General features: G+C 35.3%; 1 protein-coding gene across 2 annotated transcripts; it reads right to left on the bottom strand.

The window, feature by feature from the left end:
- Positions 1–31,523: 31,523 nt before the first annotated feature.
- LOC123310122 lies at positions 31,524–102,838 on the bottom strand. 2 transcript variants are annotated; one of them, XM_044893515.1, is made up of 6 exons: positions 102,798–102,838; positions 71,505–71,633; positions 44,882–45,022; positions 40,667–41,726; positions 37,170–37,842; positions 31,524–32,990 (listed from the first exon to the last, which is right to left on the bottom strand). In XM_044893515.1, the coding sequence occupies exons 2-6, from the start codon at positions 71,590–71,592 to the stop codon at positions 31,773–31,775; spliced, it is 3,180 nt and encodes a 1,059-aa protein (XP_044749450.1). In that variant the 5' UTR covers positions 71,593–71,633; positions 102,798–102,838; the 3' UTR covers positions 31,524–31,772. The 2 variants fall into 2 exon arrangements, with proteins under 2 accessions (XP_044749450.1, XP_044749451.1); XM_044893516.1 differs by having other exon boundaries at positions 37,170–37,761.
- Between the last annotated feature and the right edge of the window lie 41,341 nt (positions 102,839–144,179).

Below are 144,179 nucleotides of genomic sequence, written 5' to 3'. Positions count from 1 at the left end.
TATAAACTGATATGTTTGTTCCCGAAATTCAACAACTTTTGTGGTTCAAAAAGAAAATGGAGTTCTTGCGTCTTCAATATCATGAATGCATCCATGCAAAAATTCGGACTAGGGACATCCGAAAGTTCTGAGAACATATATAGACAGATGAAACTGGTTACGTTGTATGTCAGAACTTACACTATGTATATCCTTGGAAATTTTCAATATCCAGTAGTATTAACTGCGCTATTGAACTGATTGAAGCTGATTGGAAAACTTCGGACGGTTTGAAGTCGGAATATTTGTCACTGTTCATCCTGATTTAAATTCGAATCCGTTTTCAGAATGAAAAGTTTCAAAACTCTAATTCGGTTCATGTTCGCATAAAATTGACTTTTCAACTATTTACGGACTCCGGAAACTTTATTGAGCTACTTTATAGAGGTCTGGGAGCAATTTATAACGTAGCAAATGAAAAACTGCTCAAAATTATTTTCAAGTTTTCTGATCGGAGAGTAGACAGATCGAGAACCTGGCAATAATGTGGTTTTGAGTACGGGTGAAGATTTTAAACGAATCTGTCAATCCGAGTTTCTCACTGGCCATCGAATGCTGTTCGGGAAAGTTTGAAGAATTTAAATCCTACGATTGAATTTGTCTCTCACAATTAGTTTTCTAGAATTCAGGAAAATTACAAATCGATATAGAAAGGATTTAGTCGTGTCTTATAATTCTGAGATTTATTACCACATGAAAATGCTTGTAATCGATTTAGCGTATTCGAAAACCATACATTTTCATACCAACCGTACTTTCAGATACCAAAAAAATCCAATTGTTTTTTCCACTTTTCGTTTTCGAGTTCATTTTTGGAGGACAATTTTCTATTAAATCATGAACTCGGTTCGGTATTCGGGAAGCTATGAAACAACTTCTATACCCTATTCACTTTTATTTTAGCACTCGGTTGGCCATGAAAATTTCACACATTTCACTCTGTATAGTACGAAAATGTGGGGTTATGACGCTTGTCAAAACATTTTTGGGTTTTAAATCAACGCTATGTTGCCCGTTCTACGTAAAAGTTTCTGTTATTACGTATTTTATCACAATGTCAAATCTCTTCGGAAAATATGTGACGAACATAATTGAAGTTTATACAAACTGATTGAAGGCATACCAAATCCAGTTATTTGCATGGAAAATACAAGAGATCAGTATAATATCATAATATGCATTAGTTTGAGGAGAGTTAGGCCTGCCGCAGACATGCAACTTTTCAGTTGCGCAACAGTTTGATTGCAAGCGGTTCGAGGGCGCACACAAAGGCAATCGGCAACTTTTCAGTTGCATGTCTGCGCGGCCCCATATAAATGCATTGTACTCACTTCTGCAACTAAACAGTTGCTAAACTGAAGAGTTGCATGTCTGCGGCAGGCCTTAATGTTCGTTATCTTTTTTGGCTAAAGTTTGAATACGTTACATCAGTTGTAGATTTCAAAAATATTACCCCGAAGATGAAATGTATATGATGCAGTGGTTGGGAATGAGTATCTCCCGAAGTAATTAACACATAAATACAAGAATGTTAAATTCTTCAACATAAATCATCTTGCATCAATGTAATTAACAGGAATTAAAGGAAGTTTTAAGTCAAGATGAAGCGCACCTTTGAACAAAAATTTCACATGAATAAACAATTAATAGGACAACTGGCGCGTATTTCTGGATGTTCATCTTAAAACATTGATATAATAATAATAATTAGGTATTTATTGGTACCTTAAGACATTCACAATGTATTAAGGGTATAACTTTATATTTGAATGAGCGGACCTGAATTCTAAATAGCACTTCCTGAAACCCTGTCTCTTTTTTCAATCACTTTCGGCATTTTCGTAATAAAAATTTATATTAGTTATGACATTAACGATATTTCATGAGTGCCAACCTTACTCCGTTATAGTTACAAAAACTTGGGAAAATAATTTCATGGCCAACCGACTGCTGAAATAAATGCGAATGGATTATACATGAAAATGCTTGGAATAGATTCAGCGTATTCGAAAACCATATATTTTCATACCATACTTCCAGATATCTAAAGAATCAAATCTTTTTTTTCTACTTTTCATTTTCGGGTCTGTAGAGCTCTCTGCAGTGCAATTTTCTATCAAATCATAAACTGTTCAGTTTTCTGGAAGCTATGAAACAACTTCTATGCACTCCATATCCAAGAACAGCAGATTTTATATTTCCGAAATCTAATTCCTGTAGTTGGGTGGATGCCTTGGCAACGCTGTTTAGAGAACCGGAAATCCTAATGGGATCAGACAAATTTAACAGGAGATATCGCAGATTGAAATTGGCAGTTTTCGACGAAAGCAATTTCAAAGATGAAAATCTTAACGAAAACCTATATTTTCATACCAAACTTACAGGAAATTTGATTTTTTCATTTTTCAACCTTTCCTTTTCCAGTTCACTTTTAAGCACTCTCTCTAGAGTGCAATGGGGAATTCTCCTCAATTTGGGTTATCACTGCGTATGCAAATTTAAACCGAAAAATTATGAGTTTCATTCACAATTTTTTCAAATGCACCGCGGAAATTATTCAAAATCATTTTTCAAATATGGGGTTTTAAAATTTAAATTGCTTGGTTTCAAGTTTTAGATTTGGCAACAGCGCCAACTAGAAAATAAAAAAAACAATGTCCGATCAGCTTGTTTATAAAATAACAATTGTTGATTTATAGGCGACTACTTACCGCGGCCATCAAAATTCGTTCGTTGCTGACTTCTTAGACAGCCATCTTTGTCTATATCATCAAGATAGTGTATTTGTTGTCCTTTATTATCAACGCATATTTCAGTCGAAGTTGCCAACTTGTGCAATTGAAATGAAACGCTTTAAATTTTAAATACCCATTTTTATTTTTCATGTTTAGGTGCTTAAAATAATTTCTTTTAGCAAACGGTTTAAATGGTTATTTCAAAATGTGACGTTTCAGAGATATTTCATAAAAAATACATCATTTTCGTCAGAAGGAGTATTCCCTATTCTCCATTGCTTCATCGTAGAGCTAAAAGTGATACATATTCGTAAACCTCTGAGTTTCATCTACCTTGGCGGCACCGTTGATCTTGAGGAAGTTTTAACTGAACCCATCTTTTTATGAATTTTTTGGTTGGTTTTAGATACGCGTATCTCCCAAAATCACTGCAGATCCCAATGCTTACATATCCTGAAAGAGAATTTCTGGTAAATCACCCTGTATCCTATTCTCACCATCCAGAATACAACTGCTCCCTTTTGTCGATGAGCAATAGGAAAAATGTCTTTCACTATTGACTTCAAATTAAACAAGGTATCTCTTCGTTTCGATGCTCCTCTCCCTAAACGTTGCGGTTTATTTGGTTCGGATCTGATTTCCATTAACTGCAGAACATAAACGATAGCAGACCCTTTTTATATTCAGTAGGTAAAAGGCCAACGTTAATCGATTCCGAATGTTGGTTTTGGGTAGGGGAAATATTATGGGGAAGTGTTATGGTACATGTATTTTTTGATGGAAGCGATTGATGTGAAGCTCATGCCGATGCCTGCGAGCTGATCTTCTAGTCGACTTTGTCTCGGATATGCCGGCGACTTATCGATTCAGGAAGGGAATGGGAAGTCTTTAAGGACACGTATGCATGCTTTCACCCGCTCCAGAATATAGATGATATCGGCATTGAAAATTTCCAGGGAGGAAACGCAAGGCTGATAAGTAACGTCAAAACGGAATCCTTCTGCCTAACAAAGGAATCATATAAATTTGTACCTAGTTTTGACGGAACGTTTCCGAAAAATATATCAAAAAGTGAATAAATAAAGATACTGAGACAATTCATCTTATATTATCCAAGTTATTGTCTGGATCACTCAAAGGCATATTTCAAAATAAAATGTGTTAAGTTTTCCATCTATTTATTCTTCCACTTTATTCAGAACTGAAGTCTAAACCTACATTTTCCTTCCTGAACAGTCAACAAAATTATTTCTGGAGAATCTAAAATATTTTCATTTTTTTTTCAGTTCCGATTATATCAGAATTAGCTATCAACTACTTCGTTTCAAATAGCAGTGCATGAAGTGATTTCCATTTATTTTTTTATTTTGATTCACAGTTCAGGTTATATCGAAGTTGAAATGTTCAGTTCTCTTTTACTTGTGCCAGTTATCTCCGACAATTTACGGCCCTTTTCAATAAACCCAACTATCCATTGTTTCAGTTACTGAAGATAGAAAAGCCGTCTGTTTTCTTTTTTATGATCTATCTGTAGATATATTTTAAAACGGTTTCCAATCGTCAGTAAGTGAAACGATGGATAGGTAGGTTTATTGAAAACGGCTGAAAATCGTTGGATTCTTCTATTTACAATTATCTCATTTATTGCTTTAGTGTGCTAAAATTTCTACATCCTTGGTTTTTGCCCCCAGAACTTCTATCTGAAAATGCAGCTGCGAACGAAATAATATTTCACCACACAATATAATCCACACTCATATAGTGATATACGAGTAATATCCAGTTGGAAGAAAGTCCGTTAAAATTCAATGCCAGAGATAGAAAAAATTTTTACTACCTCAAAAAATAACAGTTTTAAATTTTAATGGATGTTACTGCAACTGGACCTAAAACTTCAATTAAAAACTATTCCTGGATGTTGATATAAAGTAACTTCATGCTACAGTTCACAATTTTGCCTGTACTTATATCATTAATCAGTACAGGGTGGGCAAAATTCGTTGTCTACTGAGAGGATCTCGAGAATTACAGCAGCTAGATGAAAACGGATGGCACATTTCCGAGCTCATTTTCGGAGAAACAAAGAATGGTGAAAACCGCAGCCTTCTCAGATATTTCGTTTTTGAGTTTGACAATTTCGTAAAGTTCTCATAACTTCTTCGTTCTGAAGTTACAAATCTGAAACCTGAACCTTCTACATGCACTTTTTTACGTAGAATCCACTGATGAGCTCAAAATATTTTTTCATTTCGAATCTTTAGGTGAAATTTCATGTTTTTAAATGCAAACTTTCATTGAATTTGTTATTTTCGAATTGGAAAAAACCTTTTGTCAGTAGATTCTACGTATGAAAGTTCCAGAGAAGGTTCAAGTTTCAGATCTGTAACTCCAAAGACAAAAAAGTTATGAGAATTTTTCGGAATCTTCAAAATCTCAATTTTTGTTTTAAACTCGAAATCTAAAAATGATAGGCCGATTCTGTTCTCAGATTTGGATTAGTCATGAAAAAAGAGCTCGAGAATGTATCATCCGTTTTCTTCTAGCTGCTATAGTTCTCGAGATACCCTCAGTACACAACGAATTTTGCTTACCCTATACATAATAGATAGATAGATAGATAGATGGATATCTTCATAGTATGTAAACGAACATAAAAGAAATGGTGTCGAGCAACAACATTTGGCTCCAATTCAATAACAAGTTCTCTTACTTTTCTCTTAAAAATTCTTAAATTATTTAAAATTTTTATGCTATCAGGTAATCTATTATAAAACTTGATACACCCGTACATGCATATGAAGGATGCTTTTCAGATGATGACAGTTTATGTATTGGGTAATGAAAACTCAATGATCTAAGAGGGTAATCATTCCTACTTGTATGAACAGAGAACATATCTCTATTTTTGAAAAAGAAAACTAAACATTCAACAATATATATCCCGAATACAGTGAGTAATTTATTCTTCCTAAAAACTCCCCTATATGTTTGAAGGTAACTTATTGAGAACATATACCTCACCACTCTTTTCTGTATGATGAACAGTCTTTTCACCTCACTGCTCGATCCCCTCACCTTACCTATCGAATCAAGGACTCAAAATCAGCAAAATATACTATATTTAAATTTTTAACACTCGAATATCCTGAAAGAGTTCTGATACCAAAACCAACACAACAAAGCCTTCCTGCAAGGTGATCTATTTGATGATTCCACCCAAGAAAACCATCCAGGTACACCCCCAGAAACTTCACACATTCCTCAAGTTTCACCTCACAACCATCCAGATTCAATGTACTTTCTTTTGTTTTTTTTTTTTGATCTGCTAGTACTAATAATAACAGCTGATGTCTTGCTTTCATTCAACACTAATTTATTTTTAGCAAACCACAATTTTATTTCACTAAATACTGACAATGCTTTAGCCTTAATATCATCAAACAGGCCTCCGAGGGAAAGAGGGCGAAGCCCGAGTTCCCGAGTCCCTGAAATGCCCTATACGTAGATGCCCCATACGTCGAGATCCAAGCTCGGGAAGTCGCCTAAAATAATTTCCGAAAAAGTTGGATTTCGGCTATTTTGCCATTTTGGCGAAAGGTGCAAAACTTTTTGGAATTGGGAGATGAAACAATCATCAAAAGCGGACTTTTGTATGGAGCCGAGACTTGGCGAATAACAGAGAGGAACAGAAGGAAACTTGAAGCGGTGGAGATGGATGTATTCAGAAGATCCTTAGGAATATCTCGTAGAGACAGAGTTAGGAATGAAGAGGTTAAACTGCGAATGGGAATAGAAGGATCGTTAACAACGGAGATTGAGAGAAACCAGCTGATATGGTACGGGCACGTCCAGAGAATGCCGAACACAAGACTACCTAAGAGAGTGATGGAGTGGATACCGATGGGACGAAGGAAAAGGGGGAGACCAAGAAAGACATGGAAAGAGGGTGTATCGAGGGCTATGAGCGAGAGAAGCCTTACAGAAGATCAATGCAGTGACCGAAGGACTTGGAAAATGGGCATCGGACAACGTCGCAAGACGTTTTAAAACCGAATATATATATATAGATCGCACGAAGCCATTTATTGGACCGAGGACGGGCTATGTTTTCTCACGAAGGACCGAAGTAAGCCTTAAATATACTTTTGCACACTTTTAAGACCCCCAAATACCTGAAAATTGCGTAAGAAGAAGATGGAATTTTTGACATTTCTCAATTTCACGAGGCGTACCACGAAAGAGTAGGCGAAGGCGTATCAGCCCGAAACGGCGAATCTACAGGCTTACTAGTCATCATCGAGGGTTCAAATAAAAGAGTAATATAAGTTTACTTAGTGGAAACTCTGTAAATGAATCACAGGCCGATGTGTGTGTTCAAGCTTCTTGAAGAAGTTTCACATAATCCTTGACCATTTTCATCAACTTTTTCATCCTTTTCGATAACGATTTCATATTTATTTAACAGTTTTTCAAATTATGTTGAAGAAAAAATTGTAGACGAGCAGAAAGACAAATTTGCAAACTTTCAGTGTATTATTTCATCAGGTACTCAATTCAGAGCAACAGATAGAAATGTGTAATCAAATTATACCTTTCACCATTCCCACTGATAATTCACCAAATCGACATCCATTTTCGTTAATTCCGACTACGGGAAATATGTCGCGAAAAAGTTGATGTCACAACGCATAGGATGCAAAACCTGATTGTCCGTCGCAGGCTTCCACCTCTGTAATATGATTTTTCGTGATGGACACGAATTGAATTGGATAACCAGAAAATATGGTTAATGGCGATGATAGATGTGACAGTGAGGATCGACGAAAGGAATGCACGAAAAGTTCGATAATTACGCTGATGATGATAGATGGCGTCCCGTTTCTCCCCTTTGACCAGCCCTTCCGACAATTTATGTCCGGCTGAGTCGAATATCTGATTATTAGTTCCGCAGAATTCTTCGCGCTGCGTTGAATGAAATGATTTAGAACCGCGGAGTTCAAAAAGTTTTATGAATCTCAATCTGATGACTTTGGATATACTTCTTGAGGTTATCTTTTTCCTCTAAAGAAATGCATTACTTCTACTTTACATTGTGTCTCATTTTTAAACTTCTAATGGAAAATTTGAGACACATAGAATCATTCGGGGCAACTGTGCGCACTTTTGCTTTTCAAGCCATACCTTGTTTCAAATGTTGAAGCTAGGAAAATTAAGACATATTCATAAGATAGAGAATTCTCTAATCTATAAAAAAAACATCAAAAAGCGAACAAACAAAAACGTTTTTTTCCGCAAAAAAGAATTTAATAGAGAAAGTCGGAGTGCGTTCACATGCCCCGTATTGCGGGTAAGTGTGCGCACCATCACGGAGTAAGTGAACGCAGTGCTTTGTGAACCACACAATCAAAACAAATTACAAAATAATGTCATCAAAATGTTACAATATTAGAGAAATGCTGTTTATTGTCAAAACAGAAGTGCCTTTTTACAAGCAGTGCATAATTGTTCGTGCCACAATTCCTGGTGAACACAACACTTGATACATTCCCCTGTTGGTGGCTCTTCATATTTTTCTGAACAAATAGGACAATATTGATCGAGTCTTAACCAAGAAAATCAACAATGTCATAATTTATTCCTCACTGAACAAATGCCTATATAATGAATCTATGCGCACACTTACCTGCGCACACTTTCCCCAGTAAGCCAAAATTTGAATTGACGTTCTTATAGAGTTGAGCGGCTAAGAGAACCTAAAATTTTTTATTATATATTTAGATCAATATGCCCATGATAATGGGCATATAAATGGGCAAAGAAAATATTGTTTAACACTGAGGGACTCGGAACTTGGACCTAGCAGAATTTGCAGAGATGCTAAAAATAAACAAGAAAACTAGTGAATTTGATTGATTGCAAATAAAAAGTTAAAGAAACGTGGCACGGCGCACTCCTATGAAAAACTAATATGGCGATTCTGCGCCCTTGCTTCACCCAAATGAACCCCTCTTTCATACATTGCATAGTCGCAATATACGCACTGCGCACACTTACCCACTGCGCTCAGTTACCCCGAATGACTCTATCTATTATTCCTGACTACTTATACCATTTGAATATTTCAATCTTCAATCTTACTGAAATTCGATAGAAGTTTCATACCCTACCTTCATTGTTTTGTTCGTTACACATAAAAGAAGTTTTGACACCCCTGAAAATAGGTCATGGTTTTCTGTCACATTTCTACCACAATTAGGTACATAAAATTCAAAACAGCTCACAATTTTTTTCTGGAGGGCGTATTACCGAGAGTATTACAAGAAATAAAAATGGAAATAATCTTCAACTCTGCAAGAACAATCCTTTGTCTGGAACAGAAAGAGAGAATGAGAGAATTATCCAGAAATTCGCAATTGGAAGTGACTGAATATCATTATGATAATAAATTTTATTGGGTTAGGATGTAACGAAATTATTAAGTGATACCAATCTGCATCTTCTTTGAAATTCTATTATAGAGAGATTAAACTGAAAAAGAAAACTTCCATCTTTTGTTCTATGCCTTTCAGGAGTTAGTTTCGCTTGAGTTGTTTCAATTTTACAATTAAGATGAGAATAGTTTCTAATTGGATCTCCTTTGCAATGAGTGCGCTGGAAGCTTAAACTTTGAACTTTTCACCTTAGCCTGAAGGTAACAAAGAGGTTATGCTTTTGAACAATATGTGCACTTCGTTTTCTAGTTAAACTAGCAGATTGCAACACCAGTATTGAATTGGATCTATAGAACCACTGTTTTTACTGAAATTTAAAATGGTTGTACCTAACAAAATTCATGATCGTTCCGAATACAATTCTGTCAAATTTCTTTTCAAAGGGGTTCAACAAAAACTAGGACTGCTATAAGATAAATCAAGGGGGCAACAACTCATTGTTCGTGAGCTCTGACCTCTGAACATCAACCTTTTTTGAGATTGACATATTATTTCACACTCTGTTGCAGACAAATGGGATGAATTCATATGTACGGGGTCTCTGATGACCAGAGGTGACGCTTAGAGGTTAAGATGGAAAGCGTCAGTCTAAAATGTGGAATGCTATTAATATCACCCTTGGACAATAATTTTAGAGATACAGGTCTAGCAAGAAAATCTTAAACTTTGAGCGAGTTGAGAGATTTTATTGCGAAATAATAAGTAACGTAGCAGAATTGCAATTGTGCAAATATCCCTTTCATCAAATCAGGTACGTTTAACTCATAAAAACGAATTTCGACTTCTTTTATTTTGAGTCAATGACATACAGTTCAGTAGTGATAGATGTTCTTGAAGTATTATCCTGAGTATGCTTATAGTCCATTCAAGAATGATGGACATCTCTGGTATCTATTGAAAATCAAATTTGAAATGATATTGGCCTGAAAGTTAAGATTTTGTGTTACGGAATTCAAGTTGGTATTGTGAATACTCAGATCAAATTGGAAACATAATTGTATCTATTTTGAACGCTGATTGATATGCTCTGAATTTTAATATTTCTTATTGTCATATACTTTTCTAAGGTATATTTATTTTATATATTAAGATTCTCTGATTGAAAATAAAGAAATTATTGAAGATCTTTTGTGACCAGATATTAAGCTGCGTCTGGACTTTCAAGGTTTACTGGGATATCAATCATATTTGAATGGACTATGAATTTTTTTTATCCTCCATCAATAACTGGACTACGAAATACGCACAACACACACTGGCACAAAAAGTTAGGGTTGCTATTTAAACAAACTCAAATACCCTTCTCCCTTCGTAAAGGTTGCATGACTAACTCCTTAATTATACATAAAAACTTGCGACCTAAAATATAAGAATCAGCCTTTTCGAGAATTTGCCTACAAAATGGTAAAATCACAGAAGATATGAATCCTGTGTCTTACTTTATACTCACTTTGAATGGTGAAAGTTGTTGTACTGAGATCTATAATTTCTTCATTAAAATCAAAGGAAATATGACGATGAAATAAAATTGATCTAAGAACGTCAACACATTCTTGGTCATGTATCTCGGAAGGGTGGCTGATTTGGAAACACATTTAAGTAGGTAAGTACTGTTATTGCGACATACTCGTAACAAGGCACATCTAGGTTGCGTTCACAAACTTACTCTGAGCAAGCTCTGAGTAAGCTCTGATTACTCGAAGCGTTCACATACATACTTTTAGTAAGTTTGTGAACGCAATCCTAGTGGCGGCTCCATTTTGGCCGCCATCAGAACAGTTCGAGAGTGAGAGGGTTGAACGTGATTTTGTTGATAGGAAATAATAAACTGAATAATTTTTTTTGTTACACTATCTGAAAAGTTTAATAGGTGCGTGGTGTTATTAAGTTTTATTGCTTTCATTAATTAATATTGTCTTACAAACGATAAGCCTTTTAAATAATAGCAGTGAAAGTTTCAAGAAAACATCTGTTGAATAGAATAAAAGGGAGTGCGAAAGACTTGACCCATGCTATGGTAGGGAGACATGATCAGTGGTCCAAGTTTCCCGCACTGAGCTAAGATAACAGTTTGCTCCAAAAAAAAATTGAATAATAGAGATGAATACAAAAAATATACAAAGATTCAAAAAATTAAAAAATATCTCGGAAATAAGTGAGAGAGTGACTGAAATATAAAATATGTATTTCATATGCTGATACATCTGATGATGAGAACCTTGACAAAGACAACCGTTGGTCATTGGAAATTGTTTTCTTTCAAGGTTTTTCCTGATAAACAAACTTATGGTCAAGTCTCTCCCACCCCCTGTTCAACTCCCCCTTGGGTTAGGGAAACATAAGCCAATTTTCGGTTCCTAAAAAAAGAATTGCTGTACTCAAAATGTTCATCTCACCATCACTCTACTATTATCTATCGTTACCTATTTGGGCATGATATCTTCACGCAAAAAAATTAGTTGCTCCATTTACAGATACAACTTAAGTGGCTTCAGAGTGAAAAGGAGTTCAATTCTCCCGGACTCCCCATATGTTATTTGGAAGGAATTAAGAAAGAAGCTATAATGGCATAGGTTATAAGTTGAAATCAATAATATGATTGTATATTTAATGTTTTGCAAGTTCTACTGATTGACACGATAAAATTAAACCAGGAAAAAACGTGTTTATCATTATTCATAAAACCCTTCGACGAAATCCCTTTCACCGTGACATGCATTTGTTCGCATCCCAATTAATTTTAATTGGCATTGTCCCAGCCTACATCGGCCGACCAGTATGGAAGTAATGAAAAGAGTTGAGAACCCTCAACGATGTTTGAACCGGAGAACAATCAGATCGGAAAATTGAATTTAATTATAGAGCAAATCTCCCACGTCAAATGGAATTTTTCATGTTATATTTCAACGTCTGCGTCTGTCGAAAGCCGCTTAGCTGGGGGGCCCGCAAAAAAACGTTTTGAAAGGACCCGGATTTCACTCCCCTGGCCCTGGACGGGTTTGGTGTTTTCAATAGAATTCCCAAGTGGATATCTCGGATTAAAACTCCAATTTCAATCTTTCGAGGTAGCCCTCCCTAGTATTTGCGGAGTCCTACTAATCGGATGACGGATTCATCTGCCAAATGAAAACGGACCTTGGTTCAAACCGGAGGTTCAATAAAAGATAGAATGAACTGCTTTGGATGATGAAAATTGCAGTTGATTTCAGTTCCTGCGATGGACTTCTCATCAAGTTGTAATGATCATTTCCTGTCTTAGATATTCAGCAAAATCTTCATTCCATTGCGATGGATATGCAGCCTTTTTCACTTCAAAATGAAGATTATTGAACTAAGTTTATCAAGGAAATCCGAGCTCAACGCCATCTTATGAGATCTCTGAAAATCGTTCCGCCAGTCACTGTGATATTATCAAAATCTTCTTCTTCTTCTTCTTTATATAGGCATTTCTGCCTGTTTTTCTTTAATGCAATGTCGTCATAAGTCGTCGTTTCATCGTTTTCGCGGGCGTCCTATACTTCTTCGACCTCCCGGCGACTTATCTCGGGCTATCTTTACTATCCGCTGTTCCGTCATCCTGTTTATGTGTTGGTTCCATTCCCGTTTTCTGTTCTTTACCCAAGTGTTAACATTGTCAACCTCGCATATGCGTCTTATGCTTTCATTTGTTTCTTTATCCCACAATGTTTCTCAGTGTTTTCATCTCGCTTGTTTCCAGGCATCCTTGAGTTCTGCTTGTTTGTGGTCTCGTCTCGGCGGTGTAGGTCATAACTGGTCTAACAACAGATTTGTATATTCTAGATTTTGTTTCTGTTCTTATATGCTTATTCCTCCATATCGTATCATTCAAACAACCTGCTATTCTGTTGGCTTTCATTGTCTGTTCTCTCACTTTCTCTTCTATATCGTTGTTGTATGTTAACTTAATTCCCAAATATTTAACCGCCATCACTTGTTCTATCATCTGGACATCGATTTCTAATTTGCATCTTATTGGTTCTTTAGATATTACTACTGATTTTGTTTTTTCTGCTGATATTTTCATATTGAATTTTTTCGCGGTTATATTAAACTGGTGCAGTAATCTCTGCAGGTCATCTTCATCCTCAGCTATTAGCACAGTATCATCGGCGTAGCACAATATTTTTATCTCTCTGTTACCCATTCTATAACCCCTCTTTGTTTTAACTTGCTTAATTATTTCGTCTAATATGATGTTAAATTACAAGGTACATGAGTCTCCCTGTCGGATACCAGTTGTTACATCTATTGGTTCCGTTAACTCTGAATTCACCCTTGCTTCTATTTTATTTCTAGTGTTATCAAAATAAAGTAATTATATTTTTTGTAATTATAGAATTTTGTAAACTTATTTTCTTTGGTTAGGAAATTATCTCATTAAAATCACATCTGCTTGGAAAGTGAGTATCCTTCAATTTCCCTTCTTTCTCTTCCTCCAAATACAGGATGTATTTAAAAAGTGAGGCTTTTTTTGACAGAAAGTAGATCAGGTCAAAATAAAGCGTTTCATCAAAAATCACCTTCGAAAAACTTTCGTCAAACTTGAAGAAAAAAATCTGAAATGATTGGTGAATTAGATCCTAATGATATGATAATTTGTTATTTGAATTATCCCAAAGCAATGGGAAACAACTTATCTCTTGTTGTCTGACTCAATCATATGGTTCCATACAGGTTATTTGCCCGTTCGAATTTTACGTAGGAATGGAAATTAATACTTAAGATTGACGGTTTTTTCACATTATTTAGAAACTTGAACCATTTTATGAAATGGCTAATTTTGATACCAACAGATAGAGAAAGAATTGGGCCACAAGTGTGAAAATAGAATTTTAGTTCAAAATCTCACCAATAAAATTCTTGTAAATTATCCACAATTTTTTTCACAATGGTCCTCACAATCTTCTTCTTGTTCGAACCCTCCAAAAATCATCGAACTTATGGGATAAAATAGGATAAGAATAAAAGCAATTTGTTAACATAAGCACTTTCAATATACTGTGTCAATTTTCTACAGTGTTTTCACCCCAAATAGGACGATAAAACAAGTTTTTCAAGCTACCTGATACAACTAATCAGATAGACTTGGATGTGCTAAACCATTCATGGACCAGCTGTATGTTTATGTTTTGTTTCGTTTTTCCGATGCCGGAGTCACATTCAACAGTCCGGTACTTGAAATTCAATGAAATTTTGTTGAACTTCTAGTGGTTGTATTTTTGTGGAATTACTCAATTTGCTGAATTCTACCTCCTGTAAAAAAAGCCTCACCTTTGAAAACACCCTGTATAGGGTGCATCTGCATTGTGTAGTTTTGCACTTTTCATTTTTATTGTTGTTATGAGTATTGAATTATTGTCAGATATTCTTCTTATGTTTTTTCTGAGTTTCACTGATTGTTATTTATTTTCACAATGAAGAAGGCCTAATAAAAGGTCGAAACTTGGTGAAGAAATAGTTGTTGTGTTTTTGTTCCTGGGACTGATATTTCTTCAAAAATAAAATTTTCATCTTGAAAATTTTATACTTAATATTGTAAATGATTCGGTTTTCGCCTCTGACCGGTTTTAACATATGCCACTTGATAGTGTAGGTACTTGTGTGACCTTATGTATTTTATTTCATTCACTTTTGATAATGAGATGAAACCCAGAACATACATGTCAACTAAATTTAAATTGAAAGTTTGGAACGTTTAGTCAAGTCTGTAATGTCCTTTTACTGTTATCGAAAATATGTGTCACAAAGTGATAAGCAAGGTATCAATTTCAATGTCACGTCCATATAATTACCCAAAGAAATCAAATATATTAATATGGCTGGCTTCAGTAAATTCATCATTTTGGTGAGGTTGCAAGGTAAACAAGGAAGACCATATTGAGCTGGATCAAATGAATTCAACCATATAATATAAATGCGATCATTTCATCATTAGTCCCTTTACTGATCAATTTTGAATGAAAGGTATCAAATTGATATTCAGTGTATGCATGTCATCAAACAGAAATACGGCACTGCATTAATTATTCATTCTATTCAATAATGTAAATATCCAATTGATGAAAGGTTCCATCGAATCAGTCGGTAAGCTTATTGTGACCGATACTTTAATCGGTTTCGAGTTCTAGTATGGATACATGTCAGTTGGAATCAAAAATTTATCGAATATGTCATTGTATCGATATTTATTTCAGTTATCGAATTCTTAATATACATAGATATCATTAGAAGCACAAATGAAAAATGAAGATTTTTCCATATATATTATAGTATGTTCTATGCGTTGCGTGTGCTGCAAAAAATATAAGGAGTGCTATTTTTACGTTGATATATTTTCCAACGAAAAAATATTATTTCAAATACAATAATTATTCAAAATATCGAAAAACAATCAAAAAATATCTCGGAAAAGCAATTTCTTGTTATAATGGTTTCAATCGAACATTTTTCAATGATTAGATTTTGTGTATATTTTCCATAAAGCAAGCAAGTTAACTACTCATTATTTCCGTTCAAATTCCATATCAAATATCCACATTTATGCTGCATGATGAGTTGGGAATGCATGTTGAATAATTTTGATCCAGACTTGGAACTAATTATGTAGAGTGGAGTATTATATGTGAAATTTACTGAGTTATATCTCCGGGATGGTAGATTAAATCCAATTTTCAATAAAATATGTAGGTGCATAGAGCATAACATGCATTTAAATATAACGTCTATTTTCAAAATCCAATAATCTAATTGACAACCCAAATTTTTCAACAAACTTTATTCTGAAAATAAAAATGTTTGAATAATAAATTCTATTTTTCATTTGTTCGGTAGATTTCACCTTTTTTCGTGTTATGTTTATTTCACCATATCTTGTAAGTGCAATTTCTGTTTTAACTGCTAAGTATTCGAATTTATTCTTATGAACAGACTTTATATTATAATATAATCATTTATCGATTAACTAACGTTCTTCTTTATTGGAAATGATTTCTGCCAAATTAACAACTTTTTCATAAAACTAGTGCTGGGAAATATTTCTCGAATTTCTGTTATATATTTCTACCTTTTTTCCTTCTTTTAATAAGGTAGCAAATCCACAAATTTTGCAATTATGCTTCAATGAAATTTTCATAAATTGTTAATTGAAATCTTGCTGGCCTTATTATTTTCGCATATTATAAAAACGGAATTCTGAGTTTGTTAAGAATATCGGTCAAATCGAAGAAAGCATGGAAGATTTCTAACTAAAAATTCCTCAGCCTTCTTGACAATGAATTTTTCATGGATGATGAATACACTTAACCCAAATTCGTATTAATTCAGTGGATAGGGAAGAAAATACGCATGTAAGAAAACAACTTGGGAAACTCCAATAAAACAATACTTCCTTCTTAAATCGCTGTATCCACACAGAATTAAATTCATTCTGTACGGCACTCCCACTCGTATTTCAAACGCGAGAAGAGTTCTCAAGTTTTGATGTTGATACATGTAATAAACTGCCCAAGAAAGTTGGAGTTTGAAATTACTGTTATATTCATGGAAGACTTGTTTCAGTTTGGGATTCTTAATGAAGGAGAGAATAAACAGAGTCCTCTTTGAGATACGGATAGGAATAGTTGGTGAATAATAGAGGCGGATAGTATTCAGAGTCCGTCATTGTCTGTTCACAAAGCACCAACATTTTTGCACCCTTGTTCCTCGAATAGAGAGCTATGTGGGATGTATTTAAAGCTGACGCTTTTTTAACAGAAGGTAAAAATGTTCAAAATAAGGCAAAATAATACTAAAAATCATCTATAAAAGACTTTCGTAATGACGAAGTTAAAGAAAATTGAAACAAAATACTGAAATAAATACTAATACGACCATATTACTGAATCAAGCACAAATGGTCTCGTTCAGAATATTAACCTTGACGCTAAATTCTTCTCATTTCATAGTAACTTCTACGATTTTATGAAATGACTGATTTTTGAACCTGCTGTTACATTGAATGGTATTGCCATTTACCAAATTCCTCCCTCGATATCGATAAAATGAAGAGGTGTGAGATGTCTAATGCTCTCCAGTGTCCTAGTTGGTTACATTCTCGTAGATCCAGTGATGCAAACTTTTTAATTCCATCGAGATTCCTCCTACTGAATAGCCTTGGCATGGAAAATATCCCATAATTCATTTATTGTTGGTCTTATAAAAAAGGCCCTCCGATCAAGTAAGTTAGTTATTTATCAAAATCTGCTGCTTGTCAGTTATTCAGGTTCATTCAGCCGTATCAATTCAGCATCACGGGTATTCTGGAAGCTTAAGGACAGAGTATTTCCAAATAACGACCTAAATCTGAAGACCAAGACTGGTGTTTACAAAGCAGTGGTCCTCCCAAAGCTTCTTTATGGACTCTCTACAGGCGACACATTAAACAGCTTCAACAAACGCAACAACGTCATCTAAGACAAATAATGCACATGAGATGGTTCCACAAAGTTTCAAATGCAGAGGTCTTGCAGCGCGCGAGTTATATAACAATTGAGACGCAAGTAACGAGGGCCCGACTCAGATGGAGCGGCCACATTCTGAGGTAGACACAAGACTCCCCAAAATAGCTCTGTACACAGAGGGAGCTCGGAAACCAGGAGGCCAGTATAAGCGGTTCAAGGATTTACTGCATCAATCCCTAAATTCAGTTGATGCCAATAATAACTGGGAACAACTAGCGTTAGACAGATCACAGTGGAGGTCTTTGGTCCACACCTATCATGGAGACCCGAGAAGAATACAGCGGCGGCCAGATCTGGTGGGTGTCTATCCATGCCCAGAGTGTGGAAGGATCTGTAGGTCACGGTTGAGTCTCTTCAGTCACAGGAGGGCACACAGTCGCAAGTAACCCTAAGAAAATACAAGTTTGATCGCACCGATGGTCTTCCTGTAGGTTATTCTCGGTAATTAGATTTAGCAATGACTAAATGAATCAGGTTATTATTATATTATTTATCATTGATTAGAATTGAAACACTCTGTCTCAGTTGCAGGAACGTCCAGATTCAATGCCCTATAAAATTCAGAAGTGGCATTTTTGAAGGGAATAATGGGGGATTAAATGTTCATTAGCATTAAATTTTTACAGACTTTCCTGCAACTGGACGACTGTTATTTCATTTTTAACCTCACATTTGTTTCATTTGAGGATTAAGTCAGTATAACGATTGAAGAAAGTGAAAGTATACACATAAAATCGATATGGTATGAAGTAAACCATCAAATAATAAGCTTCAGGACATTCTGATGAATAATGAGAAATTGTAAATAGACTGGTTTCATGATGGAAACTGATACAGCAAAAGTCAACCTGTTGAGAACCTCTCGTATAGCACTTTGTCCTACATCGTATGGTAGGTATGGCGCTGTATTCCAAACAAAATTCAGATTCAGTACGAGAGCGCTCTCTTTATAGTCCTTCATTTCCCCTTTTGCATTCAGTGAAAACTTCGTAACTGCAAGAGTTGGATCTTCCATTGATATATCGTTTCATGAATTTTCCACTTCTGCATGGATGGAAAAGCGGCCAAACACCACAGGGAATTCTGTGCTGTTTGAAAGACTGTAAACTCGTATGAATAAGTGAGACAACAAAGGCGATAACAGACACATAAATGTCGGTCCAAGCAAGAACCAATGCAATAAATACACAATTTGTGGCGGATAATATAAAGTGAAATTTAAAACCATGAAAGTTTCAATTCAATTCGTTTCTCGTTATTACTCAGTTGAACTCACCTGTATCTAGTATTGGTAAAAGAATCCACTCGCAAAGTGAAAATTTATTGAAATGTACTTTTTTTTAGTTGCACTCTAAAATTTTGTTTTCTTGCGCATATAACATTATTGAAGAATAGCAGAGGAAAGAGTAAAACTCCTTCTGGAAATACCCCATCTTTTGCGATTATAGATGAAGGTTTTGGATCATGGGTCGAACGGAAGCTGTTTCATCGATTAAATTTTAAAATGGGCTTATATGGGAAGAATCCTTGTGGAAATTTCGATATTATAGGAATGAATCTTCAAATGTTTCTCAGGAGACAATGCCATTCAAATGCAACATTCTCATTGCAACTTAACGAAATCAAACTGAATTCCCGAATTATTGTTTGTTGAATGAATTTGAGATTACAAAAATAATTTCATATTCTGCCTTCTGTAGAATCGTAAACATAACAAATGAATAGATAGATAAAGTTCATTTTGAATGCTATTTCGTTATTTACGCATAACAATCAATGGGCCATTTTGAAAAAACCAATTAAAGATTTCCCATTTTCAAAATTAACGCAGAAATAAAAAAAATGCACAAAGCATTCCTGAAATTTTTTTTTGAGTTTAATTAAAGAATATTCAAGAAATCTACCAGACAGCCACATGGTCCAATCAGGTTTAGTGTTAATTGGGTGTTATCAAATCTTTCAGTTGGTGATTAAAAGCGATTCGAGGTGAAGAAGAACAATTATTCTTGGATATTATAGGACATAGGCTGAAGTTGTGATCGATAAGTCAGCAGTCAATTCACAAACGAAGTCAGCATTGCCTTCACGCCATGGAAATACTGAAAGCACATAAAGGTCTGTATCTCAGATGGTTCATATCATTTTGTGTCTACACTGTCTTAAAGTCTTAGTGAATGCTATTTTGGATGACTTTTCACCTGCATTCATCTTTTTAAATTAATAAAATCTCCTGAAAACCTGAAAACAGTGAATGTTAAGAAAGAGGAAGACTGTTACGGTAACTTTTTGACAAACTTTCTCTGGATAATTATCGGCAATTTAATAACAATATCGACACTACATTTTGAAGTATTTCTCTATATATTCCAAAATAAAAGTTAAGCGCTGTTTTTCGTTGTCCTAGCATCCCGTAAAAACGGCTTAATCAATTTTATTCATTTAAATGTAAAACCTTTCCCATTCTTCGTTGAAGGTTTCAACGGAAGAAAACTTCAGAAATGTTGCCTATGAAACTGGAAAAATCAAAAAAACTAAACGGATTTCACTTTTTTCGTTCAACTGCATGTTGGGTCTACCCTTTACGGAAAAGTGATTGACACTGGCTTGGGGTTGACAGTTGACAAATCAATATACCGAACAACACGATCTCAATATCGTTTTAATGTTCTCCTTTTTAGATATAGGTTTTCATTGTATGTATTATATTTTTGTATTGACCAACTCTCAACATTGTCTGTTTATGCCACAAACAAAACTAAAAATGTCGTTCACAAAGAGGCACGCAAAAAAGTCCTCTTCTATTGAAAAATATATCTACTTAATATAATATGTATAATAAATATGTAGTGAATAAATTTTTTTACTGTAATCTTTTTTCACTTTCTACATTTTTCTAACTTAATTGTTTTTATTTCTCATTGTACGAATCGAAGATATTCCCTCACTTTGAGAGGACCACGTCTGCCCTGTCAGCTACTTGCAAATGATGTTGCAAGTACTTCCAATTTGAATGTTGAGTTAGACATTGAAATTCCAATATTTGGCGACATCCGCAGTTCAAATTTCACCTAATGTGATATAATGGAAAACAGGGCTGTTTCACCTTTATGAAAAAATGTAAATTTTCCTATATTTCCCTTTCTAATGGATTCCTGAGTGGCCAAATTCGACATGATTCAGATATCAACAGAGTATAATATACATGACGATTTCTCGTGCTCTCGTTTATCTTCTGAATGAAATGATTCCAGTTGACTTCACTCCAGTAATGGGATTTTAATGTTGAAAACACTCTTGATGTGAATTTTACCACAGTCACAAATCATTTTCTGCGCATTCGTTTACCGAAGGTAACATTGAATATTATTGAATAAAAAATAATCGACGGAAACCATGAATATTCTGTCCGTCAGTAGAGAAACTCAACGAATCCTAATATATCGGGTATTTTTTCATAAAATATTTATGACTGGGTTATCTACAGGTCCCGTCAATTTGTCGTTATATTCAATGAGTATTTTTTGATATTGATTTTCTCAAAATAATTAAATGTTTTGTATCCACAAACCACAAACTTGACATCCACATCAATTAACATCAGCAAAATATCGATTGATTTAGACATAACTAGAATAGAAGGATAGGAGTAGAAAATAAAAGTTACCGTATTTCATAAAATTAATTTATTACATTAATAACATCTTCTATTAACCGTTTTATTGAGCATTGAAGTGAAGCTCAATTTATTTATTGTATTTTATACAAAGGATCCCCATTATATTCATTGTTTCCCAAACCATTCAACATGATTGAAGAGGATAATCGATTAAAAAATCGAACTCTCCATGTTTTTGTCATCAAATCAAATTATACCACGGTTAAACAACCTGGACAAACGTCCAGGCAGGTGAAACGAAATGTATACAGCCACAATAATACGTTGTACACCGATAAACAAAATGAATCTATGTCAGCATGATTGATGAAAATATACGTTGTTTGTTATCCTTCTGAATTTTGAGGTATTTTATTTGCATAAAATCATTTCCGTCCCTGAGTTTTTCATGTAATCCCAGTCAAAGAGGAGAAATATTCTATAATAGCACCTGTTCAAACAGTTTTTATTTGACTGAATGAAGTTTCGGTTCGGACATAAATTCAAACCGAACCAGAACAGAGTTTAGGTAGATTTCATGGAAATATCGAACAAATTAGTCATTTTCGCGTAATAATATGAGAACTGAAAACGATTTGTAGATATTGGAGAGAAACTGATTTTTGTGTATTTACATATTCAAATATAATATTTTGTTGATTGATTTTCCTGATAATTTTCAAAACTCCAAAAAATGTTTGAAAAATGCAGGGTATTTATAAACGATATCAGTTTCCTTCAGAATATTCTGATTCATTAATTTTTACGGTGAAATAGAGAAGTTCACGAAATTTTATTGAGAGTTGAGAATATGAATGATGAAAGATTGTCACTAACATATCAAAGTTACATTTTGTTTCTTTCTTCAAAAATTAAGGTGAAGAGAGTTTACTCCTTGGCAGAAAGACTTGATTTCAATTTTTTCTTTATTTTTCAAAAATATCCAGTGCAAGAACCGTAAAGCAGATTCATTATCGATATTTTAGAACAAATGAGTGTGAATTCGATTGACTTACACAGCATACTTGAAGGGAAATCCAGCATCGCTTAAAATTCAAATGTGAAAACGTCGAAAGCATATAAATTGAATAAAAAAAATTCGATATAAAGAACTCGAAAAAGGAAGACATTTCTAATGAAATATCACCTGTATCATCTTCCTTATTCAGAATATTAATAATAATAATAATAATAATAATAACCAGAAGACACTGGAAGCTGAAAGATATCAAGACCATCCCTATTGTCATTTCATCTACAGGCCTGATACCGAAGAAACTACTAGAGAACTTGAGGAAACTTCAGTTGGACGAAAATATCTTTAGAATCATGCAGAAAGCGGTACTGCTCGGAACGGCGAGAACTGTACGCAAGTACATGGGGAATGCAGAGGAACACCGTCTGCTCCGACAGGAAGTGCGGGTGGAGCAGGAATCCAACCTACAGCAGAGAGGCGAGGAGCGACCCGGACCCGACCACCACCGCGAGCCCGAAAACCTGGAAAGGGCTCCAACAGAGCTTAATCCTTTTGATATCTGAGATATCTGGGATAAGTGAATTTTCCTCTGGAGAGGAGTGTGAAAGCCGCAAGGCTAAAGTCATAATAACGTCGTCTTCCAACGATGTACAAATTAATCACATCGTGCATTTCAAATCGAATACACAACCATTGCGAAAGGAATAACATCATCGCCATGCAACAGAAAGGATGCACCAAAGACAGCCGAGGGTGCAAAGAACAGCTAATAATTGATTCAGTTATCTGCAATCAAGCGTTCTCCAAGCGGAGGAATCTTTACGCTGCGTACATAGACTACAAAAAAGCATTCGATTCTATACCCCACGAATGGCCCTTGACGATCTTAAAGATTTACAAGGTGGATCCCAATATTCTTAAGTTCCTGAAAAACGCCATGTCAACCTGGCGTACTAGTCTTCAAATGAAAGCAGCAGATTGCTCCATTACAACAGGACCTATTCCAATAAGACGCGGAATTTTCCAAGGAGACTCGCTGAGCCCTCTGTGGTTCTGCATGGCCCTGAATCCCTTGTCTCATAGATTGAATTCTACGGACTACGGATTTTCCATCAAGAGCGGCAGTAGAACTATGATGAAACTGAATCATTTACTTTACACGGACGATTTGAAACTCTTCGCATCTACCAAAAAACGAATGCAACAGATGCTGAAAATGGTGGAAGGATTCTCGGAAAACATCAAAATGAAATTTGGATTAGAAAAATGTCGACTGCTGAACATAACGAGAGGGAAAATAGAAGATGGTACGTTCAAACTCAAGGAAGGTGCAGAAATTGAAGCATTGAAGGAAGGAGACACATACAAGTATCTAGGCATAAAACAGGCAAGAAAAATCAATCAAACCCAGATGAAGAAAGAATTAACGGAGGAGTTCACTCGAAGATTGAGAAGGATAATGAGAACTGGTCTTAACAGCAAGAATCTCATAAAAGCGATTAACACCTACGCTTGCTCGGCGCTGAGCCATTCATTCGGTATCATCTCTTGGACGACCACCGATTTATCAGCCCTACAGAGAAAAATAAGGACGATGCTGACTAAACACAATAAACATCACCCCAAAAGCTCAATAGAACGGACAGAGCTGCCACGACATCTTGGGGGTAGAGGAATTGTTGATTTGTCCAACCGTATGTCCCAGGAAATTGAAGGACTTCGAAAATATTTCCTGAGCAAGGCTGCTTCGTCAGAACTCCATCGAGCAGTTTGTGTTGCTGATAGTTCTACACCGTTAAAGCTACAACAGGATAACTTGGAAACCGTCGAACACTCTGCAGAAAGTAAAATGCAAAAACTGATTGGCAAACCTTTGCATGGAAGGCACCAGAACGAGGTCAACCATGATTACGTCGACATATCTGCGTCGAACTACTGGTTGACTTCCGGAAGTTTGTTTCCTGAGACAGAGGGCTTCATGCTCGCCATCCAGGATCAGGTGATTCCAACAAGAAATTACATGAAATATATCGCCAAGGATGCCTCAGTGGCGGACGATAGCTGTCGTTATGGCTGTGCGACACATGAAACTATCCAGCACATCACCGGGGGATGTCAGAAGTTCGCGGGCACGGAGTACAAAAATAGACATGATGCTGTTGCCAAGATCCTTCACCAAGAATTGGCACTAAAACACCATACCATCCGGATGCTGTGTTGGAAAATGAACATCACAAGCTCTACTGGGATCGCACGGTTCTCACAGACCGGAAAATAACCCACAATAGACCAGACCTTATATTGCTCAATAAGGATGAAGACAGAGCACTATTCATCGATGTGGCGATTCCAAATAATAACAATCTTCTAGATAGGCACACTGAAAAAATTTCAAAATACAGAGATCTCGAGGAACAAACCAGAAGACAGTGGAAACTGAAAGATATCAAGACCGTCCCTATTGTCATTTCATCTACAGGCCTGATACCGAAGAAACTACTGGAGAACCTGAGGAAACTTAAATTGGATGAAAATATCTATAGAGTCATGCAGAAGGCGGTACTGCTCGGAACGGCGAGAACTGTACGCAAGTACATGGGGAATGCAGAGGAACACCGTCTGCGCCGACAGGAAGTGCGGGTGGGGCAGGAATCCAACCTACAGCAGGGAGCCGAGGAGCGACCCGGACCCGACCACCACCACGAGCCCGAAAACCTGGAAAGGGCTCCAACAGAGCTTAATCCTTTTGATATCTGAGATATCTGGGATAAGTGAATTTTCCTCTGGAGAGGAGTGTGAAAGCCGCAAGGCTAAAGTCATAATAGGGTTGTATCACTGAGGGTTGAATTGATACGGTTTTGAATTTGATCTTAGAAGTTACTCACCTGGAGTCAAAAATCGATGTGTCTGGGCGTTAATTTTTATATAATTATATTCTGCCGAACTGCAGAGCTGCTGTTTCGTTTTCGATGGCTCACTCTGTATTCATATTGACGAAAAACCTCCCCTTAATAACTTCACACGTGCAAAATTCGCATAAAATCAAACGTACCTAGAAAACGTTTCATGCCTACATGAAGGGTAGGACAAAGCGGAACTTGGTTAAAATTTAATGTAAAAAGTCTGAAGGTTTTTACGTGTTTGAACCCGTCAAAGTAACGCTTGGGCTTATACTTAATTGGATGAATTCGTTGACTGGGAGCAGCAGGGACCAAATAATTCGCATTTGTATCTTTTTAGGCCTTGCTGAATGCGTTCAGAACTCAGTTCAACGTTCATCCAACTGGCTTACGACACAATGATAATGTTCTACGTAGGAGGAAAAATAATGCAGGAGAATGAAGATGGATCTTCACTGTGGGGAAAAATGGTAGGAGCTATGAGCAGTTAATTTTAGGAATGAAAAATACTGTCGTTCATCCCGCAAAAGGAATAGCGTTAAAGGTCAAGGGTCAGAGGAATATTGACGAACTCGATTTGATGATTCTCTTGTTTGTTCTACCATGGAATGATCTGTTGATTTATGCCAAAAATCAAATTCCTCACGTTACATGTTTCCACTCATTGAATTTTTTCATTGAATGGACTATACTTCCATAAGGTATTTACCTAATTTTATGAGAAAATCATGAGGTCGTTTTGGTTCTATTCAACCACACATTCCAGAATTGAAAGATTTCAAAAATTGAAAATATTTGAAAGGTGAACATTTGAGATAACACTATTCATTTCAAGCCTGACGAATTATTCACCAAACCCAATTTTTTTTTAAAAGAGATAAAAATTATTTCGTGAGAGTAAAATATTGATACTACTTTCTTTTCAGCTGGCTGAACTTTTTTCCTTAAATCATTTCAGATTTCTTTCTTGTATAATTGTTTCTTCCACAGGGGAACTTGAACAAGCAAGGATCTAGATTTAAACTTATCCACTCTATGCTTTAATCACTTCTCATCGTTGGTGGAGTTATGCGGTACGGAAGGCCTCTAATCAGATCGAAACTGGTATATCCCTGCTATATTTCGATGACTACACGTTGCTCTCAATCCAGATTCTTGCTACACCTATACTCCATTCAGATTTATTTTAGCAGTCGGTTGGCCATGAAATAATTTTCTCAAGTTTTTGTAACTATAACGGAGTAAGGTTGGCACTCATGAAATGTCGTTAATGTCATAACGCCGTTGCCACAACTTATATCAATTTTTATTACGAAAATGCCGAAAGTGATTGAAAATAGAGACAGGGTTTCAGGAAGTGCTATTTAAAATTCAGGTCCGCTCATTCAAATAGTTATACCCTGTTATTCTGAAATCCACAATACGTCAGACGGTAGCAAACATATTCAATGTAAGAGAATTTATATAATGTTTCACCTGAATCTAAACGACTTATATTTCAGCTGAATATTTCCACAATCAGAAAGATTATGATTGAAGAGGATGACAAAGGTTTCCTTCTATTGGGGGACCCAAAATATTGGTGGCATTTGAGAATTTTATGTTTGAGTGAATTAATGCGAAAAGGTTATACAGGATTTTCGATGAATGTCATCGTAGAATAAGTTCCCGAAAATTGATTTTTCTATTTTTCATTTGTCCTATACATGGTAAATGTCTTAAGGTACCAATAAATACCTAATTATTATTATTATATCAATGTATTAAGATGAACAGCCACAAATACGCGCCAGTTGTCCTGTTAATTCATGTTATTCATGTGAAATTTTTGTTCAACGGTCAAGTTCATCTTGATTTGAAACTTCCTTTAATTGTTTTTACTTTTACATTGATGCAAGATTATTTTTGTTGAAGAATACATTCTTGTACTTATCTGTTAATTCCTTCGGGAGATATCCATTTCCAACCACACTGCATCATATGCATTTCATCTTTGGGTTAATATTTTTGAAATCTACAACTGATGTAACGTATTCAAACTTTAGCCAAAGAAGATAACGAACATAAACTCTCCTGGAGCTAGTGCATATTATGATATTATACTGATCTCTTGTATTTTCCATGCAAATAACTGGTTTTGGTATGCCTTCAATCAGTTCGTATAAACTTATAGTTCGTCACATATTTTCCGAAGAGATTCGACATTATGATAAAATATGTAATAACAGAAACTTTTACATAGAACGGGCAACATGGCGTTAATTTAAAACCCAAAAATATTTTGACAATCTTCATAACCCCACATTTTCGTACTATACACAGTGAAATGTGTCAAATTTCCATGGCCAACCGAGTGCTAAAATAAAAGTGAATGACGTATACCTATTATTCCTTCTGTACCATTATTCATGGCCATATCATCGTCAACTTCTCAGTTAACGTATATCAACAAAAACTTGCCAGAAATATTTATCATAATGGTAAAAGATGCTGTGATTTATATATTTTCCCTCGAATAATGTGATGGTATCGGCTATGCGCCACGTCAAAACACAGAACATCACCTTGACGTCTTCTAAGCATACTTGACGCAGAATTTTCTTGTAATAGTTAGAAATCACTCAGGTTAGCAGGTTGTACCAGAATACGGAGAACAAGATGGTCCAATGGAGTGTAGAAGTGTTGTACCAACAGTCTCTTGATATTATTCTCGGTTCAGCAAATAAATGAAGTTCTCGTTCCTGAAATTCAGTGATGGAACGTAATTCTTCTACATTGGGTAAAGTAGGTCAGGTTCACTTTCTTTATCGCCAGTATTTTACCTATCAATGTATACAGAAATATGAAAGTCAAAGATATGCTTTTAATCCAAACTGCAAACACGTTAAAACTCCCAACTTCACCACATAGTACCTACAAGCGATATTTCAATGCCTCCGTGGAAGCATAAACTGCTAATTCTTACTAACTTCTTGTAAGCCGTTTTCGCTCAAGCTCGCTTCTAAATAATCCACGAGCATCGATCTTCAGCTACGATAAGAGAGAATGGTCATGAATGAGCAGAATGAATAAGTAATAATGACGAAACATGCGAAATGCATTACAGAAACTATCTACTAGATCTTCATTCGATGTTTGGGAGTTTGGGGTGTTTCTACTCCGCAAGTTTATGGGGATATAAGTTTCGTTGACAAACGCTGCGGGATATCCGTTCACCGCAAACATGTACGAATCGAAATATTGAGTTACAAGTTGAGCTAACAGATTATGAGCCGTATATTATGACGGATTTATTTCCCTGCTTTTGCGGAGATGTGCGTTGCGGTATATTGTATATAATGTCCGAAACGTTGGCAAAGTTGTAGATGTTTTGGAATTAAAGTATACACCTTTTGAAAATTCCAAATTCCTGCTATCATTTATTGAATATACTGAATATGGATGCTATCACTCAACAAAGTTATTTATGTTGTTCATCACATATTTTAGAATTCATACACTGCGCAAAAAAATTAACGCACATTCTGAAAATCTCAATTTTAATGAGAGTTAACTCTACATTGACTTCATAACTTATTTTTTATGTTCTCTCGGGAAGGTTTCGAACGAAACAAGACACATTAAATGGAAGAAAAATTCAGGAATTCACCGAATCTTATGTGAAAAAGAGAAATGAACGATTTTCAAAATACTGAAATGCTGATAAGTGATTTGATACTTGGTATTTCCACCCCTTGCGTTAATTACAGCTCGGCAACGACGGTTCATACTCAAAATGAGTGATCTTAAAATGTTCTGATCTAATCCTTCCCAGATTTCTCCGAGTTAGATTCCTAAGTCATTAAGAGTAGCTGGATGATTTTCTGAACTTCTCAGCCTTCTATTGAGGTTGTCCCAAACCTGCTCAATCGGATTGAGATCTGGACTTCTTGCTGGCCATTCCATTCGAGAGACTTCAACCTCTTCAAGGTACTCCTGAACGATGCGCGCACGATGGGGTCTGACATTATCGTCCATAAAAATGAAATTTTCACCAATGTATGGGGCAAATGGCACTACATGCTCTTCAAGAATGTTCCTTATATACTTATCAGCATTCATAGCTCCATTATCAACGACCACTAGGTCTGTGCGAGCAGTCAAAGATATTCCACCCCATAGCATAATCGATCCTCCCCCGAAACCAGTAGTATTCAGGAAATTGCACTGAGCATATCTTTCATGTGAACGTCTGTATACAAGGGAACGTCGATCACAATGGTAGAGGCAGAATCTAGACTCATCTGTGAAGAGAACTCTTTCCCAGTCGGCCTCTTTAATGGAAATGCTCTCTCGCAAAATCCAAACGCGCCCTTCGATGGGCTGGGGTAAGAGCTGGGCCTCTTCATATTCCCTGAGGCGATTTCTTATTGTCTGAGTGCTAATTTGCACCTCATGAGTTTGCTCAAGCTGAATTTGAAGGAGGCGAGCGGTTGCAAACCGTTGTCTCAACGAAGAAACTCTCAAGTAAGGTTCTTGAATGGCAGTTGTTACCCGTGTCTACCACTGTCCTGGTCTTCGGACATTCATACCTGTGTCCCTGAATCGCTGCAACATTCTGGACACGCTTGTATGGGAAACTCCAAACCTATCTGCAATTCTTGTGTATGTCCATCCTTCTTCTCGCAAAACTCTTGGGGACATTCCTCTTGGGTCAAATTGCGTGTTTCGCGTTGCATAGCGATCGAGTGTAGAAAATCAAACGAAAGAAAAACTATTGATCACTAGAATTGATCGAGAACAACTGATTTTAGAAAGGAGCCAATACATTCAAAATTTGATAATATCATCTTTTTTTATTCCTGCTGGGAAAAAACATCTGTATTGAAGAAAACCGTTAAAAGTAGATAACATATGCATGCATAATTAAATTATTAAATAATAAATAATTATCATTGAAAACACCTTCAGTTGTAAAATAAATTTGAGATTTCCATAATGTGCGTTAATTTTTTTGCGCAGTGTATATTTTCCGATATAAATTCACATTGTGTGAAATACGTAATTACTAAATCTTTTATGTAGAAGGCTTTCATAAAAGCTCCAGGATCTTTTTGGTATGAGACTACAAAAATTGAATCCATTTTTCCTCCATATTTCAATCCAAAGTTTATTCCAATACGAAATTCTCGCAGTACCTCATATATAAACTTTAATTACATTCATTCTAATGTGTAGGTTCGAATACTATGGGTAGGCTGAGGAAAAATCAGGCATCCGTCAAATTTTTCTTGTTGCAATTTATGTGCATGAATTTTTCATCCTGCGAGCAGTAATAGTTTGAGAAGGGCTTTTAATCTGGAACATGGAATATCAAACAATGAAATATCCTCATTAGGACAATCTCCACATTTAATGGGATTTAATGCCAGGATAGCTCGATGCCTGGAGAGCTTAATTGCAGTGGTATTAAAGAATTTATAGCTGAAAGTTGGAATTGGAATAAGTGTGCTTTGGGGGAAACTTCTCAAGAATAGCTGAAATTACTTCGTCCTGACAGTTATTACTTCGCTTTCAGAATTATGCGTACCTGAAAAAACTAATGAATTGATATATCGCTTGACCTGGAATTGTGAAAGCGACCTGCGCGATGAAATGAAATTGGGAATTCACTCATTTCCTCTGAAGTAAAAAAAATCCTTCGGGTATATTGAGTGAGGTGAGAGTGGTCAGAATTTCAGGAGTAGGTACTCTGATAACTAAAAGAATGTGATTTAAAAAGAAAAGAGACAACAATATTGGCTGAAATTCTTGCCACATGGTCATATTTTAATATTTCCTTTTTCGATTTATTAGTTATTTCAATATTATTTCATAAAAACGAACACAAAAATATGAGGAATATATGCTTCTAATTCCTCAATGAATATTTTCTCTTCAACAGAGAGTTGGGAATAATTCTGGAGTGAAATTAATATTTCTTCAATCAATAACTCAAAATGAAAACGCTGAAAACCGTTAATTGATTTCGAATTACCCACATTTTCTGGCAAAAGAATTTTATGTTTTTTTGAGCCAACTTCTTTGTTTTTTTCTAGTTTTGTATGGAATTGGAAAATTTTATTTCGAGAAATTCAATTTCTCAATTAAAAATCCTATACTTAGAAGATGAACCACCCACATTTCTATTGTAGAATTTGGGAATTGAGAGAAATAATATTTCATAAAATGTATTGAAAAAAATTTATTTTATCTTAAATAACAATATTTACAACACCTCGTCGACAATTCTAAGTTACAAAAATCAGTTCTATGTTGGCATTATTTGGAGAGCATTTTCATATAATAAATTTCCAAATGTCATGAATTTTATGCTTATGAGTATTATTCTTGAGTCATATATACAGTTTGAACCTCCTCTTCATTTGTACATCACACATTCATAGTCTTTACCAACACTATTATTTCATACTCATCGTCATCCTACATACGGATATGGTGGATAGGGGGCTGGGAAGAAACCAGGAAAAGCTGCGGTTGGCTGTACAGGAACTGAAGATGTTACGTAAGTTGTAAGTACTGTTGGTACAACAGTGGAAGAGAGTACTGTTGTGTATGCTGTCTTAGCACCAAATGTTATTTTAAGTACTTTACTCCTTGTTTCTGTTACTGTCGTCGTTTGAACGACTGGAGAAGAAGTAACTGTGAATTGTATTTGTGCTTGAGGTACAGGTGGAAACAGGGGATTGAGCGGAGCCTGTGGGAACTGAAGTTGCTGTGGCATTCCAGGACTTATGGTGCTCGTTGCATACTCGTATTCGGTTCTTGTGACCGTACCAACAATTTTCGACAAGGTCGTCGCAAACGTATGCTGCCCATTCGTGATCGGGATCACGTACGATTCGTACGATGTTTCCACCCTCAGAACTGGCTTCGATGTTGTTATCACTTGAGGTTGCTGAAGGGCGGCTGCAGGGTTGAGCAAACGAAGGAAGGCCAATTGTTGAAGTTGATCAGGGCTGAAGTTAGATGCTGAATTCAGGTCGGGGAGAAGTTGATTCTTCGAAGTAGTCGAGTGTGCCTTCTTCAATCTCAGATGTCCCTCAGGCACCCTATTTTTATCCACGTCGGACAAATCGAACTTGCTCCCGATGTCCGATAAATCGATGTCGGGCGGGAAGACACGTTTTGGCACTCCCTCATCCTGTTCGTTCTGGTCGCCGAACTCGAGCTCTAAGTGCAGCTCCGAGCCAGCCTCGTCCAGATGGCTGTTGAACTCCTTCAGTGTCTTGCTCGGGACGAAATCGTACGCCTCCATCGGGGGTTTCGTTTTAGTTGCTGTAACTAAGCGCGTTATCAAGTAAGTTTGGATCAGAGAGGAAGTGGTAGTATCATTCGGACTGCGAATAATAGGCAATATATGTGTCTTCAGCATCGTTTCCGTCGTGCTGAACGTCTCCGTAACAGTCTCCAGGGGCGGGGTCTCCATGTCCGATCCAAGATAAATAGGAGGTAAAGTTGCTATACTCGAATCGAGGAAATTGTTGTCTTTGTCGTAATTGCTGGATGTAGCTAAAATATTTTCCGTTAAGGGCGCTGATGGGGTCGGAGATACTGTTGGTTCCTCCGTATTGATCAGGCTTTTTTCGAACGTTGATGTCACAGTGATAAATCTCGTGTTCTTCACGCTGCCAACCTATAAATTTATAAAGCGGTTAGAAAGTCATGGGCGACAACAATGATTTACTGGATGGTTTGTGGAATTCGAATCAATAGGTGTTTTATGGGATTGTGGGAAATGTTTTTTCGGGGTGAAAATTGTCACTTTGGAAGGAAATAATGTAGGGTTAGGACCTTAACTGATGAATCATTCAAAGGGTTCTTTGCGCTATCCAACGAAGAATGTAGCCTTAAAAAGAACCTGAACAATTATCATACCATTTTATTTTCTATTGAATGATCCAAAAAAAATTATCCTTTGTCTGGGCGAAAATAATATTATTATTTTTATATATCTCTCGTCCTTCTTAAAAGTATTCCATTGAGCCAATAGCGCAATTTATAAACTTATCCATCTGAAGCTTGACTATTCGGATCTGCTATAGAAGTTTGAACTTTTGAAAAAGCGAAAGTTTTTCTGATTATTTTGAATTTAGGAATCAAAAACTGGGTGGCTCAGTAGGTGATAATGAGAAAGAGTTGTAGAAACATGAATGAAGCAAAAATTTTTCCAATGAATAAAGGTTTTAGTGTAACTGGTGAAGTTATGTATAAAATGCTCTATTTATGGTTTGTCAGATCCATTTAGTGGAAAGTTTATTCCATCCTCTCCTTCTTTTACCTTGTCTTTAATTGCATGGATTGTTATGGAAAAGATCATTAACCCCACTAGATAAGTAGAAGGAAAGTAAATTGTTTGATGTTATATTTTTTCATTCGTTACCAGATCATTAATCTAGGATCAACTTTAATCCCGAATTGAAAAACTGGGCTTAGGAGTCACAACCTTAATAATCATCATCTTATTCTGAAACACTCCGTGTATCATTCTTATATAGGTATATGTTACGGCTAAATACAGGTGTGAGCATTAACTTGAGATTAGCTGGCTATAATCATTGAAACACTGTTTGAAGCTAACTTTGTTATAAGAATTTCTTTCCAAGATATACGGTTTCTGAAATACGGCCGGTCGCCACCCTAGATGAATCACCCTGTACGAAGGATTCAAGTGCAGCCATACTCATTGCTGTATCCCGTTACCGGAAATAAATCTACAAAAAGAAGAAGAAAAAAAAAAAAATCGAACAGACTTGTAACTTCTTAGTGCTAGTTGCGATTGTGTGCCCTCCTGTGACTAAAGAGACCCAACCGTGACCTGCAGATCCTTCCACACTCAGGGCATGGATAGTCTCCAACCAGATCTGGCCGCCGCTGTATCCTTCTCGATTCTCCATTATAACTGTGGACCAAAGACCTCCACTGTGACCTGTCTAACGCTAGTTGTTCCCAGTTATGATTAGCATTAACTGATTTTAGGGATTGATGTAGTGTATCCTTAAACCGATTATACTGGCCTCCTGGTTTCCGGGCTCCCTCAGTGAGTTCGCCGTATAGAGCTATTTTGGGGAGTCTTGTGTCTTGCATCCTCAGAATGTGGCCGCTCCATCTGAGTCGGGCCCTCGTTACTTGAGTCTCAATTGTTGTACAACTCGCGCGCTGCAAGACTTCTGCATTCGAAACTTTGTGGAACCATCTGATGTGCATTATCTGTCTTAGATGACGTTGCTGCGTCTGTTCAAGCTGTTTAATATGTCGCCTGTAGGGAGTCCAGCTTTCGCTTCCGTAAAGAAGCGTTGGGAGGACCACTGCTCTGTAAACAGCTGTCTTGGTCTTCAGATTGAGGTCGTGATTTTGGAACACTCTGTCCTTCAGCTTCCAGAATGCCCGTGATGCCTAATTGATACGGTTGTGTATTTAGGTGTCAAGGTTAGCCCTAGTATTTATGAAGCTTTCCAAGTATTTGAACTGCTCGACCTGTTCTAGAGTGCAGCCATAGTCCGGATAGCTGCAACCAAGATTTGTGACTGCTTTTTCAGAATTAGGTTTTTGGTATAGGAATCAACAAAGCAGACTATTTCGCGGCATCATTCTTGTCACTCTGCTTTTGTTCATGCAATTACCTTGTCAAGTATTAGAATTATAAACATAACTCGGACTACCAGAAATCTACACCTTCAGTATACCATGGAGACCGTACCGACATCGAAGGTGAGTAGCGATAGACCAGTTTCGCTCTTGTTTGAGCTCTTCAGTAGGTATCAAAGATTATAGAGTAGAAAGATAGGAAACGGAGCGACTAAAGTGATGTGAGCGCCATCTGTGTTTCAAATGTGTTTTTTAAGGCCCTAAGACTGGTTACAATATTTATTCGACGGACATGTGCAGAAACATATGAACTTTTGTGAGGTTTGAGATGGCCCTTTTGATCAAAGAAGTTTTGAATGTTTTGATTCTCGTACCGCCTTTTTTTTTATCAAGCTCGTTCTACGTGCTGATTATTGAAATTTTTGTCTAATTTCTTGGTGAAAACTTAAAAAAATTATTGTATGTGAAGAACTGTGGATCAATAAAAACGAATTTTACTGTGGAAAATAGAAAGGTAAGTATTGAAACTTGTAACATGTGCTCGTTCATTCATTGATCTTTATTTCCAGTGCTACGAAGTGGATAAAATTTTCAAGGCATAAAGGCCTACAAACTGACTATACCATAGTACAATGAACATTTTACTGCAAGTCAATTAAGAACTTTTCATCTACGTAAATTTTTGTATGCAAGAAGCATCCCTTGCATGAAGGGCCCATTTAGGGGAAATTATGACTTTTATATGTCCATTCAAAGATTCTCAATTGCTACTCGTTCAATATATTCAGAAAGGCAAAGGTTTTATTGATTTAGTTTTGGGTATCGAGTGACCGTCAACTTGTTTGGAAAGTTTAACCCCAGGTTTCATAAAGCTTGATCGGGGAATCAACGCTTGATTGACGAATAGACGTCAATTAATTTTCGATCGATAATTCAGTCATGATCATTCAGGATATCATTCTCTCATCAAATTATTATGTTCATACGTCCATTCAATTATTCTCAATTGCTTTTTCGTCCAATATATTCAGAAATGCAAAGGTTTCAGTGATATCGTTTTGAAAATCAAGTGACTGTCAAATGGTTGATCCTACAATCAACGTTTTATGAAACCCGCTGTTAGTTTTATAAAACCTACTGTGAGTGTTTTTTTTTTTTCGTTCATTAATGAATTCATATATTGTGCCAAGAAATTATAAAGAAACTATATACTGACGGGCTAACATACAGGTGTTGTATACCACAGTGAAGTTTTTTTAATTGGGGTTGCGAAAATTCTGAAATAATATATTATGTAAGTTATCGAAATGTGTATGCTATGATGGTATATTAAATATTGGTATCAACTAAGTTTATTAATTCAAAACAACGTATTGAACAGAAATAACACATTGACGTACAGCAGATCACCAAATACTTTTGTGTCCTAGTCAAAGCTCTATCCTTTGTCCATAAATTAAAATTTTTGTGAATTTTATATAAATTGCAAATAAAAATATAGCACATCCGACAGAGTGTTTCTTTGATAACAACTTATTCCGAACAATGCTCAGATGAAAACTAATTCTGATCACAAAACAAAACCATACTTTTGTTTTGTCGCTCAGGATATTTGTTTTCTGGTCTCAACAAAGTCTATAGTGAAATTCAATACAATAAGGAATAGAATTCGAATTTCGCGCCCTTCAATTATAAAACAGAAAACTGTTAATAAACAGTTTTTCTGTATTGACTCAATCACATGATGCCAACTGAATGAAGCAGAGGACCTCTTGTTGAAAGCCAGTGGCGGCATCGAAGTATTAAATAAATCGATGCGACATCTGGCGTTCAACGACCTAAGCTTTCTCATACATGTCTACTCAAAGGTAGATATCTGCGTAAATTTTGACACGGTCTTCATGGTATACTGAAGGTGTATATTTCTGCCAGTCCGAGTTATGCTGATATCTTTCATTGCCTTTCGTCCTTAATCGGCCTTTATTAGAATTACTATATTTTTTATACCTTTTATACCTGCTGATACTCTTGCTTTTTTTTTCATTAGCTTCTACATTTTTAGTCGAGAGGCTGTGGTTACAGTTGAGTTTAGCCGACTAAAGATAGAAGAAACTAACACTACCTTATGCTTGAAGCTGAACCTACGTTTAGACGGCTAATCTTGAGTTTGTGCTCACACCTATCTATAGCCGTAACATATACATACATTCCGAAAATTGATCCATACCTGAAACGTGTACGGGGACTTGATGGTGGCAATCTCGTAGTATATATCTTTGAAGTCCGGCGGCGTGGAAATCTCGACTTTGATGGTCTCCAGGGGAAAGGACGGCGCGTCAAGTTTGTTTTCAATGGCACCGCCGTCATCAATTATTGAAGCGACTGATTCTGATCCTTCCAAGCCGTCCGCGTCCTCCTGTTGCCTCGATTGCGGCGCGGAGGCCTCATTCGATAAGGACGAAGCGTCGCCCGCAGGTCGGGGGGCGGCGGCGGCGGCCGTGAGCTGCGACGTTTCGTTTTTGTACTCGTCCTCCTCCGTCGAATGGTTGTTTTGCTTCCTAATTGTCACCCTCGGCTTTGGCGTCGTCTTGTATTGCCACCTTCCAGGCGAACGGTTCAGCTTGAATTTGTATAATTTGGTAGATGCGCCCGCTTCGACTGATGATGTTTGAACTTTGGGCTTGTACGCCCTCCTGCTGAATCCGCCCCCGTTGCTGTTATTAATTGCCGATTCGGACGGGTTGGATCGATTCTGTTTGTTGCGTCTGCCGCCGCTGGATTGGTATTTTCTTGTCGTCGGAGGGCTTGATTCATCGTCGCTGTGTACAGACGGTGGAGTTGTAGTGGCTGATTTTCTATTACCTCGACCGGATTTGTGGGTTCTGTGTGTTGTGTGTTTTCTGTATTTATTTACAAGTGTTAGTGCTCTGTGTTTGATGCTCATGTTCAAGATTGATGCGGTGAAACTAAAGTGCCAGCAAGATGTATCAACATTTTTAGGTGATTAAAAGTGCTTTTCGGTGCAGACTACAGACAATAATAATATCAAATATTTTTTTAGGATCTGAACAAGGCTTGAAATTGGAAAAGCAGGATTGACCACCGATTGTAAAACCGAGTGTTTAACAATAAAGTTCCAGCTTATAGTGAAATAGAAGATTGGCGTCTTAAGACAGAAACTTCTGATTTATCTCCACAAACTATTGATCATGAATCGATTATTGACATCACTACTCTCCCCAAATCGTTTGTTTTCATATTCAACTTTATTTCAAGGACTTTCATGTGAACACAAATACAAATTATTATTATGAAGTATTTTTCTTCTAGAGCACTCCAAAAATTAGTAACGATCTCATCTATGATATTGCAGTCATGGTGGAAACATGTTTTCATGCCAGGATTAAAATTGAATAATTCTTTAGACAAGCAGTATCATCATTTGAGCCAGTGCATTACCAAATTGGTCTGGGGTTACACTGCAAGCACTACTTGAACAACATAATAATAACACTCCTGGGCTTACTCAGTCGAAGAAATTTGTGATGATTTCACTGACCTACACCAGAAAACTGCTAAAGCTGTCACAAGCTGAGTTTCGGGTGATGGTGGGACTGCTGCCACTGTCATAATCAGCAGATAAGATTTATAGGCTCTGTAGATCAGAAGCAGAAACAGCTGAACACATGGTGTGCAAGTGTCCAGAGCTGGCGGACCTATGAGCTACTCATATGGGGAAACCGGTCCTGGATACTCAGGAGGTAATGGCTAAGGCCCTATGTTGTCGGTTTTATCATCATCATTGACGACCTCTTTGGTTTCCTATGAAAGAGTAGGTAGAGAACAAAAGTAAAAGGATATGTTCAGCCAGCCATCATACTCAGCTGTTTACTCTCGAGGGCAAGAAGTTTTGTGACCTCTTGATGAGAGGTCTCGACTGATACTACTTCCGTGCTCCATTCAGAGAACAATATTTCGTGTAGCCATCTGATGGAAAAGTTCCTTACAGATGTATGGCAGAGGACCTAGCAAAAGCTGAGCGGAGCCACCGCTTAGGTGGTATGTCTGCCTTCTCGTTTCCAGGAAACCTTGCGCGTTCCGGACAACAAATAACTTTCAAAACGTTACCAGAGACCATCTGGTCTCTGGTAATGTTTTGAGCTTTCCTGCACTCTCCTATTATTATGAAGGCGTTGACATTTTGCAGAGAAAGGGATTTCAGTATTCTCCGACTCTCATAGCATATACATAGTAAATAGTATAGATATATTTGCCAGAGTATCATCTGCAGCTATCCTCCAGCGTGTAGTCAAGAGCAGCACACAATTCGGCCTTCATTATAGAACATTTCTTTCTTATGGGGATGTACTGCTTGAAACGGGGTTCTACAATCCCGACACCCGTCCGTATGTAGGCATCACAGAGACATCAGGGCACCACGTGGGAACTTGATTCAGAAGAAGTCGATTTGTTGTAGAGTGTAGACCAAAGATATCTATCAGGAACAGTTACCCTGTAGGGTTTGTCAAAACAGAAGCTGGTGCCCACGCATTCCTCCCTCCCTGTGGAGAAGGGTTGCATTAGTATCCTCCATCATTTGACAGACCTTTCGTGCTCCTAAACAGTCAACTATCACGCTATTATCACAGATCTCACAATTTAAGAGCTCCCTTCATAGCCACCTCCGCAACGGCGAGGTGTACAGAAAGTACAGACACTCCACCATAGGGGTGAATCTCAGAGCGCCCATATTAATTAGACAGGCTTTTCTCGAGCATTCAGTCATAATGGTTTAATATACAGTTCTTCCCCGTGGAATTTCGCCACACCAGAGATGCGAAGTTCAGGATAGGCCTGTCTATCACACTAAACAAAACTAGTGCATTATCTGTGGCTCAAGACCCATCTCCTACATACTCTCCAAGTAGACCTAAAGATCTCAATTGGTTTCGCATTAGTTTGCGTCCTTATATACATAGTCACAGCAGCCTACATTATATCAAAAATATTATTATTTTTATAACTGTACCTATATGAGAACAGGTATTGAATACCATTTTCAAACTGATGTAGAACTAAAATTTAGTTTTTCCACTATTCTTATGATTACTGCAATCGAATCAATCCAATTCGTTTAGACCCTAATATATAACATTCTTTCAATATATATTTTGATATCATTTTGTCTAAAATTCTGAAAGCAAATAGATAGATCAAAGTACATTAGAAAATGTAGATACATCTTGAAGGAATGCGATGGTACAGATGGTTGATGATGATTGATGATATTATTAATAAAAAGGTTCATATCCCTAGATTTTATTCCTTCTCCAGAATTAAAAGCTTGCCGTTATATCATTTTACTTCGAACCAAAATTATGATAACGAATATATAATGAAAAAAAAAGTTTTTAGGTTTTTCCCTCCCAATCTCTAGAACAAAATCAATTAAAAAATTGAAATAACAGATTCGCCCCTGCTTGAATTCTAGTATTGTTTGGAAGATAGTAGTGGTGAGCATTGAATTTGTCACCACTTTGTATAATGGTAACAAAAATGTCTCAACCTGAAAATGAATCTGTTAAAATACCACAATGCCAAATTAGGAAGAAGTTGTGAAATAAGGAAATTATGAATAACAACAAGAAACTATTAGATGAAATAATCACTAACAATAAACTCAACTATGTACAATACCATAGCAATTGATATTTCCTAACTCACTTAGAACTCCTTGCGTTAGATCTACCGGAGGATTTTTTTTTAGAACCTTGAGATGACCTTTCCCTGTTATCTTCTTTATTGCTGTGAGCCTCTTCATTGGGTCTATTCTTGAATCTCTTCTGACCATTTTTTTTACCGGGTTTGAAACTATTAGACTGGCTATTTTCCACAGCTGTCTCCTCATTTATGGAAGCTGAGGGTGTGGGCTCCAAATGCCGTTTCCCTGCTTTTGGTCCAGATGGCGCCGCTGTCTTCAAAATTCTCAGGGTTGGAGATGCGGATATCTTCCCTTTAGGGGATGAACCCACTACGTGTGAACTGCTCTGAAGTACTTGTGCATATTTTCCTGAAATGAAGGTTCCTATAACACTAGTTTCATGGACTATGGTTGTGCCATCTTTGACTAGAGTTCCTCCAAGCTTAGTCACCAAGCCTGTGGGATGTATCGAATTGTTTTTCTTCGTGGTAGCTTTGTGCTTATGATCGTTGGATTGTCTAGGCTTCAAGATGAATTTTGAACTCGCTGGTTTGAAATTGATGACTTTATACGTCTCTTCAACGACTTCCGAAGGCTGCCTCGATAAGAATTCGTATTCAGGTTCTCCGATGTTATTGCCGAATATCAAGGAAGAGTCTTCAACATCTGGTACGGCCTCGATGTCTTTATTCGTAATTATATCGATCTTAGACGACGCAACTGGACCACTTAAAACTTCTACTTTAGATATTATGCTGGGAGGTAACTTCGTTGTGGCTGCTTCGACCACTTCCACTCTGCTGGAAATTATCAATGGGGTTTTGGCGACGTTTTCAGTTGATGCCTTAATTACATTTACTTCGGAGAATGGCTGGGGTTTCGTTATTTTATTGTCCGAGAGTTGGGAAGACTCGGAGATTACATTAACGACTGTCACTATCTTCTCAAGAGGTTTTGTGGGTTTGTTTTCGACGGCTTTTACAATTTTGGATGGCTTGATGTCGATTGAAGATGTCGTAATGGGATTTGGGGGCTTGCTCTCGATGACTTCCTTTTTAGGCGTCGATGGAGTAGTTGAAATATCTGGAAAAATTAATTTTCATCATCCTGAATGAAACGGTATTAACTTGTTATAAATTCATACTCCGTTTAACTTCGGAGATGAGACTTGATTTACTGAAATGAAAAATCTCATCTGAATTGAATTTATATGAAAAAAATTGAGAGGAAAACGGATATAAGAGTTGGTTGAAATTGACATTAGTGAAAAATGAAGTCAAACTGGGTAATAGTTCTGCAAAATTTTTCGATATACATACTTGGCTCGATATAATTTTTTGAAATAACTTCCCTAATTGAATACTCAAAATTGAATGCTTTTTCTTGTATGGTACTTAACGGATTTTATGCTTCTGATTTCAATATCTTTCCTTTGAGATAAGGCTTCGAAGTTATTCAAGTCAAGTCAAGTTCTGTCGTAGGCCGTAATAAAATATTTTTATTTAAAATAGTCAAATCATTGTTTGAGTGAAAAACATCCTTTTTAACTATCAGAATTCATAAACAAGTCACAAGTAGTTACGAAACAATAAATAATTTTAGATCGTTTGAAAGAACACCAGGGAACTGTTAATTTCTAATTGGTTAGAATCATAATTGCTCTTGGAGTTTTTTGCTAATATGAATTAGAGAATATATGGAATATATGCTATTGTCCTCGTCTGGGTTCCTATCTGGAGGGGATTGAATCAGACATCGTTTGATACTGGGTGGCGCTCTGTGTAACTGTATAGTACTCAGTAGCGCTTGCCAGTATTGAATAGGGGTCCATCAATTCCAAACGTTCTCCATAGGAGAAAAAGCTATGTTGCTCTGACGAGGTCAAATGAGACCGAAACCATGGTCAGCATCTGGAGCGTACTCCATTTGGAGCCCTAACGATGGCAAAATGGCTAGTTCAATTCGGATCGTGACACTTGTTGATATTTATATTAGCGGGTGGTGTGCATCTGAATTAATTCTTATGCTTTTGATAATGATTTCATCTATCTATTCAAGAAATATAATAAATTTAAGTGTAAATATTTCATTTTTTTTTCCTGAGTGATGATAAGTTAGTTCGATTCAGATCGTAAAATTTTTTGCTTTCGTGTCAATGGATATTATATATTTTAAGTAATTTCGATTAAGTGAAATATTAATTTCAAGAAAAAAATTTGATTGTAGTGGAACGAATATCATTTTATGCATTTCGAGTATTCTCTATTTAATGAAGGAACATTATGAAGAGTTTTTGATTTGTTCGAAGTTGAACATTCAATTTATATAATATATACCTCTAATTAGTTATTTTTCTATGCTTCAGAATTGGGAAGCATAGATAATGGATAATTATCCATGAATATTTTTCCCAATTCCTTTGTGGTTTTAAAATGAGGCTTCCAGTAATGTCTTCTACACATTAAATATACATAACTACAGGGGTAAGATTCTTCCCAAGCACCAAATTAAATGAGTGGAACCACCAAAAAATTGCCAGGTTAAATTATCACTAACATTGACATTACTCTCTGCTGCATGTTACTCAACGAAGGCCCTTATTTTCAAATTTTCTCATTGCACAGGGTATGAATGTGAGTAAGCTTAAAATTTCTGATTTTGGCGACTAATTTTTGAATAGTACTGGGCCTTAAGAAATTTTTTGATATGGGGACGTCTTGACTCTCACTTCTCCGAGAAATTGCGTTATTATAATGGAAATATCGATATTTCATGAATTCATTTGCAAAAGCAAAACAAAATTGGGAAAAATTAAATTGTGCGCCAGTGAAAAACACACCAAGGTTCATGCTTTCTATCTCTGGGTGAAAATCGAACATCACCAAAGTAATAATGTCTAAAATGAATATATTTCACGTCCTGCAATTCTTAATTTGAGAGAGAAGTATACGAGTACTGCACACGTAGAGAGACTTTCTGCCCATATTTCGAAAATGACAATACTCTACACTAATATACGTTTGAACTGGTCAAAAATTGTTTTTTTTTTCACAGGAAATGAACCGAGAAGTCATGACTATCTTATTCCTTGGTTTTTTCCTCTTTTTTTTTTCATTTCAAGATTGTTAACACTGTTTCATAATAATGACAAGTGCGTTGTGTCCTCCTTGACGAAAAATTCGGCTAATTTTTCAATTTTCTATATACCGACGATATTGAAAAAGCTTTCCCGGAATAATCCACAAATACGGATACAACTTCTTGACTATTTTGCTTTGGGGCAATCAGTCTATCAACATTCATCTTATGAATTAAGTAGGTTTGGTGTATAAAACCGTCTTCATCCAGGGAATGAAATCTCCTATTTGCATACTTTTTAGAAAGAAAACAAAGAACTTGGCAATAAAAATTCAGTGAGGCATCATTATTCCGCCCCACAAGGTGATAGGCACGTGCGTTTGTATATCTTTAGCCCATCTTTCGGGCGGTGGTGAAAGGAGATAGGGAATAAAATCAATTCGTGCTCTAGCTTTCGCTGTCAAACACTTCCATGTAAATCCTTAGGCGTCCCCGAATTCTTAATAATATTCCCATGTTGGGGGACTTCAAATATTTTCACAAGGGCTGTGAGGGTGATGAGAAGGGCTGATAGGGTTTTTTTATTTATTATTTCAATTATAAACCTCACGGTCAAGAAAGAAGAGGAGGTATGCGATTTTGTGTCTTTTACTTTATTACAATACACACATATCTGTACAGAAAAAGCTGAAAGGAAATTACCAGCTTAGTGGGTGAAAGGCGACGGTCCTTTTTATTCATAGTGAGACCAACTTGATAATGCGGTTGTGAACATTCAACATCAACTCTTGATCAATAATTTCATTTTAATTATTGAAGATAAACTATCATATATTTCAGATTTTCTCTGATAAGTCAAGAGCACAAAGAGATATAGAAATTTCGGGACATCATACCCGAGGACTTGCAAAAAACCTAAACTTTTTCTCAAAAATCTGAATATTGATCTGGTATATTTTGGACAGTAAGCATCGAGTATTTTTACCACTCTGTATACCTCTATTCGAAAAGTGCTAGTCCTTTTCAACAAATAATTTCGATGTGATCATCGAACTTCAACTGCGAATGAGAAGTGCGCTTTATCTTCGAAAAAACAATTGGACTGTTTTTCTCTTAATGAATCCGTAGAATTTGAATCAGAAATCATTTAAAATTCTCACCTATTTGCTTCACTTCAGAGCTTTGCGGAGAAAAAATCATCACTGTATTTCCTATTGTTGTAGTGAAATCCAAAAATCCATAGACGGTTTGGGTGACCAAGTTATTTGTTGCTTGGGAAGGCTCAGAATATCCAGAGCTCACTGAAAAAAAAAAATAATCTTATTAGATTATGAAGCGTATACAACTGTACGAGCGTAGCCTATGATTTTGATAAAATTGGTTAATTTGTTGGAATGTGTCATGTACTGATGTGGATTCCAATACACTAGATATCCAAAAATTTGTCATTAATCGTGAGTAAGTAATTTTATGTGGGTATATTGAAGGAGCTACTAAAATAAATCTAGTAGAATCTTTTCCGAAAATATTTGAGGAAAAACCGTCTATAAAAATTGAGACATTTGCAAGCTGTAGACACGAGGGTTCATAACATAAGAACATGGATAGAGTAGGCACATACATCCCCATATAATTTAACTACCATTATTTGATTCCTAATTTTATCAATCAATGTGTGTTACACTCGATCCACGTAATCAACAGCACTTGGACAGTCCCGTATGTTCGTTGTGAAGAATGTTGCAAAATAAAACTCTGTAGGCGTTAAAGGTTTAAGGTTTAGCCAAGGTTTGAATCCAGTTGTGCAGGATCCCCATATTGTGTGCCACCCAGTTAACATGATAAAACTTTCCACCCAGGAGGAATTCATTTTATGTGTATTTTATTAGTCTACATTACTTTACATGATTTAATGAAAGAGGCAGGTTCACTATGACATCCAGCGTTGCTCTAGGAGAAAACAATTGCCTGTTATCGCCAATCTGCGAGGAAGTAACCTCCTTGAAGTGCAAAATAGACCTTAAGTTCTCAACAGCCCTGGAAACCTCACACAGCTCAACCACACAGGCATGACGTTGTTCCAGCATTTTTGGTCTAAGCCTTTGCCTTTTTAGACCATATGTAGCTTCAGAAAGAGTTCTGTGAAAGTGTCTTTCAGTTAAGCTCCATTTATCCTGTGTAGCATCCTGATATTTGCAATCATTGGCAATGGCCAAAGAGCATTGCTCTGAGAAGATTCGAGCTCCTCGTTATAGTGAAGGTTGATTTTTATACTTTTTTTTCTCGAAAAACTTATGATCACATCACGGATGCAATACGTAGATAAGTATTGTAAATCATGACGATCCTCCTCAGATAATAAAATCTTAATTCAATCCTCATCTTCAATCCCTACTTCGAATAATAATAATAATTGCATAGAGGTCAACTATGAGCCATTTAAAACTGCTTCTCCAAATGACTAGCATGACAATGATCTGCTGCAGTTACATGTCATTAAAGTTCAAAGATGTTTATTCAATAGATAAATAATACAGAACATTCACGTGCAATGTGGCCTTGTCTGCTGGAATTCCATTTTTACCCATTGATGTAAATTAATTTACAGTTATAATTTCACGTGAGAATGGACGGGTTGAAACCTTGTGACAAATGAGATGAAACTCTGTAGGCTCGCAGAGAGAGTAATGGTTTAATAGCTGTTTTGCAAATGTCCGCACCCACTGTTATGCGAGCGCATTTTCCATCGGAACAATGCGAAAATTATTATTCGGTTGGAAGTGAAAATCATTTAGCATCGGTTTTTGTTTCGAAATTTGGTCACGTTATCAAATCGGGCTCAATCTAGCGGAACCTGACTATTGTGGATCCTGATTGAAAATTGGAGAAATATGCTGTATTTTCAGGGGATTTATGTGGAAAACGGCTATGTGGCATCACAATTACGCGGATTTTTCATTTCTCGTTGAATCGCTAATGATTTTTTTTATCGGTGGAAATGCTTTTTTCGGACAGTGAACATGTGTGAATACTTCCTCTCTGAGGCATAGAAAAATCCGCTAAATGATTGTAGAGCATGAAATGCACATACACAAAACAATCGAAACATTTGATATACGAGGATGTATTGATATCTAGTTAGCCTAGACCAGTTCCATGCATAAAAAAATATTGCGTTATCATAGCAAAGAACAATAACTCATTAGAATTGTTAGTGTGGAGTTGAGGTCAAAAAAGTGAACCAGAGTTACGCAATAATTTGAAAGAAAAAAGATGTCAACGGAAATTGTCAAAATCGAAAAGTATCGAACCATCAAAAAGTACCTGTATGTAAAAGGGTTAAGAGGTAAGCAGAATTACGAAGATATACTTAATTACCCTTGGTGATCAATGTCCTTCGTATGCGACCGTGAAAAATTGGACTGCAAGCTTCAAAAATAGTAAATTTTCCATTGAAGATGATGACCGATCGGAAAGGCTAGTTTCTGTGTCAGTTCCCGAAAATATCGATGCAGTTCATGAATTCATCAGACCGTCGAATTGGGCTAAAACGGATATCTGAAGCACTGAAGCACATACAAACGCGATCATCATATAGTTCACGTCAATTTGGACATTATGCAAAAATTGTTGCAAAATGGAAAATGGATCCCCCAATGTTTGAATGTTGACCAAAAGCGTGTAAGGGTAGAAGCATCGCGTTCGATCTGTGCTCGATTTGAAAACGATGTTGACTTCTAAAATAGAATTGTTACTATGGATGAGACTTGGGTACATTTCTACGATGCAGAAACCTAGCACCAATCGATGGAATGGCGACACTCTGGTTCTCCAAGACCTACGAAGTTTTGTGTCAAAAAATCTGCTGGAAAAGTTCTTGCTTCAGTTTTTTGCGATTGCCCTGGAGTAACCATGATTGATTTTTTGGATAAGGGTAGAACAATAACCGGAGATTACTATTCGACATTACTGACCACTCTACGGGAAAAAATTAAAGAGAAAAGACACTGAAAGCTATCAAAAGATGTTTTGTTTTTGCAGGACAACGCCCCTGCACACAAATCTCATGTTGCTATGCAAAAAATTTGTGATTTAGGGTTTGAATTACTATAACACCCTCCTTATTCACCAAATTTCTTCAACTGCTTGAAAACTTTAAACGGTCGTAAATTTTCTTCCAACGAGGAGGTAATAAAAGCTGTGGAGGTCTGGTTTACAGAAGAAAAAAATTTTTTTGAAAGGTCTAAAGACGTTGCAGGTTCGCTGTAATAAATGATGACTAATAAAATATTTTGACATTGAAATTGTGTTTGGATCCATAGTCAGAATCCCAAATAACCTGTCAAAATCGCAAACTCATATCTTTCGTCGTCCAGAAGATATTGGTGATACCCTGAATGAATCAATCTGTATAATAAGAATAGAAAACAGTCTATTCCATGCAAAAACAATAATTTTGGAACAACTGTTCATTTCTCTCTTAACCTTTCATACTCTGAAGATGGAAAGTGAAGAATGTGAACTATTGACTCATAAAAAAGGATGTTTAAATTTTCGTAACAACTGGAAAAACTAAAACTTATTGACAAGGCCTCAATGAATTCAGCGCTGTCTATAATTGTTAGTGAAACTTTCTGGCTATTAGTGATGAAAGTTCATGTGAAGTAATAGTTCAAAGTTTGTCCATTCGACCAACTTTGAAGTATCTATTCGTGAAACTTCACCTGAGATATACTATCTGCGAGACCGATAAAACTTCGATTGTAAAATTCATTTTATCATCTTAACGCCTAAATTCGTGCCAACCTTTGAGATAAAGGCACGTAGCACGAGGATTCCATGGTCGAATTTACATTCAGGAAGCATCTATCCAGTCGGATATTTCGGGAAAGTTGGAGTTTCGAGGAGATTTTTTCTGGAATTTGTGAAATTGAAATTTTTTTCACCGAAAATTTTTGTACTCGAATTCAGGTGTATTATTTTACGGGTTGTTCTACCAGATGGAATTCTAAGTTATGAAATAAGTATTTCATCTATGCTGATATTATAAACAGGTGAAGTTTGTAAGTTTTTGAGTTTGAAGGAAGTAATCTCTAGTTCTACTGAACCGATTTTGAAAATTATTATCATTAGACTGCTGTTACCTATTCTCCGTGAGAGACATAGGCAGTTGATTGTGAATGTATACTGAGCCTACGATAATTTGATTTCCTACATATACCTAGACTGGTACCATAATATGTATATTTAAATATTGGATATTATTTGCGTATGCCTTCATGATTATTCGCAATCTTGTTCTTCGAAGAAGAATATTCTCCACAAATTTATCTTGAAAAAAGTATTCGTGATATATGAACCAAAAACAAACATTTTTCGAGGATTTAACCTTAAGGGATCTGTTTATTGTAAGGGTATAGAATAAGCAAGCTCATCCAGAACACGTGAATCAGAATAGCAATGTACATGTACTATCGGAAAAAGAACATATCACTTCAAACTAAAATTCCTTCTTGATCTATCCAGAGTACCTCTGTTTAACATGAATTTATTTTTAATCAATTGTATTAGGAATATTGCGAATAGAATTATTGCAAAGTTATGCAACGAAATATGATCGAATTTAGATGTGAGGGACGTACTAGTCATTTTCACAGATGATGTAACAATGCAATTGGTCTTTGCATTATGGGAGTATGTATTCTCTTTAGGTGAATTTGTGAAAAAAAACGATCTATGAAGCGGGCAGGTGACGATTGTCACTAGAGAGTAACTAAGCTTGTTGCCTTGTAAATACTAGTACTCGGTTGCGCCGATATGGATGAAATTCTCAGCTTCATCAATAGAAGAGCTTCTCTTTTAGAATATGTACCGCATTTCCATCTACGGTAACTTTTATTGAGAGATAAACGACTCGAAAGCCGACCTTCCAAAAATCCTGAAAAAGATGGGTTCAGTTAAAAACTCGTCAAGACTGAACAGTTGCGCCGAGATGGATGAAATTCTCAGATGTTTCACTAGAAGAGTTGGTCTTTCAGAATATATATCACGTTTCCATCTACAGCTACTTTTTTTGAGAGATAAACGACTCGAAAGTTGACCTTCGAAAAATCCTGAAAAAGATGGGTTCAGTTAAAAATTCGCCAAGACCGAACGGTTACACCTAGATGGATGAAATTCTTAGATTTATTACAAGAAGAGTTGCTCTTTCAGAATATGTATCACATTTCCATCTACGGTCAATTTTGTTGCGATATAAACTACTCGAAAGCTGACCTTCGAAAAATCCTGATAAAGATGGGTTCAGTTAAAAATTCGTCCAGACCGAACGATTGCATCTAGATAGATGAAATTCTCAGATTTATTACTAGAAGAGATGCTCTTTCAGAATATGTATTACGTTTTCATCTACGGTTACTTTTTTCGAGGGATAAACGACTCGAAATCTGACTTTCGAAAAATCGCTAAAAAGATTTTCAGTTAAAAATTCTTCAAGAACGAACGGTTGCGCCGAGATACTTTCCCACAAAAATATCTATAAACGCCAAATTCTCGAATAGAGTATATCGAAATTCTGAAGAAAAGGGTTCTATTCAGAAGCAACAACATGTAAGGATTTCAAACCTAAGAATAAAATAAAGAATAAAGACAAACAGAGAGACTGCTTGAGTTCCCCAATCGGAATCATTTCAAGTAACATAATTATGTCCAAGTCTGCTAAGCACGCAATACGTCTCCGAGGCACCCTTGCCAAGTTTCTCCAGTTTATGTGCTGTGGTTCACTGATCCTAATGGATTGAAGGTCCAAAGCACATTTACGTTTCAACTCTTGCGGATATATCCTTGGAAGGAGTAACAATTTGCTATATAAGGTTTGCGTTAAACTCCCTAATCCGAAGGTCCTTGTTATGGGCGACCCAAGTCCAGTAATCCCTTTTTAAATTGCTTATTAGATGGAATGCCAACGATCTGTTAGAATATTTGGTCGTAAAAGGACCCCCCTTAATATATTATAATTTTATTCCTTATTGCCGAAAGATAGGAGGACATTAAAATGAGGGTTTTGTTCGGCAGGTATGAAAGGGTCCTGTTTGTAATGCGGGGCAGTTGGGTCTGGATGTTATAACCTTTTTATTATATCCGCGTTGGGGGTGCTTAGATCAAAGTGATAATGCAAGAGATGGCTGGAAATTGAATTTGAATATGAGTGAAACGGTTTTCCAGTAAACCTTCGGATAGAATCCATGAAGAATAATGTATAATTGATGATGTTCGAATGTTTGATCACGATCCGGGATATTTGAAAGGATTTTAATAGAATAATTGATACCGTATTTGAATATTTAAAATGGTTTCGATGGAAATTTTGGTGGATATTTCAAAAAAGTTATCCTACCATTTAGTATAAATATATTCTGCTCCTTCACTTCGAATCTGTTGTTCTCTGCTCTCCTATATTGTTTTACTTTCATTTTGAAAGGCAATAAAATGATTTCCTTCATATAATATTACTTCATTCAGATTGAAAAAATAACGTTTATATTATGGAAAATATTGATTCATAGTTAAAACGTTGAGAAAAAAAGTTAGTTGAAGTTTGATACAAAAATAACGAATTAGTGCAAAAGAGGTATAAGTAACCTCCGTCTTGAACAGTATATTTCTTTGTATTTTGTATATTATTCCAACGAGAAAAGCTATGAAATTTCGGAATATTCAATGAAAACTCTTTTAAATATCTATCCAGAATCGTACTCCTCCAAATGACCATCGTTTTCTTATGAAACTACCCCTTGAAAAGACTATTGACTTAACAATTTATTGTTTTTTTTATGTTATGAGAAGAAGCTGAAAATTTATTCGTTACTTATGCATTTCTGAATTCATGATGTCCTTAATTGATTCCCTAATTCATATACGTACTTATTCATTTCATGGTTTACTTCTTCAATCATTCATTTAACCTGGGGTCTTTATTGATGAATGTTACATTTTATGGTTTACTTCTTCAATCATTCATTTTACCTGGGGTCTTTATTAATGAACTTACTTTCTAGGGGGTAACAAATTTTGAAATTCTTTTCAGCTCAAGAACCTTTTAGTTAAGAGCAGCGTAGAATCATACACAATAATAATTTATAAATACCTTGCATATATGCTTATGACAATAGTTTTCAATGAAAATAGTTTACAACTGTCCATGCATTTATTTAATTATTCTGTAATTCATCTATTTTTTACTGTCAAACTTATACATTCTCATTTAAAAACATCGAATTACTATTCTTTCAACTATTTTATCTTTTAATGCAATAAATACCTTTCCAAAATTCCTCAGTTCTTGAGTAAATAATTGAACTCGTTCCATATTATACACATCTTTTCTCCTCTGTGTTAAACTCAATGCCGCCCTTATTTTGATAGAAAAAATGCTTGTTATTTGAGAGGAAACTGTTTTTTACATTCACAGTGTGTTTGGAAAATGGATAATAATTAAGTATCAGAATATATATCACATTTCGATCTACGGTTACTCTTACTGAGAGATAAACGACTCGAAAGCTGTGACCTTCGAAAAATCCTAAAAAAGATGGGTTTAGATAAAAAATCGTCAAGAGCGAACGGTTGCGCCGAGATGGATGAAATTCTCAGATTTATCACTAGAAGAGTTGCTCTTTCAAAATATGTATCACATTTCTATCTACTGTTACTTTTATTGGGAGATACACTACTCGAAAGCTGACCTTCGAAAAATCCTAAAAAAGATGAATTCAGTTAAAAATTCGTCAAGACCGAACTGTTGCGCCGAGATTGACAAAATTCTCAGATTTATCACTAGAAGAGTTGCTCCTTCAGAATATGTATCACATTTCCATCCACGGATACTTTTATTGAGAGATAAACGACTCGAAAGCTGACCTTCGGAAAATCCTGAAAAAGATGGGTTCAGTTGAAAATTCGTCAAGACCGAACAGTTACGCCGAGATTAATGAAATTCTCAGATGTATTACTAGAAGAGTTGCTCTTTCAGAATATGTAACACATTTCCATCTACGTATGGTTACTCTTATTGGGAGATAAACAATAATATTACAAAATAATTATTAAACTCCTTCCATATAATACACATCTCTTTTCCTGCGTGTTATACTCAATGCCGCCCTTATTTTGATAATAAAAATGCTTACTATTTGAGAGGAATTTTGTTTAACATTCACAGTGTGTTTGAAGAATGGATAATAATTAAGTTAATTATTAATTGAGTAACTACATTTTGATTCCTGTTTGTTCTCGACAAAAAATAAGACCAAAGTTTTTGACTTTTCTATTTCAACGTTTTGTAGGCACATGTCGAATGAACAGGGTAAGTGGCATTCTTCAGCTGCATATATTTTGCGTATATTTGCTATTTCGAAGAAACATAATGCAAAGGATCATAGTGCAAGTTACTGAAGAGTAGCGCAATCCATCGGAGTAACACATATAATGCCCTCCAATAAAACATACTACAAAACTCCACACAAAAAAGGGAATCCTTTCATCGATACGAGATACCACATTCACATAGACCACAACTTGACCAGGATGGCCTCAGAATGTCGATAAAAAGGCAGCAGGAACAGCTCTCTAGTCCTCGGCCTCGCCAGATCCCAACTGAAAAACCGGTTTGTACCATCCACTTTCAGGGAACTCTAATTACACTGTAAAGCGGCAGTTGGAAAGACTGGCTGAAAGCTTAGAGCTGAAAGAAATTTGCCGCATTTTAGACTGAAGTGGCCATTATACTGGGACTGCGAGCACCATATTCCCCATATACATTATGTACTCAACCCTTAGCATGCAAAATCCCTGTTGAGAAGGGACTCATATTGTTCCCATGCGAGAAGGGACCGTCTACCAGGAACATGCATTTGATATACCGGTTGTCTTGCCTTCGTAATGGAGGTTCCTTTAACATAATAATTCTGGCAAATTACCCGGCGAAGCTTTCGTAATATGAGAATTCGTTCAGATAAATATACCCTGATAAAAATTTCAAAACGGCAGATTGAAATAAGAAAATTGTAATTTCAGGGCAATAATTTGATTTCGATTTGGGCTAATTTGGTAGTAGCACGCTGAAAGTTTTAGACCTTGAGGTTCTGTTGTTGACTTCCAAACTTAATGGTTACGTTTTATATAGTTTCGTTGAACTACTGGAAATCAATGAATTTGTCATCCATCTTCATTTTCTTCACCGAATAAAAAACAACAGAGGGAGTGTTGGAATTTTCAATCTTGAGTACTGGAAATCCACCACTTTTTTGGGGGAAGTTAAGCAGATATAAAAAGATTTCTTCTTACTTCAGAACAGCATTTGCCTCATTGAGTAATTGGAAAAGTTCTTGGTAAGAATTTCAACCGAAGTTCCTCATTTTAATGCCTGAAAGGTATATTTCGTACTTCCAATTAAGTTGAAAGGTTGTCCTTATTTCAATAATATAAACAAATCACAGTAATTATCTCAATATGTTCAATTCTCTTTACATTGCATGTGGCCAATACTTATAAATGAAAATCCATCATTGAACTGAAGATTTTCATTAAAATGTGTTTCAGGATTCAGAGTTCTTTCAAATAGAAGTAGTTCCATCTTCAATTTTCTAATAACATGACCAGCTTCACTGAGAGTAGGTCTTGGGTTGAAACTGTTGATTACACGTTGTTATAATATCAAAAACATGCTTAATCAGAATAATAACATGAAAGATTCTAACATCACGACTTTGAACGTACTGCTATTCTGGTTCTCTACACCTTTCTTTGATCGCAAGTAGGTTAACCATCATCGAATGTATAATTTCCTTTGACATGAAACGAAAGTTAGGAAACTCCTTTGATCTCAAACATCAAAGATTTTTATGGTGCTAAAGAATGAAAATTGATATTCATAGAAGCAGAATATTGTTCGAAAATGGTGATGCAAAATGACTCATTATTCAGTCTCAACCCACCGCCGATGTGAAAATATAATAATGGGTAATTCAATCAATGCCAAAGCAGATCTAGGTATGGAGGTATATGACAAGAAGGTGTAACTTCGCAAACATTGCGTAAATTGACACTCTGTTGATAGGGATCATTATAACTGTGTGTGTGTAGTCAGGTCATTTCAAGGTTACTCCTGTTTATGTGCATCTGAGTATGGAAGATATATTATTCTAGGTGTACTATAATTGCAACTACAAGGTGATGATAGGCAAGGTTAATATGGGTTAGTTTTATGAATCGAGGCTGCGATGTGGCCAAAGAAATACAATTTTCACACTGATTTGTGTTTATCGCGGAATCATAATGAGAAATAAGAATTTTTTTTTAACTGAAGATGACCATGAATAGAAGCAATTGTCATCATGGAAGTTTTGAGTAATGAACACTCGCAGTCTAAAGAACCGATTACTAAAAACGGGTCCCAATTTGAAAGTTGGCTTCAACGCCAACCTTCCATTCAATTTCGATGTTTTTTTTTAATTGTTGATTGATTGATTCATCTTCACGATGCTTATCAGTAATTTACATTCCGAATTGATTTGGGCATATAGGGGATGCAAGAATGAGACTAACAGCGGATTTGATTGATTGCCCGATCAAAGATTTGACAGTCACTAGATTTTCAAAACCAAATCACTGAAAACTTTTTCATTTCAGAATATATGAAATAATTAAGTAAGTAGGTAACAATTCAGATCCATTAAATGGAAGTGAATAGATCATAATTGGATGCGGGAGTGATATTCTGAATGCTTATGACTGAATTATAGATTGAAAACAAAGTGACGTTCATCCTTCAATCAAGCGTTGATTCCCCGATCAGCTCTGTTAGACTATGAAACTGAGGGTACGTTTATTTCTTTGACTCGTACAAATATTTCAACAGAAGATTCTTGAGGTCAATAGAAAACGAGTCGGCTCGGTTTAAAAGATACAGGCTGTTGAAAAACCATTGGAAAATGTTATTTATAGTTCTATCTCACAAACGGTTTCACCGAAATCACGGAATATAGTTTTTCATTTATTTGATGAATCTTTTTGGAACTCAAGATATCACCCACGTCTTGAGTTTTCTCATTGTAACCAAAAATTCAACGAACTCAACTGCAATTGTTGCTTCCACCCGTTCATTTTAGTAAACATGGGTATTTATCGAAATGATTGAAAACTTGTCCATCCATAAACTACGATATAATGGGGAATTCCCCTCAATTTGGGTTATCACAGCATATGCAAGTTCAAACTGGATAATTATGAGTTTCATTCATGAATTTTTCAAATGCACCGCGGAAACTATTCAAAATCATTCTTCAAATATGAGGTTTCAAAATTCAAATCGCTTTGTTTCTAGTTCACGATTTGGCAACAGCGCCTACTAGAAAATAAAAAGAACAATGGCTTGTTTATAAAATAATAGCTGTTGATTCACAGCCATCATAAGGCGCATACTCACTGGCGAGCCTCAACACCAACCGGCCATAAAAATCCAATAAAATTTTACGACCTTCCTCGTTCGTCGCAGACTTCATAGACAGCCATCTTTGTCTATCTCATCAATATAGTGTATTTGTTGTCCTTTATTATCAAAGCATATTTCAGTCGATGTTGCCAACTTGTGCAATAGAAACGAAACCCTTTGAATTCTAAATTACCATTTCTTATTTTCGTTTTTAAGTACTCAAAATATTTTTTTTTGAGAAACGGTTGAAATGGTTATTTCAAAACGTGAGGTTTCAAAGATATTTCATAAAAAATACATCATTTTCGTCAGAAGAAGTATTTCCTATTCAAACCTGAAAATATATTTACATCTACTAATTTAGATATCTATCAAATGATACCTAACCCAGAAAAGTCACATACACTGATGAAAAAATCCATCCAGCAACATTGCTCGACACAAACTACCCTAAATGCACGCTGATTGTAGCCACAAGGTTTATGAATAGACCAAATTCCCGCACAAATTCGTTCCATCTGCGGAAAGGATCGAAATCACATAGATTTAATGAATGCTGCATTAATCAGACTTCAATTCAATGTAGGAGACCGTGCAACGAATACAGAGTTGATGGATGTGCATCAGGTGGAAATTTGGGATTTCAAAATACGAATTCACGAATAGGGGGAAATTTGCAAATAATGAAGATAATTAACTAGCAATCAGAGCAGTGATGAAGTTGCCTCCTGATTGAGTTCTAAAAGTGAAATAGCGATAAATTATCACTCCACAGGTATCGATGTCGAGAAACCCCTAGGTAAATTGCAATTCATACAAGCTTTATGAACATAATTGACATTTTAGAGTAACGTTCAACACCTTCAAATATGTTCCTTTAGGATAGAAGAATACTTAATATTAGCACTACTTTGAAGCCTTTAGTATATTCTCCAAGGCCTGGAAACAATCAAAACTAATTGAAATTACATACAAAATAAAGAAAAAACAAATATTCCTTTTTCACTTCAATTCTAAGGTTTATATCTGCATAGGGTGAAAAACTATGGTGAACTTTCAATTCGTAATTTCATTTCTGCATTTAAAGAGATATCGATTGTGACCAAAGCTCTTCAAAAGAACTTATGGAACGGTTTAAAAGTAGGTAAAGTATGATTCGTCTTTATAGAATGGATATTTGAAAGTTGAAAGATAAGTACCAAGAGGCCAAGCGCATTCGCCACTTCGCAACAAAAGGAATCAAGATATGACATGAAATGACACAATATCATCTCACATTTCACCGTTTTGATACTTGGATAAAATTTTTGTCCTTGATGTAGTTCTTGTTGTATATACTTGTATATACCTTTGTTTGCTACCAAAATAGAATTGGAACTTGACCTGAAATTAGTTCCTAAAGTCTTTTTGTATATAAATGTAACCGTAATGATACTTTAATGAACATTAATCATGCAATATAAGGCCATCGAAATAAAGGGTATATAATTTTTCTACATAGCGATGAAAGTGACGTCAATTGTCCTGTGTCTGCTAGTGAATCCATTAAACATTCGACCAATGCGTTCCATTAGACTCTAATGAATAAAAATACGCGTATATCTGCCAGATTGTACCGCTGCAACATTAACATTTCCATATGTATATATTCTATGGTGCCATTAAGATTCGCAAGTACTTATGAGAGCATTTAATTGTCATTACATCGAATTATGTTCTGCCTCATTTACACACCATTAAAAGCCGGATCTGGTGCAACAGACTACGCCTACTACGTGTTCATGTGTTTTCACGCATCCCATGCCATGGTATTTGCAGATGATTTATACATGACTCCTAATGGCAATAAATCGTGTTCTAACTCCTGTTAAATTCTTGTTCTGAACTTGTAGTTCACGTTGTTGATTCAATGTTTTAATTAGAGGTTGTATATTCATTAATCTAACATATGAGATGTCACTGGAATCCACATTTAATTCAATATATGCAACATTTTGTCAACCGCCCCTCCACTTTGTGGAAATTTCTAACAAGAATTATAATAAAAACTAATAAGAACTGTGTGCATACCAAATTCATAAAAAAATAAATACATAATACTTCAACTACTGTTTTGACAAGTTATCAAATTATCCAGATTGAAAAAAATTCTATTGCTATTCTGAGAGAAAACAACTGACTTTTCTTTATGAACGACACATTCTCTGAATTCCAATGCTGTTTTGAGTTTATTCGAAATATCGAATAGTTTGGTATCGTCATTAGCTTGATGTTGTAATTAGTAGAATTGTACAGTTACGAGATTCCAATTCGAAATACACAATTTTATAAAGGATTCCGCAACAAATACAAACAGAATGTGTATTTTCTGAATGGCTATCCAAGCAGTGGTGTTAAATTCGATGGAGTCAGCATTAAAATAATAGTCCCTAAAACACCCGCAGTAGGATAACTCTGTCCTCTTCTGACTCGGATTCCCTGAACAGAATGAATATTCATAGGATTTTCAATTAGGTTTCAACGAACCCAATACTTTTTTGCCCCGTTGGGGAGTTTTCGGACGAAATTTCATCAGGATCGTTCAGTAGAATTGATTTTTTAAGGAGGAAAAGTTGGAATGAAACCTCATTATCAATTTGGGTTTTGGGACACTATTCATGGAATTTATCATTAAATCCTTGATTATTTCGTATTATATTCCTTGTTATTAGGGGTCCCACTCAACATATCACTGCATTCACTGATGCTGAAGGGTACCCTTTGGTGCCACTATTTTCAAACAAGAAATTTACTGTAGTTCTTCTTACCTTTCTTCTTTTTCGAATCTAGAGATAATCTAATGTCGAATTCATGATACAAAAATGGTCCTATTAATGATGTAATGAGTTTGCTTGGAATTTATCTACATTTTCATACTGTGTGCCTCATGGATGGATTTCTGGATCTTGGAATATTTTGATTCCTTCCTTGGGATTTCTTTATTTCATTCTTGTGGGCACATGTTGGATTCGAGCATGAATAACATATTCTTCTCTCACAATTATTCTCTCATAGGTACCTGTAGTGATTATACCAGGAATATCGAATAACATGCCTGAAAGTTATATTTTAGGGTGGAATCTAATCAATACTCCATATTATATTCTATCCAGGAAAACCGAGATACACAAATATAACAACGCCTATTGGATCCCCTTGGAGGTTTAACAATCAACCATTATCTCTGATTTATCATATGAATTCCCCGTGTAATCTGATACATGAATGTTTGCCTTTACCACTTGCAACAAAATCAATTAAACTGTACCTATATGTGCTTTTACGATACTCCTCATTATCTCAAACCAAGTCATCTAAATTAACGTTCTGCTATTCTCCATATGTGTGGAAATTGAGGGAGTCTTAATATTTCAAAAGGACGTGTGAAATTTCAATCATATATTTCATTCCTTCACGTGATCAGTAAGGGGGTTTTTAAGTACTTGTTTCTTATAATTTCTGCAAGTGAACGGAGTGCAAACTAAATATCTGTTGCCAACGGTGTCCATTAAGAAATAATGGGTATTCTTTATACGTATTTAAATTATTCATTAGGATAATTAATTTTTTATCGTTTATCGTAATCATTTTTTCACGGCTACTAAACGAAACTCTTTGCATTTATCTGTTTGTTTCAATCACATACCTACTTGTTTATGATTTGACATTGACAAGTGTTACTCAATTTCTTTCCACTTTCAAGCATTCTGTTGTTATTCATATATATTCGTACAAATTGGTCTAACAAATCTTCTGAGAAGGTGTAGAAATGAAAGATGCTTCTAATATATTTTTTTGTAGGCACCTGGACCTAAGGCTACGTTGTGATTGGTTGAAGCTCAAAAAGAACACTCTCGCTATGGAGATCAGCAGATATGAATAGTGTGTTTTCTTCTTCTTATCTTCAAAGTTGAAGATAATCTCAATGCCTTCTCCTATGATTTCAGCATTTTTCGTCTCACTAGGTTTTCATTGGAGCTAGAACCAGATGATTTACTATTGTATGTACCCTCCATTTGCACCTTCAAGGTGTAAGCCTTTTATTAGGAATAATGTTCAATAGTTCACAACACAAGGTAAAAATAGTATCTACTTGGGTCTGGCAAAAAAAAAATTATTTTTCTACAAGCGTGCGCGTTCAACCTTTTTCCCGCACGCATTCCAAGTTGCGAAGAGTCACTTTCCCAAAGGGTGCGGGAAAAACGCCTGTTATTTCTTTCCCGCACGCATTTGCGTGCGGGAATGGATTAGCAGGGGTTTTTCCCGCACGCAAATATTATAGAGTAAATTAAATTCTATCATGTTTCTATGCACAGAACGTGAACGATGAGAAACCCATAGTAACGACATGCAGAATTACGTCTGTCATTATATATGAATTAATCAAATGAGATATGATCTGTTTTGAGAAATGGATATATTTATATATTTCGAGCGCTTGTAGAAAAAATATTGTTCCCAACTCTTGCGGAAAGTGTCTTGCCCGCACTCAACTGCTTACCCGAACTCTGCTTCGCATCGTTCGGGCAACGGCAGTTTCGTGCGGGCAAGTATCACTTTCCGCACTTGATAGGAAAATAACTATTCTGATTCAGCAGGCCAGGAATCCTCTGGAAAACAAATCAATTTCTATGATTTGGATTGTTTTTTGCATTGGGTCAATAATACACAATAATAATAATAAGTGAAATATTTGAATTCGTGTAAAAAAATATATGAAAATTACAGGTTTTGAATGAATAAATGTAAAAATGAATAAATTGATTGGTTAACAGGATATTTGGAAGTGAAATTCAAAATCAGTTACGCAGTTCGAAATCCTCATTTGATCTTTGTAGAAAACCAATATGAACAAATATCATTTCAAAATGTGACCAACCCATTCGCCATTTTGTTATCTCAAGTTGAATATTTTTCCTGTTTCATGGGTAATCGAGGATTTCCTATGTTAGGATGATTTCTCCACTATGACATCAGTGGGTTATTTACGATGACTGAATATATGAGAGCATGTAATTTTAATTTTAAGCAATGAGTAGAAATTTTAGTTATAAGCAAATTAAACGATAACAAAACGAGAATGGGTAGGTATTATTATTTTTCACAAGGGAGACATTTGAAAGAAATTGTTTGGGAATTTGTGAGAATTATTATTTTTCTTGCCAACATCATGACTTTAATACAAAAACGAGACCTATCATCTAATGCTGATTCAGTCGAGAATGCTTTTATTTTTGTTCAAATAACATGTCTTCAAATATCGAAACATTGCGTACTTCCGTGCATACCAGAATTCACATTGCTCAATATCGATAACGATTCTCCGCAATATTCTTATATTGTGACTTCGAACGTTCGACATCACTTCCCTTCGAGATGTAATTATTTTATATGGAAGCTATAAAGACGCACGTTTCAGAAAAAAACCTCGCAACACAAACATCCTGGAGACATCAGGCAGGATGCAGGGGGAATAATGGCTTAGGCAGTTTTCACACTATCAAACGATTCGAACGAGCATCATTCAAGTAATGATGTGTGATAAAAGGGGGTACGGTTCGGTTAAATCGAGAGAAAAATCACGTCCATTTCCTTGAGATGCCGTCATTTACCAAGTAATGGAATGCTAGAATTAGAGGCGGACATGAAACGAACAAAAGAACTTCTGTCAATGTAAATAATAAAAACGAAATTCGAGTAGTTCCGCAACGTCTCTTTTGTGAAATTTGTCAGTTGATAGAAGTTTTGAGAGAAGGTGGTAATAAAATTTTTACAGCATCACTATGAAAGTCTTATCAGTACTCTCCACTGAATAAGAATAATCTGGTAGTTATTGCTGCTAGTACAAGGAGATGGTATTTCATTTCTGATGAATATTTTTTGGAAATTATGGATTCTAAAAATAATTAGAAAACTGTTGTTTCAAATTAAATGGATCACAAATCAGAATATAATCATTCTCGAACTTGATTGAAGAGGTTTCTATTTTTTTTTACTTATCTGCAGAACAATTTGATGAAGTATACTTCGGAAAACTAATTCGAGTACCTACTTTGTATGTTCTTATTGAAGGGTACAGTAACGTGTTATTGAATGGTTTCTTATTCAACGTTGATCTGATATTTATTATCTATTCCTTATTGAAAATTGTAGGTTATAACAGATCTACACGTTTTTATTGGTGGATATAGTAACGAGTTTAATCCTATACCTTGACTATAGGTGAAATCGAAGTTTGGTTGAATTAAGGTTTCAAAAACACGTTCAATACAACGTTTAAACGTATTATACACATACATGTATGTGTGAGACTGGTTCAAATTTAAATTTGTGCATGAATAGTGTATAGTGTATAATATAGCATGTGGTTTTCAATCTTCTTTTATGTTTTTCACATTTTTAGATGCTTGTTTATACTACGGATATATTGGGAAATTCTTAGCCTATTATAGAACCAAACAAAATTTCAATGTCAAAATATTTTATTACTCAACATATTCTCCCCTTAATTGGATACATTCATTACAGCGAACCTGCAACGTCTCTAGACCTTTCAAAAATAAGATTCTTCTAGCTCTGCAAACCAGTCCTCCACAGCTTTTATTATCTCCTCCACAGCTTTTATTACCTCCTCGTTGGAAAAAATTTACGACTTTTGAACCTTTTTTTCAATTGAGGAAAGAGATGATAGTCGGATGGAGCCAAATCTGGTGAATAAGGGGGGTGTTCTACTAATTCAAACCCTAAATCACGAATTTTTTGCATGGCAACATGGGAGTTGTGTGCAGGGGCGTTGTCCTGCAATAACAAAATACCTTTTTCTACAAGCGTGCGCGTTCTATCTTTTTCCCGCACGCATTTCAAGTTGCAAAGAGTCACTTTTCCAAAACGTGCGGGAAAAACGCCTGCTATTTCTTTCCCGCACGCATTTGCGTGCGGGAATGGATTAGCAGGGGTTTTTCCCGCACGCAAATCTTATAGAATAAATTAAATTCTATCATGTCTCTATGCACCGAACGTCAACGATGAGTAACCCATGGTAACGACATGCAGAATTACGTCTGTCATTTTATATGAATTAATCAAATGAGATATGATCTGTATCGTGCAATTGATATATTTATATATTTCAAGCGCTTGTAGAAAAAATATTGTTCCTAACTCTTGCGGAAAGTGTCTTGCCCGCACTCAACTGCTTACCCGAACTCTGCTTCGCATCGTTCGGGCAACGGCAGTTTCGTGCGGGCAAGTATCACTTTCCGCACTTGATAGGAAAATAACTATTCCGCATCTTTTCCCTTTAATTTTTTTCCGTAGAGTGTTCAGTAATGTCGAATAGTAATCTCCGGTTATTGTTCTATTCTTATCCAAAAAATCAATCATGATTACTCCATGGCAATCCCAAAAAACTGAAGCAAGAACTTTTCGAGCAGATTTTTGGACACGAAACTTCTTAGGTCTTGGAGAACCAGAGTGTCGCCATTCCATCGATTGTTGCTTTGTTTCTGGATGGTAGGAATGTAAACAAGTCTCATCCATAGTAATAATTCGGTTTAAGAAGTCTACATCGTTTTCAAATCGAGCACAGATCGAACGCGATGCTTCTACTCTTGCACGCTTGTGGTCAACATTCAAGATAAAATTGTGTCATGAACTGCATCGATATTTTCGGGGACTGATACAGAAACTGGCCTTTCCGATCGGTCATCATCTCCAATGGAAAATTTACCTCTTTTGAAGCTTGCAGTCCAATTTTTCAAGGTCGCATACAAAGGACATTGATCACCAAGGGTATTAAGCATATCTTCGTAAATCTGCTTACCTCTTAACCCTTTTAAATACAGGTACTTGATGATGGCTCGATACTCCAATTTTTATATTTTGACAATTGCGGTGGACATCTTCTTTTATTGCGTAACTCTGGTTTACTTTTTTGACCTCAAACTTCACACGGACACTTCTAATGAGTTATTGTTCGTTGCTATGGTAACGCAATATTTTTTTATGCATGGAACTGGTCTAGGCTAATTAGATATCAATACATCCTCACAAATCTGAGAAATCTAACTCTATCCACAACTTTGACTTGGCCATCAGAAAAGTTTATCGTTTTCGGATAAATCAACTTAATATTGATGAGCAAAGTCTTAATTGAGGCAATAGATATGAAGCAACCAAAAATTGAAATAATTCAGTTTTAAAATAATAGAGTAAATAAAGAATATAAAAGAGATCAATTATATTTTACGTAATGTAAATATTTTTGAAATATTCAGTCAAAGTTTCACTGACAAATTGAGATTTTCCATCACAACTTTCTTGATCAACGTAAAGTTATCAGATCGATATAGAGTTACAGTTGCCATCCATTTAGAAGCCGAATCAAAGTTGAATCCAGGACCTTATTAATTATCCCTTGCATGTCACTGTCGCTTCAACATATCCACCTGGGGAGGGATTGAATTAATTAAATTTGTTTCTTGGCAATATATCCCAAGTTGTACGTCTTAATAGAATACTGAAAGTTCAAATGGGCTATAAATGAAAGTAGGAACTTTATAATTAATAAAACTTTTCACCTAGACGATACAGATTGCCTCTGAATCGTAAGTGAACATATTACCTCCTTATCCTATTCTTTTTCGTTTGGAGCTCGAGTTTGCTCATTTGAAAGTTTATGAACTCTGAGAATATATCCAGACGGATGCTCCATTATTGTTTTCCTGAAGATATGATCGGAAACTTTGGGAGGAGTGATTTTTAATGGAAGAGAAATTTACCAAGTTTCATCGCTAATTGATTGTGAGTTCCTGAGACTATTGATTTTATGCAATTGAATTCGAAAGAGAGGGAAAAGGAGAGGAAGGAAGATATTTAATGGAATCCTGAAATTCGAAATTATAAAATCCTCATATTGCTCAAATTTAAAAGGGATTTCTAATAAATTAGGAGCGATACATATATCTTCGAGGCTGATTTGGTGGAATTTTAACGTTCCTCTTTTCAAATGTGGGCAATTCCACGGATACCAAAAATTCTTATCACATGAGTCTACCTCTCAACTACTTCTCAAGAAATGAAATTCCGCCAGAATCAAGAGCATAACTTCTGTCACTGTTGTCACTGTCGCTTCACCATATCCAACTGGGGATGTATTGAATTAATTGAATTTGTGATTTGGCAATATATCCCAAGTTTTATGTCTTAATAGAATACTGAAAGTTCAAATGGGCTATAAAGGCAAGAAGGAGTTTTTAAATCAATAAGATTATTATGCTTTATTGTCCTGATTCTCCTAGGAAGCAGGATGGTACTCTCAGAAGGTCATAACAAGCGTTTTATGTTGAAATATTTCGATGAGAGTTAAAAAATAAATATATTTTTCATTAATTGGTAGATACTTCAAAGTTCAGTATAATGATTTCATGTTACTATTAATGTTTTTGATAGGAAATTAAAACTAATCGGAAATCATTATATTCATTAGCGTAGAACATGTAACGTTATGAATCGAAATATTACCAATGGATGCAAAAGCATTCAACTCCATTAGACAAAATAATAAATAAGTATAATGAATATATTATACAACATCAGTGGGCGATATCATTATGGGCAGAGATGATTATTTCGTTCAGCAATAAATTGTTCCTCATTGTAATTTACATTCAATGTAAATCCTCATCAGAACCAATATCACACTCCATTTGAAGCGATTGTGTGTTCAGTCTAATGACAAGAGAAAGAAAAGTGAAAACAATCAGTCGTATGGCAAATTATGGACCTTTTTGTCAAAAATTCATTTTTTGATGATAAATATCGGAAATCTTATGTTTTGTGAGGTAAAGCAGAGGCAATATGCTGGATTAGTATAATATTCAACCATACTGTCAGTTTTTGTTACTAAAAGTGACCTAAATCATAATTAAAAACAATATCTTAGATATGCCAGATAATCAAAAAAAAAATGAGCAACTCTAATTACTATAAAAATATAACGAAGTGAAAAATACAAAAGTAAAAACTATTGCTTGTCTCCATAAAGGCAGAAAAAAATTAGTAAAAGTTCCACGAATCCGATGTAATCAGTGAAAAGGCTTTTTTCATAACCGATATTCAACAAATCATTATCAAAATGGAGAAATAGTATATTTTGCATGAGAAAGCATTGTCGCCAAAATTTGTATTTCATAGCTGACAAATACCTACTACTATTCGGTTACAATAAATTCTGACAATTAGAATATGCACTCGAAAGGACCTTATGACTATAATAGTACAATATATCGCCGATGCTAGCAGGCAAAGGTTCATTTGATGCTATGTGATGTTGATTTACATAAATGATGTTTCGTTATGTGTTGCAGAGTTATGGTGGATTATGCTTTGCTGATTAATGCTTTGTTAGCTATGGTTACGTGAGGTAAGAGAATGTTATTTAATGAATTCTCTTGAAGAGACGGAATCGAGTAATGAACTGGGTAGTTATGTTAAGTTGAGCTATGTTTTGTTGAATTATGTTATGGTTGGGTATTACCATGGACTCAATTTATAATTTCAATACTCAATGGTACTACTGTGTTAGGTTATGCGAGCTTAAATAATACTGAATGAAGTGAGGAACATAAAGAAAGTAGGAGGAGAACAAGGGGATGAAGTGATAGTTGTTATATAGCACGAGATTTTCATACCTACTTGCACTGACTATTATATTCAATTATGTGACCAATTATCAAAACGGCGTATTCAACTTAGAGCTCATCTTGTTGAGGGTTAATAAATTATTATTCTTACAACAAATTTCAATGATATCAGTAGGTATACTTTAAAACTTTCAACAATGAGCCATCATCCACGCAGGTCTTGCATTGTAGTTTCCTCGAGAATTCGCCATCCTTGGTACACATCGCGTAGGCAATATTTCACGAAATCAACCTACCGCATTCCATATTTCAATTGGCATCCTAGAATTGATATTCAAGGATGCAACGAATGATGTAACGCAACATCCAGCAATCCCATCTTGAACAATGGACGCGGAAAACAACAATTAATTGCCAAAAATCCCACGAACAATGGACGAATTCGATCCAGTTCCATGAATGGACCTAATGGGCTTGCTCAATGAATCAACAGATAATGGCGTGATATAATCGATATTGCATTCGGGTACATGCACAATTAGCAACGAAACGAACCCAACGGAAGGAGCCATCGTTGGCAGATAGAAATCTCCGATGGAACGTTGAAGTTCATTCCCATAATAAATTCGGTAGAGGCAAATTGACGTTTCGAAATGGACGTATCGTGAAATAACGAGAAATGTTATCTGAAATATTGATGAACATTGACTTTGGCAATGAATAACAAATAATTATTTTCTGTAATGGGGATAACGGACCAAACAAATACAGTCAGACTTATCATATGATTCGCATTTTTTTTTTGGATTCTTCAATGATTTTTATACAGGGTGTGTCCGTGACTCGTACAAATATTTCAACAGTAGATTCTTGAGGTCAAAAGGAACACTTTTTTCCAATACCATTTTCTCTGATTCGGCCCTAATAAAAAGATATAGGTAGCCATTTTGAATTTTAATAATGAGCAGTGCCAACCCTAGAAAAACAAAACTACCTTAATTAACTAAATCTGTGACATTACACATCTGTGGATCTTAAACAGAGTTGTATTCAGCCAAAATATCCAATTTTTCAAATTTCAAAAATACTTTTTATTTATTTATTATTTATTTATTTATTTATTGAAATACAACTATCATTCAACAATTATGTTGTTATTAGAGTTGACTTATAACTAAGTTTTTGAAATTATTAAATGAACACTTTAATGAATTCATGATATGACCTGGCATGCTATTAAAAGTTGTCAAGCTGGCATATATGGGACCCCTCCTTCGACTTTCCGTATTTGCTTTATATAAGTAGTATGAATTGTTTTGCCTTGTTTCTCGGTTGGTCATATTTTGGACTTTCTTCAATGGATTGTGACTCTTTATATGATTGTTTTCTAGCTTATATATGAGTTTGCACTGTTGTAATTTGATCAGTTTGTCCAACTTCTTGTATGGATAATTTTTATATGATTCTTTGGTTGGAAATTCATAGGGAAGGTGGTGAAGTCTTTTTATTATTTTATTTTGTAATCTCTGTAATCTTCTTAGATTAAATTTTACCGAGTTTGACCATATTACCGATAAAGTAGCTGAGTACTGAATGAAAATAGGCGTAATATATATTTTTACTTGTCCTCTCGTCAAGGTATGGCTGTAAATGACGAAGCTTCGACTCCAATGGCGAAAGTTTGTCTATGATCATGTCCACATGTGCATTCCATTTCAATGTCTCTTCTATGATCAATCCCAAGTATTTAGTTTTTTTCACTTGTGTAAGTTTCTTGCCATTAATAAACAGCTGTGGATGGATGTTGCTGCTATTTGTTTTATTCTTAAACAGGATGTATACAGTTTTTTCTTCATTGATGACAAGTTTATTCGAGTTCAACCATTCACTGTACTTCTGCATATCCCTATTGACCATTTCCTCCAGAGTACTTATATTTTCTGCCCTATATATGATGACTGTGTCATCCGCAAACATGAAGACTTCACCCAGTAAACCTGATATGACAATATTTTCAACATATATTAGGTAGAGAAGTGGTCCGAGCACTGTGCCCTGCGGAACTCCAGTTCTGATTTTCTTATAAGTACTCTTTTTACCTTCAACAACCACATATTGTTTTCTATCGGTAAGGAAGGACTGAAACAGTTTGAAAGATTTTCCTTGTATTCCTATTCTTTTCAATTTTTTCAGTAAGATAGCTATGTCGATTGTATCAAATGCTTTATGCAGATCAATAAAATCACCTACGACTTTCTTTTTTTCGTCGAGTTTTTGTAATATGTGTACGATGACATCAATTGCAGCACCTTCAGTTAAACTTTTTTCCTGGAATCCATATTGATGTTTAGATATTTCTAGTAATTTCGCTAATCTTTTTTTCATTATTTTTTCTATTATCTTAGCAAATATTGAAGTATTTGATATCGGCCTATAGTTAGCCGGTTCTTCTTTATTCCCTTTTTTAAACACAAGTGTTATTCTAGCGATCTTACATAATCTTGGAAAAATTCCACTCTTTATACTCTTATTCACCAGAAACAATAGATGGTCTTTAATAATGGGGTACAAAACAATCAGATCTCTTGTACTTATATTATCAGAACCTGGTGAGGTGTTTTTCTTCAGTGACATCACTGAATTTTGAACATCAAATTACTCGAAAACGGCTGATTATAAAAGAAAATATAAAAAATACTTTTATCTTACAAAACGTGCAAATATTCATTAGATGGCGTTCAACTTAGTTTCAAGAATTGGGTTTTTTGAATTTTTGGTATTTTTATGATACGTAATGGTCATCATGATAAAACTAGTGGACATGGGTATGATATCTTATGTTCGAAAAAGATTCATCCAATAAATCGAAAACCATATTCTAAAATTCATTTCATTCGCTGAAACCGTTTGTGGGATAAAACTAAAAATAACATTTTTTATGGATTTTCCACAGCTTGTTTCTTTTAAACCGAACCGATTCGAAAAAAATGGTAGGAGAAATACGTGTTTCTTTTGAACTCAAGAATCTACTGTTAAAATATTTGTACGAGTCAATGACCCACCCTGTATATTCTGGAAACGCCTCAACTGGATCATTTAGTTTCCAAATTTCGTCAACTATATTATATTGAAAACATAAATTTCATAAACAATTTTTCCGATCCTGAACTCATAATACTCGTTTATTGAACAAATGAAACAAATTCAGTTCATCATTTCTCAAACTCATCAAAAATTTTTGTGAAATCTACACCTGATCTTTTCATTATTATGTTCTGCAGAATACCGAGAGACTCTCAAATATCTTTTTGTTTCTTACGGTTATACCGCAAATAAGTAATCTTCGTTTCCTTTAATGGAATTTCAATAAATTATCACAGCTTTCCTTTCAAATTTCAATGTGAATTTGATCATATAACTTTTGTGATAATCCGACACTCTCCAGAATAATTTTAGTTTATCCTCTATTCAGGATGATCAGAAAATTGGTCATAACCAGTTGAATGTTGGGAATTTTCAGGAACTCTTTTTGAAGCAGAAAGTTCTTCATTCTGATTATGACGAAGAAATTTAAAAAAGTATTCACAAAAATATGTCTTCGATGGCAGTTTTTATCAAAACCTTCTCACTGCTAAAAGGAACACAATACTATTTTATCGAAATATGATTCTGTTCCTTGGAACAAATAAATCATGTCCTATCAACCATATACCTAGAATTCTTTTTCTGGGATGTCAAACTAGTTTTGTAATATAATGTTTCTTAAGTGAGTAACTCATTCAGTTGTGATTACCAATCAAACTGTTCTTTATCGATACTTTTGATTATTTATCTTTCCATGAATAATTTAATATTAAAATTATTTTTTTATTGAAATCTTGATATGTAGACTATTATGTGGATGAAGATCTTCATTATTATTTTTCTTCTAAGTATGGACAACCTAATAAACTAACAGCGTGTAGGAGTCTATATTTTCCTTATAGTTCAGAAGTCCTGAGCAGAAGAATATGGAAACTGCCGAAATAATTACCCAACATGCATACAGGTATTCCGAAATTGAGTTGAACAATATTAGATTCTTCGAAAAAACATTGGACAAAAATCTTATATGAATCAGGAGAAGATTTGTTTTCAAAGTACAGACTGTTTCACAGAATGCTATTATTTCAAATTCTCATATTTTTTGATAACATGGTCTTCCCGACTATAGGTTGATGTAAAGTTTCCCTTTTTTTGTCTACGTAGATTACACCATCAAATTCCTTCAAACATTATATCGAGATACCCTACAGGATAATTAGAAATACTCCTTGAAAACATGAAGCTTGAATATACTGCCAGCGTTGAATTCAGTTGCATTTGAAAATAGAGCATTTTCGGAGTCTTCATATACCGTTATATCACATTACTTTCAGCAAACAAGCTCCGACTGGTGTAGAGATTTGGAATACGAACCCCTTGGTTCCATTTCATCATTATATAGCATACATTTTACTCCGTACCTCGAATAACAAGCTCATAATGCTAACATTATGTTTTCAAGAATCTAGGTAAATTTAGTCCTGCAGCAACTAATTAGTCTCGAGGTTTCTGAATTAATTCACTTACCTAAGAGAAAATTGAGGAAAGCGAAAAAAACAACTTTAGATTTCATGTTGAGTCTTCTAGATGTTATCAGTGGCAGAGCATAATTCATCAGTTATTCTTGCAGCGGGGAGTTCTTATCTTCCTGAAGTCCTGAAAGGAATAAAAAATTTGTTAGGCATCCATTTTTCACTGCCCTAAGATTTAGTTCCCTCAAGATATACAATCAGTGGAGTAAGATTAATGTGTTTTTTTTTAATGAGTTCATATCCGAACTGTTACACATGAAATGAAATAGGTTAATCATCAGGTGAAACAGGAGGGGATTATTTCATGATGGCTATATCTGATCCATATGAAAAAGATATACTAAGTGGCATCAAGACTGGACACGCAGTAAGCAGGATATTGAAAATCGAAAATCAGGCGGTATCCTATATTAATCAAAGATGAGTTATTTTGCACAAAGCTCCAGAGGTTTTGGTAAACCCATGAATTATCGATTACCAATGATTGAGCTCAAATGAGTATATTTGATTTAGTGCCGGTGTATTCATCTTCTCTATGAAATGTTCCTTCACTTTCGGTTATTGAATTTAATGACAGCCTGTGACTACTTTGGATATATTCATAACCATTCATAGCTTTGCTAGTTACTGAAGATATGACGAGTAGTTCATGTCCGTGTATGCTCAATGCTCAAGACCCGACATCATGCACAACAAAAGTTTAAATGAAATAATGCCTACACTATTAACTGGTATATGCAACACTGTCAATATTCGTTAACACATATTTGTTCTTTCCGAATTAGGGTGCAAGTTGGGGAGCCGACGATGCTTAATCTGTATTTACTCGAGCGTCGTAGAGACCTAGTGGATTTTGAAGTGTCATCGGTGGGGAAAGCATTCGCAGGTTTTCGAAGATTAAGATTCTGTATATGCCCAACCTGTCTCTGATAATGAATTCATGTTAATCTGACAGATTGCGAGGTGGTTGAAAATGGTAGGAAAAAATTTTTTCTTCGAGGGTGTCAGATTTTTAGAGAATATGTTAATTGGACTCAGAAGAAGCTACTTCTCAAGAGACTGACAATTCGGAAGTGACGCAAAGTCATAGCGGTACATCGAAAATGCAAAAAAATCGTTACTTGAACATACTCGAGCGTGTCAGATTTTCTTACAGATGATTAATCTCGATATTGCAGACGTGTTGACTTATTAATCTGACAATAATCAGGGTGGGTTTTCTTAATCTGACAGTTTGAAGATGATAACAATTATTTTTTTTCAAATATCTCCCTTCCTGTACCGCTAATCCTTTCTTTATTCACCGTGAAAGTTGTAGATAATAAAATTCAATACTTTTGTCTTTTTGTCTGAAGCATTTCTACATACTCTCAACCGTTTTCGAGTTAGAGAGCGATAAGGACGAGGAGCTTAGCCACACGTAAGAAAGGCAAAGGCCAATGTAAATAGAAACCCAGTGTAATGTACATTCATCGCTATATATCTCAAAAACGTTCAAACGTAGAATAAATTGCTTCGGACAAAATTTGTAGGAAATGTTGTGCTCTATAACTTTTATAATGAATACGAAAACAAAGCCCAGGACAAGGGATAATTCAAAAAAACCTTGTGACCTTTATGGCCAATTTTTATTGTTTCGGCCTACTGAAACTGTCATATTATATCTTTTCCGTTATTCTTGAATCATTAGCTTCTTAATGAGAAAAAAAGCCCCCGCACTCGAGAATGTACACGTGACGTTTTTTTTTTGCACGCTTTAATTGTCAGGATAAGAGAATACATATATACTTTTCAACATGTAATTAACCACATATTTCTTAATCTGACACGCTCGAGGAAGTACAATGATCATTCTTTTTTACTATTCTGACTGGCTGTCCTAGACAATTCCCCCTATATACAGGTCAAATTTTTAGCAGAGGTCCTCTACAGGGTCCAAGGAATCCCCCCTTATATTAATCGGACACGCTCGAGTAAATCCCGAATTTACTCCTTGGGCTCCCCAACTATGAGGGGGCAACTGAGGTAAATAAAAAATAAAACCAAAGCAGTCATCCTAGAAGGCAACGGAAATCAACAGGACCAGGACTCTAGCCAAGCTGTACCTTCTGTCCAAATCTTACTCCCCTCTGTTCGATTTCGAGATACCATCAAAGAAGACGAGGGATATCCTCAAGTCGTAAATTCATTGCATTATTCTAGTAACGGTGACTAAATGGGTCAGAAACTTAATGCCCTTGATACCCACGGGCAATACAACGTCCATCAATGGGCAGCACTCAATGGAAAACAAAGCAATTTGCATTATTGCATTTTTATCGTAATGGTGCATGCAATGAACTTTGTTATTGACTCCTATAATGCAACGGGAGTGTTTTCCCAACTACTAACGGTCTATCGCTAAAGGTCACCCCAGCCTTCCAACGATCGTGAAACTGATATATCTTCGGAATTCCTCCTTGGTAGAAGCGATTATACCGTTTACTCGATGTTTTTATTGCCCTGCCTGGGATTAGGAGTTTCATTGTATCCTCTAGCTCGGCGAAATTGATGATGAGTACATTTATTTTTTCAGGTTAATGGTTCTATTCCTTTATCACTGGTGGTGAACTCATTCCCTCTTCTTTTTGCATATACAGAATGTCATACAGAGTTTCCAAACTACAATAGTGTGAATTAGGTTAATTCAATCGGAAATGTTCATTTGAATCTCGATTTGAATTTGAATTGATTGATTTGAACTGACTTTAGAAAGCAAAGAGCTAAAATATTAAAATTAATTATTTTCAAACAATTTCAAGACATGCATCTCTAAACTTTACTGACTATCATTTGGGTAGATCGAATCGAAAAACAGAAAGTGTAGTTGACTAGGAGGCAAAATGAATTATTTGTAATGCAAAAAATGAAGCATTTCATAACAAAAAAATCAATATAATTAATTATTAATCAAATATTTTTTCTGTAACATGATCAGTGAACCGCAATTTTAAGTAGAAACAAACAGGCAAAAAGCTGCTTCGGGGTATACAGGCTGCCTGTAAACAAATGCGAAGGACTTAGGAAGATTATTCCTCGATGAAAATAAGCACGGGTAGTTCCTATAAATTTTTTTCTAAATCGGCCTCCCTTCCAAGATACAGCCTTTGGAAGGCGATGACGATCTGACAGTTTTTAATTTTTTTTACGGGTTCTAGAAAACACTGAGTCATAAAACTATACATAATATGAAGCACTAAGTAAATGTTACTCACACAATTTTTTTAGATCTCATAACTTCATTATTAGGGGTTGAAAATAAAAACCCCTTATCATTTTCCTTCAAAAATTGTTTTCGTGGGATGGATTTTCAAAAAATAAAATTCTCTTATGATTTCCAATTCAATTCTGAAGAAAAAAGTCTCTTGCAGAATTTCGATATTTTTTCGGAATAAATGAAAACTTGTATACGAAAGTCGATGAGGGAGAGTTGATGCATGTATTTTAGCGGGAGTTAGTCATTCTATGGAACACTTATTATACTTATTATATAAAATGGAATAAACAGTGATCAGAACTGCTTATAAGTTTTTATTTATTCCGAGAAAAGTATAGACTGTATCGAAATTTTGCAACAGAATTTTTCTCCAGAATTGAATGGGAAACCATAAGAGAATTTTATTTCTCGAAAATCTATCCCATGAAAATAATTTTTGAAGGAAAATTACAAGGGGTTGTTATTTTCAACACCTAATAGTGAAGTTATGAGATCTTAAAAAATTGTGTGAGTAACATCTACTTAGAGCTTCATATTATGTATAGTTTTATGTCTCAGTGTTTTTTAGAACCCGTAAAAAAAATTACTGTCAACTCGTCATCGCCTTCCAAAGACTATCTTTGAAGGGAGGTCGATTTCGAAAAAAATTTGTAGGAACTACCCCTGCTTATTTTCATCGAGGAATCATCTCCCTGATGTTTACAGGCACCCTGTATAATCAAGATATACTAAATTTTGAAGATATTAAAATATGAAGTAATGTACCTAATTGAAATAACGAATAAATTCAGATTGTTCTGAAATGGTTGAACGGTTTCAGTAGTAAAATGAAGGTTATAAGACAGATTCCGTTGCTTTCATAAATAAATTAATTCAATGTAAATTTATTCAACCTATATTGACAGCATAATCCATACAATGACTAGAAGTCCTGACCGACGTTGTCCTGTCATGAAATCAAGAATTCAATATCAACGTTAAAGTTTAATTCTCAATCATTTGAATTCTTGAATACCCTCCATCTATAGGACATAATTCTATATATAAATCTATGGCCCTGCCTGAATACAATCAACTAATTCATCAAAATTGTCAAAGGCACCTTAAGCAGGGTCTAGGCTTTATAACGCCAACTACCAGTATTGCTGGTGATTCTAAACTTTCCAGGGCCGAACCCACAAACAGAGTTTCATGAAAATCGTGTCGTTCAAGAAACTTAGAACTCAACTGCAATAAATATTTTAGCATCCCTTGTATCTTGTATGTATGTGATAGCCGAAACAATTCAAAGGATTATAAAATGATTCGGACAAGGCATACATAAAATAAAAAAACGTTTCCATTGTGAATTTTCTTGCCCAAAGGGTGGGCAAGCATTTCTGTACTTATCCATGAACAACAAGAAAAATTCGGTCCACCTCATGCAATGCTTTTGAAACGATGAATATTGAAAATGTTTCGATTGAAAATTGTGCTTGTTGAAATATTTCAAATTCTTTCTTTCTTCAGTTGTGGTCTGAATTTTTTTTCTGAGGTAACTCTAGTTAATAATTTGAAACTGTTCTATGCAACACACCTATGAAAACCACCGTGGTTTTTTGTTATTGAATTGATGTGATCGATGAAAATAAAGAATCAAAAACTGGAATAAGTATGAGTTTTTACTAAAATGAGTTATTTAACCACATATAGCGAAACACGTGAAATAAGTAAACTCCTGGTAGTAACCATGTACCTACTTAATTCAGTTTCTAGTTTAGTCTAGTTTTATACCGAGTTATATCAGCAACATTTCGAAAAATTTTGTTTTCTGTTCACTTCAAACAGGACATTTCAGAAATTGTGGCCTAGATTAAGGAATTAACGAACCATCACCGAAGCTCCTTTATCCGGTTGGACACTGTAAACGAATCAATCAACAGTAATCACTTATTTTGATACTGATTAATCTTGAAATCAGGAATAGGTAAAGTCCACAAAACCCCTTTGAGTTATTGGGCAACATAGAAAGAAATCCTTTGTCGGAACAAACGAAGTGATAGGGTTCGTGATTTTAAATAATTGCTACAGAAACGTTCGCCCTTTGGGGCCTTTCGCAATAAAAGGATCCTCTCCCTCATTTCCTACGATGTTATCGGTGGAATCGAATCAGAGCGGAAATGGCTGTGACATTTAAACACGAAATCTGATCTGTATAAGTCCGGTCGTTTATCCAGGAATCGAACCATTTTCTTTAGATGACTCGGACATGGATGGAATAGGCACATCTCATTTTTGTCTGGGATACTTCAGAAACTTTTTTATGATACTCAAAGATTAAGTTGTGAAATAATTGAAAAATTAAGGCGGACTAACTATTCAGTAATTATCTCATTAATTAAGTTTTTACTCGGAGGAAGTTCATTATCAATAAGTACATATGGAAAATCAAATTTATACAGGGAAGTTCACCGTGTTGGCCTATTGGACGCTTATGGAGAAATTCTTCTCATTTTGTGCGGAAAAATTGCTTGCTGGGGTTTTCGACAATGAACTCTCTCCCTAAAATATTTTGAGACCCAGTAATATCTTCGCATCATGAGACAGCTGATTTGATGGCAATTTCAACAATATACTACTCCTTGGTTAAATATTCAAGAGTTTATCAATTATTAGGATTTTTATGAAAAAAAAGTTGTCACACTTTTTTCGATGAAAAAATTTTTAGGTTCAATTATTCCACTATAAAACTGTTTGATGCTTGGACTCAATATGAAGGAGACGATGGGGAAAATTAAGTATAACACTTGTAGATAATAACTTATCAGTCTTATTTTATTAATTTATTAATCCTTGGTTATTCAACTATAGAATTATCATTCATAATTTCACGGAATTAATGAACAAAATTGTTTTTTGCAAGAAATACAAAACCCTTTCTGCCCGTAGGTACCTATTTACCCGAATCATTTGGAGTAAAAGCGGACGTGTGTTGGGTTAGTTGCAAACAGTATAGGGTATTCACGCAATTACTCAATTGAGGTGAATATTAATTGCAGAAAGCACAGATAAAACCCTTTTCGGACGATGTTCCACCAGAACAGTTCTCGTGTACCCAATTACCGCACTTTACAAATATTCTTAGTCTAAGAAATAGTAGTTAGTAGAAAAGGCAGAATTAGTCCATTTTTTTCTGTTGCAAAATTATTTTTCTATGTCTTTCATATTCATTTTCGAAACATCTGTAAACAAACAATAATTATTTTTGTTTTGTATTCACCATATATGGGGTGATTGCCTTGATCGCAATTACCTCAAATGGTATTTCAAGAATAATAAAACAAAAATTTGAGACTAGTACAATATTTTGTTGAATGTTATTTGAGCATCATCTCTATTAAAACAAAACAACCGATAGATATTATTCACTATTCGACATCACTTTTTCGATATACACCACAAGAAAAATTAAAAATCCTCTAAATTAGATCACAAGTTACACAATTTTTCAAAATGACTTATCTTGAAAAGTATGAACGATCACCGGTAGTAACTATTTTATTCACACTAAAGATGATTGAAACTAGATAACTTGGTCATGATAACTGAGCGCATGGAGAAGGATCTAGTAGATATCCCTGTGTCCGCTGTTACCCCACGTCCGCAATTACCCCATCGTCCCCTACATGGTATTTATGAAAAGATCATCAACTTGGACATACTGAATTTATAAAAACTCAAGATTTTTAATTGCAACCTATATTTTTTATTGATTCAGGCGATTCTGGGTAAAAAAAGAAAAGGGGTTACCTAAATAAAACATATATCTAACGATGAAAATGATAACGCCTAAAACAGTGAGGCAATGAGTATAGAATTCAGATCGAAACACTTGTGGTTATTCATATCAGCTGTTGGTATGCACCTATATCTAACATTACGTCCATTTTGTTGTAATTTTTTTTATTCAATATTGATTTTTCAAGAGTTGCAACATTATAGTGAATTGAGACAGATTGACGCCACAAGGCTATGTTAATATAGTGAATTATTCAGTTCTATTTCCTATCGTCTCTAAAAGTTTCAATTTTTGTAATAACCACCTTATCTATTCAGCAGCATTCAACGTACCTAATCGAGCTATTTCAAGTGTTATTTCATTGAACCAATCAGATACCATTTACAGATTGAAAAAACAATTGGATTTATGATTCAAAAGTACAGTGCTAAGAGCATGAGTAAGTAGATACATACTATGATCGTCTGCAAGGATTAAATGTCAAGATTTCTAAGGCTTGGCGAAAGGAAGACGACATAATTATTCATAGATCAATGATTGTTTCTGTCTGAGAATTTCTATATCCGCATTAGATGATATCATTCCTCTAACCCTGAAATATTCATTTGGTTCTTCCCCAGGATAACGGGACGTCAGGTTAAAATTCCTGTTCAATTCAAATTCAAACAACAAAACCTTCAGTTCTAATTGAATGAAAATTTGCGTTTTTTTTTGGTGTAGCAGGGGGAAAATCTGCAAGTCAGACGAACCACCCTCGAGGGGGAACAAGTGTGGGGATTCTCACTCTCCTGAGCTCGAGACCCACTAAAAATCTGCTTCTTGAATATTGGTTCTGGGCATTTGCCTATAAACCGTTCATCTCTTAGTCGGTTTTCTTCTCGCACACTATCGTGCTGGGGTTTATGTGTTTATCCTCTATTGGATAACACTTCATTGAATATTTAAATGAGTTTCTGTTCTTATTTTGATCTATTTTTAATTGTTCTCTTGGTCTCCTGGTAAATTCGCATTCTCCTTTTGTCTTCCTCTGGGTCGTAGTCCACTAGTCTCCTGAGTTCTTGATTCGGATGGATTTCCGCTGTTCGAATAATTTCTCTGCTTTTCTGTTCATGAATTCCGTTATGGTTTCCCATTTTAGGTCCCTATAAATCTGTCTCTTCCTGACAAACCAAGGTGTATCTATTGCACATCGTAGCAGCTTGGTTTCAGTGGCCTAAATTCTTTTGATATGGCTCTTTGCCGCGAAACTCCATGCAACTGATCCATAAGTCAGTTTAGACCTAGCAAGGGCTTTGATTATCTTCAATTTTGTCTCTTTCGACATGTGGCTTCTTCCTCCTGTCAGAGGGTAGAGTCTATTCATCGCTGCTTTCGTTTTGTTGTTTGCTTGTTTGATATGACTTTTCCAAGTAAGTACTTTGTCAAGCGTTATTCCTAAATATTTGGCTTCATTTTTCCAGTCGATTTCTTTGCCGTCAACTTCTAGATTCGTTGTGGGTTGCAGTCTTCTCTTCTGTAGTAATATTGCTTGGCTCATTTGTCCATTGAGCTTTGTTACAATTGTGAACAATACTTATGGTGCTGCTGGTACACTCGTCTCGTTCAGACAAGATATTTCTCTTAGAAATTCGGAATTCTAATCATGAAAACACCACATAATGATTTACACCCTCAAAAACCCTTCGTCATTCCCGGGTATACCACAAGCACAAATGTAGAATTCATAAAATATCATTCTCGCGGTGAAAGCGCTGGTTTTTTCCTTATCTGGTTGAAAAACATCGGCGTTCGTGGTTTTTCGAACACTGCCAACGGCGACGACGGAAAGAAATTGCAACTTCAAAATACGACTTGACAAGAAATATAATGAATCCAATAAATAAGGAAGTTTTTACCCTCCAGGGTCTGAAGCTATATTTCATACTTCCTCCCACTTCGTGCATTGTGAATGGGGAAACTCCCACTAAAATTCCTACGTGCCCTGGATTATTGAATTGATATTTTAAACTGGATGTCAATAAAAAGGAATGGCGCCCTAATAAATATGAAATGAAATTGTTATGGATGAAAAGGGAACGGAACACTTGCTCGGTTCAGAGAACGGTTTAGGGAAAATCGCAGAGCGTACACCTTGAATGATAAGTTTGTCGGATGTTGTATTCTCGGAGAAATTTTATATTTGCAGACACGCTCCAATTTGCGTGAGAATAGTTTCGGTGAGATTCTTTCGATAGAAAAAACAATAAGCGCAAGTAATTGAAATTTGTAAATTTTGATTTATTATTTGTGATGACGGATATTTGTAATCGAGATTGATGTAATAATAATTTAGCTAGTGCAATAACGATATCCAATCTTAGTTCCCAAGTTTTATTTTTGCCAGTTAACAAGAAGAAGTCCTGTTGATGTACCAGTAACAGTAGGGTTACCTCCACTTACGAGTTTAAAACACAGTTAATCTTTTTCGCTCAAATATGGAGAGATCTTCTGTCCTCAGAATGAACATCTACTTATTTTTTCTTTCTGCGCATCACTTAGCTGGTGTTTCACTGCCACAAAACATGACTACTGAATAAGTTCATGCTAATGATTTGATATCAGGCCAGAATATTGAAGATGTCTTGGACAAATTGGCAATATCAATGACGATGATTGAGAAATTGAAGATAGTAAGACATTGTTGTTGCTGCAAATTAAAAAAAAATTTAAAATTATTGGTACACCAAAAATTTTGAAAAACCCGGAGGATAAAAAATAACGATGTCATATTCAAAAACCGGAGATCTATATTCCATTCACTTTAATTTTAGCACCCGGTTGGCCATGGAAATTTGACATAGTTCACTATGTATAGTACGAAAATGTGGGGTTATGAAGCTTGTCAAAACATTTTTGGGTTTTAAATCAACGCTATGTTGTGGGTTATACGTAAAAGTTTCTGTTATTATGTGTTTTATGACAATGTCGGATCTCTTCGGAAAATATGTGACGAACATATTTGAAGTTTATACAAACTGATTGAAGGCATACCAAATCCAGTTATTTGCATGAAAAATACAAGAGATCAGTATAATTTCATAATATGCACTAGCTTGAGGAGAGTTAATGTTCGTTATCTTCTTTGGCTAAAGTTTGAATACGTTACATCAGTTGTAGATTTCAAAAATATTAACTCGAAGATGAAATGCATATGATGCAGTGGTTGGGAATGGGTATCTCCCGAAGGAATTAACAGATAATTACAAGAATGTTAAATTCTTCAACAAAAATAATCTTGCACCAATATAAGTAAAAGGAATTGAAGGAAGTTTCAATTGCATCTTAATGCAACTTCACCGTTGAACAAAAATTTCACATGAATAAACAATTAACAGGCGCGTATTTGTGTTTGTTCATCTTAATGCATTGATATAATAATAATAATTAGGTATTTATTGTTACCTTGAGACATTTACAATATATAGAACAAGTCAAATGAAAAATATATAAATCAATTTTCGGGAACTTATTCTACGATGACATTCATCGAAAATCCTGTAGTAAACTTTTCGCATAATTCACTCAGACATAAAATTCTCAAATGCCACCACTTTTTTGGGTCTCCTAATAGAAGGAAATTACTTGTCATCCTCTTCATTCACATTCTTTCTTATTGTGGAAATATTCAGCTGAAATATAAGTCGTTTAGATTCAGATGAAACATTATATAAATTTTCTTACATTGAATATGTTCGCTACCGTCTGACGTATTGTGGATTTTAGAATATCAGGGTATAACTATTTGAATGAGCGGACCTGAATTCTAAATAGCACTTCCTGAATCCCTGTCTCTTTTTTTAATCACTTTCGGCATTTTCGGAATAAAAATTGATATTAGTTGTGTCAACGGCGTTATGACATTAACGACATTTCATGAGTGCCAACCTCACTCCGTTCTAGTTACAAAACTTGAGAAAATTATTTCATGGCCAACCGACTGCTAAAATAAATGTGAATGGAGTATACAAATTCATATTATTTGTCTCTTATGACATATGTCAATGTGTCAATCAGTTCATGTTAGTGATGATGGTCTCCCTTCTTCAAATGTGATATATTACGATATTCTGCAGCTACCCATGGAAAAAAACGGCTCTTGCTTGGTTGACTCATTTTTTGCTCTTACCCCTTATTAAGGAAAAGTCCACGATAATACTTTTAAGAGAAATTTTGTATGGTCAACCAAGCCCATGATATTCTGCAAGTGATCCTTGAATGTACGAAAGGATATGGGTTTGGTCTGATCTCGACGAACTATAATAGTTGAGTGAACTGATTATTATCTTCAATACTTATTTCATTATGACCCTTAAAAGTCAGATCTAATGACGCATAATACCAATATGGTACGTGACTCAAGTGCGATTGTTACTTCGTGACTTAGGAACTTCGAAACTATCTTATCCTGAATTCAGCCAATTGCGTCTCAAAGAAATATGTTAAATATTCAGTTTTCGATTTTGTGGATAAAATCCACAATCTCTTCTGAAGGAACAAAGAAAATTATTCATACAGACTCAAAATAAAAAGAGATATATTCTGCTGATATGAATGTCATGGTTTCTGATGGATCTCGAAATATATTCCAGTATATTTCATAGCTGAAATTAATCAGAAAGAACAGCATTATGTTTTAATCAGGAAGCTTTGGAAATAGTTGTTGAGTTCCCCCTTATCTATTTTTTCATTGAATACATGATGAAAAAATGAGGTCTAAACCTATTGCAGCATTTCGAACAAATTATTATTGATAACTGAGTATATAGGCAATTTAGTGTGGTGGTAGTTAAGGTTCAATTTCAGTTATACTCAATGTACCCACATTTATGGTTATTATTTCATAAAAATTGAAAGGCATATGCAGAAGTCAGTGAGAAGTTTGCAAAGGCAGCGTATTCTTCAGAGTTCCTCATATCTAACTTATAAACAAAGCGGTTTTCGACCAAAACGTTCAGTTTCAATGTCGTTGAGCATTGAATTCACTATACAATTTTCCATCAGAAAACATTCTTCCTAATCCTTATATTAGTCGATGAGCCTATCAAAATTAAAGGAACTTCCGTAAAATTACGAAAATTGGCAAAAAACGATTGTAGCACTCTAGCTATCAATAATCATCAGTTCTATTATGGTTATTACACCAATTACTGTCTACTGGACTATTCGTTTCCAACGAGCATAGCATTATGTCAAAGGATGTGAACTACCATCAAGCTCGGAACTTAATACTGGGTGATTTTTTAAGTGTTTCATTAGACGTATTCGCAAGGAAGGAATTGTAGTACAGATTCAAGATTTTGTTGGAGACACCCTAACTATTTGACGAGTAATCGATAGGAGTTATAAAATTATAGGGTTGCCAATTGAAAAAAATGAAATATCATTGTTTTATTGAGGCTCACTTTGGAGCCCTGTTTAAGTCACCCTGTATAATATTTCCTCATAAGTTTTGCAAGAAACTGTATCAGCGTATTTTTTCTTGTTTCACTATCGTAAAGAGAAATTCTTGCAATGAGGAATTTTGAAGATATGGACACTAATTTGTGAGAATCTTTTTTTCGAAAAGTTTGATTATCAGGCTATAATTAAAAAATCGCTTGAGAGGTACGCATATCATACATCAAATCAGCGTATAATTAAATGAAGAATTCGAATATGTATAAATATACAGGGTGTTGCGTTTGAAATAACGAAGTCACATTCGTTTCCGGTAAAACCGGAGGTAAATTCCGCTTGAAAATATTTCACAATTCAAGTTCATGTACTCTAAAACGAAAATCCAAAATATCGAATCTGTATTACAATTTCTACCTCGAATAAGTCTAATGCAACACTTAAAAAAATCACCCTGTATTTCTGAAATGATCATCTGAAACCTTGTGATATAGAATAGGGAACACTACTTGTGACGAAAATGATGTATTTTTTATGAAATATCTTTGAAACGTCATATTTTGAAACCACCATTTCAACCGTTTCCCAAAAAAAAGTATTTTAAGTACTTTAAAATGAATAATTAAAATTGGTATTTAAAATTTAAAACGTTTCGTTTTTATGGCACAAGTTGGCAACATCGACTGAAATATGCGTTGATAATAAAGGACAACAAATACACTATCTAGATGAGATGGACAAAGATGGCTGTCTATGAAGTCTGCGACGAACGAGGAAGGTCGTAAAATTTTATGGGATTTTTATGGCCGGTTGCTCTTGAGGATCGCCACTGAGTACGCGCCTTATGATGGCTGTAAATCAACAGCTGTTATTTTATGAACGAGCAATTGTTCTTTTTAGTTTCTAGTAGGCGCTGTTGCCAAATAGTAAACTAGAAACGATTTGAATTTTAAAAGCTCATATTTGAAGAATGATTTCCAAAGTTTCCGCAGTGCATTTGAAAAATTCATGAATGAAAGTCATAAGTATTCAGTTTAAACCTGCATATGCTGTAATAACTCAAATTGAGGAGAATTTTCTCCTTCGCCTTTCATTTCACAACAATTGAAATGAAAGGCGAAGAAGAAAATTAGCTATTTCCATTATTGAGCGAATATGACGAATGTGGGTAGAATTGGATTGGTATAAAGCCCTCCGGAAAAACGGAAAAAAAAACGGCTCTGGATAAAATTATCGTCAAATGTGAAACAACCCGTATTTTTGTTTATAAAGCAGTCAATCATCCCTTCTGTTTGAGTCCAAATCGTTTATACAATGAAGATGAATCCGACAGGTCTGTTATCGTTGGATGAATTTTCTTTATTTATTTTCCATCGATCTGACAGCCTCCCGCTCAAGGGCTTTTTCTGCAAATTCAGTTACAAATATGGATATTCTCGATGATAATGAAACGGAATAAATGATTTGTTATTTCGAGGGATCGGGACCATGAATATTCAGCAACCCCGAAATCATCCGCCGAATTTTGAAACAATTCGATTTCCCTAACGAAAAATACAAGCCATGAATATTTGGACCGACGCTGCTGAGACTGTTTCAAGTTTCATTAGGCCTGAATTGATGTTGAATTTATTTATGGTTGTGTATTTTATATAAACATCATAAATTATTCATAACAGATATATGCGATGCCCATATATTACGATAAATTCGTCCGATTCAGATAATCTCGGTTGTTCGTTATGAATGACTTGTTTTGTTTGTTTTGGGTATTTTTGATTTATTGCAGCATTATGATGAATCTGAGCTGGAAGATTCTTTGCAACATTCCAAGTAATCGAATTAATCACACTTTTTCTCCACATGTTCGCTACTCAGCAAAATGCTTTTGTTTATTCACAAACAGAAATGGAAATCGATTTTTGAGACAGCACCTCGGTCTACCTATCTATAGGTGGCGTGACCGTCTATATATATTTTAATGGAACCTCTCTATTCCGATTAAATGGGAATTAAATAAGCACTCTCTGTATGCAAAGATTATAGAGTAGAAATATTGGAAAGGAAGCGACTAAAGTGGTGTGAGCGCCATCTGTGTTTCAAATGTGTTTTCAAGGCCCTAAGACTGGTTAAAATATTAATTCGAGTGACGTATGAAATTTTGTGAGATGTCAGGCTATTTTGATCAGAGAGGTTTTGAATGTTTTGATTCTTGTATCGCCTTTTGTTTGTCAAGCTCGTTCTAATGGCTGATTATTGAAATTATTGTCTAATTTCTTGGCGAAAACCTCAAAATATCGTTCGGAAATTATTGTATGGTGAAGAACTGTGGATCAAATAAAACGAATTTTACTAAGGAAAATGGGAATGTAAGTATTAAAACTGGTAACATGTTAGTCGGTCATTCATTGATTTTTATTTTCAGTGCCACGAAGTGGATAAAATTTTCAGGGCGTAAAGGCCTGCAAACACTACTGACTAAATCATGTGCAATGAACATTTTACTGCAAGTCGATTGAGAACTGTTCATCCACGTAAATTGTTGTTTGCAGGAAGTATACCTTGCGCAAAGGGCCAATTTAGGGGAAATTATGACTTTTATACGTCCATTCAGAAATTCTCAATTGCTACTCCTTCAGTATATTCAGAAATGCAAAGGTTCTATTGATTTAGTTTTGGGCATCGAATGACTGTCAAATTGTTGTTTGGAAAGTCAAAGTTTTATGAAACCTGCTGTGAGTGTTTTCTTCATTCATTAATCAATTCGTCATAAAGAGACCATATCATAAAGAAATTCTACTGACGGGCGAATATACAGGTCTTGTATACCTCAGTAAAGTTTTTTTTAGTTGGGGTTTTGAAAATTCTGTAAATAATATGTCAGTAACTGAAATGTGTATGCTATGACGGTATATTGAATATTTGTTTATATTAATTTCTGATATGAATTGTACAAATTCCACTTAGTTTATTAATTCAAAACAACGTATTGCACAGAAATAACACCTTTGACGTATAGCAGTTCATGATATACTTTTGTGTTCTATCCGTTGTCCATAATTTAAAATTTTTGTGGATTTTTTATAAATTGCAAATGAAAATATAGCACATTCGACAGCGTGTTTCATTGATATCAAGTGATTCCGAACAATGTTCAGATGAAAACTAACATTCTGATCGCAAAACAAAACCATACTCTCATTTGGTTGCTCAGGATGTTTGTTTTATGGTCTCAACAAAGTCGATATTGAAATTCACAACAAGGAATATAATTCGAATTTCGCGCCCCTCAATTATAAAACAGAAAACTGTTACTAAACAGGTTTTCTGTATTGACAGTACGTTTTCAGCGCCATCTCATTGTCAAATGTGTTTTCACTGACCAAAATGTAGTCGGTTTTTAGTACTAGAGATATGACGGCGTTTCTTATCTTTCTACTCTATAATCTTTGTCTCTATGGATTGATCACGCATATCTCCGAAAGCGAGATGTAAAGTCATGGGTCTTTTTCTTCACCAGATCTTAACATTTCATGGATGAACCAGGAGTTTATCACGCACCCTCTAAAAGATGTGGAGCGTTATTGAGTTTTTTTTGAATGGCCTTACTTTTCTGACAGCACTTGATTAACCTGATGGTTAGATTTGATCCTTGATGGGGTTATTATTAACGTTTTTTATGGAAATGAAAAGGTTGAACTCACTGAATTCGGAATGTTACTTTGTGTACCAATCTTGGCGTCAATAACATACACTCTAGAAGACAGTGATTTCCCCGTGAAACTCTAGAAATTTATCACAAAGGCTTTGATCAATAAATCGTATCATTACCGTGAGACCAGTCGGGGTTGCACGAAAAGAAAGCATCATTTTTCTGAAACCTCCTTTTTAAACATCTCAGTGAAGGCACCCTCGGTATAAATTAAGGCTCGCTTTCAGTATAGAATAACACTTTACAGTAAGATATCCAATTTTCATATTATCCATGTAAACAACCCTAATAGAATTATCAACTTTGCAGTCTCGATTCCACCGCAGCCGCTGTTGGGTACAGAATTTCGGAAGAGACTCATTTATCATCCACTCCCTCATAATTGTTATCTTTCGTTGCCCCAGGTAAGAGCAAAGAAAAACCATTTAAAAAAGGGAACGGAGCTACTTGATCTCAATAGCGCGGGTGCAGTGTACCGAGAGAGAATTTATTCCAACGTTATTCGGTAAACCGTAGTTTAATTTAACGTGAGTTGCACGTTTCATGAGTCACGACAAGCCAAACTCAACTCGAGTAAGCTTTCATTGATAACTAAGGGTGATATAACAGAGTAACGTTTAATTATGTGGGAATTTCTAGAGATGGTGGTGAATATATTTTCCCACAATTTTGGAGGAATAATAATGATGAATTTATTATATTATCTAAGTAGTTTACATGTGCTTGCTCATTAAACTAAAAAAGCAAGCTAGAAAAAAACTGAATAAAAAATTCATCTGAAGTGTAAAACGCTCATTCAATGTAAATAGAGCTCTGATTGTTTCCATGGTGGCAACAAAAAAACAAAACGAGTACTTTGTATGAAAATACTTTTATTTTTCTCCCAAAACACATTTTTAGTGGTACAGTCAAAATACTATATTTTCTAATAGCGAAAAACTAGTAGGTATTCGATACAGGGTGTCCGAGGATTATTGAAAATAAATTTGGGAATAGGTTCAGTGTCTCGAAATAAAACGAAAAATTTTCATGGGGGTATGTTTGGAAACGCTTCGTTGAAGAGTTACGTTGTTCCAAAGATGAAGACTTGGTTATGGGTTTTCTCAATTTTTTTCAAAGTAGGATCAAGCTGAACAGATGAAATTTTGCAGAGGTATTTTTTTTAATAGAGATTCACCTGAAACTATTTTTCTCACTCTCTCCCTTTAACTAGAGAGGGGTGAAATCGACAGTCCTTTTCGTTTTTCTACTATAAATTTCCACAGACTTCGAATATCACCATTAAAAATTATGCACTGAATTTCATTTACGATTTTTATTGTTTCCTAAGTTTCGATCGTAAAAATTATAGTTTTTCCGTAAGAAATAAAATATTTCTTTGGCTCTGTTATCAAACAACCAGCTAAGAGTAGCTACGATCTTCTATCGTCGCATTCGTTGATTAGGATCGACTATTTGTAATTCGAATGTCACTTTAACCACCAACGTAGAATTAACGATTTAGTTCATTGTTTGTACTTCATTTGTTTACAAATTATGCCGAAAATTTTTCTGATGAGTAATATGCCAATTCGATGTTCAAAATCAGACCAAAGGATCTAATTCATACTTTTACGGACACAGTCAGAAGACAATAGAGTGTCTAGAAATAAATCGTCATTTCAACCAAAATCATAATGATGATCAGGAACAACCAACAGAACGTAAAAAACAACCAAAATTATTGAAAGTAATTCCTGATGAAAATATAAGAAGTATCGGTTTCAAAGTCAACATAGGCACTGTTTTCAAAACACAAAATTAAGATCTATACTAACAAAAACTAAACCTTTGAATGAAAAACAAAAATAAAAAATTGTAGTTTCCTGTATTTGTGGTAAGTGGTAAAACTTAAACAGGTGAAACGTCTAGACCTCTAGAAATAAGAAAACGCGAACATAAAAGTAATATTAAAAATAAAGAAATTAATAGATCACAGATCGCAGATCATGTTTGATCTAATACAGGAGATACAGGAGATGGATTGGAATAACACTAAAATTTTAATGACAGGACCGGATCATTATAAACAAAAGATTATACAGTCCACGTGTATTTTGTTGGATCAAAATAATAATTTGGTGAATTGTTCAATAGGATTAGATAATATTTGGATTAATTTACTGAAGAAAGAACTGTCATCCGGTAATTTCAAAATTGAATGAATCAACGTTTCTATGTATTGTCAATCAATGTCAAATAAAAGCTACAATTCGAAAGATTTTCAAAAATTGACCTTCCTCTGATGAAGGTGTCTGATACAGAGTCCGAAACGTTCAAAGTTCCTTTTTTCAGTTCATTGTCAGGCAACAATTTTTTCTACTTGATTTGCTCCTGACAAATTAGTACAAGAATTTACGCAGGAGCAATTTCAATTCGAAATTTTTAATTGATTTTGTTCCAGAGATTGGAAGTAAAAACCCTGAAAATTTTAGAAGATGCAGTTTCCTCCCAGATTTAATATCAATCGATATTTCAATACATATTGAAAAGTTATGGTGGAAAATAAAGAAGGGTTACCGATTTCATCCCCCTGTAGCTAGGAGGGATCGGTGAAGAATGGAATTCGGACCACTTTAACGGTGTAGACCCCTCTTAACGGAAAGTAATACCTCAATAACCTACACTCAAAAATGGCATTCACTTTTTCCTAATTTGCGCTTTTAATATCTTACATAAAGCCTTGTTTTTTTTTAATTGGAGTTTAAGGACGTCTTGATGTCACCCCCTCTCTTTTTTTCCAATTTAGTGGCTTTTTTATGAGAAAAAAAAGGTTACAACTTTATTGTCTGTAAAACTTATTTTTCCCAATCATTTTTCGACGGTTTTTTTCAACATATATATGACATATGCCAATATTACCCTGAAATTCAAGAACAACTGAAAACTATTCAATATTCCTAATATTATGTATGTAGACATTGAACAGTTAAATCAAAGTATGCATTTGTAGTTTGTTCCCATGTGGTAATTTCTACTTTTCAACTGACTCAGTTCGAAATTCAGGCTATTGCTCAAAGATGTGACACATTTCCCTACTTGGGGCAGTATAGTATAAACGTTGTATAAGTTGAATTTCCGAATGTTAGTGTCGGTATTTCAGTCACAATAACTTCGACATAACATCAATGCAAAATCATCAATATTCAGGCATTCGATCGTTCATCGCATCCGGATAAATACTGGTAAATACGACGACCGTTTGTAAAAACTCCACCTGATATTGGATTCCAGAATTCCACCGGGATACAGGAATGGAATCAACGCCAAAGTGAACGTAATGCAATTCAGAATGTGGCCACCTACCAGTAGTCGCTGTGGCTGGGGAATTCGGAGATAAACCTATCGGTGGAGTCTGGTTCAATGGCCATTTTATTAACCCCCATCAGGCGTGTTCGGCATCCACCTGATTATCCATAACTCATTATAATCGGAATCATCCACCCGAATGATTCGATAGGTTTATCAGTCGGGATTTGCATAATGTTGTTTCTCTATTTATGAAAGCAATTTGGGGTCGAATGTTATTTTGTTGATTCATGATCTCGCTCAATCCGAACTGAGAGAGTTACCGAACACGATGCGAGTTGCACATAAAGAGTTGTTGGATTTGAAATGTTTATAGAATATCTCACACATATTTTGTGGACTTCTTAACAAGGATGGATCAGCAGAATTTCTATTCAAGTGGTGAAAAATCATTCAATTCATTTCGTGATACCATTTGTAAAGATTCATTTATCAAATGGAAATCTTTTCATCAACAGAACATTACAATTAGATGCAATATTTTTGTATAATCAAGAAATAAATTTTTATGACAATATAATTAGGTACACCCTAGATCTTGGGGCATCTTGAATGTGAATTTTGAAAGAGGATACCTAATCCATAGATTAGGTATCCTCTTTCAAAATTCACATTCAAAATTCATTCCCAAGAAGGATTTCGATAAACTAAATTCTTAATCGTACATATGTCATTTTTCTTTATAAAATTTCAAATTTATATCTTAAGCCCGTTTGCAACAGCCGAGAATTCTCTAGAAAATTTACTCGAGAATTCATGCGCCGTGAATTATGTACCGTCACATACGCACTTTCGGTAGAATTCTCTGTTCAGTTGCGTACAAAATAATCTCTGCCGTTTTCTTACCAAAATTTAGTAGAGAATTCTCGGCTGTTACAAACGGGCTTTACTTAGCAGTGGGACAAAACTTTTCTCCTGGTTCGACCATGTGGTTTCGTTTAGGATATTCCATCGATATTTACGTGGTAATGAAAAGGGCATTTTAGGATTACCAAATTGTTCTCATTACTTTTTAGTAACTGACACGATTTTATGAAATGGCTCATTTCGATACTAACTGACAGAAGAGACTTGGGACACAAATGTAAAAAATATAATAATATTACAAAATCTCACCAATAAAATTCGTCTCAATTATTCACGAATTTTTTCACAATGGAAATCCCAATCTTCTTATTCGAACATTCCAACAATCGTCGTAAAAATGGGATGAAATGGGTAAACATCATAGCACTTTTTCAACATAACTAACATAAGCACTTTCAAGAATCTGCCTCGATTTTCTACAATTTTTTGCACGTTAAATTGCACTATACAACAACTATGATTCTCTCAAAAGTGACCTGATGCATCTAATCCGATGAACTTGGTACTGAACCATTCATTGTCCAGCCATATGTTTATGTTGTGTTTCGTTTTTGCCATGCCGGAATCACCTTCCACAGTCTCGTACTTGAAATTCAATGAAATTTTGTCGAACTTCTACTGATTGTATCTCTGTCATTTGGGATATTTTATATAGACAATTTTTGGATTAACGACTCATTTTGATGAGTTCTACCTTCTGTCAAAAAAAAGCTTCACATTTTCAACGAAGAAGACAATAAAATATTATGTGAGAAATGTGCTGAGCATGAGAGAGTACGAATATGAAGTTAGCTTTTTGAGAAAATCAAAGAATAATGGATTTGTGTTTCCGACAGTGGACGATATTTCCAACGTGATAAAGATGGATATTGTAATGGGGCTTCCTACGCCGGTAAGCCATAAAGGCACCTAGAACAGAACGTTTTATCAAGTTCGGGATTAACCTCGACTGTTGAAATGTTTTATAAACTACATAAATAAAATAAAATAGGCTCTTCATAAAATAAATTCGACTGAAACTGCCCCGACAATGTCCACGAAAGCCTCATGCTGAGGCAGCTACAGACAAAATCATTGACGCCTGAATTCAAATATATATTGAAAAATTCTTAGCCTTCAAACAAATTTTCAAAATATTTTATTGCTCAACATATCCTCCTCTTGATTGGATACATTTATTACAGCGAACCTGCAACTTAATAGTAATCTCCGGATATTGTTCAACCCTCATCCCAAAAGTCAATCATGATTACTCCATGGCAATCCCAAAAAACTGAAGCAAGAACTTTTCCAGCAGATTTTTGGACACGAAACTTCCTAGGTCTTGGAGAACCAGAGTGTCGCCATTCCATCGATTGTTGCTTTATTTCTGGATCGTAGAAATGTACCTAAGTCACATCCATAGTAACAATTCGGTTTAAGAAGGCTACGTCGTTTTTCAAATCGAGCACAGATCGAACGCGATGCTTCTACGCTTCCACGCTTTTGGTCAACATTCAAACATTTGGGGATCCATTTTGCAGCAATTTTTCTGATGTCCAAATTGACGTGAACTATATGATGAACGCGTTCATATAAAATATTCAGTACTTCAGATATCCGTTTTAGCCCAATTCGTCGGTCTGATAAAATCATGTCATGAACTGCATCGATATTTTCGGGGACTGACACAAAAACTGGCCTTCCCCGTCGGTCATCATGCCCAATAGAAAATTTACCTCTTTTGAAGCTTGCAGTCCAATTTTTCACGGTCGCATACGAAGGACATTGGTCACCAAGGGTATTAAGCATATCTTCGTGAATCTGCTTACCTCTTAACCCTTTTAAATACAGGTTCTTGATGATGGCTCGATACAATTTTTCGATTTTCACAATTTTGGTGGACATCTTCTTTCTTTTAATTTATTGAGTAACTGTGGTTTACTTTTTTGACCTCAAACTTCACACTGACACTTCTAATGAGCTATTGTTCGTTGCTATGGTAATGCAATATTTTTTTATACATGGAACTGGTCTAGGCTAACTAGATGTCAATACATCCTCGTATTATTATTCAAAATCTACCAGACGTTTTTATTGTGATGTCAAATTTGGTTTTCTTATCGTTATAACGCCAAAAAGGAATGACAGAAACCGAGCACCCAAATGTGAGCGAAGCTAAAATCTTGATCGAAAAATCGAATTCAGAAACGAGAGAAGCCAACGACAAAGCGAAGAAGAATCCAATCACAGATTAATTCGACCAGAAGTATACCTCGCTCGGAGCGGGAGAGCCACCGCAGCAACTATTTCAATTTCAATCTTACCAATAGCATCCAACGGTGGAGGAGATATCATCTATTACATTAACCGGAGTTTACTACATATTCCTTTAGGAATCCGATGGAATTTGCATTTTAACGGCTCTATGGGTCCCTGTGAGACGAAAGGGAGATGTCCCAACTCCAATAAAAGGCTTTCGTTGCAACTCGAATAAATTCTTATTAGGTAGATATACTTTTCCGGACTTAAAGAGATTTGAATTTCGATTCTACCGAATTTTCGGAACGGCTCTATCGGACCTGATACGTGCTCGGTTACAGGCCAATGTTCTCCTATATTGGAAACGCAGATTAGGGTAATTCTATTCCGCAAAATGAAAGCTCTCGATTTCTTTTCAGCACATTTCACATTGAAAATGCCGGTGCTGGGTATGGAATAGAAGCACCTTTGCATAAAATTACGGCTGCCTACTCAGCCTAGAAATGGACCAAGAACGGCTTTGGGGAGAGGATAATCTGTTCGATCCGTAGAAACGACTCTTTTATATGTTTTATATAATTCTGACAGTGAGAGGAGGGAAGTTCTTCCCGCAGAATTCTTGAACCAAACGCAACCCTTGCACGTTCAGGTTCTTTACGCGGCCATATCCATTTCATTGCGAAATGAATATCGCCTATATCTGCTAAAATAAACATTCGGCTGCATACAGATAGACACCATCGGATGATATAAATACAGGGTATTTTCAAAGGTGAGGCTTTTTTGACAGAAGGTAGAATTCACCAAAATAAGTCGTTCAACCAAAAATTGTCTATATGAAATATTCAAGATGGCTGAGATACAACCCCTAAAAGTTCGACAAAATTTCATTGAATTTCAAGTACGGGACTGTGAAAGCTGACTCCGGCATCACAAAAACGAAACAAAACATAAACATACCACTGGACAATGAATGGTTCAGTACCAAGTTCATCGGATTAGATGCATCACGTCACTTCTGGGAGAATCATAATTGTAGTATCGTGCAATTTTGGGTGAAAAAAAAATGTAGAAAATCGAAGCAGTTTCTTGGAAGTGCTTATGTTAGTTATGTTGAAAAAGTGCCATGATGTTTCCTCATTTCATCCCATTTTTAGACGACGCTTGGAATGTTCGGACAAGAAGATTTTGATGCCCATTGTGAAAAAATTCGTGAATGATTTAGACGAATTTTATTGATGAGATTTTGAAGTATTATTCTATTTTATACACTTGTGTCCTAAATCTCTTCTGTCAGTTGGTATCAAAATGAGCCAGTTCATAAAATCGTGTAAGTTACTTAAAAATAATGAGAATAATTCTGCAATCCTAAGTTTCCAATTTCATAACTACGTAAATATCTAAGGAGCCAATATCCTAAACGAAGCCACATGGTCGAATCAAGAGAATCATTTTTATTTTTTTTTCAACTTCGTCATATTGAAAGAGTATATGCTGATCATGGTTTTGGTCTTATTTGACCCCGTCAGAACAACGTCTCCGAATTGACGGAGTTTCATTAGATGTTGGTAGACCCTCAGAAGTTATAACAATCATTTAGCACCATCTGGCAGATGACGAATAGGTAGATGGATTTTTACATCAATCGGCGGTATCTATCTGAATAAATCTCAGTTCAATTGAACATTTATCAAAATCAAATTTGATAATCAAGATTATCCTCATTTTAGAAATTAAAAAAATCAATGTGAAAAGGAGCAAAGATATTTAAGGAAAGTGATAGCAACACAACCACAACCTAATACTTCTATGTGGTAGAATGAAATAGAAATAGAATAGTATTGCAGGCAATGAGCACGACAATCATTTGTTCTAGAACTTGTTGGTATAGGTGTAGGTATATCCTGCAGATTTACGAAGTAGATGAAAGTACAAAAAAATTGGAGCACAACTGATGAATATCGCAAATTGTCACTACTTAGAAAAGAGGAGAATTGGCTGAATAGAAAAAACCTGAAACAGATACATGGTGTCATCATGAAACAGCTCATGGTTTAAGTTCATCCAATAAGCTGTAGAAAAGTTGAAAAATAATCCTTGCAAAGTATTGTTGCAAAAAAAGGGGGGCTTTCTCCGAAAGGAGAAGAATCCCTACAGAAAATATGATGCTGGATCACATTATTCCTTTTCTCAAAAAGCTAGATCTGAAGCTGTAGGTTGAGGTGGAGAATCAGAGGTTTGAAAAATTTTGGATTTCTGTTATATTTTGTAACAATTCCGTACAATATTTCATGAAAAACTCCACTCGCTAAATGCAGAAATTCTCCTTTCGGCTCAACCCATGAAATAAATAATTAATCATATTTTCGTGTATAATGCATCATCAATATAAATCTGACATTAAATCTCTTGCACTTCTTTTCATCTTTGGCATTGATCAAAGCAAGGAGCATGTCATAAGCAAGAATGGTTGAGTTCAGAATCGGGTATCCGAGTTGACAAGAGACAGCCCTGCGATAAATCATCCGCCATTTTGGTGCTCCCCAATCCTCTTTCTGCCAGAATAACACTGAACTTATGGAAGAGTTATGAGTATAAAAATCTTCTGAATACCTCAGAAATATAACACGTTCGCGAGGCAAAATAATTGAAATCGAGGGATTCGAAATAATAACTTTTTTCTGAAAATCACGAGACCTGTGGGTTTCACGCAACAGAAAAATGGATCTATTATAATATGATTCAAATTATTCCATCTTATTTTTGGAAGATTCTGGAGTTGTGAAATGTGAAGTTGTCCACTTCACGTTATTCCGATTCACTTCATGAAACTTCACTGGAGAATTCGAGATATGTTCACAAGTGTTTCACATTTACACTGCGCAAAAAAAATTAACGCACATTCTGAAAATCTCAATTTTAATGAAAGTTAACTCTACATTGACTTTATAACTTATTTTTTATGTTCTCTCGGGAAGGTTTTGAACGAAACAAGACACATTAAATGGAAGAAAAATTCAGGATTTCACCGAATCTTATGTGAAAGAAGAGAAATGAACAATTTTCAAAATACTGAAATGCTGATAAGTGATTTAATACTTGGTATTTCCACCTTTTGCATTAATTACAGCTCGGCAACGACCGTTCATACTCAAAATGAGTGATCTTAAAATGTTCTGAGCTAATCCTCCCAGATTTCTCCGAGTTGGATTCCTAAGTCATTAAGAGTAGCTGGATGATTTTCTGAACTTCTCAGCCTTCCATTGAGGTTGTCCCAAACCTGTCAATCGGATTGAGATCTGGACTTCTTGCTAGCCATTCCATTCGAGAGACTTCAACCTCTTCAAGGTACTCCTGAACGATGCGCGCACGATGGGGTCTGGCATTATCGCACATAAAAATGAAATTTTCACCAATGTATGGGGCAAATGGCACTACATGCTTTTCAAGAATGTTCCTTATATACTCATTAGCATTCATAGCTCCATCATCAACGACCACTAGGTCTGTGCGAGAAGTCAAAGATATTCCACCCCATACCATAATCGATCCTCCCCCGAAACCAGTATTATTCAGGAAATTGCACTGAGCATATATCTTTCATGTGGACGTCTGTATACAAGGGAACGTCGATCACAATGGTAGAGGCAGAATCTAGACTCATCTATGAAGAGAACTCTTTCCCAATCATCCTCTCCCAATGGATATGCTCTCTCGCAAAATCCAAACGCGCCCTTCGATGGGCTGGGGTAAGAGCTGGACCTCTTGCCGCGACACGAGGCCTTAAATCATATTCTCTGTGCCGATTTCTTATTGTCTGAGTGCTAATTTGCACGTCATGAGTTTGCTCAAGCTGAATTTGAAGGAGGCGAGCGGTCGCAAACAGTTTTCTCAACGAAGAAACTGTCAAGTAACGTTCTTGAATGGCAGTTGTTACCCGTGGTCTACCCTGTCCTGGTCTTCGGACATTCATACCTATCTCCCTTAATCGCTGCAACATTCTGGACACACTTGTATTTGTATAGGAAACTCCAAACCTTTCTGCAATTCTTGTGTATGTCCACCCTTCTTCTCGCGAAACTACCGCTTGGGCACATTCCTCTTGGGTCAAATTGCGTGTTTCGCGTTGCATAACGATCGAGTGTAGAAAATCAAACGAAAGAAAAACTATTGATCACTAGAATTGATCGAGAACAACTGAATTTAGAATGGAGCTACTACATTCAAAACCTGATAATATCATCTTTTTTTATTCCTGCTGGGAAAAAACATCTGTATTGAAGAAAACCGTTGAAAGTGGATACCATATGCATGCATAATTCTGATAAAAATAATTATCATTGAGAACACCTTCAGTTGTAGAATAAATTTGAGATTTCCTAATGTGCGTTAATTTTTTTGCGCAGTGTATGTGTCAATATACCATCGGATATGGAAGTGTATTTCTTCCTCCAATCCATAATGATATGATTTATTTTTACATTTCCCGCTAATGGAAATGTTCTTTGGTATATAGGTATTATTGCGTAAGGTGATCAAATTCAATGTTTCCAGAATTAATTTCCAACCCCCTCATTATAGATTATTATGAATACCTCCTTGTTTCCTTCTGGAACTCGACCTCACCGAGAAGGCTTTCCTTTAATCTGTGATGGAATTAATTTCCCCAATCTACTGATTGATTCAATCAATCCTTTGCATCAAAGGAATCTATGTTAGAATGTTTCGTGGTTTTCCCTAGTGAGATAATAAAGCAGGGCTCGAAATTCCTCAAAGGCTCGTATTTTTCGAGTATGCTATTAGGTAGGGACGTGATTCCCAGCATTTGTGCCGGAAGCCATATAATGCCCCTGGTGCGATAACATAGAATTTCGCTGTTTCATCGAAGTATATCTTCCGTTGTTTTGAATCGCTTGAACCGCTTGAAACATCTCGTAAAAGGGTTAATTTTATAGAATTTAATTCTTTTCTCTGAATATAAGTGCATACTTTATTGCAGTTTCTTTAATTGATCTAGTATAATACAGAATATACAGGGTTAGAATTATTTGGAGGCTGACTATAGGAATATCGAAAACCGTTAAAAATAAAGGGTGGCTTAAATTACAAAAAGTAGTACACCAATATAATCGCTATATAGAATTATGACCACACACCGAATTTCGTGTAGTTATCTCCAAAAACAAATGAAATGAAAAAAAATTATAATCTTGATTTTCCGTTTTTTCGAGATATCTCAGAAACCATCAGAGATATTTGGGAACTGTTTACACCCACCCACTCATCCTTGAATAACGGAACTTTTTTGTAATTTAAGCTACCCTGTATTTCTAACGGTTTTCGATATTCCTGTAGTCCATCTCTAAATAGTTCTAACCCTGTATACAGGGTGTCTGTAAACAAATGTGATAGACTTAGGTAGATGATTCCTCGATGAAAATAAGCAGGGTTAATAATAATAATATAGGGCCTTTATTTTGTACTCTATGAATACAATAATGAGGCGAAGTTCAGCCTATAGCTATTCTACTTAACCTCTTACAATAATTTTATCGAAAACAAATAAAAAAAAATTCTGATATAACATAACAAAACAGGATGAAAAAAAAATTCTACAAAAACTACAACCTATACTACAAAAACAATAATCCTAACTATTCTGAGAAAGTAGCAAGTGTCTTCTCAAATGTTTTCTAACACCATTCAAAGAGTAACTATCGAATAGGTACTTATGTATATATATATAATCGATTTCCTTCTACCATGAAATGGTGTAGGGTAAAGAATAGGTACTTAAAGGTATTATATACACTGACAGCACAAAACGTGAAGGATCGCTGAAACATGGCTGATCTACTTCGGGGCAGCATAAGCCTATTCCTATGTCTTACAGACACATCATGTACATCTCCTTGAAAGATAAGCTTATCACGCAAATATGGAGGGTTAGACGAAGTCAACATTTTTTTAATTGAAACAGCAAGCTGCAATCTGTACAAGCCATCGAGTCTCAACCACTGGAGTTCCTTTATTTTACTAGAGATCCTGGGAAACTTGCGCAAACCGAATATGAATCTACAACATGCATTTTGAACTTTCTGAAGTCGGTACTTAGTTGTGGAGTCCAAGCAAGGAGAGAACAGTTGACAGTTAATTTTTTTAACAGGTTCTGAAAAACACTGAGTCATAAAACTATACATAATATGAAGCACTAAGTAGATGTTACTAACACAGTTTTTTTAGATCTCATAACTTCATTATTAGGGGTTGAAAATAACAAGATGTATTTTAGCGGGATGTAGTCATTCTATGGAACACTTATACGATGAAATGGAATGAACAGTGATCATAACTGATTGTAAGTATCGACCGTATCGGAATTTTGCAAGAGACTTCTTTCTCCTGAATTGAATGGGAAACCATAAGACAATTTTATTTTTCGAAAATCCATCCTACGAAAACAATTTTTGAAGGAAAGTAATGAGGAGTTGTTATTTTCAACCTCTAATAATGAAGTTACGAAAAATAAAAAAATTGTGAATTACATCGACTTAGTGCTTTATCTAATGTATGGTTTCATGACTCAGTGTATTTTAGAACCCATAAAAAAAATTAAAACCTGCCAACTCGTCATCGCCTTCCAAAGGCTGTATCTTGGAAGGGAGATCGATTTAGAAACAAATTTATAGGAAATACTTCTTAGTTTCATCGAGGAATCATCTCCCTAATTCCTCCGCATTTTTTACAGACACCCTGTATATCGAAATTTCAGTGTTTCACTGTTCATCTTGGACAAACTGTAACTCAAAAATTGGTCGCCCATGGCCACCTTTGCCGAGAAAAAAATCTAGAGCTTCATTTGGATATTATATACCGGGTGGCCCACCCAAGACGCGGCGGCGCTCATTTTGAGGGAGTAAATGAAGATATTTTAAAAATCTTTTTTTGTGGTGTGTGTAGGATGTCCGAAAGCACAATTTAAAATTATTGTCATATATACAGGGTGTTCGAAAACAAAGATATAGACCAAAGTTGCACTTTTTTGAATGTAACACCCTATATTTGACCTCAAAAATGGAATGGCAAGCTCAAGTTATGATGAGTTTCTTCAGATTACTTCATAGCTCAGAAGCACCCTTCACGAGATAATGGCGAAAAATCGAAAATATTTTTTTTAATTAGTAATTAATGAAGACACTAGTTACGCCAGCGATACAGACAGAATTGTTTCGAGTAGACAAGTTGGCTACTCCAACATATAAAAGAAAATTTCAACTCTGGAATATACAGAGTGATCATAATTAATTCTCAAACATCAACTACAAATAATCGTCGAAAACTATCTTATTTCAAATGGCACACCCGTTATTTATATATCTCGTTGGACGAAAAAAATAATTTCGAAACTACATCATAAAATTTTCCTACATCTAAACCTGATAGTTTTTGAGCAATTTTCGATTTTCAATGAAAAACTAATAAACCATTTTCGCCATTATCTCGTAAATGGTCCTTTTGAGGTATAAAGTGATCTGAAGAAAATCATCATAATTTGAGCTTGCCATTTCATTTTTGAGGTCAAATACAGAGTGTCACATTTAAAAAAGTGTAACTATGGTCTATATCTTTGTATTCGAAGACCTTGTATATTTGACAATAATTTACAATTGTGCTTTTGTACACCCTACACACACCACAAGAAAAGATTTTCAAAATATCTTTATTTACTCCCTGAAAATGGGCGCGGCGCCGCGTCTGGGGTGAGGCACCCGGTATATTAAAACTTTGAAAAATATAAATCTCGTTCTAAAATTTGTAGTATACTGATTGAAAATCGAGGGAATGTACCAGTTTCATGCCAAATCAATCAAAATTCCATAATTATAACGATTTTTTGGAACATTGCCTACGTTTCCTTACATGACCCTATATGTATTTCTGTTCAGAATATGAGACCTGAATATGGATTTCCCAGATGAGATTATTTCAGGGTATTTGATGCTTCCATGAGTTCTGGGAATACCGAGTGAAATATGCCCGCATACAAACAGAAGATATATTGGGTTTGAAACAATGGATGATGTTTATCCCGCGACAGGATCTGGCTGTTGTGTACTCCTAATAGAAGCGATGTGTTGTCGTATTTGAGAAAGCTTTTAGGTGCGCTTACACTCCAACCTCGCCTAAGAGGACTTACTCAGTTCTGAGTTATTTCATTACACCATTACAGCTTCTATATTCCTCCAGCAGACCTTCAGTAGGGGTTATGTTATTAACGTGTTAAGATGCAATTCATGTCATAAATATAAATGTGCGAATAAATTTCACGGTTGTCTTGCGTTGGGAATTAAAACCGGGTATTTTAAGCAATATGGGTATGGTACATTCATCTTTGAAGAGGATGAGAATTGTCGCAATTTGAAGATGCATTCATTTAAGATCCTTCAGCTTTGAATTTTTGGTTACAGAAAAAATTATTTCATAATGGAATACTTATTATTAAAAATTTTTTCAGAATTCAGTAACGCCAAAGTGCGATTCTAATTTCATTGAATTGAGAACCAAACGAACTAAGGTCGAAGAAAAATCCCCATTCATTCGGCTGAAGAAGTAAGAAGTCGTTTGTGTAATAAGATAAATGATTGGTACTTACACTCTCCTGAAATTTTCCAGTTAGTATGATTCTGCGTTCCTGCAAGAATAGAATTAAATCAGTATATACCAAATAAAGATGTTCAATTATTACTGAATTGTTCATTTTTAATCTATAATAAATATACCAATTGCGTTATTTCATTAAAAAAATGGAATATAATATATGATACCACCATTGTATATGAAATCTGATATTCTAGGCAACACTGGGTTTTACCTCCTAAAAAGTTCGGGTAATGTAGGATTCAATATTACTACTTATTTCACTATTATCAGCTAAAGAAGGTTACTTTTATAAAGATTATTGGAATATTGTTGGTCTCTTACAGCACTCATGAAAAACCTATTATAATAGGTTTATACATTGTAGTAAAATGGTAGATACTCGTCCAGTTGCAGGAAAGTCCATTAAGATTTGATGTCCTATCAAAATTTAAAACTGTCATTTTTGAAGGGAAAAATGGAGGATTAAGATTTTAATGAAGAATTGAATTTTAATGGACTTTCCTGCGACTGGACGACTATTATTATTTTTGAGCGCTCGTTCCTATAAACGAGAACTTTTATCACTTGGCCCAAATGAAACATTCTAACTTTGAGTCGAAAATATTATCAAACACTGTTAAACTGAATTCTGTACGTTTGTACAGATGATGATATAACTTTAACTTGCGAACAAAAAGGGAAAAGAGAATATTACAATTTTAGGTTTACGGTGCAAATGCGCTGGTTGAGTTAGGTAATGCACAAAATCTGGTCGATGCTGCTTTTTATATATGTTTTAAAGGATATTATTCTTATTATTTTATTATTATTATTTCCATGGGCCAAACCTCTTGCCATACGCTTTGAATCTGCACAAAAAATAAATGAATTTTACTTATTTTCTTCTCGATCTAATGATACAAGCATCCTAAACTCCTATTTAAAAAAAAAAGATTTGGATCAACCAAAATTTCGATTATCCAAAATCACTTTGGTTCACATTATTTCGCATAATGGAGACTGTACTGTACTGCAATCGATTGCTGCAAAAGCTGGCATCATCTACGAAAATACAAAAGAATTATTCTTTTAATAAGAGACATGCCTGTTCATTAACTACTTAAGAATTCGAAAGAAAATACTACTCCATTGTATTTGAATTAACAAGGGAATATGAACGCAGTCAGTTAGTTTATTGTGTATAAGCATGTGCTGTGTATGTGCAATGGTTGATACTCTTATGTATGTGTATAGTGTATGTGCCATGTGCGAGCAATATGTAGTATACGGTAAAGGGACTCCAAAGAGATTGTGAAAGGGAACCGAGTTACCATAGTCTGTCTCACTCTCTCTCACTCACTCTGAAACGCATGCAACTCTCGCGCTCGCACTCCCGGCTAAATAATTTTCATGTTTAGGGGATGTTTGGTCACTAAGTCACTACTATTTGTCTGAGTGATGAAATATAACTTTTTTATAGTTACTTAAATGACATATTTCAATATCAGACATATGAAAATAAGTGAAGTTCATTAATTTTTTGTGCAGCTTCAGAGCGTCTGACAAGAGTTTTGGCCCATGGAAAGTGCTTGTCACTTATAATATATCTTCAGAATAATATTCTTTAAAACATATATAAATATCAGCCATGTGAAAATATGTTAAGTATCACATATTTTTAGTTACCTGTGCCACCTGGTATATGCCCTAGGCAAGCTCCACAAGTTCGCAGGTATTCAAAGCACATGAGACTCTAGTGAGATCCTAAAGTTTCATCTGTGTGAAAATAAGTTATGTCTGGTTGCTCTGGGATCTTACTCTAGTAGTTCAGCATTATTTTCAAACATTATACATCAACTGTCAAAATTTCATCGCCTAGCCGACGGAAAATGTTAGAGCACCATATACTCCATTCACTTTTATAAAAGCAGCCAACGCTTTATAGTCCGTACTAACGTATGTTATCACACTGTGAATTTACTTCGGAAAATAATCTCACAAAAAGCAACTAAAAAGTACGTGTGAATGCAACTCTCTTTAAAAATCCTCAGATGTGCAGTGTCACAGAGTAAGCTAGTTATTCTGATGGTAACTTTGTTTTTCCAGGGGTGGCACAGCTCATTATGGAAACTTAAGATGGGTATATCTTTTTATCAGGGGCGAATCGAAAATAATGGTATGGAAAATAAGCGTTTCTTTTGACCTCAAAAATCCACTGTTGAAATATTTGTACGATTCTTCCCAAAATAAATAAATAAATAAAATAAATTAATTTCCTCACATCGAATACATCGACTTCAATTACTTATAATTTATCATTGCTTTTTGGGAAGCGCTTTCGGCATTTTTGCATGAAAAAAAAATAGAAGTTGAGAAATGATTGTGGCAACGTCGTCTTAACATTATCGACGTTTCAAGTACACCAACCCTATTCCGGTCTGCTTACGAAAATTTCGAGAAAATTATTTTTTTATTTAATTCGGGCTGTTGGCTGCTCTATACGAAATTCTCGTGCTTACTGTTCGATAAAATAAGCTCCAACTATTCTGCCGAAAAGATTTCTCCAAGGAACTTCCGTGCAGAAGGAAAGAAACGACCTCCTTGTCGTAAATGGGGCAGTCGTATTCCGTATTTTTTATCCAAATACTTTTCCGCTCGATATCGCACTCAACAAATACTCGTCGGGCACCGTAATTGAATTTCCGATTTTTCATCTCAATCGAGATATTCACAAAGGCAAATCGAAATTGTGAGACACAAATCAGCGGAATCGCATCCAGGCCTGAATGTCCCTTACCGTTATTACCCATTCAGGAATGAAATATGGGTAATCTAATTTCGAACCTTTTCCGCTGACTGCATCCCTTCCGATATGATTATGTGACAAGGAATGCCGGGGACCCTACATAAAGTAATACCGTAATCTGAATCAGAAAGGTCATCAGCAACCCGGAAGCAGCGAATTGAATTTTGACCCTTCGTCGTCTGTCTAAAAGCTTTCCATTTCATATAGAGCAATTTACGTAGGAGGGAAAACATCGTGATTTCACTGACATTCGCGCGGGTTCAACAAGCGGACTTTTATCCTCTTTTGAGAGACCGAACTATATTGCTATATATGCAGAACGAAGCTTCGAATTGTACAGGGTGGGCAAAATTCGATGGCATTGAATGGCAGCTCTGCAACCAAGTGCTAGGGAAACTAACTGGATAGCACGTTTCCGTCCTCGATTTTCAAATGATGGATAATGGCTAAAATTGCGTCCCCTTATCTTCTTTTGTTTTCAAGATATAAGTGAAAACTCATTTTTCAGCTCTTTAGGATTGGTGGCTCTATCTTGTGAAGATTCAGTGATATCGAAAAACAAATGTAACATTCTACGGGCTAGAATGCAGTGGCGTAGTCATAGATCTTTTCCAGCTCGTCAGAGTGATATAGTGGTTACTGTCATTGTTCGAATATGAACCCTTTGTTTTTTATATATTATTACTATCACAATATCAACAACTATATTGTATAAAACGTAGTCTTTCATCGTTGGAAATTTTTCTAATTTACCGGTAACTAACTGGGAGAGATACAGTAGGTGTGTTTTCTCCTTCCGTTTGTTCAACTACTTTTTTAACGACATTCGACAAAATCCAACTTATCTGCAAAGACTCGCGAGTGCTTGCAGTTAAAGGCGATTTCTCTCGTCCCAAAAGCAATTTCTCTCGTCCCAAAGTTCGTACTAGGATATATTCAAAAATTCTTAGCCTACTATAGAACCAAACTAAATTTCAATGTCAAAATATTTTATTACTCAACATATTCTCCTCTTAATTGGATACATTTATTACAGCGAACCTGCAACGTCTCTAGACCTTTCAAAAAAATGTTTCTTCTTGCTCTGCAAACCAGACCACCACAGCTTTCATTACCTCCTCGTTGGAACTCAGTTGAGGAAAGAGATTATAGTCGGGCGGATCCGAATCCGGTGAATAAGGGGGTATTCTAGTAATTCCATAGACATAGAGACATGGACTGAGCAATGTCAGCATGAAAATGTCTTTTTCATAGAAAGAGAGAAATGATCGTCGGGAATTTACCTGTCTCTTTTTTGTTCACATAGAGGTGAGTGTGGACCAATCAAAATTCTAGAAAAAGACAACTGCATTCCCGACGTGCGTTTCTCTCTGTCACTTTTTTTGACCGTATTTCATTCATAGATATAAAGGGAAGGCACAGTCCATGTCTATATGTCTATGAGTAATTCAAACCATAAATCACGAATTTTTGCGTGGCAACATGAGATTTTTGTGCAGGGTCGTTGTCCTGCAGGAACAAAACACTTTTGGATAGCTTTCGCGTCTTTTCTCTTCAATTTTTTCCCGTAGAGTGGTCAGTAATGTCGAATAGTAATCTCCGATTATTGTTCTACCCTTATCCAAGAAATCAATCATGATAACTCCATGGCAATCTCAAAAAACTGAAGCAAGGGCTTTTCCAGCTGATTTTTGGACACGAAACTTCTTAGGTCCTGTAGAACCAGAGTGTCGCCATTCCATCGATTATTGTCTCATCAATAGTAACAATTCGGTTTAAGAAGAAGTCTACATCGTTTTCAAATCGAGCACAGATCGAACGCGATGCTTCTACTCTTGCACACTTATGGTCAACATTCAAACATTTGGGGATCCATTTTGCAGCAATTTTTCTCATGTCCAAATTGACGTGAACTGTATGATGAACGCGTTTGTATGAAACATTCAGTGCTTCGGATATCCGTTTTAGCCCAATTCGACGGTCTGATAAAATCATGCATGGATCTTTTCGGGGACTGACACAGAAACTGGTCTTCCCGATCTTCAATGGAAAATTTACCTTTTCGAACCTTGCATTCCAAATTTCACGGTCGCATACGAAGGATATTGATTACCAAGGCTATTAAGCATATCTTCGTAAATCTTCTTACCTCTTAACCTTTTAAATACAGGTACTTGATAATGGCCCGATACTCCAATTTTTCGATTTCCACAATTTCGGTGGACATGTTCTTTCTTTTAATTTATTGTGTAAATCTGGTTTACTTTTTGACCTCAACCTTCACACTGACATTTCTAATGGGTTATTGTTCGTTGCTATGGTAAATCAATATTTTTTTATGCATGGAACTGGTCTAGGCTAACTAGATATCAATACATCCTCGTATAACACTTTCCATTTAACCAACATTGCCGTTGTAGTAACCCACTGCTGCTACGATCAGTCATATTATATACCAACCAAGCATTTTTGATTCAATCCTATAAGCCAGAAAAGATTCTCATTTGGAGCTTGAATATCATCTAGGTAGAGGCCAATGGGTCAGATACACCAATCGGCTCATCCGCTTTGAAGGTAGATCTTCTTTTCATCTTGATTCTCTAAACGTGCGTTATCATAATGTAAACTTCAAAACGCCTACTGAATACCAGACCTAATTTATCCTACTACAAAACACCGCATTGAAACCTGAGCGAGCTGTGTTCCTGTTGAGATTGCAATGTCACTGCCAATTGGGATGAATGTCAGCTGAAGGTTCATTAAATTATAACGAACATGCATTTCAAGCAGATGAAACGGATTGTTGTGACCAATGACCGTTGCGCGATGTATTTATTAGTGATTAATTATGACATTGTGAATTGCTATCGACATTTTATCGTGGCCCACTTCATGAATTGTTGTGACATTTAAATATTAATACTTCAAATATCGCATTGCGATTCCGATTGAGAGGCACCAGAGGTAGATTATATCTGGTTTTTGGAAAAATCTTCAGAGGAGATGAAAAGCTAATTTTCCGAACCATGAATTCGAGCATTCGGTTAGTTTCCACTAAGGCCAAATTTGAAATTACCATGAATAGTGTGATCCATATAAATTCCGTATCACTAATTATGATTTCCCAGAAAAATTTCATTCCTGAGGAAAATTGGTACCCCGCGAAAGTTTGATATTGAGTTGACAAATTCTGAACTTTCAAACTATGTGTATCTACAAGACGCACAAAACATAGGAGCTTACATCAATTGTGCCCTGCTCTTATTTTAGAGATCGTTTAAAATTAGAATCTCGTGATTCTTTTCATTATAGAAGTTGCTCATTGCCAACAGAAGGAAAAGCCCCCATAGCGTACAAAGGTTAGGGTAGGTTTGCACTCTGGAGCTATGACAATGTGCCCAACTAGGGCACTGGAAACATCAAAAATCTCACACCTCTTGATCTTGTGATAAATCATGAGATCACTATAAGAATAGCCAGGGAAGGTACGAGTGATGGGAGAAAAGGAATCATCAGAGATCCTTTGTGACTAAGCATCGAGAAAGCATTCACTACGAGGCGAAGTAGAAGGAAGATTGGGACAAATCCTTAATGAATATTATCTACAGATAGAAAAATGTAGGTACAATGTACAAGAAAAAATTTTCAGGAGGAGGAAAAAACCAAAGAGAATGGGGAATTCTCCTCAATTTGGGTTATCACTGCATATGCAAGTTTAAACTGAATAATTATGATTTTCATTCATGATTTTTTCAAATTCACCGCGGAAACTATTCAAAATCATCCTTCAAATATGGGGTTTTAAAATTTTAATCGCTCTGTGCGGAGTTTACAATTTTGCAACAGCGCATACAAGACAATGAAAAGAACAATGTCCGATCAGTTTGTTTATAAAATAACAGCTGTTGATCTACAGGCGCGTACTCACTGGCGAGCTTCAACTGCAACCGGCCATAAAAATCCCATAAAATTTTACGACCTTCCTCGTTCGTCGCAGACTTTATAGACAGCCATCTTTGTCTATCTCATCAAGATAATGCATTTGTTGCCAGCTTGTGCAATTCTCACAAAACGCTTTAAACTTTAAATAACCATTTTAATTTTTCATTTTTAAGTGCTTAAAATAATTTTTTTTGGGAAACGGTTGAAACGGTTATTACAAAATTTGACGTTTCAAAGATATTACATAAAAAATACATCATTTTCGTCAAAAGGAGTATTCCCTATTCTCAGAGGAAACATCCAAGACAGGAACACACCAAAAAACTCCTTGGGAACATTTAGATCCTTGGGAACATCTAGATCTAAGAAGTATCTGGATCTTACTAAGAACGTACTACACCTCCCTAATGGATATTTACAGGGCATTGTCGAAATCAGAAGCAACTCATCAGAATAGGGTCAAACAGAAACTGACCAGTGCAGGTCAGTCAGATAATAAAGGAAAATAGACAATAAATTCTTATCCAACATGAAGCACGTATTTGTCGATTTCGAAAATTTTCGATGGGTCTAGTTCATAACTCCAAAGAAAAGCGGATGCCAAGATTTCTACAACAACCAGTCAACCGAGAATTAATCCCTTCCTTCGATGTGATTAGCGAAACCATCAAACTTTGAGCGAGGATCTCTTCAGTAAGATTTTGCATGAACTGATGAGTCCTAATAACTTGGTTGAAGTCTTAACGAAACTTGATCAAATTTTCTATCATCATCATCTTGCTGTTTCCCTCTACGGATCATAGAGCATATACGAATATTCTAATAATCGCGTAGATATTCATGGATATTAATATCCTTTGACATAGAATCCAATTAGTATCGCCTGAAATGCTAATTGGAACGACATGAGGCACCCCATCAGATACCCCTGAGGCCTAATCGATATGTAACCATAAAGATAGTTCTCCCATTACAGACGTCAGAGTGGCATTCCATACGACATGTGAATTACTCACGTACATCAACTGGGTGTACATTATCGCCTCAGAAATAGTTGAATTAGACTGAAATTGAACTGAGTATATTAACCTAAGGTTGCATTATTCTGTGTTTTATTAATCGAAGTCTATCGGATAAATGCGTCCTTATTTTCCACTGACTATTGTGTATAGGACACGAATTCTGTTCACTACTATATATATACTCCATTTACATTTATTTTAGCAGTCGGTTGGCCATGAAATAATTTTCTCAAGTTTTTGTAACTAGAACGGAGTAAAGTTGGCACTCATGAAATGTCATTAATGTCATAACGCCGTTGCCACAACTAATATCAATTTTTATAACAAAAATTCCGAAAGTGATTGAAAAAAGGGACAGGGTTTCAGGAAGTGCTATTTAGAATTCAGATCCGCTTATTCAAATAGTTATACCCTGATATTCTGAAATCCACAATACGTCAGACAGTAGCGAACATATTCAATGTAAGAGAATTTATATAATGTTTCATCTGAATATAAACGACTTATATTTCAGCTGAATGTTTCCACAATCAGAAAGATTGTGAATGAAGAGGATGACAAAGAATTTCTTTCTATTGGGAGACCCAAAAAAGTGGTCGCATTTGAGAATTTTATGTTTGAGTGAATTATTAGTGCGGAAAGTTTACTACAGGATTTTCGATTAATGTCATCGTAGAAAAAGTTCCCGAAAATTGATTTTTCTATTTTTCATTTGACTATACATTTTAAATGTCTTAAGTTACCAATAAATTCCTAATTATTATTATATCAATGTATTAAGATGAACAACCACAAATAAGCGCCAGTTGTCCTGTTAATTGTTTATTCATGTGGAATTTTTGTTCAAAGGTGAAGTTCAACTTGACTTGAAACTTCCTTTAATTTCTTTTACTTATATTGATGCAAGATGATTTTTGTTGAAGAATTTAACATTTTTGTAATTATCTGTTAATTCCTTCGGAAGATACCCATTCCCAACTACTGCATCATATGCATTCCATCTTCGGGTTAATATTTTTGAAATCTACAACTGATGTAACGTATTCAAACTTTAGCCAAAGACGATAACGAACATTAACTCTCCTCAAGCTAGTGCATATTATTATATTATACTGATCTCTTGTATTTTCCATGAAAATAACTGGATTTGGTATGCCTTCAATCAGTTTGTATAATCTTCAATTATGTTCGTCACATATTTTCCGAAGAGATTCGACATTGTGGTAAATACGTGATAATAGAAACTTTTACGTAGAACGGGCAACATAGCGTTGATTTAAAACCCAAAAATATTTTGACAAGCGTCATAACCCCACATTTTCGTACTATACAGAGCGAAATGTGTCAAATTTCCATGGCCAACCGACTTCTAAAATAAAAGTGAATGGAGTATAGTTCATTCACAATAAAAATAACAACACTTTCCTCAGATACTAAGGTTACATTACTATTTTGTTTTCTAATATCTAAGAAATACGGATATCTCAGAGATTGTTTTCAGTTTCATACCTCAGCTTGTGTGGTGATATTTTCATTATATGCTTTAGAAGTCGGTGTTGTTTGCATTAACTAAAGGGAATGAAGTCAGGTCATAAAATTTCATTCGTTTTCCCACAGCACAACCCGAGAACTCCACAACATGAATAGTTTCAAAAAGTGCACTATGAATCATTATACATATAACCAAAACGAATGTTATGAAATGAATTTGATGAAATTTAATACAATATGCACGCGCAAAACCCAATTCGTTACTCCTGACACGAGTAAGGGTAAGGGTGCTTCAGTCAGTATATTTCAAGCCATATCCTTGGCTATTCTTCGATCTGTTGGGGTGAATAGGTTGTCAAAATAGCTCTGCAAATTCTAAGATATCTATTTAAATAGAAAATATCCCTGCCAGACAAGATATTCTCGAGTTTTAAGGCCTAGATCAGAACAGGACCTGAAAACTGCCCTGATGTTTCGAGGTGAGCAATGCTTTCACTGTCGATTCAGGCCATGAACTGAGTGACATGGGTTTCTCTTTTCCTGACGGACAAACACAAGAAGCTATATTATCTTAAATTCTATCTATCTAAAGGAAGAACATAGTCCAGATAGAGGATATTTACAACCATGATTAGATTTCAAAATGTGTACCATTCAAAATTACATAAGACCCCATTAACTTATTAACAGTTGTTTCATGATTTATTTCGGAAAAAAAAATTTCTTCAAGCGTGCATGTTCAAACCTTTTCCTGAACTCTTTTCAAATTGCAAAGAGTCACTTTACCGAACAGTACAAAAAAAACTGCTGTTTCATTCCCGCACTCAGTGGCGTGCTTCCACACTTGTAAGGAAACTAACTATTATAGGAAAATAACGTTTTTCTTATCCCAGGAATCACCCATAGGTGTGTATCAGAAGACAACGAAATCAAATGAATATTTCACCCTTAAAACTTCTTTATTTAATGCTGCATAGGTAAAAATTTTCTCATGAATATTTGAGTCTTATAAGACAAACTCGCAGATGAAATACAACAACATATACAAGATCCGACAAAAATGAATGTCATCAAGAATAGGAAAAAGCAACAATACCTCTGAATTGTTTTTTTTTTCAGAAACTGAATAGAGAAAATAAAATTCCAGTTTTGATTTCACTTGAAAAGCTTTTACTTAAATTCAGATCGAATACCGAAATCTCAATCGATCAAAAACAAATCATGAAAATTGAATGACTGTTAAGAAAATGCTGATTTGAATCAATTAAATTCATATTGCTCCATCCGACTGACTTGAAATATCGGAATACATTAAAATTGAGAAATCATAATGATCTATGTTTGCAAATTGAGTTATTTGTTGAACTTTGAGAGTAATTTTCCATCTAGAATATCTAGATCATAAAAACGTTCGCTTTATTACGATATTTATAACTCGCCATTTGCAGTTGGAAAAAAGCTACAACCACTCAGACTAATCGATATTTTCTTTATCTTTATTGATAGTGACCATAGAAAATCTATACATGTTGACTTGGTCAATTCATTCTTTATACATTATTATTATATTCTGCCCCAAATAACTCTTAAACTGTATGCTTAATGAGGAATGCACACCTCACACGACATTATCTGGATTATTAATACACTTTTTATAACACTTATCTCATAGCTTATTCCAATACAGCCATGTAAAAGGCTAATTTATTATCATTTCGAGAGAAATTCTGCCAATTACTGGCTTATTTGGAAGAGAATTTTCGCCGCACTTTGATATGCAATTTATTGTATTTCAGTTTGATCGAATATTTTAATACAAGGATCATTAGTCAGCTGTTTGCCTGCTTATTATCGTAGCATGCACTACGTTTGAGATTTATGAGTGTTATTTATGCCACCACGATAAATTACTGCGAAATCTCATTTCCAGATAATTTATCCATGAATTGTTTCCATACATCGCAAAAATGTGGCATTCGCGAAGTTAGTTGAAAAAATCTGAGTTGAACTCATTGCGGGTGAATAGGGCATATTTGTTCCCATGTTCATCATTTTCTTATAGGTTATAAATTTTTCCTGCTACATCAAAAACAGAAAGAACTAATTCATCGAAATATTTGGATTGTGTGAAGCTAGGAAACGAGTGAGATTAATAGCGGAAATTGAGAGGAAAACACCCAGATCAAGTTGAAGTATTTGGAGAATGTTTGTTATACAGATTTCTGAAGCTTATTAGGGAGAAATGGACACACATAACTTTAGTAAAAATTTTTGTACCACAGTAATTTTCACTTGAAACAAGAGTATTTTACTCACACAATCAAGGTTTAATCCTATTTTTCTTCTATATTCGAAGTAACACTGATGCTCATCAACTGATTTTGAAATAACGAAAACAGTATTCAAAAAACGAGTATTAGTTCTCAATTCAATCCGAACATACTTCCTTAAGGGCTTTAACGTATGAACATGTTTTGTTGAGTGCAATTTTTATTCGATGTTTATACAAAACCTAGAATTATTTACAACGCTTTCGCCATTTTGCAACCTCCTTATCAGTAATGGCTTACAGGTATTGGAATTAACGACATATTTGGTTACTTCATTATGATTTTGTAAAGAATATTAACAGAGGCATTGTCCTATAGTTCAAACACAAGATCTTTTCAAACAAATGCGACATATTACTTTGCCCAGGAATAACAAGTCTTTTAATAGCGTTTTCTATTGGTAAAACAAGAGATGAATTCCAAGAAAGCTGCTTGAACTATTTTAAAGCACGGCTCTGAATCTGAGTGTAACAATTTTCATTTCCCTCGAGAAAAAAACTATTATCTCATCATTCTCAGGCTCAAATTGATACAAAAAATTTCATATTTCGAAAGAATTTGAATGAATCTTGAATAAGTCCACAAGCATATCATAATAAAAAAATGTTTGAAGAATTTCCAAATATTTATTTCATTCAACATGAATATCCGTTGAATGTGATGATAATATGAGTAGTTGTGCTATTTTTAAGATCATTTTTATGCATTTCACGTTTCTAGATTCGTTTCATTTCCGGAATATACGTATAATATTCTTTATTCTCACTTGAAACTTTTAACAGATTTTAACCTACAGTAGAATCGGTTTTAAAAGTCAGAAACCCAAGTGGAATAAGATTAGCAATATGACAATATTCTCAATAACTTATTATAAATAATTATTATGAGAAACAAAACTGAAAACTAAAACTATGGTAACGATACTGTGCCTACTAGAATTTAATAACTATAAAGTAAAAGTATTGGATTACTTTTACATCTCCTCTACATATTTCAAAATATCAATGTGTTTACTGTAACTGCTAGGGCCATGATGAAGTTTATAATTCGAATGAAACGTCGGTCAGTACATGGTGGGTTTTCTTCATAGTTTGGATCTTCAAACCTATCAACTAATCATCGATAATAAAAAATCAAGAAGATTATTGTGACAATTTGCCTACGATGTTTTCGGAGGGATTCCTGACATCATGCAACTGATGAATTAAATAGAGTAGACTTTTTTTCTGATAATTAAAGTATAACAACAGTATCGACAATAATCGATAGATGGTTTCAGCAATCACAGAAACAACGACCACGTCAAAGGTCACTGTTTGGACAAACCTAATTCTGATTCAATTTGCAGAATACTGGCCCCCAGAAGTAATCATCCCCTAATTCTGATTATAACTCAATTAACAGTTTCCAGAACTACGTGGGTTCGGTATAAGTTACGATCCCAATTATTCGGAAATTTCGCAGTCTAACGAGATGCACTCGACATCCACCTGCGCACATTATTGGGAATCCTGTTTGCTGTCTGAGTGACGAAAATCGATATCCCGTTTGACGAAGTAAGTATCGCCGATCCAGGTCGCATGCAGACATCGCTTGGGGGAATTTTTCGACGAGGAATTCAGAAAATTCAAAATTTGCGCTGTTATGGAGTTTATAGATAGGCAGGCAGTAGGTTGTTTCATATACATATAATTAATGTAATCGGCGCTTCATTTTGTTAGATAATCAGGCACTGTTTTTAGGGCGACATAATTTTCATTACTCACTAAATACAAGGTTTACCTTTTAGTAGATTCAGATAATTAATCTTGCAATAAAAGGGAATATATTTTATATTCTAATATTAGATTGTTATGAAAAAAAACAAGAAAAAAACAATCCACTATATGTAACACTAAAATTAAAGTAACACGATACACCAAATGCAGGAAAGGATACAAAAAATATGTCATGAAACATTCAGAGAGCAAAATATAAGAACGCCAAAGAAGACCAGAGAAGAAACAAGAAGGAAACAATTCAGATCAAATCCGATTTGAACGGTGACGTATTGGTTAGAAATGCAAAGCTCACTTGAGAGAACTGAAAGTTTCAAAGAAGTTTTATCAAGTTGCCCCGTTTCACGGTAATAATTTTGATTGACATAACAAAACATAACACATCGGAACCCAAGCGAATAAGATTGATGTAATATTTTTGTCTACTCGGAGAGTACTTGATAATAACCATACGTTAAACACTGATTGAGTAGTGTGTTGGTATGAGGCCTATCCTAACCTACGCATCTGTGGTGTTGGAGAAGAACTATAACTGTACCATTATGACTTAATGCCAGAGGAAAGCCTCCCTAAGAATTAGAAGACGTTTGAGTTCTACCCTTACTTCAGCAATAGAGTTTCTGAAAGGTTTACCTCTTGTACACCTCACGGTTGTGGAGTCAGATATTAAGACCTAGAGTCTGGGAACAGATGTGATACAGTGATGTGAAGGTGGACAGTTTAAGGGGCTCGCGAAAGTTCTCAAGATGGCGGAGGATGCTAATGAATCTCTTTTCTCTGGAACCAGCTTTTGCTTTGACCAATCCAACAGGATAATTGTTCCTGAAGGATATCTTGTATCTACCTTGATAAGGGTTTTTGTGTCTGAAGGTCTCCGCTGGTTCATCAATGACTCTGTCGTGTCCACAGGGACTAGTGTGTAGTGTGGGGATTGTGGGATTCCGTAGTTCATGCTCTTCTTGTCTGCAAGATGGAAGAAATTCGTAGAGGATAGTCCAGGAAACTCATCTATATGTGCAGTGACAGTCAGGTAACCCTGAAATCTCATTCTGGGGAGAAGGTCAAATCTTTAGGAGAATGCGAGAAAGCAGCTGGCCACTGCATATCTTTGGTACATCTGTCAGGGACTTTCTAATCAGATGGTAAGACAGAAAATTTTCCTGTAAATGCAGTACAGGAAGTTATCCCAGGTCGAGGCCACTCATTGGGAGCTTGAGATCAAAAAACTCCTGGCTCTTGAAAGGCAATAGCTGAGTCTGGTGAGTGCATCAATTGACTATCCATCTGTTAAATAAACATTTGAAAAAATGGAACTAATTGGTTCTTCCTTGTGTCGCGGGTGCAGGAGCACTCGGGACAGTGGGAATTTTTGAACAGTAGGCTACAATGCCTCAGTAATAGTAAAAGGAATCGGACATAGAAGAAGAACTTAAATTTTTCAATTAGAATAGAAAAAGCATAAACATTTGGAATTCATTCGGTTCTGTCGTATTGTCATTTTATTATGCGAACAAAACTATCCAGCACGAAGCAACGGTGGTTCGAAATCCCACACAAATTCCTCCGTAGTGAAATAGGATAATCTAAAACCGTATTCCGTTCCAACCAATCCAGGTAGCGAATTAATCGCAATGGGGGCACTGAAATATATCGCCGGAACTGAATCAATCACAGTTCAGCCCCGACATGCCGAAGCTTTGAGAACAAATCTCATTTCGGGGCCAAGTTTTATCCTTCCGAATACAAATGAATAAAAATGCGTTTCGGGATTGAGCGGGATCAATACCGGCCAATACCTGCAATCAGTTGTGAAACTTGATATCGGATTCAGTCGTAATGATCCAGATACCAATTTCTCAACGCATTGTATTCGCATTCTGCCACGTTTTATGCATGTAAATTTCACGTTCGAACGCCATTAAATGCGCCCGATTGAGTTATGTACGTTGGATGGAGCCGTAATTTGGAATTTCGTTTCAGGCCTGTATGCGAATTATTTCGCACCTACTCTGATCGCCGAGACTTGATGGACGTTCACAATTTGGAAGGGGTCATTTGAAGTGCAGAGATCGTACAGGGTGGGTTCATCTAGGCAATTTGAGTTGGCGAAATCCTACAGTGTGTCTCTTTTGACAGAAGATAGAACTCGCGTAAATAAATTATATTACCCCTATAAAATATTCAAGATGGCTGGGATTTCACAAAATTTCAGAAATGGGACTGAATAAAAGGTGATTCAGGTTACAGGAAAACGAAACAGATGACATTGTGACATTGTTAGTTGAGGAAGTGCTTTTGTTGCTACCGTATTTTTACACTTTTTTTAAGTCGGGTTTTAGATAAGTGAATTTCAAATTAAATGTTTCTTAAATTGGAACTATATGCTGAATTGCATTACCTACTCTGGATGTAGGAAGAATAAAGTAAAAATTGAGAGAAACAAGTTTGTACTCACTGGATCTTTATTTTTAAAATCTACTCGACTAGTTTCGCCTACTAGGCATCCTCAGGAGCTTTGTCAATAAAAAAGAGAAAGTATTCACATTAAACATCCAATCAGAAAACTGACATCCACAAAAAACAAAACGATCAAAAACTTTCAGAAGTCTCAAAAAAGAATTAATTTTAATTTTAGGGTTGTGCTCTTAATTAAAAATTAAAATTAATGCTTTCTTGAGACTTCTGAAAGTTTTCGATCGTTTTGTTATTTGTGGATGTCAATTTTCCGATTGGACGTTTAGTGTGAAACTAGTCGAGTAGATTTCAAAAATAAAGATCCAGTGAGCACAAACTTCCTTCTCTCAATTAAAATGATCCTGGGTAATGGCTATATTTGTGATCCAATTTAAAGGTAAAAATTATTTCCTACTTACTAAACTCACTCATTTCAGTATCTTATCGCAACAAAATATGTGCAACTGCCAGTATTGCCCAATGGAGGAGTAGAGCAACTATACAAACAGGCAACTGAGGATATGGGTGTCACTCGGATATGATACTAATTATAAAAGAGAGAAGACAGGGTTTCAGGAAGAGAAGTGCTATTCAGAATTCAGGTCCGCTCATTCAAATAGTAGGTAACCCTGATATTCTAATATCTACAATATATCAGACGGAAGCGAACATATTCAATGTAAGTAAATTCATATATAATGTTCCATTTGAATGAATCTAAACGAATGTTTTCACAATCTAAAAGATTGTGAATGAAGAGAATGACAAAGAATTTCCTCCTATGGGGAGACCCAAAAAAGTGGTGGCATTTGACAATTTTATTTTAGGGTGAATGGATGCGAAAAGTTACTACACGATTTTCGATTAATGTCGTCGTAGAATAAGTTCCAGAAAATAAATTTTTCAATTTTTCATTTGACTTGTCCTATCCATTGCAAATGTCTCAACGGATCAATTAATATATAATTATTATTGAATCAAAGTATTAAAAATAAAAAGCTATAAATAGGAGCCAGTTGTCCTGTTAATTATTAATTGATATGAACAAGTTCCTCTTGTATTGAAACTTCTTTTTATTATTTTACTTCCATTGATGCAAGATGATTTTTTGTTGAAGAATTTAACAACATTCTTGTAATTATCCGTTTTCCTTCGAGAGATACCCATTCCCTACCACTGCATCAGATGTATTTCAACTTCGGATTGATTTTTTTAAATCTACAACTGATGGTACGTCTTCAACTCTTAGCCAAAGAAGATAACCAGCATTAACTGTCATCAAGCTACTGCAAATTATGTGTCAATAATTCTATTTCCTTCCATAGCAAAAATGAATATATTTACAAACTGGTCTCTTGTATTATATTTTCCATGCAAATGACAAAATTTGGTATGCCTTCAATCAGTAGGTACCTAACTATAAATTTTCGAATTCATATTTTCCGAAATTCGACTTTGTGATGAAATTCGTAATTACTGAGACTTTTACGTAGAACGGACACCCAAGCTCCGATTTCAAACCCAAAAATGTTTTGATAAGCGTTAAACCGTCATTTTCATACTATACAGAGTGGAATGTGGTAAATTTCTTTGGCCAACCGAGTTCCAAAATAGAAGTGAATGGAGTATAGTATTCAGATCGTGCAAATACGCACCACGTATGTTATATTGTGGGAATAACACATTCTGATCAGACGAAAATGCTAGTTTGATTAGAGAAGGAAAAGTTTTTCGAGGAAACAAGTAACTTACAACACGAAGATTTTCTGAACTTGTATTATGAAAATATACGTATATGTGTTCCCCAGAGGTCACTATAGCAACAATTTCCTTCACAACATCGCACCCAATCATAGCATCAATTATTATCCAGCTAAATATTTCCTCCTAGAATATCCAATCGACAATCCCTTTGTGTTCTCGATGTTCAATCAGAGGTTACTAATTGGATATAAATTTTAATCAGAAACCCACGGCTCCTGCTGGAGTTCAGTGACCTCTAGCAGTGTAAAAACTCCCTCATCTCAAAGGAATGTCCTCGAGAGAAACGAGAAATTCAAGCCACTCCTGAAAATGAACAGGAACGTAAATAGCCTGCCAGTTTAATCACAAACGTCTGCAGGGAACTCATTCCATTCGTTATTCTGTTTTGAAATTAGAGGAGGTTTGCTGAACACATAGGTGAAATAACGAATATAATTTGCATCAAAGTATTTATTTTAAAATTTATCCTATCAAAACGTCATATACTGTTACTGAAATAAGTATGATATAATTTGATGAAATTTCACTCTTCGTTTTGGGTTTCCGCTTGACCGGACAGGTGGCGCTGGTGATAAGAGAATCTCTGAACTGTCCATCTGACTGTTTTCAGCTATATAAAAAAGTGATTATAGAAGTTTACATTTGATTCTCGATATTACTGGGACTTAACAGAATGAGAGCCGAAAAATAAATTTTAACTTGAAAACAACTGCGGTTTTGGTCATCTTTCGAAAATGGAGGTCTAAAATGTGAGTGTGACAGTGTCTTAGGAGCAAACAGTGAAGAGTTTTATCTTGGTTAAGCCGGTCGTTGATAAGACTCGATAAAGAGTCAAACTGGCCCAGCTAAACTGTTAACAGAACCAGCTAATGAACTTGTCCAGTTTAACATACTGTTTTAAGTAATATTGACCTTGAGAATATCGCGATGTCGCAAGTTGGAATCACTTACTTAATTGCAATATTCCATTCGAATCGAGATCGCATTTTTTTCTTCCCTGATATCGAAGAAAGAACCGAACCAACATATTTTATAGTTAGAATTTGTTCAGAGGAAATCCCCTTGTGAGAGAAAAGGAAACGTAGATTGACCCGATAAGATCCGAATTCTGGGAAAGCGTCGACAATTCCGCCATGCCAAGAGTGGGATGACAATGAAATTCGTTCAGATAGGGCTTACGAGAGAGGTGCATATTCCACGAAGCAGACAGACAAGAAAATAGCGGACGGATTATTTTCAACTAGATAGACATCTCCAACGGAGATAAGAACTCGCTTTCATGTATTGGATCTTTTCAGAAAAATATCGTATATGAAATTGCATCTGCTTTTTTATTCAAATTTTGCAGTATGTCATATCCTTTCTTCATAGCTTTCCAACCTCTTTAGTTCTCACTTGTCACGACTTTTCATCGGTTGTCTCGCGCGCCACCTATTCCTTGAAGGGGAAAATAGCAAACCTACCCTTGTGACTTGGAGTCGAAGACAAGGGTCCAGATTATCTGGGGTGTTAGCGATAACCAATGAAAGTCAAAATTTATTCGTTGACTCACAACATGGACACAACAAGCACTATTATAAAATCACTCAAGTGGAAAGCACAATACAATAGTTGTAATAGGAACAGTCTCTACACAAATAGGTAGATTTTCCTCGGAATAAAATACAAATAGCAATGTAGAATTCACGGAGTTGATCGGACGGAGAGAAAAAGGGGGATCTGATCTCAAACGCGCCGCGGGTGTTACGGATTCATTCGCCAGCCAGAACCAAGACTCACACTTAACGGGCAATGAAGTCGGGACTCTGTTTCAAAACTGCGAGAAGGAACGGCGTCGGAAAACGGTTCTCTACCCTGTTTTCTGCTTCTTAGCAAAGATAAACGGAAAAAAAGGAAAAAGGGTGCACAATCCTTCTGGTTTCTTCTTCCAACCGCCAGCCACAAAATCGTACTCCCAGAAGTGATAGAACTTATTAGAAAAGGGGAAAAGACACACTTGTTCACTACTCTAGTTTTTGCTTCCAACGGGTTTGCACGCCAGCCAGAAAATCGTACTCCTAGAAGTGGTAGAACTAGGTAGGATAAAGGGTTGAATCTGAGGTTCACAAGTAAAAGTATGTAGTGGTGTCTTACCCCTGGACTCGGTTTACGGAAGTTGTCTCAAGAGGTTGTTCTGACATAAGCTACTTGTGGGGCGGTTGAAATCACGGTGGCGTACCTCCACTTAAACGCTTAGAACAAAACAAAAATGAGAAGAAGAATAAAACCTGGATACAAGTCTAACTTTGAATAGAAGCAACTTGAAGCATCACTCATCACTTGGACTAAAATCGAAAGAGAAAATAGCAAACTCTGTCTTTGTTAACAGCCTAGACTCTCTCTGTTAATCATAGAGGGGGCTTCAAATGAAAAGCAAAATTTCCATAATATTATAGTTGCTATAAATATTTATTTTCTATTTTAGGACCGCTCAGATTCATCACGACAAGCTTGTTGATTGTGTTAAGTCGGTAATTTGTGAAATAATCAAAGTATTTTTGATTATAAAACTTCAGAAGGCAGAAAAATGTTTCACATTCGGGAATTCAAATCCTCTTGACAGACGTGGTAAGCCTATTACTCGACTATTAATTTCCCGCAAATCTGATGGCTGCCATACGATCCGATGAATTTTCCCTGATCGGCGTTCGTTTCAACGTATTGTTAAGTTTTCGACTGAATCTGTTGTGATTGACATTTCATTTTCATCCCGCAATTGGGAGCCCTTCGAACTGATCATTATTTTGTAGTCTGCTCTGTTTTGTTATGGGAATTCTACGTTTCGCATAGTCCTCAGTTTTTCAATCTATTGTTGAAATTATATTTTATGAATTTAATCAGATTGAAACTTTTGAGATATTATAACTTAGAAATTCGAAGGTATTGATTTTTCACATATTCACCCGGTTATTTAGTGGTATTGCTTCAGTCGTCTATTTACAAATCCGTCTACCACTCTTAATATATTTTTCTATTTATTGATACTCTCAGATCTCATTCGTTCCAAAATCCATTCGTTATTTATTCATTTATTTATTGTATCCATCTATGAATATATTCTATAAGTTGAAGACAGAAATGACTGAGTTTGGCATTTCCATTTCCACAGAATTTTTGTCCTCAAGCTCATTACCATTTTACTTAAACAGCTGAGTACACTGAATATTTTATGCTTTTCTATTTTGAATGGTATTGAGAATCAATAATTACACTTCATAAAATATTTTATCGCAGAACTTCACAACATCCAATATATCAAAGTTAAAGTGGAAGGGTGATCGTCGACATAAACTTTTTATGAATTCAAATCGTGAAGGTAATAATAACCTGACGGCATTTTGCAATCAGTTTTCCATTAGGACAGAAACAAACAACTTTGTCGGGTTTTAAAATAGAGAATATTAGATGTGAACACACATGCCACCGTCAATGATGTGACTGAAAATCTATTAATCGAAAAATGGTCATTAGTCAGCATCAGATAATGTTCAAGAAATTCATCGCTCATCAACAAAACGTAAGGAATGAAAATGCATCAAGTTTTAGAATTGGTCGAATTTTCATTATGACGGCACCCTTATATAAGCTTCGAGTCGAGTGCTTTGGTAACAGCTTAACTATCAGAATGGATCACTATGTCACATCCTTTATAGTCTCTTTCCAGGTTATTCTTTTCTAAATAGTTGTTACGATCAATGTTTGTCTTTCAGCTGTGAAAACGACGGGAAGTAGAGGGTTGGCAAAATTCGTTGTTTACTGAGGGGATCTCGAGAACTATAAGAGCTAGAAGAAAGCAGATGACACATTTGGAGCTTTTTTTCAGAGAAACAAAGAATGGAGAAAACCGTAGCCTCCTACGATTCTTCGTTTTTGAGTTATTAGCAAAAGATGAGATTTTGACGATTTCGAAAAGTTCTCATAACTTTTTGTCTTTGAAGTTACAGATTTGAAACTTGAACCTTCAATACGCACTTTTTCACGTAGAATCCACTGACGAGCTCAAAATATTTTTTCATGTCGAATCATTAGTCTTACTTTCGTTTTTTTATATGTAAACTTTTATGGAATTTGTTATTTTTGAACTGGAAAAAAACGTTTTGTTGTGAGATTTTACGTATAAAAGTGCCAAGAAGGTTCAAGTTTCAGATCTGTAACTTCAAAGACTAAAAAGTTATGATAAATCGTCAAAATTTTCATTTTTGATAATAACTCAAAAATGGAAAATCGTAGAAAGCTATGGTTTTCACCATTCTTTTTTCCCAGAAAAAAGCTCGGAAATATGTCATCTGTTTTCTTCTAGCTCTTATAGTTATCGAGATCCCCTCAATCGACAACGAATTTTGCCCACCCTGTACACTAAACGGTCACCAAAACATTACTGTGTGTAAAAGTAATCAATATTATATAAAATCCTGATAAAGTCTTATAACTCATAAATAAAATTCTAACTTGCAATTTTTTTTTCTCAGGATGAAAACATATCCACTACACAAGGTGAATCGAAAATGTCGAACAATATTTTCATGATGATGAACATAATATATCCGAAACTGTCTGTCGAATGTGCTATAACCCTTGAGAGTTCCATAACCCCTAAATTGTGCCTAAGAAAAACTGTTTTTTTTTCCTAAATAACTTCACAATGGGTATCACATGAAATGACATGTTATTTGCTTGTGCTTCTTTGATTCTCCAGTCACAAAAAGAGTGGTTTTCAAAGGGTCAGCTACACTTTTTCGAATAAATTACATTTGTTGAAGAAAAATTTTCTTTTAGGAAGTCAACCTGTTGAAAATTGACAAGAACCAAGAATAAAAAAATTATCTGGTAATAGTCCATCGGTGGAGTTTTTGCTAATGGTTATAAATAAATAAATGGTCTACTCCACTATATATTTAAATTATGCACTATGCATTTCGGCAAGGTAACTTGCCATCATCAGGTGCTCGATGCAGTTGTTAAGACGTCAACGATGTAATATCGTAATATCATATTACATCGTTGACGTCTTAACAACTGCATCGAGCACCTGATGATGGCAAGTTACCTTGCCGAAATGCATAGTGCATAATTTAAATATATAGTGGAGTAGACCATTTATTTATTTATAACCATTAAAAAAATTATGGTGATATTGTGAAATAATACCCAACCTCTGAATGAAGTTCAGTAGGTACTCCAAACCGTTCTAAAGAAATTTAGCATTCTTAATAAGTAGTTTCCGACACGAATTCATTGAACAAAGACCATTTTTCCTGGTGCTTTATCATCCTTAGAAATATTGTTCGACATGTTCGATATTTCTTATTGTTTTAGTACCTAAATGAATTTCGTCCTTAGAAAAATGTATTCAAGTTGAAATTGTATTCATACTTTTTAACGTATTTGAATGAACAATGAATATAGAAAACAACAAAACTTATCTGCCAGGAAATTCAGCTCATACAATTAGGCTGATTAATATATACAGGATGTCTGTGAATAAATGCGAAGGATTTAAGGATATGATTCCTCGATGAAAATAATCCAGGTATAGTTACTATAAATTTTTTTCGGAATCGACCTCCTTCCAAGGTACAGCCTTTGGAAGTCGATGACGAGTTGACAGTTTTTAATATTTTTTCCGGGTTCTAAAAAACACTGAATCATAAGACTATACATATTATTTTCAACCCCTAATTATGAAGTTATCAGATCTTCAAAAATTGTGTGAGTAACATCTACTTAGTACTTCATATCATGTATATGTAGTTTCATGACTCAGTGTTTCTAAAAACCTCTTAAAAAATTAAAAACTGTCAACTCGCCATCGCTTTCCAGAGGCTGTATCTTGGAAGGGAGGTCGATTTGGAAAAAATGTTTGAGGAAATACCTCTGCTTAATTTCATCGAGGAATCATTTCCCTAAGTCCTCCTCATTTGTTTACAGACACCTGTATAGTTTTGAAAAAGTCCTCAAAGTAACTAATACAAAAATCAAGCGTCGGAAAATGAATGAAGTTCAATTTTTTTTTAGATTCTCTAGGGAAAAGTGATACACAGTGTTAAATATTGATTTACATTTATATTGTACACAACATTCATAAAATTTAGTAAAATAGGTCACGTCTGGGGTCCCTTGCTGGGATCTTACTTTATAATACGATACTCCGAATATTGAGTTTGCCAAATTTACTCACTATAAACGAAGAACCTGATTTGTTTTTCGCATAAAATATTATTTCAACTCGGCTCTGAGAAGTACGGATAAGCGACTGCTACAAAGCAATACAGCTCGGCTCATCTTTGATATCCAATCCAGTTGCATGAGCCCCTAAATTAAGGTATCTGTACACTGAGAAGTGGTAACTTTGCTGTTGAAGACGAACAAAGCGCCATGCAACACAGAAGTCAACCGCTGTAACATCTCTTTAATTGGAATGTTGACATGCCGGGTGTTCCAGCACAATTACAGCGATGTCGCTCGGGTCGGGAAATGTAAGGGAAATGTAAGAGTAATGTTGGTTCATACGACTGTGAAACGACGTCCGTAATTCGTAATTCCAGAGATGTAATTAATTGTGTTTTTTGTTCTTCGGGTTTGTCCTCATTATTCGAGTAAATTGAACTCGTTCTCCTTCTCTTCCCTTTTCTTAATGTCTTTCGGCGATTACTTCAGACGTTTTGATAAGGTTTTTGCACTATTTTTATATGACCGAAGCTGGGTTGGCGAGTTTAGTTCGATGATTTTCCAAAAATTGTATGGAATTAGCTCAGAGCTGTGGTTTCACCCTCGCTCGAAAATACTAAATTCAACAGGACTTATTGTTCTTGAGGTCACAGAGCAATAAAATCTCCGGATTAGTGTTTTATATGGGACTTACTAGGTACTTTATGACCTGGGACTGAATTTCTATTCTCGAGCATTTTTCATTTGATTCAATAGTTCTTCAAGTTCTTCAAAATAAAACCCTACAAGCATAGGTGCAATTCATACTTTACTCTCATAAACTTTTTTACGTCGCTTAACTCTTTAAGTCTATTCTCACCACCAGTCGATACAAACATTTAAATTTCCTTCTTGTGTTACGAAGACATTTTTTCGTTATAAATGCTACAAAAATTTATGCAATACACTCAATGACATTTTCGAAAAAATATTCAACACACTGAAAGTATTCCTCAACAAATACACATATAATTGATTTAAATCAGTAGGTACGTAATATATTTTCCTGGAAACTCATCCTGAATTTTTTATCCTGATATTTGACCCTCGAGGAATAAAAATAAAAATCGTCTTTTCGTAGAAATTCTTTCCACGTTAGAAGTTATATATAATTTGTTTTTATGAAAAAGAATATCGGAGCAATAAACTCAATATCATTTCGAATCCTATATCCTATATCAGACTCCTTCAATGGATGAACAATTTTTAATGTAATCTATAGTAATATGCTCTTGAATTGTGCTTCTTCTTATTCGTATTTTGTATTTTGAGTTGACTTTGTGAAGAAATCTTAGAAACAAAGATTCATTTCAACAATGGTTTTTCCCTTCAGAGCTATAAAATAATGTTGACACCTTAATTTATCTCTTCAATACATCTGGGCTTATCATCGATATCTTTTTATTAATCCAAATCAACCTTTTAAACATACATGACCTGCTATTTAAATCTATATGTTGCGTTATTCTATTTTGTAAAAGAAGTTCTATTTCTCTTTTGCGTTTATCTATTCTCTCCTAGTTAAAAATTTTTATCATATTGCCTATTTAATATTGAACTCAGAACCGATTCCCCATTCTTCCAATTAAATGATGTTGCTATTCTGAATACTGTTTGTTTCTATTATTGATGACTGAATTGACAATCAAAATTGTTGTCTAAAAAAATGACTGTTCTATTTATAAATTCTCTCGAATTTTCAGATTTAATGAATTTCATTTATACGAATTTCAGTTTTGCTTTAGTTTCTCAACTAATGATTTGAATAAAAATTGGGATGTTCATTTGTACAATGCGTCTTTTTCGAAGCATTTCTTTCGGAATGCTTTGAATATTTTTCAATTAAAATAGGTAGAAATTATTTATTGTATTGTGAATTATATTGCCGGTTTTTAGCAATTATGAAATCGAAGAATTTATTCAATACTTTTTTACCCTGTTGCCATTCTACTAATATATGTTTAACAAATCGCCACTAAGCTTTTGTTACCATTGTACTTATACCTGCATATATGTATCTATAAATTTTCCAATTTGGTGCAAAATGGCGAATACGCCGGTGTCTCACCTGGTGACATCTGACGAACATGCACAATATTACTGGCAATTCCGTCGAGAATGAAGTTTAAATCAAATATCATATCACTCGGAGTAACATTCCTTGTAACTCTTCAGTCATCATTTACGATATTCATGTTGATTTTGCTTGACGCCGTTTGATTCATCTGGACCTGTCCTACATTTGGACAGAAGAAGACTGGATGTAACAAGAATTTGCTTAATAATGTAACATTGAAGCCTGTATCTTTTGAAACTTCGGAATGTTTCTTGATTCAAAACAGAGTAACCTATTGCAGCTATTTCATGGAAATATAGCTCCATTGAAATATACATTCTCCCCATTATTGTATAGATGCATGGAAATTGTATGGAAAATATTTTATGCGAACATCAACATGAAGAAGTCCTCCAATACTTCGATTTCAATTCCCAAGCTTCGATATAGTTTCATCACAGAAAGATTGATATTCGTTTTGTAGAAGGAATTCAAAGCTAGACGTAATAGTCGGAATTCAATATCAAACCCTAATTTCTGAACTTTATTAGCTGAACTCTGTTCAAATATTAGAACGCAGAGCTAACATCGCGAAGAGTTTTCCTTTTCGGTTGAGTAGATTCGTCATTTCGAACATCTCGTTCTAGTTTCCAACCAACTCCGAACTGAAGAGAAAAAGATGAGTTGCACATGCTTCAACAGGAAAGCACATCCGCCTCTGAAAAGTGTACAGTATTTTTCATTTTGATTCGAATGTTGTCACGATTGAGGATGGTATAGTGATTTTCAACCTGGAATTAAATGAAGGTAAACAAGATAACCTGAATTTACTTCCGTTATTTGTTCACCGATAGTAAAAAAAGACATGAAATGAATAAAGGGTGATTTTCATTCTCTACTACCTATTTCAGAATCATTCGTTTCAAATCGAAAATATCGCTCAATATGATGATTTATTGGGGGAAGCTAAACACTTCACCATTTCATTGTATCCTGGAAATATACAGACAGGAAAAATTAGAGGACCAAATGAAATCTCAACTAGCTGTGTATGTAGTTCATTTTCTATTGGACACAGAAACAATTTCAGACAATTCCACTTGATTCTTTGGGAACATAATTGTTCAAATGTCGTCTTCATTTATTTTGTTTCGTGTTATGTACAGTTGTCTACTGAGGAGATCTCGAGAACTACATTTGAAAAATCAGAAATCCCTGCCTTATCTCAAAAATGACTGGATCAAAAAATTTCTTAGTATCATATTCGAATTCCTCATAAAAATGTGCCTGTAGAATGTAACAACGGATTTCGAATACGAGTTCAAATACGCCAGTTATTCTGCTTTATTGAAAATGACAATTTCTCAATTTTCATTCATAACTCAAAATCTATGAACGTTAGGCTAGATCTGTTTTCAGATTTTGAATAGTCAGGAAAAAAGAACTCGAGAATGTGCCATCCGTTTTTTTCTAGCTGCTATAGTTCTCGAGATCCCTTCAGTAGACAACGAATTTTGCCCATCCTGTACAGTAGTGAACAAGAACATTAAAAGTAGGCTTCTCTTCAAAACAACCTTTCTAGTGAGTCGTTAACAAAGGAGTATGCTTACGGATATTCAGATGTTAATACATCTTTCCTAAATAATTCCTTTCTTGATTTTTTGTGATATCTTAATTAGGGGAGAAATTACAGCATACAGAGTTCCAGTATGAGTTGCAACCGTTTGGTCTTGACGAATTTTATACTGACCTTATCTTTTTCGGAATTTTTCGACAAATTTCGACACTCGTATCTCCCAGAAAAATAGTCGTAGATCTATTATTCTACAACAGTAATTCTTCTAGTAATGAATATTGCTGCAACCTATAGGTCCGTTTTCCTAATTCTGCCACTATATAATTTCTGCAGAGAACGAAAAAAAAAATCTTTGAGAAATCACATATTCTAATAAATCACAGAATTCTGAGTCATATTTGAAAATTTTCTGAATAGCTCGATTCGAGAATTTCCGCAATTTCAGCAAGAATATCCGACATCATAAATACGTCGTCAAATAATGCCTTCTCTTCCGAGAATCCAGGACATGTCTCATCTTTATGTAATCAATGGGTTTTTATAGCGACACTTTTCCCAGCTTTTTATGGAGAACGAGACAATAAAGCATCACAGAAACCGATTCATCTCGGAGTTCGTTATCGAGACCCGAAAAAGGAAATATTTTTCAGTATCTACATCAATTGATGATATAATGTTAACATAACTCTGCGGATCTAGTATGGCAATTTTATGTACGACATGTATTATTCATGATTTCCTCTCTCTCCGTTGTGAAATTATACGATGAGTGATGCGAAAAGTTCGATGTTCATGTTCACATCCAATTATCAGGTTTTCTACCTCATTGTCTTGTCGCTCCTTTCAGAAGAACGTTAGGTATTGTTTCTATTTCTAAACGTTTAGAGAACCATCTGATTCCCATACAGCGTTGACCAAATACTTTCAAATCTGCTTTTTTTGGTCAGAAAGTGAAATAAACTTCGATTCCCAAAAATACCCAAATGAAATAGTTTTTTTATTAACAAGTGAGGAAAGTGATACTTTTCGGCAAGAGACTGTCTACCATCTCCATGAATTAGTATATAATGTATCAACCATGGAGAATATAATAATAATAATTACAAAAAAATACTGAGGCTTTAGGTTAGAAAAAGTGTTTGCGAATCTACATTTATATTATTTTCAATTTTGAAATAACGTTCTATCCCATACATTTTTCACATTCACATCTTATATCTCATCAAAAGTATCTTGAATATATACTGAAGCGATAACAAAAAACTTGTATGTTAAATGTTAGCTCATAAACGAGAACTACCAACACGCATACTTCATTACTAGAATTTTTTGTGAATGGGACTATTTCCCTATTATATCTTTGTGATCTAAGCATGTTCGGAATACCTATTCCAACCTTCCTGCTCCAACTGATCTTTAAAATTCTTATCACACTTGGTATGACATTATTCCACCTCTGCATTCGAAGTCAATGAACCTGCTGTCTGGTGATCAGGCAGGATACACTGGTAATGAAATGGTTGAGTAGAAGTATTTATTTGAAGTGGCTGTTCCTCGGAAACTATGTATTGAAAAAGACTTATGCTGACGTGTTTTGGTGGTTTAAAATACAAAAATTCCACTTTCCAAATTGAAGGGAAGTAATGCGTTTGCCTGGTTCTGAAAATGATGGAACCGGCAACGAATACATGAAGGATGAAACTGCAACTACAGAAATATGCTACCTTTAAGATGAACTCGAATCGTGAGATTATAAGAAAAACTAAAATTTAAATTGAAATAAGATAATGTCACAGTAAAATGATGAAAAACGGTCAAACAAAATTTAATCATGAAATCAATCATTTATAGACAATGAAGCTCAACATATTTTAACCATGGAATTGAATTGGGAAGAAGAATTTGGTCATTAGGTGCAGAATTGTTAGAGTAAAATGATGTGTTGGCGAATGCAGTAGGTACTTCATTAGTAATTTACAGGTTCCTACTTCCTCCAAAAATTTTCCTTCTTAGTGTTGAATAGGTTCGAGTGGTCAATCATTTCACATATTATTTGCCTTACTTGAAGGTATTGAAGTGAATTTTGTTTCGTATTACTTCATGTCTTTGAAAAATGTGCCAATTTCTGACGGTTCAATAACACAATATTAAATAAATAAATAATCTACATATCTACAGTCATAATTTCTGGTGCTTTCATTTTTCATTTGAAAACTCCTAGAGAATTTTTAATTATTTTTCGATTCATGCAAATTTTCTGATCCAGATAAGGCTGTAAAAAAAAATATAAGTATTAAATCTATTGCCGAGGCAAAATTTATTTCCATCTTCCATACATTTTGAGGAAACTTCCGTAGTTTGTGTTCTATAGGGATGAAATATCGGCCATGATCCATATTTTCATTCCGAAGCCAATATACAAGCTTTTTCAGCAAAATACAGGGAAAAAATCTCAAGCAGGGTAAATGCGAAAGGAATTCTTCAGGGGATACTAAGGAAAGGATCTGGTCCCCATCAATGTAAATGAGTTCTATTTTTCAATGAATTTTACATGATGCAGAATATTTATGAAGAAGCTATCGTTACCTGACTACATCGTTCTCTTTGAGGAACGATTTTTGTTATGGAAATATTATCGTTATATAATATATCAATATTCCTCCTCCTGTTTATGGTGAACAAGTAATCTGAATTTTAAACAGTTTCCTCCGAATTGAATTAGATTCAAATTTTACCCATCGATAACGTGCGTTTTTGAAACTTGTATTGAACTATTAGTTCAAAGATTCGAATATATACAGGGTGTTCTAGGATAAATAGGAATAAATTTGAATATAAGTTTCAGAACATCAAAAGAAGAAAAAATTTTTACCGGAAACGCTTCGTTGAAGATTACATTTCTTCAAAGCTTGATTAAGGATTTATTCAGTTATCAAAAGTGGGACAGTAGGAACCTAAAACTCCATAGCATCCAAGTTTCCAAACAAAGTCGACTTTTCAGTGCACATTTTTTAATTACGATATTCACTTCCTGAAAGAGATATATGGTTCATAATGAGAGATTTGTTGTTTACACCGCTCTTTAGCTATGGAAAATAAGTAAAAAATTGAGTTCTATGTGCATCTGTATTTGAAAAAAATTATTGCAAAATTTTATTCTTCAAAATTAAACTTCTATCCTTTTTTTCGTGTATGTAGAGTGAGTGCTGTCTTAATTTCTGATGTTGTTGCAGTGGAAGCTGAAGTTGTAATACATATATTAGTTATTTTTCTGCAACCTATTCAATACGACCGCTAGGTACTATGAAAATCTATACGACAAACAAAATAATTATTTGTATGGCTGCTAAATACTTCTATGCTCGATTGCCGATGAAAATTATGCATCAATAGGAAATATACCATTAAAAGAGTTCATTAATAGCTGATTTCGTGTACGTTAAACAGAGCTACTATTATGAGATCGGCGGAAATAGTAATTTATTATGTACCAAGGACGAAAAACTGTCTATTACAGTCGAGCCTTCAAATTGATAGCCGGGACGCAGCCGAGGATAGCAAGCAGGCGAGACAATATAGACAGTTTTTTGCCGAGGTGCATATTACATGTTTTCGTCAACCTCACATATCTTTATGAAAGTAAGAAGCTGACCGTTTTATAGCCTCATATAGGTGTTCATAAGTCTTGTGTCTTGCATCCTCAGAATGTGGCTGCTCCATCTGAGTCGGGCCCTCGTTACTTGAGTCTCAATTGTTGTACAACTCGCGCGTTGCAAAACTTCTGCATTCGAAATTTTGTGGAACTATCTGATGTGCATTATTTGTCTTAGATGACGTTGTTGCGTTCGTTCAAGCTGTTTAATATGTCGCCTGTTTGGCGTCCAGCTTTCGCTTCCGTAAAGAAGCATTCGGAGGACGACTGCTTTGTAAACAGCTGTCTTGGTCTTCAGATCGTGATTCGAGGTCGTTATTTTGAAACACTCTGATCTTAGCTTCCAGAATGCCCGTGATGCCGAATTGATACGGTTTTGTGTTTCCGTATATAGGTTAGCCCTAGTATTTATGAAACTTCCCAAGTATTCGAACTGCTCGACCTGTTCTAGAGTTTCATTCTCCAGGCTGATATATGTTTGAAGGCTTTCTGGCGGACTTACTTGGATTTTGGTTTTGTCGATATTGAGTCTAAGGCCTAAAGCTTCGTGTATATGTTTAGAGGGGTCTAACATTATCTGTAGATCCTCTAAGCTGCTAGCGATAAGTGCGCAGTCGTCAGCATATTGAAGTTCCGTGATAAACTTTGTACGAATTTTTGCTCTGAGGCGCTTCAGGTTAAATAGGCTCCCATCAAATCTGAATCTTATTCCAACACCTCTTACAGGCATACTCATGTCAGCAATTATCGAGACAGCTATGGCGAAAATATTGAACAGTAAAGGCGCTAACATGCAGCCTTGTTTTATTCCAGAGTTGGTTAAGAAATGGTTGGTTGTAGAGCAATTCTAGCGGTGTTGTTGGTATGAAGGCTTTTACACACTGCTAAGAATTTTTCGGGTACTCCTAGGCGTCTCATGATTTTCCACAGCGCTGTCCGATTCACCGAGTCGAAGGCCTTACTTAAATCGATGTAGGCTGTATAGATCCTTGATTGTTGTTCACGAGCCTTCTTTTTCAGCTGTCGCAGTGTGAAAATTAAGTCCACCGTACCTCGATTTGGTCGAAAGCCGCACTGGGATTCAGGTAAAAGCTTATCTAAGAGTGGAATCAGTTATCATGTTATCCATATCGCTATCAATATCCATTCTTGATTATACTGGACACATTCTTTCAGACCATGTACCTAATTCACTGGTTAAATGCAGCCGATTCCGTAAAGAATTAATTTGACAACATCAAATGGCAGTTATTGTCACAGGCACGTATGTTTGCATCAAATTCTGTCTCACAAAATTGATTCAATCGGCACTGGATTTAATCTATTTCTTAGTGACGAAGAGCCGGGCGAAAAGTAAATCAGTACGAAAAGTGAATCAGGACGAAAAGTACTCGCCTTTAAAAATAGTCGACTTTTCTTTGGGAAATAATTACGTAAAATGTCATTTTTTGTTCAGGTCGACAAAAAAATTATTTTGCTCCATATAATTCATATTGAAGAACGAAACGCAAAAGAGCAGAGTTAAATAAAGTTTCTGTTACACCTCAGAATCAACAGACTCACCTGTTGCTGGCATTCTGTTGTTTCTCTATAAAATGAGAGTTTGTACCCACAATTCCTGTCTGGATTGTTGCAGAAAAGTGTTCTTAACCTGTTCGTCATGCATGACCTGAGTTTCAACAGATAAATAGTGACATTTGTCATGAGCTCATCCATTGTAGATTCAAATGCGAGACCTTCATAGTTCGCTCTCGTTTATTGAAGGTTCGTGGAGTAATAGAGTAACAATAGAGATTCCGAGAGCGTCGTGCCTTCTTCAACCATCAAATCGTGTAACGGAGTTCTTTCACAGATCACCTCAATCGATATCCGAGGACAATTACTGTTTGTTTAACAGAAGCGATTCCTTCGGATTAATTTCGATTTGTTGGGCAATATCGAAACGCTCGTTTTGCGCTTCTGGCTATGAAGTCTCCGAATGATGTCTTCATCATGTCATCAGTAGATTGAGAATAAACTTTGAGTCATCAATTTTAGGACCCTGAGACTATTCACACGTGTCACATTCAGAAGAAATGATTTTTCCAAGAGATTTATCAAAGTTAACTAATGAAAATATTGTTTGATTGAAAATTATACGTAAAATTCACATATTGTCGAAAAATTTGAATCAGAACTTACACTTCTTGAAATAATCAGCCTCTTTTAAGGGAAATTTCAGAGCACCATTACAAAAAATTGAAGATGTGATCACAAAGAACTGCTTCAGTTAAGTGTTAAGTGGGTTTGAAACGATTTCTCGCATTAGATATTCTAGGATTGGTACTTATATTATACCGCCGATTGAAAATTTCATCTCATCCATACTTTTTGGTCTTCTATCTTCAAGTGATGACATTCGAAATAGTGCTCTGAATCTGAGAGATTCCTTTGAATTATATGGAGAGTCCGGGATTGTTGAACCCCTTTCCACTCTGAAGCCACTCAAGTTGTATCTGTAAATGGTAGCAACTCATTTTTTTGCGTGAAGATATCATGCCCAAATAGGTAACAATAGATAATAGTAGAGTGATAGTGAGATGAACCTTTTGAGTACAGCAATTCTTTCTTTAGAATCCTAAAATTGGCTCATATCTCCCCAACCCATGGGAGAGTTGAACAGGGGGCGAGAGAGACTTGACCATAAGTTTGTTCATCAGGAAAAACATTGAATTTCCAATGAGCAACGATTGTCTATCGTCTATTTCAACATTTTCATCATCAGATGTATAAGCGTATGAAATATATATTTTCTATTTCAGAGGCTCTTACTTATTTCTCAGATGTTTTTCACTTTTTTGAACCTTTGTATATTTTGTTATATTCATTTCTTTTATTCAATTTTTTTTTGGAGCAAACTATTATCTAAGCTCAGTTCTAGAAACTTGGAACACTGGTTATGTCTCCCAACCATAGCATGGGTCAAGTTTCCGCACTCCCTTTTAGTCTATTCAACAGATGTTTTCTCGAAACTTTTACAGCTATGTATTATCGAAAGGGCTCATCGTTTGTGAAACAATATTAATCAATGAAAGCAATGAAACTGAATAACTATACGCACCTCGTAAACTTTTCAGACAGTGTAACAAACAAAAATAATTCAATTTCTTACTGCCTAACAACAAAATCACGTTCAACCCTCTCACTCCCGAACTGTTCTGATGGAGGCCAAAATGGAGCCGCCACTAGTTGTGCCTTGCTACGAGTATGTCACAAGCTATTTACGATAACGATAGCGCGAAATTTGAATTGAAATATTTGAGGTGATTCAAGTCTCCTACCTGAGCAAGTCTCCCGGAGTCCCCTAGTTGATAACTTGTTTTGAACTTATAGTTTATTGCGGAAAAGGATTTTTGATGCCAGGCCACAAAACAATATTGAAATTTGAGTCTGATCAGAGCAATATCACACTGTGAATTTCTAAAGATATTGAAGTGTTATAGATACTTTATAAGAAAATCCTTGATTTTTTTTCATCAATTCCATAGTTTTTATTCAACAATTCCTGCTTTCTGCATAATGGGATGATATATTCTGTTTTTTGAAAGTACCTACATATTTTTTTTCACTCCACTGGTACCTAAATTCGATCAATATCAATTCGAAGGTTGAAACATTCCTGCGCATCATTGATTTTGCGGTGAATTGCACCTGCAGACAACGAGTTAGCATTTTATAAATATCAAGAACAACATAGGTTCTTAATTTGATCCTTGAAGCACTCCCAAATTGAAATAGTATTTATTCAGTACTTGTATGATTACAACCATGATTTACTCTGAAGAATATCTCTCTCTCTCTTTCTCTCCTCTCAAATAAGATGTGAAGAGTCTAGGAGTGCTAATTTATAGTATAATTTACATCTATATGAAGCTTTTCAAAAGTCTGTGAACAATATCTAACTGTTAGTTTTTGATCATCTCTGAACAAAATTGTAGTAGATTTGTAGCAGTGGACTTTCTAGGTGTCAATCAATGTTGTTCAATATCACCGCCAACATCTTCAATAAAAGATCTGTTTAAACACTTCACAGAGAACTGAGACAAGTCTATCATTTGGTATTTTTGTGTTATCACTTCGAATATTAGGAAGGTGGAACAGTAACTTTCCTACAATGTCGTAAAATGGAAATAACTTCGAAAAGATGAAATGTTCCGAAGAAACCCTTGCATGAAAGAAATATAATTCCCAAATCCCTCTGTCAGATGTGATGAAGAGGGAGTGGAAGGGTGTGCTCATGAAGTGAGTTGAATTTCGAATAACAGACAAGGGATACAGTTGGCACATTTATGCTAAGCATAAATCTTACAAAAATCGGACTGATGGATATCAGACATATCCGATATTCTGTATATTTTGACCCTCCTCCAGAATTATCTGAGAGATGTGATTTTGGAGCTAGGCAAAACTAAGATGTACAAGGTTTGTGCTATTTCCGAGGAAGCAATCTAATAACTGATGCTATTTTAGCTACAAATTTGGTCAGCATTTTCAATCTAGTTGTTAATAAGTTGAGGTAGGAACTTAATTGTTTCTGATCTGTCTTATTCTAAAGCATTCTGTTCGCCGATAAGTGATAGAAATAAATAAGGAGGTTCAACGAGCTGTAAAGTTTCACAACTGTTTTCCAATATTTCAAAGTCAGCATATTCATCTACTCTGTATACTTTATTGTTTCAATTAATCTAGGGTGCTCGATACTTCGTGAGAGCAAGACTGATTCCTAGAATTCAGACAAGATTGGATAGTTCCTCGTATATTGTATATCGAAGTGCAAGTTTCTTGTTAGGCAGGAATTGTATTCAAAGCTAATTGATACTCGACCCTTGGCCAGCTATTTTCATTTGCTGAGCCTAATTGTGAGTAATATGCAATTATACACGTCCCCAGTGAAACGAGTACCTATTTCCGTTAGGAATTTGTTAACCCTTTGAATGAGTATACTGTTAGTAATTGGAGCATTTTCTCTAACACGAACTGGAAACTAATTTCAGTGATTACAGGTTTATTATTTGAAAACAGTAGATTTTCGTTCATTATGGTGGAGAACACCAGATCCATCACATCTAATTTCTAGTCAACTAAAATTATTCAAACGAAGTAGTAGGTATTGTAAACATGTGAGCGAATAACGAAGCACAGTTTCATATTTCAGCAATTATTGCTCCAAAGCTCTGGAACGAACCCAATATGAAGTCACCCAGTATTTCAACGAGGAAATTCGGATGGAACAACCTGGAAAACAGGCCTGTGTTATCTAGTTGATGCCCCAGAACATCAGAAATGTAAAGATTAGGATTTTGTTCAGCTGGAAAAACCTTCTCATTATATAATAAAATGATTGTTAACGCATTTCATATTCATTTTTTCTCATCTGCTGAAGCTATAGTTCGGTTGATTCGCATATCCACAGAACAATTTTTTTTTTCAAGAAAACGAATGCATCTGTGTAATACATAATCTTATTTATCCTAGTTGAAAAATACTGCGTTGTATCGGGACAATTATGGCAATCCTTGAACGAAATGCGATACCAAAACAAACAAGATTTCGGAGTTCATAAACTCGGACACTTAACACTTTCTCTGAAGCAAGTAGACGTTACTCCCGGCTATGCACTTCACAACTGGTTTCACATTGGCCTTAACCGTGACCTCAGCCTATAGATATGCGAGAAACAGCGTATCAAATCAATGATGTACTCACCCGAAAGGTTACTTTGTCATTAAGAAGAAAATAGTCGATTGAGGTTCAATCTCAAAAGTGAAATCAATAGATTTTTATATGAAAGACATATGCTCGTATCATTAAGTTTTTCGTTTAATTCCTCATGTTAGAAAATATCAGATGTGCTTTGAGTTCGAAGAAGTGATTATAAGTTACTCGAAATGAATACCGAAGAAAACAAAATTATGAGAAGAATGATTCGAATAAGAAGATGGTCTATAACCATCTCACTCTCTCGCTGATGCGCGAATTTTATGTTTGTTTCACGTATAAGAAAAGAATAAAGTTTCACATGGTTATACAGGGTATTTCACGAATAATAGGCTTTCAGCACACCCTTCTTAAACTACTCTTTTTAGACCGCTGTGCTTTCAGTGTAGATGCAGAATATTTTGGAGAGTGTCCTGAGTATAATCGTTTAAGAGATACAGGGAAAAATTATATTTCTTATATCACATTTTGCAAAGCAAACTGTACATTGAATGTTCAAGCAGCGACATTTTCCGCTGCTTTCCTTACATTCAAAATTTTTTTGGGTTTTCTTTCTGCATTACCAAAAAAAATTTTTCTGAAAAAATTCTCGCTTCAGCACCAAGCTCCAAAGGATAGAAATTCTCATTTTCCAACTTTTTATCTTCGAAAATTCTTTTTTTCTGTTTCCGTACGCATTTCAAGTTACAAAGATTCACTTTACCGCACTCACATGTTAAAAAGAGTGAATTTAATTCTGTCATGTCTCTATGTAACGACATGAAAAATTACGTCTCTCATTATACAGGGTGGCCCACCCTAGACGCGGCGCTCATTTTGAGGGGGTAATTGAAAATATTTTGAAAATCTTTTCTTGTGGTGTGTGTAGGATGTCCCAAAGCAAAATTTAAAATCATTGTCATATATACAGGGTATTCGAAAACAAAGACCTAATTCCGAAGTTGCACTTTTTCAAATGTAACACTCTATATTTGACCTCAAAAATGGAATGGCAAGCTGAAGTTACGATGAGTTTCTTCAGATTACTTCATAGCTCAGAAGCACCCTTTACGAGATAATGGTGAAAAATATGGAGTTTTTTTGAATAGCAATTAATGCAGAAACTAGTTAAGCCAGCGATACTGACAGAATTTTTTCGAGTAGACGAGTTAGCTACTGCTACATATAAAAGAAAATTTCAACTCTGGAATATACAGAGTGATCATAATTAATTCTCAAACATCAACTACAAATAATCGTCGAAAACTTTCTTATTTCAAATGGCCCTATATCTCGTTGAACGTACAAATTAATTTCTAAACTATCTCCACAAAATATTTCTATATTTAAACCTGATAGTTTCTGAGAAATTTTCGATTTTTAATTCAAAACTAATAAACCATTTTCGCCTTTATCTCGTAAATGGTCCTTCTAAGGTATAAGGTGATCTGAAGAAAATCGTCATAAATGGAGCTTGCCATTCCATTTTCGAGTTCAAATTCAGAGTGTTACATTTAAAAAAGTGTAACTTTGGTCTATTTCTTTGTTTTCGGAGACCCTGTATATAGTCCTGTATATGACAATAATTTTAAATTGTGCTTTTGAACACCCTTCACATACCACAAGAAAAGATTTTCAAAATATTTTTATTTACTCCCTCAAAATGAGCGCCGCGTTTGGAGTGGGCCACCCGGTACATGAATTTGATTTGTTTCTTAAAAGGGATATATTTATATCCAGCGCTTGTAGAAAAAATATTGTTCCTGAATCTTGTGTCTTGCTCGCTCTCAACTGCTTGCCCGATCAAGACCTTTCTAGGTCTTGTAATCAGATGTTCTACAGATTTCTATTCATTATTTCTGGTCGATCCCCAATCTCCCTGCCCCAATATGAAAAAGAAACCCCAAAAATATGTATATTCGAGTGAAATTAAGTGCATCACATTTCTAAAGAGATTTGTGTCTATTATGAATTGAAATTTTCCGATGTTCAACGGAACATAAAATATTTATACGTAGTGTGCCAGTATTGCCAATAGGCTTGTTTGAAAGGGTATTTAATGTTAATTCTGAGAAAAATTTAGGTGTTTCACGAGATGCTGATAGAACAAACAATTTCCCCAGTGTGGATATGGACTAACAAAAGATATTATGAGAAAATATTATACATTGTTCTCAACCCATTTAATGAAATTCTGATGAAAATCCATGGAGTCTTTCTGATTAATACTTTGTGATAAAATACATAAAATCTCTCTACATATCTCTTAAACGAATATAGTTAAGACATATTTCGAACACCGATTCGAACTCCCCAAAATGTCCTGCACCCATCTCTTAAACGAATATAGCTAGGACATATTTCGAACACCGATTCGAACTCCCCAAAATGTCCTGCTTCTACACTGGAAGCCTATACAATCTTTCGTGCAACACACTCTATACAACATGATCATCCTTTGAAATCTTGTTTTTGAACCTTTTCAGCTGAATCACGTTTGGAAATTTCACGACCAGGGGGTAATCATTGTTATTATTGCTTGTATTGGAAATCACGAAACATAATGATATTATAATTATTTGAACCAACAAATAAAGGTTTTCCGCTAGTGTATTATTCACACGTTTCCATCCTAAAGCTAATAATTATCTATTCTACACTTATTGTACATGACTTTTGTTGTTTGCTGTTGTCGTATTTTCAGCTGCGTCGTCACGTCATTCACACGCTGAAAAATGTGGGTATGCATTTTGTTTTTACATGGAGATGAATTCATAACTAGAATTTTATTGATGTTAATATCTCAATATCTCAAGTTGAAATCATCTGAGCCAAAAATATTTCTCAAGTAAATGGCCTCATTTCCATGAAAACCATGACGACTGCTTCCAAAGCTGACATTGCTCCAAGATCTTGCAATAGATTTCTATTGATTCAATTCAGTGTCATGAATTAATATTACTAGTCCAGTAGACATTTACCCAGAAAAAATCCGAAGTTAGTGGAACTTTTACAGGTTGTGCGGGATACTGTGGAAAGACTCCAAGTTTTTCAACTCCAGGACCCTGTGCTCACTTGCGAAGGGTCGAAAAATCTCAACATTTTCGGAATACAACTCCCGGCTAATTTCGTTAACATGTGGGCCTGCAAGATTGCCACGCAAGAACTGGCTAAATTTATTCAATACTCGTGGTGCCCTTCTAGCATTATCAGAATTCAATTATAACAATTATGTTCAATGGGGAATACTCCTTTTGACTCCTTTTTCATGAAATATCTTTGAAACGTCACATTTTGAAATAACCTTTTCAACCGTTTCCCAAAAAAAATTATTTTAAGTACTCAAAAATAAAAAAAAAGAAATGGGCATTTAAAATTTAAAGCCTGTAGTTTCTATTGCACAAGTTGGCAACATCGACTGAAACAAACAAAAAATACACTATCTTGATGAGATAGACAAAGATCGAGGAAGGTCGTAAAATTTTATGGGATTTTTATGGCCGGTTGCAGTTGAGGCTCGCCAATGAGTACGCGCCTTATGATGGCTGAACACCAACAGCTGTTATTTTATAAACAAGCAATTTTCTAGTAGGCGCTGTTGCCAAATCGTAAAATAGAAACGAAGCGATTGAAATTTTAAAACCTCATATTTGAAGAATGATTTTGAATAGTTTCCGCGTTGCATTTGAGAAATTCATGAATGTAACTCATAATTATTCAGTTTAAACTTGCATATGCTGTGATAAACCAAATTCAGGAGAATTCCCCATTCAGATCTTTCTTATGAAGTCTAGGACACGAATCAGCGTCTTGTATTCCCCCAAAAAATCAATTTTTGGTTGAACATGGATGCTTCCATATGTCTAGAACTTTACCAAACCATCCATTGGGTGTAGTTTAGAAAGGATACCATTGTCAGTCACCTCTGCAATAATACAGAGTAGGGAATTTCGAATGCTCTTACAGTGGGCATATGTTGAAGGCAGTGACGAATAATTTTGGCATATGAGCACGCATTATGGCGGTGTAATAAGGAATGTGATTAAATTCTCTCGAAAGTTCGGATAACCAAGCTAGAATATTTCCACATTAATTATATCTAATATGGGAAGCATAAAGAGACCAAATGTCACCTCGAGTTTGGGGTCGCCAACGCAAGTTCCTAATAACTATGGATAATTCATAGTGTCAACATATAAAATGACACGTGAACTTTGTCCGTAATGAACGAGATCTCATAATCAATAACGGGTTAACTGAGCTGAGAAATAATTGCACCCCCTGACAGGCTCTTTATTTATAGGCAAGCTAGTCTTTGAGTGCGTGTCGCTTACATTATAAATAGATTGGGGGGTCACGAAGAGCTGTCGTGAAGTTATGTGCTCGAGAATGAAAAATTACATTGGGTTAGTTTACATATAATTAGATTCAGGGCTGATAACACGGACCTTAACCTCATTCGAGTCCTAATCGTTTTCGCTTGCAAATAAGATTTTTAATGCCGATTTGTGACCAACGAATGGGAAAAACACTGTATATTTA

The sequence above is a fragment of the Coccinella septempunctata genome, chromosome 3 (genome assembly GCF_907165205.1).
Source record: "Coccinella septempunctata chromosome 3, icCocSept1.1, whole genome shotgun sequence".
Taxonomy (NCBI): domain Eukaryota; kingdom Metazoa; phylum Arthropoda; class Insecta; order Coleoptera; family Coccinellidae; genus Coccinella; species Coccinella septempunctata.
The sequence above is the reverse complement of the archived record's forward strand: the minus strand, read 5'-3'. Positions and strand labels throughout refer to the sequence as shown.

Bases quoted from the DNA above. Each gene is read 5' to 3' on its own strand.
- LOC123310122 (XM_044893515.1), bottom strand. From the start codon at position 71,592: ATGAATTATGCTCTGCCACTGATAACATCTAGAAGACTCAACATGAAA. The intron at 45,023-71,504 runs GTAAGTGAATTA...TTTTTTTTTCAG, and splicing joins TTTCCTCAATTTTCTCTTAG to TGAGCTCTGGATATTCTGAG. The intron at 41,727-44,881 runs GTGAGAATTTTA...TAATTTTTCCAG, and splicing joins CTCTGAAGTGAAGCAAATAG to ATATTTCAACTACTCCATCG.